The following is a 128,496-nucleotide window of genomic DNA, read 5'->3' on the forward strand; positions in this document are numbered from 1 at the left end:
TGAACCCGGGGAACCTTATTGGGAGGCAAGCACTCTATCCCCTGGGTCACCACGGCTAAATGTACTTTATTGAACTGCCTTTCACAAACTGCTGGTTGCAGAACTGCATTGGTAAAATATTATCAGAAAAATTAAAAGATAATATGAAGTATATCGCCCTTTAAATTGTGATCTAGTGGCAGCTTTGTAGTAAAAAAAAACATTATCAGTTTATTTGTGAAAATGAAACAAAGCGATTTAAAAGTATGTTTGGAATTTTCCCCTCTCCATCTTACGATTCTTCGACAGTTGAGTTTAATCGAGAGGAGAGAGGCCTCTTAAAATTATTAGTGGACTGCTTGTGGTGTTACAATACATTCTCCTAATTAACGCACAGTCTGTTAAAAGCGATGAACTAGATCATTTATTTGAAAACGATAAGTTAAAAGCGATGAACTAGATCATTTATTTGAAAACGACAATAAATTAAGATGCGATGGGTGATCTAGTTACCACACTGATGTTTATCTGTTTAGTTCTTTGGTATGATGTTCTTTTTTGTTAACACTGTTATGTTCAAAATAGTTAAAAGTTGATAAGTTTTTAACGTTGGTATTGGCATCTTTTTTTTCAAAAAATAGAGTTGTGTTTTAATCAGTTCGAGTTCGTGTTTTAACACAGTCTAAGTCAGCGGCTCCCAATTTTTTTTTTCCATTGCAGAACTCTAAATGATTGCCCCCAAGGCTTAATGAATTTATTTTACTGGAAATTGTGAACTTCATAGATTAACGAAAGACAACTAATTATTTTAATAATATGTGATGATCTAAATTTCATTAATTGTTTTGAAAATATTTAGAGATTGAATGAAATTTTATCAATGTTAGTTCAAGTCAGACAGTTTAATTCGCAGGTTTGGAGCGGGGAAATATAGTCTTGCTCTTAATTTGAATTCAGTGCATGCATAAACTAAAAAAAAATTAATGAACTTAAACCATTAGAACGAATTCCATTAGAACGAAAAGAAATAGGTTGCTCGCACCTGAGCTAGGGAGTTTAGATGCGACCTTATTTTTTGTCAGAATTATGATTTTTAATGCGATTAGTAGCTTTGATTATTATTTTTTAATCCATTTATTCTTTCTGAATCTCTTTCTCTATCAAAATCAAAAGTAAATGAATTTATAAGTGCAAATTTATTAAAAATAATAATTAAAAAAAAGACTTTGTAGAAATGGAAACTGGCAGTTTAGAGCATTAATCCAGAGCAAACAGGTTATGATTTAAATAATTTGGAGAAAAATGTAAAACCAATGCTTACGTTTCCAAGTCGACAGATTGCGATCCAACCCACAGGAGTAGAGGTGCAGATTTCATGATATCAGCAAGACATCTTTGCATTTTTATTACAGTGCAAGCAGAAATACTTTTTGTCCCTGCATTCATCTTTTCATTAAACACAGCATCTGCAATACTATATCCCCGCTTGGCTTTACACATTCCTCAAATTAAAAAAATTAATAAACACATGAATCTATTTAATTATATTAAATAGATTACATATTTGTATACAAAAAACTATTTTTATAAATGCTCAATAGTAGTGCAGTCAGTAAATAAATTAAAATGCATCATCCAAAAACAGGACATCCAAATACTTAAAAAAAAAAAAAAATTGATTCATCAGAAAATTTTTATGTACCTTCCTCATAGTAAATGGTAAGAGAAGGTAGTTATAACCCAAAGAAAACGTAACTCTTGCGTTTGGTCTTAGCAAAGGAAACATGGTTACAAAACAATTATTATTATGTTATTAAGATTAATTTTTCCATTAACCTTTTGACGCAAATGGGACACCCGTTTCCTTTATATATATATATATATATATTGAAGCTCCAATTACAAAATTATATGTTGACGTTTTTTAATTATAAGAAACAGTTTAATAATTACTTAAAAAATCTTTTAGATTATCAGAATAACATTTGTAATAAAATTTTAAAAAAAGCAGTTAGAAATTTTTTTTCTATTCATATTCAAAAATTTCTCAATAAATTATTTTATAAATTAAAGAAATTCCAATGATAAATAACTATTTCTCTTTAGGTAAATAACTATTTCTTAATAATAATAACTAACTATTAACCACAATAAATAACTATTTCTTACAGTTCTTTAGAACTGTAAATTTGAATAAATTACAGTGTGAAAATAAATCGTGTACAACTGCTTTGTGTTTGCAACAGCACCTTTGTACACTTTTCAAGCACTCAAAAAATATTTTTAAGCACTTTAAAAAATATCATAATTAGGCAGGGTTGGAAAGTCTTTGACAATTGACAGTTTTATCTTGTTTTAATCGTCATGTCAAAATAAAAAACTTATGGCATTGTTTTTGACAATTGACAAAAATCATGAAATTCTGAATTATGAAGTGGCGTTTACATACGTTACAAACTGACAATACGCCGAAATCGATTGGGGTTGAATTAATTGAGAAAAAGTTGAATAGAACAATGTGAATTCTTCTTTTTGCATAATTCGCAGCGAAAACAAACATGGTAAATGAAAAATACCATTTTGAAAAAGGGAAAATTAAGCACTTTTTAAAATTACCCAATGAAAAAAGCACCTTTAAGGGCTTTCAAAAAACAAAAATCAAAAATAAGCACCTTTAAGCACTTTTTAAAAGCGTTGATTTTTAAAACAGATTTTTTTCGGCCATCCCATTTTATTCAGTTTTTTTAAAGATTTATTTGCATAACATTCTACAAAAAGCATTTTCTACATTTATTTGAAAATTTCGAAAATACTAAAAACATTTTTAGTACAATTTTCTACGACTGATTTATGATTTATTTGTGACTCGATAAACCGAAGTTTACTCAATTTACATCCATTATGTATTTTTTTTTTAATTAAGCTTTTTCTTTCAAGAAATAAATTTTTGTTTTTTAAGTAAAATATCGTCCTTTTTCATTTAGAGTTTCGGTAAATTTTAGAGTTATATCGGACGTTAAGTGTTATGAACATTTTAAAATTTTTGATCGTTTCTCTATTTATTGACATTACAGTTATTATTTATTTTGTTAAGTTGCCGTAAGTAATAATTTAATTAGAATTAAAATATTAATATACGTTAAATATTTATTAAAATTCATTTTGTTAGGTTGTCTTCAGAAATAACAAAGTATTATGTTGAATAGCTAGTTATATGTTAAGTTTTTATTTAATATAAATTTGTATTTTTATAGAAATAAAAACTTAGTCATGAAGAAATAATTTACATTTTTACAGGGTTTGTTGATTTAAATCAAATGATTTTCTTTAAAAAAAATCATTGATTTAAATCAAATGATTTTTTTATATATATATATATTGATTTTAAAAGTTAAAAAACAGTGTTTTAAATTATTAATACTTTTATTAATTTCTTTTCTTAGTTTTAAAATTTATTTTAAACAAGTTGCTACATTAATTAATTTTACTTAATGAAATTACTTTCTTGGTGTGTGACAAATTCCAACACAATTGAAATTACATTTTTAAATATCTTTTGATTCTTGAGATTGAAAGTACAGATTAAATTAAAAATTTAATGCTGTCTTAATATAGACTTGTATAGCCGTAGAAAGTAATTAATAAATATGAATTTTTTTAAAAAAATGCCAATAATGTTAATCAAAATTCTAACTTATGATTGAAAAACCATGGAATTAAAATATGCATCATATTTAATTGGTGGAAAATGTATATTTCTAAAGCTTGAAGTTATATTAAAAAGAAATTACCCTAATATGCCAAAAATAGAGAGAAAAAAAAAAGGGCTGATGAATTCAGATATTTTTTTCCTGATATAGTGTCATTCTTCCCTTTCAAAGTCTATTTGAAGCAATAAGGTTATTATCCGGTAACTGGTATTTTTTTCTCATAATATATTTACAGTATCTTTCACATTATCAGATTTTCTATAAAGAAATTGTGAAAAAAAATTCCAATGAGTACATACTTTTTTTTAGCTTAACTTATCTATTTTTATCTTATTATAGAATTAAAAGTGAATATTTTTATATAAAAATATATAGATTAAGTATTTATTTATTTTTTGATGAATGGCTACATTTATAAACACAATCTGTTACATTTATTTCGTCATTTTAAAACTCAAGAGAAAAAAAAAAGAAATCACAATTTTAAATCAAAATTATGATTTGCTAATTGAAACTTTGTTTTAATAGTCCTATTTCATCTATTCTTTAAATTTCAATCATGCATTTGTTTCAAAATGGTTGCTATACATTCAAAGCTATGTATTATAATGAAAAATTATTTTAGTAAGTTAGAGCTTCTAAAATATTCTTATAATACAGTTTTAATATTAATTTAATTTTGATTAAACATTTATAAGTTTTTTTAATCATAAATTAAAGTTTTTACAGTGTATTTGAATAATAATAAAAAAAATCTGATTTAAATTTTAAAAAATCCGATTTTAATGAAAAAATCAGATTTTTTTTTAATTAAAAAGATCAGGAACCCTGCATTATTATATATTTACTTATTTTAATTATATGCAAGAAAGGCTAAATAAATAAATAAATAAATAAATATATATATATATATATATATATATATATATATATATATATATATATATATATATATATATATATATATATATATATATATACACGCAGCGTTGCACAACAAAGACTGACTTATACTAGAAATTCTAAAAAAAAATAATAAAATAGTTTTGAAGGAATAATAAACAGTTAATTAAGAATTCCGGGACTTTTCCCTTCAAGACAATTTCTCGTGGGCCGCTGCCCGGAAGTTGCCAAGACTTGGCGAAGATCTAGTGGCCAAAATTTTGCCACAGATCACGATACGGATATCTCTGCGAAATTTTTTACAGTAAGTCCAAACCGGTCTGTGCTGATTGATAGTGATTATCAGAATATGTCAATTGTTATCAGAATAAAAATTATATTACAACATATTACATAAAATATTAAATAAAGTTTCTGAAATATAAAAAAGTAACTTACCGAATAGTGCGATTAGAAATAAAAAGTAGAGTTTCATTCTAAAAATGTTCACTTCGATAAAACTTTTCGCACTCAAAAGCAAAATTCAAATTAAGTGATTTCGCACACACAGAAGCAAAATAAAATTAAGCATGTTAGTAATAATCATTAATAATCGACACAGATTTCGCCTGTTTTTTACGGTTTATTCTATTTAAGGCATTCAAAACCTCAAGAATGATAAGAGCAAAAAATATCGTCTGAAAAAAAAAATTATCCGAACAGACGAGAAGTTAACTCTTCAAACGACCTCAAGGATACGATGCTTTGTTTTGAATCCGTTCCAAGTTTCACTTTCCTAAGGTTTACGCAGACGATTGCATCACGTGGTTGATGATTCAATGTCATAATTTGTTTCCAAGTGTCTGATTCTGCTGTAGAACTCTTATCAATGACTTCCTACCGATTTCATTGCACGTAACTTAAAAACTTGTTTATTCTATTTAACAGTGTTTCAATGTTAAATTTAGCTTCGAGTAACCTATATTCAAGGGGCAAAACATTAATGTAAAATCCATGTTTCAATATTTTTTTCACTAAAGATTCATCGAACTAAAAATTCGAACGATGAATATCCGCCATTTAAACTTTCAAATAAGTTTAGAAATTTAAAAATATATAAAATTTAATCATTTATAACTCCAAACATTATATGAAATTCTTTACGATTTTTATACTTTGTATGCATTTTATTATTACTATTATTATTAGGCTTGTGAGAGTTAATATCTTTAAAAAAAATATTTTAAAGGAGAGAAAATTAAACTTATTGAGTTGTTATGCCATCTTCAGTCAGAACAAGAATTTATGTTAAAAACCAAAGTAAGTATTAAGTTGAAAAAAATTGAAAGTTAAAGTTTTAATAAAGAAAGAAAGGCTGTGAAATGTGATTGTTAAGTGACGCCAGAGGAAAAAATTGTAGCAGTAGTAGTAGTAGATGTTTGTAACTGCAGCGATGAACCATCGCCGCATCTCTCAATAAAATTGTTTTGTTTGAAAAAAGGAAGAAAGCTATTGTAAGTGCATGAAGTACCTACTTTCCATGCAGAAACATTGATTGATCGACCCTTGCTGGTCCATGTAATTCTTTCATACAAATTAAATATTAAGTTTATTGTTACAGTCCTCTTTTCGTAATTTAGAATATTTCAAACACACTGACTCGATTCAGAAGTAATCGAAACGCATACAATGGTCCACGCCTAGCCGGAACTTTGAACAAATAAAAATGGATATTAAAACAGCGAATCGCCAGTGTGGAGCTTTGAAAGCTAAATTAACAAATTTAGAACATTATGTTACGTCAATTAAAGCAATGTCTGCGGTGGAGGAGAAACCAACGCTCATTGAATTAAATCATAAACTAGATAATCTCAAGAAATTTGAAACTGATTTGGAAAATCTACGGCTACAATACTACAAAATTGCAAAAGATGAAGATATAGAAGAGATCGATTCATCCCTGTTGGAGATTGAAGAAAGAATAAACAAAACACAGATAAGTCTTCTTTTATTAATTCAAAGTGTATCGAATTGTACTGGTATAAAAGATAAAAACATTAATGAAGATAAACCAAAACTATTTAATTCTTCTTTACCTACTATTCCTTTACCTATGTTTAATGGTGATTATGAAGAATTTAATAACTTTAAGTTAGCTTTTGAAAACTTAATCAATTGTCATACTTATTTATCAGATGCACAAAAGTTATTTTATTTACGCTCATGTTTACAAGGTAAAGCAAAACAAATTGAAACCAGTAAAGATACTTATGTTTCATTAATGAAAGCTTTAACTGAACGATTTGAAAATAAACGTGTTTTAATTGATACACATATAAACAATATAATTAATTATCCTTCTATGATTAATGAAAATGCAAAGAGTTTACGGGATGTTTTAGACAGTGTAAACAAAAATATCAGATCTTTGAAATTGCTTAATTTTGAAAGAAATAGCCTTTCGGATGCATTGTTTATAAATATAATAATTCCGAAATTAGATAAAAATACCAGAATCCAATTTGAACTAACGTTAGAAACACAAGATATCCCGTCTTTAGACGATTTGTTGTTATTTATGGAAAAAAGAAGTCATGTTTTGGATTCTATCAATAGAAATGTACAAGCGAAAACCTCTAACCCTATGAATAAACTTTCTAGTAATTCATTTCAACGATCAAAAAGCGCATTACTTAATTCTCAACCTAATGCATGTGTTATATGTAAAGATATTTCCCACTCTATTTATCAATGCTCCATTTTTAAAAGTTATAGTGTTTCAGAAAGATATGAACTTGTAAAGAATAATAAATTATGCATAAATTGTCTTCGCCCAAATCATACTGTAGCTTTTTGCAAAACGAAAACAAAATGTTTCTGTAAAAAATCTCACCATTCAATGCTTCACCGGGATAATAATTATTTCACTTCGCCCACTCAATCTACGATTCCTGATGTGAAGGTCGCTCCCCCCTCTACCCCTCCTTCATCAAATATCGAAACCGCAAGCTCGCCGCTTCTCACATCTGGAAATTCAAACTTTGTTTTGATTAATACTGCTATAATTTACATCCAAGATTCGCATAATAAAAAAATACCCTTGAGAGCTGTTCTCGATTCTGCAGCCCAATCGAATTTTATTTGTAGTGAAGCAGCAAATATTCTAGGAATAAAAAAGGAAAAAATGAATATTCCGATTAGCGGATTAAATGACAGTTCATTCAGCGTTAAATCTTATATGACCACTCGTTTATCTAATTTAAACGATGATTTCAAACGCTGTGTGGATTTATTAATTGTTCCAAAAATAACTGGACTAACCCCTTCTAGAACTCTAAATCTTTCTGATTTGAAACTTCCCTCTAACGTAACATTAGCTGATCCTCATTTCTATGAACCAAATAAAGTACAGATATTATTGGGAGCTGAATTATTTTTCCATTTTTTAAAAGAAGGAAAGATTTGTTTAAAAACTAACAACTTAATTTTACAGAACACTTGTTTTGGTTACATTGTCTCAGGAAGTATTGATTATTCAAAAGCGGAAACAAATCTATTTTCAAGTAATCTTTGTTTTTTGACTTTGGAAGATATAAATAATTCAATTAAAAAATTCTGGGAAATAGAAGCGATTGAGGAAAAGAAAACAATCAGTGATGAATTGGCTTTTTGCAACAAACAATTTAAAGAAACACATTATCGAAAGGATGACGGACGATATGTTGTTCAAATGCCGTTAAATTCTGATAATGTAGAATTAGGTGATTCTAAAGCTTTGGCATCCTTGCGGTTAGAACAATTATGGAGAAAATTAGAAAAAAATCCTAATATGCAAAAACTTTATTCTGATTTTATGCAAGAATACGAAGATTTAGGCCACATGGTTGAAGTAACATCGGAAGATAATTTGAATTTGGATTTTGTACTTCCTCATCATGGTATTTACAGACCGGAAAACTCGAGTACTACTCTCCGCGTCGTTTTTAATGCTAGTGCTAAATCTACAAATCAAAAATCATTGAATGACTTTTTGCTTAAAGGAGGTATCATACAAGATGATTTATTTTCTATTATGCTCAGGTTTCGAAAGCATTCTTATGCTTTTTCCGTGGACATAAAGAAAATGTTCCGTCAGATAGAAATTAACCCATCACAGACTCACTTGCAGAAAATTCTTTGGAAGAAAGGAAAGGACGAACCAGTTCGTGTTTATGAATTGAAAACGATTACATACGGAACTACTTGTGCTCCTTATCTTGCTCAAAAAACTCTCCAACAAATTGGCATCGATGAAAAAAGCAAATTTCCTCTTGCAGCTTCTGCAATACAAGATTTTTATATGGATGATTGCCTATCGGGATCATCTAATCTACAAGAAGCTAAAGATATTCAACGAGAATTGACACTAATGCTATCTTGCGGTGGAATGGAGCTCCACAAGTGGTGTTCAAATCATCGGGATCTGCAACTTGGGGATACGGAAATGTATCCATTTGATGATACACCAGAAGAAAAAAGTGTGAAGACTCTTGGAATGCAGTGGTTCACTTCTAGCGACACCTTTGCTTACAAAGTTTCTGTGAATCCAAACCCATCCTATACGAAAAGATCTGTTTTGTCCGAGATAGCTCGCATTTTCGACCCACTAGGATTGGTTGGCCCTGTGATTTCAAAGGCAAAGATCTTCCTTCAACAACTGTGGTTGCTGAAAATTGATTGGCCTGATCCACTACCTCAATCCGCTGCTCAAGAATGGCATAAATTTGTATCAGCTCTTCCTCTACTCGAAAAGCTCAAGATTCCTCGTCATGTCATCATAAACAAAGCAAATCAGATCTTTATTCATGGATTTGCAGACGCATCCGAATCTGCGTATGGAGCTGTTGTTTACCTCCAAAGTATCTCTCTAAATGGTTCTATCTGCAGCCGCCTTCTATGCAGTAAGTCAAGAGTTTGCCCATTAAAGACAATGACTATTCCTCGACTCGAGCTTTCAGCTTGCCTTCTGTTAGCTCAACTTGTTCGAAAATCTTTAACTGCTCTAAAGTTAGAGATAAACGGAGTGATGCTGTTTACTGATTCCACTATAGCGTTAGCATGGATCAGGAGCTCTCCTCATTTATTAAAGACCTTTGTGAGTAACAGGGTTACTCAAATTCAGCATCTTACAGACACCTTTCAATGGAATCATATTTCATCTCAGAACAATCCTGCAGATGCCATTTCTCGAGGACTTTCTGTTCAAGAAATATTAGTGAATGATTTGTGGTGGAACGGTCCATCCCATTTGACTCAAAAAACTGACTTTCCACAACAAACAGCTGAGAGTGTGGCAGATACTCTCTATTTGCGTGAACTCAAATCTCCTAAAGACATTAATTTGAAAAAGTGCACTGCTCCTGATCCTAATGACATTCAATCTGTTTCTCTAATTACCACCAATAATAGATCCTTTTTAGAACAAATTCTTAACCTTTCTAACAGTTTTGTTAAACTAATTCGAATTTTATTCTTTATTTTTAGATTTATTCGTAATTGTCATAATCCAATATCTAAAAATAAGGGGTTCTTGACCATTGAAGAGAACAAGCATGCAGAAAATTGGTTTCTGCTTTCATTGCAGTCAGGTGAGTTCCAAGAGGAATTTAAAAGGCTCAAACAAGGTGAACAAGTTCCATCTAGGAGTAAGTTATCTTGTTTAAATGTATTCTTGGATGAAAATTCTCTAATTCGTGTTGGTGGCAGACTTAGAAACTCTGATTTATCGAATAATAGTAAATTTCCCATTGTGCTGCCCAGCAAGCATAAATTAACTGATGTAATTTTGAATCATTATCATTTGAAGTATTTTCATTTGGGTGCAAAAGCACTCTTGTTTCAAGTGCGACAGAAATTCTGGCCGCTTAACGGCAGAAATAATTGTCGTAAAATTGTTCATTCTTGTGTGATTTGCTTTAAAAATAAGCCTGTAAGTGTTCAACAAATAATGGCCGATCTACCAAGGGAACGTGTCACTCCTAATTTTGTCTTTAATGTGACAGGGGTTGACTTTTGTGGCCCCTTTCTAGTAAAATTTAAGAATCAGCGTAAAGGAGTGTTAAATAAGATTTACGTAGCTGTTTTTATTTGCTTATGCTCAAAGGCTATACATCTTGATTTTGTTTCAGACTTAACCACTCAAGGATTTATAGCTTGTTTGAAACGTTTCTTTGGTAGACGAGGCAAGTGTTCGAAAATCATGTCTGACAATGGAAAGACATTTGTTGGAGCAAATGTGGAGATTAAAAAACTTTTGAAGCTTGTCACTTCCCGCGATGAAAACTTGTCTAACTTTCTCTCAAACGAGAATATTGTATGGGAATTTATACCCCCAAAATCACCTAATTTTGGGGGCCTTTGGGAAGCTGGGGTGAAGGCTTTTAAATTTCATTTCAAACGAGTGATAGGTGGCCAAAAATTGACACTTGAAGAATTTGTAACTATTCTAGCTGAAATAGAAGGAGTATTGAACTCCCGGCCCCTCATTCCATTGTCAGCAAACTTTGATGATTTTCGAACATTAAGTCCAGGTCACTTCATAATTGGGAGACCAATAAATGGCCTTCAAGAACCACTACTTAGTGATATCAAGGAAACTCATTTGTCCAAATGGCAAAGGGTAACTAAATTTAGTCAACAAATTTGGCAATTGTGGAAGAAAGATTACTTGAATAATTTGCAGAGTCGAACCAAATGGAAATTTAGTAAGGACGATGTAAAACAAGGTACTCTTGTTTTAATGAAAAATGAGCAACTTCCTGCCACACAGTGGTCAGTTGGAAGAATAGTGGAAATATTTCAAAGTAGGGATGGAAAAATAAGAATTGTAAATGTACGTATGCCTAATGGTAAAATTTTCAAGAGAAATGTCAGGGACATTTGTATATTACCTCTTGAATGAAAAAAAAATTGTTTTTCTTATGTGTATTCTTTTTAGGAGAAATTATTTGAGTGAATTAATTTTGTTTATAATTATATGTATATTAATCAGCACATGTTATCCTATTGTATTTGTTCTCAATTTGTAATCATAGCAGAATTTAGTTGTTCATTATTTTTTATGATTCTAATAGTATTCATATGTTCTATGTATTCTTTTGTTAGCTATATTGTTTATTGAAATTATGTAATTGAATTTCAATCGGGGGGAATGTTAAGTGACGCCAGAGGGCGTATGGGCCAGAGGAAAAAATTGTAGCAGTAGTAGTAGTAGTAGATGTTTGTAACTGCAGCGATGAACCATCGCCGCATCTCTCAATAAAATTGTTTTGTTTGAAAAAAGGAAGAAAGCTATTGTAAGTGCATGAAGTACCTACTTTCCATGCAGAAACATTGATTGATCGACCCTTGCTGGTCCATGTAATTCTTTCATACAAATTAAATATTAAGTTTATTGTTACAGTCCTCTTTTCGTAATTTAGAATATTTCAAACACACTGACTCGATTCAGAAGTAATCGAAACGCATACAGTGATCGTTAATTAATGGTTAGTGGAAGTGCAAAGATAACCAGCGAAGGTTCTTGTAGGCCAAGAAGAAATTAGTAAATTAAAGGTAAAAGAGGTCAGAAAATTTAAGATATTAATCAAAAGAGGATAGGTGCATTAACTGAAATTACATCTCAGTATCTGAAGGTAAATTACGAAAAAAAAACATTGTTACCATTTTACAATGGCACTGTTTATTTTAAGCATAGCATACCCCTAAGACACCACTTTTATATGGCGAGGGGGGGGGGAATTACGCACTCATACATAAAGTGTAATTTTTTCAGAGAATGTAATTTTTTTTATTCTCTGAAAAAAAGTTTCAGAGTATGCACGAAATTAACTTTTTTTCTTTAATTTTCTTCTTTTATTTCCTTTTTTTTAAAATTTTATTCAAATTTTTTTTATTTTATTTGAATTTTATGTGTTTCTAAAAAAATAAAAAAAAATAGTTGGGCAAGGTTTTGCGGCTTTTCACTTGCACCCGTCAAACCGAAAAGTATCTTAATTATTTAAATTGGCGAGCTTTTAAATGAACGCTTTATTTTTTAAGGAAACCTTTATTAAACATGAGAATCTGAGACGGGATGAAAAATCAAATAATGATAATGATTAATTGAGCGAACCGGGTTCGAATCCCAGTCGATATGAATTCCGCATCCGGCTTGCACCAACGACAGTGCTGACGTGAAATATTCTCAGTGGTACACTGATCATGGGTTAGAGTCCCTTTGCTGTCAGGCTAACCGTGGGAGGTTCTCGTGGTCATCCTCCCCATGTAACGCAAATGCGGGTTAGTTCCATCAAAAAGTCCTCCACGAAGGCAGATTTCTCCCAATACTCGATCCAGGAGTTCCCTTGTCTTCTGTATTGGGTTCAAATTTACAAGGCTACGGAGTTGAACATTAGTAGTCGTAAACCCATAAAATTGGGTCAGCTGTTCAACGACGGTTATAAAATAAAGTAAAATGATTAATTGAGGAACTGTGAAGGCTCAAGGGATAGAGCGTTCGCCTTTCAATGAGGTGAACCGGGTTCGGTTCTTGGCGATGGATGGTCGAAAGTAAATCGGCACCCGGCTTGCACCGACCACATTGCTGACGTGAAATATCTTCACAGGTAGACGGATCATGGGTTGGAGTCCCCTTGCCGTAAGGCTAACCGTGGGAGGTTTTCGTGGTTTTCCTCTTCATGTAACGTGAAAGCACGTTAGTTCCATCAAAGAGTCTTCCATGAAGGCGCGTTCGCCTTCCAATGAGGTGAACTGGATTCGAATCCCAGCGATGGCTGCTCGATATGAATTCCGCATCCGGCTTGCACCGACCACTGTTCCGACGTAAAATATATTCAGAGGCAGACGGATCATGGGTTAGAGTCCTCTTCCCGCCAGGCTAACCGTATGAGGTTTTCGTGGTTTTCCTCTTCATGTAACGCGAAAGCGCGTTAGTTCCATCAAAGAGTCTTCCATGAAGGCGCGTTCGCCTTCCAATGAGGTGAACTGGATTCGAATCCCAGCGATGGCTGCTCGATACGAATTCCGCATCCGGCTTGCACCGACTATAATATTGCACCGATGTAAAATATTCTCAGTGGTAGACGGATCATAGGTTAGATTTTCCTTGCCATCCCGTTAACCGTGAGAGGTTTACATCCTCTTGCAAATGTTAGTTCGATCTATTAAAAAAGCCCTCAACGAATGCAAACTTTTTCCAATAATTGATCCAAGAGTTCCCTTGTCTTCTGGATTGGGCTCAAAATTACAAGGTTACAGAGTTAAACATTGGTAGTCGTAAACCCTAATTTGGGTCGGCTATTCAACGACGGTTATAAAATAAAATAAAATGATTAATTGAATTTTAATTTTTAAGGTTTTACAGATCTAATTTTGAGGGATAGTATATCTTTTCTTATAAACCGTAAAAATTCATCAGTTTTGCCTGATTTTTAAAATGTAAATTTAGGTGTTCCTAACTCGTTCTTGAACTAAATCCAAATATACCTCTTATTGTATACTAAATTGTATATTCTTCTACTTTTTATATTTTTTATAATTTTGTGGAGTTTTTTGCATTCTAATTCTAAGGCTTATACAGATCTAATTTTCGAGGATATTATATCATTTTCTTATAAACCGCTTTTGATGAAACTGGTCATGGTGGATTTTATGTCTCATGGCCTGTCCTGACTGATATTATAATTATTTCACTACGCACACCCATTCAAAATTTATTTCACCTACAAAGTTGTATGGATAAAAAATACTTTTGCATAATGAACTCTACAAATACAACTGAATAAAAGCTTGTTTTTTATAATTATGATCCAGTTTCCATCTTCAATTGTCATTTTCATTATCCCATTTTCATCACAATCTTCAATTAGTCAATTATACCATACAACCGCACCCAATACATACCGCTTCCTTTTTCGTTACTATAGTCATCATTACAGAATTGAAAAAGATAATAAATAGTCGATCACTTTAGGAATACAAAATTTCTCGAATCATTTAATTTTTTCTTTACACTTCGATTTTAGATTTTTTTAAAAATTTTATATTTTGCATTAGCAGTAAGTCGATGAATTTCTAAGCAGATGCATGCAAAACATAAAGCATCCTCTAAAATATGCTCTCAAGCTGTTCGGTGTGCAGTAGTAGTAGTTCGTATACATCGCACTAGAGCTGCATAATGGGCTATTGGCGACGGTCTGGGAAACATCCATGAGGATGATCCGAAGACATGGCAACACAATTTTGATTCTCTGCAGCTCCTCCCCGCTTCGGTAGCCCAGCGACCTGCACGCGAAGTCGAGCACTTTACGGTAGAACAGTTTAACGAGGACCAATACTGCACACCCTCGGTCTTTAATCCGAGTGGTCATCCACCCGCACACTGACCGCAGCCAGTGATGTTTGACTTCGATGATCTGCTGGGAACCGTGTCTTAACGATCAGTCCACTGCAGGACCTGTTCCGTGTGCAACGGTAATTGGAAATCCGAAACCGAGCCGTCATCTCGTCCCAATAATGGCGGCCATTAAGAGGTGATAAAATTAAGAATTCTGTTTAACAGTTCTTTTACATAGACTCGTGTTCAAAGGGTTGTACATAAATTCTAAGAGAAACACTCGGAGGAGAAAAAGGCTTTTTTCAACTTTTAAAGCAAACGGATTCTGAGGCATTTCTCATCCCCGAAATACAGGGTGTTTTTAAAACCCCAGACCCATTTTGATGTTTAATAACTCATAAAATAATAAAGATAGATTAAAATTAATAACATAAATGGTTAGATAGACTCAAAAAGCTTCATGACCCTTGTCAATGAACTTCCACGTGTGCCCCCTTCGTCGCACGGAGAATATCAAGTCGATAGTCAGGTAGCGGCAAGCATGTCGGCATCCACAGAGGCTATTGCGGTTGTAATTCTGGCTTTTAGGTCATCAATGTTCGACACGATCCTCATGTAAACATTGTCCTTTATAAATCCCCAAAGAAAAAAGTCCAGCGGTGTTACATCAGGTGATCTGGGTGGCCAAGGAATTGGACCTCCTAGCCCAATCCATCTTCCTGTCTCATCAGTCGTCAGTCTTATCAGTCGTATGCTTAGACATGTTGGAAAACTTCGTATTTCCACAACTAGAAGAGCTTCAGTCACATGTCTTTTTGCAACAAGATGGTGCCCCACCTCATTGGGGTATCATCATTCGTAGTTCTTTGAATGACCATTTTCCAGCAGCAAATCTTAACACAACAATCAGTGCAAATTATTCAGTGTAACAACAGTTTGCAAATAATGTGATTCAGTGCGCAAATAATTCACGAGTAACTTTTGAATAATCTTAAAGGCACTACTAAATAAATGCTGTTGTTGTTTTAGTGGGCCATTTAAGGTAAGGTAAGCGATTGTTTTTGTTTTCCAGTGGCGACATCTATAGAATTCGACTTCTGCCACACCCATACGTCACACCCGTTTATAGGGTGGACCCATCCATACACCCATTCATTCATCCACAGTCCACAGATCGTAGTTTTGACCTGAACCAGAGAGCGATCAATCTCCAATTTATTACCCCCAGATTTATAATTTGTTATGGGAACTTGGAGGACTTTGCGACTCGACGGATTTAACTTGCACCAGTCACTATTTACTACCAGGGGATTAAATTAATAATTTCAATAAACTCGATGTAAAATATGCTTGATAACATTTGTTTTAAAATATCTGAAGAGTGTAAGAGTCGACATGTTTCGAGCACTCAAAAGTAGGCACCCATTCTCAAGACTCGCTAGAAGGAATAGATAAGGAAAGGCTAGAAGGAATAGCAAATAGAGATTTCAAAGAGAAAGCCGTAAAATAGCTAACAAAAAATCGGAAATGTATAAAGTTCAAAAACAAATCTACAAAAATCGCGGTAGACGAAAGTAAAACAGAAAATGAAAAGTAAAAAATGAAATAACCAACCTTTTGCGGCTTGTGAACTGCGGTCATTACTGTTTTGTTTTTTCCCTTTTACTTAATTTCCACTCTTTCGTCTTCTCTTTCACATCCGTTTATTGTAAATACTCAGTCAGTTCTAACGAGACGTGAGAATGGGAGCTTGTTTTTTAAGCGCTCGAAACATGCCAACCTTTACAATCTTCATATATTTTGAAACAAATGAAGTTTTTATATTATCACTGTTATCAGGCACGGAGCTGAAGAAGATATTTGAGTATCTTAGCTAGTGGGGGAATTTTCAAATGGCGAGATTCCTCCCAGTGGCAGACCCAGCGGGGGGTCATAGGGGTCATGATCCCCCCCCCCAAAAAAAAAAACAATTTTTTTTAAAAAAATACAAATAATAATTTTTTTAATAGTTTACAAAAGAAATAAAATATTTTTTTATAAGAAATTTCTTCTTATAAAAAAAATTAACAGTGGGGGGGGGGAATCTGAGTCTATGACCCCCCCCCCCAGGGAAAAATTTCTGGTTCCGCCCCTGATTCCACCGACATGAGAGCTAGTTAATAAAATAAATCTGTTGAGCTATTTCTCTTTTCTAAGCTTATTACTTAGCTTAGCACAGGAAGTAAATCAAAATTAGTTTAACAAGCACGAAAAGAAATTTGAAAGAAACATAATTATTTGCTTTGCGTTTAACTTTAATTCAATAACATCGTTCGAAGTTAATCACACATTCCCCCCCCCCCAGGTGGCTTTTATAATCAAAACAAATCAGTTTTTCATTTTACGTGGCGAATCAAAGCAACAAAGACTATCTGTTATAACAGAATCAGCATTTGTTTGCTTAATTCACGCACAATTAAATTTTTACAAAAACCCTTTTCAACGATAATTAATCCGATGAATCTTAAAGGATTTTCGACTCTTAAAAAAAGAAGGAAAGCTTCGCCATTTGTTCTCATCTCTCTAATTCTCATCCTTAATTACAAGAACTGACGGTGTCACGAGATTAGATTTACATTAATTAACGTTTCTATTTTTCAAATTACGGCACAAAAAGAGGAGTGGAAAAAAAATCGCTAATCAAACAATATTAAGTGAAGTTTAACTCTTGTAGCAATTAAAAAGACACACATAGGAAACACTTATAATTTATTAAGAACCTGGCACCTACTTTTCAATTTTTATTTTATTTAAGTAGCTGAAATCATTTTTAAAAAGATGCTTATTAAATTTAGATTATTTTTTTCCTTCTCAAGACTTTTGACTTAATATTGTTCTTGCTGTTGTTAATTTACGTCGCACTAGAGCTGCACAATGGGCTATTGGCGACGGTCTGGGAAACATCCCGGAGGATGATCCGAAGACATGCCATCCCAATTTTGATCCTCTGCGGAGGGGATGGCACCCCCGCTTCGGTAGCCCGACGACCTGCACGCGAAGTCGAGCACTTTACGGTAGCACAGTTTAACGAGGACCAATACCGCACACCCTCGGTCCCTACGCAGACTGATCCAAGTGGTCACCCACCCGCACACTGACCGCAGCCAGTGATGCTTGACTTCGGTGATCTGCTGGGAACCGTGTCTTAACGATCAGTCCACTGCGGGACTTTGACTTAATAAACGGTTTCTGAAGATGGTTTGATTTTAAATTATTCACAGAAAATACTCGTTAGTTCTTAAAAAATATATCTGATTCTCATTATTGTCACTTGTCGTAAACAGAATATTTATTTCAATAATCTCTTTAATACAATTATTTAAATTTAAATTCACGGGACTTTAAAATAAGGTATTTTCAGATGTTACCTCTGTTAAAATTAATATTTTGCTTCATCATCAGAGTTTCTTTTTTAATTACAGTGCGCATCGTTCTAAAATGTTGATATTTTATTTTTTTAATTCGGAAGAATCATTAAAGACTACCAACTTAGAACTCTCTGAACTCAACAACCAATTTTCTTCCTTAGTACTGTTCAAATCACGTCTCACAAAAAGTTTAATCCTCAATAATCATTATTTCTAAAAGGTTGATTTTCTTTTAATTGGATACTTGAACTTCAGGAAGACGAAGATCCACAGATATCCACACACGGACCTATGACGTTAGTGCCAGTTGATAATTTATAAGCAAAATGGCGTGTTAAAGTTGTAGTTAATTTACGTCGCACTAGAGCTGCACAATGGGCTACTGGCGGCGGTCTGGGGAACATCCCTGAGGATGATCCGAAGACAAGCCATCACAATTTTGATCCTCTGCAGAAAGGATGGCACCCCCGCTTCGGTAGCCTGACGGCCTGCACGCGAAGTCGAGTCCTTTACGGTCGAACAGTTTAACGAGCACACCCTCGGTCCCTACGCAGACTGATCCAAGTGGTCACCCACCCGCACACTGACCACAGCCAGTGATGCTTGACTTCGGTGATCTGCTGGGAACCGTGTCTTAACGATCAGTCCACTGCGGGACTTTGACTTAATAAACGGTTTCTGAAGATGGTTTGATTTTAAATTATTCACAGAAAATACTCGTTAGTTCTTAAAAAATATATCTGATTCTCATTATTGTCACTTGTCGTAAACAGAATATTTATTTCAATAATCTCTTTAATACAATTATTTAAATTTAAATTCACGGGACTTTAAAATAAGGTATTTTCAGATGTTACCTCTGTTAAAATTAATATTTTGCTTCATCATCAGAGTTTCTTTTTTAATTACAGTGCGCATCGTTCTAAAATGTTGATATTTTATTTTTTTAATTCGGAAGAATCATTAAAGACTACCAACTTAGAACTCTCTGAACTCAACAACCAATTTTCTTCCTTAGTACTGTTCAAATCACATCTCACAAAAAGTTTAATCCTCAATAATCATTATTTCTAAAAGGTTGATTTTCTTTTAATTGGATACTTGAACTTCAGGAAGACGAAGATCCACAGATATCCACACACGGACCTATGACGTTAGTGCCAGTTGATAATTTATAAGCAAAATGGCGTGTTAAAGTTGTAGTTAATTTACGTCGCACTAGAGCTGCACAATGGGCTACTGGCGGCGGTCTGGGGAACATCCCTGAGGATGATCCGAAGACAAGCCATCACAATTTTGATCCTCTGCAGAAAGGATGGCACCCCCGCTTCGGTAGCCTGACGGCCTGCACGCGAAGTCGAGTCCTTTACGGTCGAACAGTTTAACGAGCACACCCTCGGTCCCTACGCAGACTGATCCAAGTGGTCACCCACCCGCACACTGACCACAGCCAGTGATGCTTGATTTCGGTGATCTGCTGGGAACCGTGTCTTAACGATCAGTCCACTGCGGGACTTTGACTTAATAAACGGTTTCTGAAGATGGTTTGATTTTAAATTATTCACAGAAAATACTCGTTAGTTCTTAAAAAATATATCTGATTCTCATTATTGTCACTTGTCGTAAACAGAATATTTATTTCAATAATCTCTTTAATACAATTATTTAAATTTAAATTCACGGGACTTTAAAATAAGGTATTTTCAGATGTTACCTCTGTTAAAATTAATATTTTGCTTCATCATCAGAGTTTCTTTTTTAATTACAGTGCAATATTTTAAATTATTCACAGAAAATACTCGTTAGTTCTTAAAAAATATATCTGATTCTCATTATTGTCACTTGTCGTAAACAGAATATTTATTTCAATAATCTCTTTAATACAATTATTTAAATTTAAATTCACGGGACTTTAAAATAAGGTATTTTCAGATGTTACCTCTGTTAAAATTAATATTTTGCTTCATCATCAGAGTTTCTTTTTTAATTACAGTGCGCATCATTCTAAAATGTTGATATTTTATTTTTTTAATTCGGAAGAATCATTAAAGACTACCAACTTAGAACTCTCTGAACTCAACAACCAATTTTCTTCCTTAGTACTGTTCAAATCACGTCTCACAAAAAGTTTAATCCTCAATAATCATTATTTCTAAAAGGTTGATTTTCTTTTAATTGGATACTTGAACTTCAGGAAGACGAAGATCCACAGATATCCACACACGGACCTATGACGTTAGTGCCAGTTGATAATTTATAAGCAAAATGGCGTGTTAAAGTTGTAGTTAATTTACGTCGCACTAGAGCTGCACAATGGGCTACTGGCGGCGGTCTGGGGAACATCCCTGAGGATGATCCGAAGACAAGCCATCACAATTTTGATCCTCTGCAGAAAGGATGGCACCCCCGCTTCGGTAGCCTGACGGCCTGCACGCGAAGTCGAGTCCTTTACGGTCGAACAGTTTAACGAGCACACCCTCGGTCCCTACGCAGACTGATCCAAGTGGTCACCCACCCGCACACTGACCACAGCCAGTGATGCTTGACTTCGGTGATCTGCTGGGAACCGTGTCTTAACGATCAGTCCACTGCGGGACTTTGACTTAATAAACGGTTTCTGAAGATGGTTTGATTTTAAATTATTCACAGAAAATACTCGTTAGTTCTTAAAAAATATATCTGATTCTCATTATTGTCACTTGTCGTAAACAGAATATTTATTTCAATAATCTCTTTAATACAATTATTTAAATTTAAATTCACGGGACTTTAAAATAAGGTATTTTCAGATGTTACCTCTGTTAAAATTAATATTTTGCTTCATCATCAGAGTTTCTTTTTTAATTACAGTGCGCATCGTTCTAAAATGTTGATATTTTATTTTTTTAATTCGGAAGAATCATTAAAGACTACCAACTTAGAACTCTCTGAACTCAACAACCAATTTTCTTCCTTAGTACTGTTCAAATCACGTCTCACAAAAAGTTTAATCCTCAATAATCATTATTTCTAAAAGGTTGATTTTCTTTTAATTGGATACTTGAACTTCAGGAAGACGAAGATCCACAGATATCCACACACGGACCTATGACGTTAGTGCCAGTTGATAATTTATAAGCAAAATGGCGTGTTAAAGTTGTAGTTAATTTACGTCGCACTAGAGCTGCACAATGGGCTACTGGCGGCGGTCTGGGGAACATCCCTGAGGATGATCCGAAGACAAGCCATCACAATTTTGATCCTCTGCAGAAAGGATGGCACCCCCGCTTCGGTAGCCTGACGGCCTGCACGCGAAGTCGAGTCCTTTACGGTCGAACAGTTTAACGAGCACACCCTCGGTCCCTACGCAGACTGATCCAAGTGGTCACCCACCCGCACACTGACCACAGCCAGTGATGCTTGACTTCGGTGATCTGCTGGGAACCGTGTCTTAACGATCAGTCCACTGCGGGACTTTGACTTAATAAACGGTTTCTGAAGATGGTTTGATTTTAAATTATTCACAGAAAATACTCGTTAGTTCTTAAAAAATATATCTGATTCTCATTATTGTCACTTGTCGTAAACAGAATATTTATTTCAATAATCTCTTTAATACAATTATTTAAATTTAAATTCACGGGACTTTAAAATAAGGTATTTTCAGATGTTACCTCTGTTAAAATTAATATTTTGCTTCATCATCAGAGTTTCTTTTTTAATTACAGTGCGCATCGTTCTAAAATGTTGATATTTTATTTTTTTAATTCGGAAGAATCATTAAAGACTACCAACTTAGAACTCTCTGAACTCAACAACCAATTTTCTTCCTTAGTACTGTTCAAATCACGTCTCACAAAAAGTTTAATCCTCAATAATCATTATTTCTAAAAGGTTGATTTTCTTTTAATTGGATACTTGAACTTCAGGAAGACGAAGATCCACAGATATCCACACACGGACCTATGACGTTAGTGCCAGTTGATAATTTATAAGCAAAATGGCGTGTTAAAGTTGTAGTTAATTTACGTCGCACTAGAGCTGCACAATGGGCTACTGGCGGCGGTCTGGGGAACATCCCTGAGGATGATCCGAAGACAAGCCATCACAATTTTGATCCTCTGCAGAAAGGATGGCACCCCCGCTTCGGTAGCCTGACGGCCTGCACGCGAAGTCGAGTCCTTTACGGTCGAACAGTTTAACGAGCACACCCTCGGTCCCTACGCAGACTGATCCAAGTGGTCACCCACCCGCACACTGACCACAGCCAGTGATGCTTGACTTCGGTGATCTGCTGGGAACCGTGTCTTAACGATCAGTCCACTGCGGGACTTTGACTTAATAAACGGTTTCTGAAGATGGTTTGATTTTAAATTATTCACAGAAAATACTCGTTAGTTCTTAAAAAATATATCTGATTCTCATTATTGTCACTTGTCGTAAACAGAATATTTATTTCAATAATCTCTTTAATACAATTATTTAAATTTAAATTCACGGGACTTTAAAATAAGGTATTTTCAGATGTTACCTCTGTTAAAATTAATATTTTGCTTCATCATCAGAGTTTCTTTTTTAATTACAGTGCGCATCGTTCTAAAATGTTGATATTTTATTTTTTTAATTCGGAAGAATCATTAAAGACTACCAACTTAGAACTCTCTGAACTCAACAACCAATTTTCTTCCTTAGTACTGTTCAAATCACGTCTCACAAAAAGTTTAATCCTCAATAATCATTATTTCTAAAAGGTTGATTTTCTTTTAATTGGATACTTGAACTTCAGGAAGACGAAGATCCACAGATATCCACACACGGACCTATGACGTTAGTGCCAGTTGATAATTTATAAGCAAAATGGCGTGTTAAAGTTGTAGTTAATTTACGTCGCACTAGAGCTGCACAATGGGCTACTGGCGGCGGTCTGGGGAACATCCCTGAGGATGATCCGAAGACAAGCCATCACAATTTTGATCCTCTGCAGAAAGGATGGCACCCCCGCTTCGGTAGCCTGACGGCCTGCACGCGAAGTCGAGTCCTTTACGGTCGAACAGTTTAACGAGCACACCCTCGGTCCCTACGCAGACTGATCCAAGTGGTCACCCACCCGCACACTGACCACAGCCAGTGATGCTTGACTTCGGTGATCTGCTGGGAACCGTGTCTTAACGATCAGTCCACTGCGGGACTTTGACTTAATAAACGGTTTCTGAAGATGGTTTGATTTTAAATTATTCACAGAAAATACTCGTTAGTTCTTAAAAAATATATCTGATTCTCATTATTGTCACTTGTCGTAAACAGAATATTTATTTCAATAATCTCTTTAATACAATTATTTAAATTTAAATTCACGGGACTTTAAAATAAGGTATTTTCAGATGTTACCTCTGTTAAAATTAATATTTTGCTTCATCATCAGAGTTTCTTTTTTAATTACAGTGCGCATCGTTCTAAAATGTTGATATTTTATTTTTTTAATTCGGAAGAATCATTAAAGACTACCAACTTAGAACTCTCTGAACTCAACAACCAATTTTCTTCCTTAGTACTGTTCAAATCACGTCTCACAAAAAGTTTAATCCTCAATAATCATTATTTCTAAAAGGTTGATTTTCTTTTAATTGGATACTTGAACTTCAGGAAGACGAAGATCCACAGATATCCACACACGGACCTATGACGTTAGTGCCAGTTGATAATTTATAAGCAAAATGGCGTGTTAAAGTTGTAGTTAATTTACGTCGCACTAGAGCTGCACAATGGGCTACTGGCGGCGGTCTGGGGAACATCCCTGAGGATGATCCGAAGACAAGCCATCACAATTTTGATCCTCTGCAGAAAGGATGGCACCCCCGCTTCGGTAGCCTGACGGCCTGCACGCGAAGTCGAGTCCTTTACGGTCGAACAGTTTAACGAGCACACCCTCGGTCCCTACGCAGACTGATCCAAGTGGTCACCCACCCGCACACTGACCACAGCCAGTGATGCTTGACTTCGGTGATCTGCTGGGAACCGTGTCTTAACGATCAGTCCACTGCGGGACTTTGACTTAATAAACGGTTTCTGAAGATGGTTTGATTTTAAATTATTCACAGAAAATACTCGTTAGTTCTTAAAAAATATATCTGATTCTCATTATTGTCACTTGTCGTAAACAGAATATTTATTTCAATAATCTCTTTAATACAATTATTTAAATTTAAATTCACGGGACTTTAAAATAAGGTATTTTCAGATGTTACCTCTGTTAAAATTAATATTTTGCTTCATCATCAGAGTTTCTTTTTTAATTACAGTGCGCATCGTTCTAAAATGTTGATATTTTATTTTTTTAATTCGGAAGAATCATTAAAGACTACCAACTTAGAACTCTCTGAACTCAACAACCAATTTTCTTCCTTAGTACTGTTCAAATCACGTCTCACAAAAAGTTTAATCCTCAATAATCATTATTTCTAAAAGGTTGATTTTCTTTTAATTGGATACTTGAACTTCAGGAAGACGAAGATCCACAGATATCCACACACGGACCTATGACGTTAGTGCCAGTTGATAATTTATAAGCAAAATGGCGTGTTAAAGTTGTAGTTAATTTACGTCGCACTAGAGCTGCACAATGGGCTACTGGCGGCGGTCTGGGGAACATCCCTGAGGATGATCCGAAGACAAGCCATCACAATTTTGATCCTCTGCAGAAAGGATGGCACCCCCGCTTCGGTAGCCTGACGGCCTGCACGCGAAGTCGAGTCCTTTACGGTCGAACAGTTTAACGAGCACACCCTCGGTCCCTACGCAGACTGATCCAAGTGGTCACCCACCCGCACACTGACCACAGCCAGTGATGCTTGACTTCGGTGATCTGCTGGGAACCGTGTCTTAACGATCAGTCCACTGCGGGACTTTGACTTAATAAACGGTTTCTGAAGATGGTTTGATTTTAAATTATTCACAGAAAATACTCGTTAGTTCTTAAAAAATATATCTGATTCTCATTATTGTCACTTGTCGTAAACAGAATATTTATTTCAATAATCTCTTTAATACAATTATTTAAATTTAAATTCACGGGACTTTAAAATAAGGTATTTTCAGATGTTACCTCTGTTAAAATTAATATTTTGCTTCATCATCAGAGTTTCTTTTTTAATTACAGTGCGCATCGTTCTAAAATGTTGATATTTTATTTTTTTAATTCGGAAGAATCATTAAAGACTACCAACTTAGAACTCTCTGAACTCAACAACCAATTTTCTTCCTTAGTACTGTTCAAATCACGTCTCACAAAAAGTTTAATCCTCAATAATCATTATTTCTAAAAGGTTGATTTTCTTTTAATTGGATACTTGAACTTCAGGAAGACGAAGATCCACAGATATCCACACACGGACCTATGACGTTAGTGCCAGTTGATAATTTATAAGCAAAATGGCGTGTTAAAGTTGTAGTTAATTTACGTCGCACTAGAGCTGCACAATGGGCTACTGGCGGCGGTCTGGGGAACATCCCTGAGGATGATCCGAAGACAAGCCATCACAATTTTGATCCTCTGCAGAAAGGATGGCACCCCCGCTTCGGTAGCCTGACGGCCTGCACGCGAAGTCGAGTCCTTTACGGTCGAACAGTTTAACGAGCACACCCTCGGTCCCTACGCAGACTGATCCAAGTGGTCACCCACCCGCACACTGACCACAGCCAGTGATGCTTGACTTCGGTGATCTGCTGGGAACCGTGTCTTAACGATCAGTCCACTGCGGGACTTTGACTTAATAAACGGTTTCTGAAGATGGTTTGATTTTAAATTATTCACAGAAAATACTCGTTAGTTCTTAAAAAATATATCTGATTCTCATTATTGTCACTTGTCGTAAACAGAATATTTATTTCAATAATCTCTTTAATACAATTATTTAAATTTAAATTCACGGGACTTTAAAATAAGGTATTTTCAGATGTTACCTCTGTTAAAATTAATATTTTGCTTCATCATCAGAGTTTCTTTTTTAATTACAGTGCGCATCGTTCTAAAATGTTGATATTTTATTTTTTTAATTCGGAAGAATCATTAAAGACTACCAACTTAGAACTCTCTGAACTCAACAACCAATTTTCTTCCTTAGTACTGTTCAAATCACGTCTCACAAAAAGTTTAATCCTCAATAATCATTATTTCTAAAAGGTTGATTTTCTTTTAATTGGATACTTGAACTTCAGGAAGACGAAGATCCACAGATATCCACACACGGACCTATGACGTTAGTGCCAGTTGATAATTTATAAGCAAAATGGCGTGTTAAAGTTGTAGTTAATTTACGTCGCACTAGAGCTGCACAATGGGCTACTGGCGGCGGTCTGGGGAACATCCCTGAGGATGATCCGAAGACAAGCCATCACAATTTTGATCCTCTGCAGAAAGGATGGCACCCCCGCTTCGGTAGCCTGACGGCCTGCACGCGAAGTCGAGTCCTTTACGGTCGAACAGTTTAACGAGCACACCCTCGGTCCCTACGCAGACTGATCCAAGTGGTCACCCACCCGCACACTGACCACAGCCAGTGATGCTTGACTTCGGTGATCTGCTGGGAACCGTGTCTTAACGATCAGTCCACTGCGGGACTTTGACTTAATAAACGGTTTCTGAAGATGGTTTGATTTTAAATTATTCACAGAAAATACTCGTTAGTTCTTAAAAAATATATCTGATTCTCATTATTGTCACTTGTCGTAAACAGAATATTTATTTCAATAATCTCTTTAATACAATTATTTAAATTTAAATTCACGGGACTTTAAAATAAGGTATTTTCAGATGTTACCTCTGTTAAAATTAATATTTTGCTTCATCATCAGAGTTTCTTTTTTAATTACAGTGCGCATCGTTCTAAAATGTTGATATTTTATTTTTTTAATTCGGAAGAATCATTAAAGACTACCAACTTAGAACTCTCTGAACTCAACAACCAATTTTCTTCCTTAGTACTGTTCAAATCACGTCTCACAAAAAGTTTAATCCTCAATAATCATTATTTCTAAAAGGTTGATTTTCTTTTAATTGGATACTTGAACTTCAGGAAGACGAAGATCCACAGATATCCACACACGGACCTATGACGTTAGTGCCAGTTGATAATTTATAAGCAAAATGGCGTGTTAAAGTTGTAGTTAATTTACGTCGCACTAGAGCTGCACAATGGGCTACTGGCGGCGGTCTGGGGAACATCCCTGAGGATGATCCGAAGACAAGCCATCACAATTTTGATCCTCTGCAGAAAGGATGGCACCCCCGCTTCGGTAGCCTGACGGCCTGCACGCGAAGTCGAGTCCTTTACGGTCGAACAGTTTAACGAGCACACCCTCGGTCCCTACGCAGACTGATCCAAGTGGTCACCCACCCGCACACTGACCACAGCCAGTGATGCTTGACTTCGGTGATCTGCTGGGAACCGTGTCTTAACGATCAGTCCACTGCGGGACTTTGACTTAATAAACGGTTTCTGAAGATGGTTTGATTTTAAATTATTCACAGAAAATACTCGTTAGTTCTTAAAAAATATATCTGATTCTCATTATTGTCACTTGTCGTAAACAGAATATTTATTTCAATAATCTCTTTAATACAATTATTTAAATTTAAATTCACGGGACTTTAAAATAAGGTATTTTCAGATGTTACCTCTGTTAAAATTAATATTTTGCTTCATCATCAGAGTTTCTTTTTTAATTACAGTGCGCATCGTTCTAAAATGTTGATATTTTATTTTTTTAATTCGGAAGAATCATTAAAGACTACCAACTTAGAACTCTCTGAACTCAACAACCAATTTTCTTCCTTAGTACTGTTCAAATCACGTCTCACAAAAAGTTTAATCCTCAATAATCATTATTTCTAAAAGGTTGATTTTCTTTTAATTGGATACTTGAACTTCAGGAAGACGAAGATCCACAGATATCCACACACGGACCTATGACGTTAGTGCCAGTTGATAATTTATAAGCAAAATGGCGTGTTAAAGTTGTAGTTAATTTACGTCGCACTAGAGCTGCACAATGGGCTACTGGCGGCGGTCTGGGGAACATCCCTGAGGATGATCCGAAGACAAGCCATCACAATTTTGATCCTCTGCAGAAAGGATGGCACCCCCGCTTCGGTAGCCTGACGGCCTGCACGCGAAGTCGAGTCCTTTACGGTCGAACAGTTTAACGAGCACACCCTCGGTCCCTACGCAGACTGATCCAAGTGGTCACCCACCCGCACACTGACCACAGCCAGTGATGCTTGACTTCGGTGATCTGCTGGGAACCGTGTCTTAACGATCAGTCCACTGCGGGACTTTGACTTAATAAACGGTTTCTGAAGATGGTTTGATTTTAAATTATTCACAGAAAATACTCGTTAGTTCTTAAAAAATATATCTGATTCTCATTATTGTCACTTGTCGTAAACAGAATATTTATTTCAATAATCTCTTTAATACAATTATTTAAATTTAAATTCACGGGACTTTAAAATAAGGTATTTTCAGATGTTACCTCTGTTAAAATTAATATTTTGCTTCATCATCAGAGTTTCTTTTTTAATTACAGTGCGCATCGTTCTAAAATGTTGATATTTTATTTTTTTAATTCGGAAGAATCATTAAAGACTACCAACTTAGAACTCTCTGAACTCAACAACCAATTTTCTTCCTTAGTACTGTTCAAATCACGTCTCACAAAAAGTTTAATCCTCAATAATCATTATTTCTAAAAGGTTGATTTTCTTTTAATTGGATACTTGAACTTCAGGAAGACGAAGATCCACAGATATCCACACACGGACCTATGACGTTAGTGCCAGTTGATAATTTATAAGCAAAATGGCGTGTTAAAGTTGTAGTTAATTTACGTCGCACTAGAGCTGCACAATGGGCTACTGGCGGCGGTCTGGGGAACATCCCTGAGGATGATCCGAAGACAAGCCATCACAATTTTGATCCTCTGCAGAAAGGATGGCACCCCCGCTTCGGTAGCCTGACGGCCTGCACGCGAAGTCGAGTCCTTTACGGTCGAACAGTTTAACGAGCACACCCTCGGTCCCTACGCAGACTGATCCAAGTGGTCACCCACCCGCACACTGACCACAGCCAGTGATGCTTGACTTCGGTGATCTGCTGGGAACCGTGTCTTAACGATCAGTCCACTGCGGGACTTTGACTTAATAAACGGTTTCTGAAGATGGTTTGATTTTAAATTATTCACAGAAAATACTCGTTAGTTCTTAAAAAATATATCTGATTCTCATTATTGTCACTTGTCGTAAACAGAATATTTATTTCAATAATCTCTTTAATACAATTATTTAAATTTAAATTCACGGGACTTTAAAATAAGGTATTTTCAGATGTTACCTCTGTTAAAATTAATATTTTGCTTCATCATCAGAGTTTCTTTTTTAATTACAGTGCGCATCGTTCTAAAATGTTGATATTTTATTTTTTTAATTCGGAAGAATCATTAAAGACTACCAACTTAGAACTCTCTGAACTCAACAACCAATTTTCTTCCTTAGTACTGTTCAAATCACGTCTCACAAAAAGTTTAATCCTCAATAATCATTATTTCTAAAAGGTTGATTTTCTTTTAATTGGATACTTGAACTTCAGGAAGACGAAGATCCACAGATATCCACACACGGACCTATGACGTTAGTGCCAGTTGATAATTTATAAGCAAAATGGCGTGTTAAAGTTGTAGTTAATTTACGTCGCACTAGAGCTGCACAATGGGCTACTGGCGGCGGTCTGGGGAACATCCCTGAGGATGATCCGAAGACAAGCCATCACAATTTTGATCCTCTGCAGAAAGGATGGCACCCCCGCTTCGGTAGCCTGACGGCCTGCACGCGAAGTCGAGTCCTTTACGGTCGAACAGTTTAACGAGCACACCCTCGGTCCCTACGCAGACTGATCCAAGTGGTCACCCACCCGCACACTGACCACAGCCAGTGATGCTTGACTTCGGTGATCTGCTGGGAACCGTGTCTTAACGATCAGTCCACTGCGGGACTTTGACTTAATAAACGGTTTCTGAAGATGGTTTGATTTTAAATTATTCACAGAAAATACTCGTTAGTTCTTAAAAAATATATCTGATTCTCATTATTGTCACTTGTCGTAAACAGAATATTTATTTCAATAATCTCTTTAATACAATTATTTAAATTTAAATTCACGGGACTTTAAAATAAGGTATTTTCAGATGTTACCTCTGTTAAAATTAATATTTTGCTTCATCATCAGAGTTTCTTTTTTAATTACAATGCGCATCGTTCTAAAATGTTGATATTTTATTTTTTTAATTCGGAAGAATCATTAAAGACTACCAACTTAGAACTCTCTGAACTCAACAACCAATTTTCTTCCTTAGTACTGTTCAAATCACGTCTCACAAAAAGTTTAATCCTCAATAATTATTATTTCTAAAAGGTTGATTTTCTTTTAATTGGATACTTGAACTTCAGGAAGACGAAGATCCACAGATATCCACACACGGACCTATGACGTTAGTGCCAGTTGATAATTTATAAGCAAAATGGCGTGTTAAAGTTGTAGTTAATTTACGTCGCACTAGAGCTGCACAATGGGCTACTGGCGGCGGTCTGGGGAACATCCCTGAGGATGATCCGAAGACAAGCCATCACAATTTTGATCCTCTGCAGAAAGGATGGCACCCCCGCTTCGGTAGCCTGACGGCCTGCACGCGAAGTCGAGTCCTTTACGGTCGAACAGTTTAACGAGCACACCCTCGGTCCCTACGCAGACTGATCCAAGTGGTCACCCACCCGCACACTGACCACAGCCAGTGATACTTGACTTCGGTGTAGGACTGGGCTATAAATCGATATATCGCGACATATCGATTTAACGCCTATATCGGCAAACCGATACAGCGACTTCCATTCCAAGCGATGCATCAGAAATCTGATTTAAGCCGTCGAGTGAAGAAGACGATATAACGATATAGCGATATAGTGATACACGCAAGGACTTTCTCTTACGTTCCGATGCCAACTCGCGCTGTGGAAGACGATATTGTTTCGTTATGTTGAGACGGCCTTGACTGATGAGCGGTAGAATCAGAATCACTTTTGAGACCTTATATCGTTATATCACATGTTCGTTTTCGCAACTTTGCGATTTGAAATCGTTTCTTGTAGATTATTTTCAATGGGATTAACTTCGTGATCGCCGTCGTAACCTTGTTCTGAACGCAATCTATTATTGAAAAGAATTTATAAAGAAAAGTTTCTTCATTAATTAGGTAAGTTTTTTATTTATTTTCTGACAAAACTTTTTTTATATTTTTAAATGTGAAAATTATCGGAAATCTAATTTAAGGCACCCATAAGGAATTAAATTACAAAGTAAATAAATTTGTTAGGTTATTTTTTTACTTTCTTTTAATTTATTAAAAACCTTTCGGATAAAACTTCTAATAATTTAATGGGCTTCTATTACTGATTTTAAATTTATAAATCTTGAGTTGTTTTTATTTTTAGAAATAAAGTTAAAACAAAACTTATTTTTTGGACATAAGTCAATAAACTTTATTTGTTCAAAAGAATTTGAAAAGTTTGCGAATTTTATTCATTTCTTTTTTTTTTTTTTTTTTATCAATTACTACTTCGTTTTATTAGAGAGTAAAATCATTATTTTTTTTTAATTTTCGTTTTATATTATTAGTTAATTAGCTAAATATATTACCGAATGTCACAATTCTTTTGTTTTTATTTTTAAGAATTTAATTAAGAAACTTTGCCTTACTTTGTTTTTCGTTCATAATTCGGTCATTATTTAATTTAATTTAATTATTTATATGAAATAATAATAAAAATAGTGTTTAAGAAGCATTTTTTTTTCTAAAATTTATTTAGCTCTTTGTTTTAAGCATACAAATAATTTTTTAACGAACTTATTTTTTAAATTTTGTTCCTATGCTGTTAGGTAAATATATTGATAAATTTCACTTTTATTTATTTATTTTTAAACTAAGAAATCTTTTGTTATTTGCGTGATCATTTTTAGAAAATATAACAAAACTTGTGTTTACTTCTTCATTAAGAATTTGAGCTGAATTGAATTGTGTTTACTTCTTCATTTAAGATCGAACTTAATAATTCTGTAATTATTTACGCATAATAGTACAAGCAAATATTGATTTGTTAAAAAAAGTTTATTTTTAAAAAAAAAAAAAAAATATTTTTAACACTTTGTTTTAAGTGTATAATGAATTTCTTAACAAGCTTTTTTTTTAATTTTTTAAATTTTCTTTCAATAATTTCAGCTAGATATCTTTATAAAATTCCCTTTTTATTTTTAAACTGAGAAATCTTTCAGAGAACGAAAATTTTAAGAAATTATTACAAATCTTATGTTTACTTTTTAGTTTAAAATTCGAACATTTTTAATTTTAAACTTCGACTTTTAGTCAATCTAACTTTAATTTTAATTAAAATATATTTTGAAATTTTAAAATCAGCTTTTGTTTAACAACAATATTTTTTTCATTAAGGGTGTTTTAGGGGTTAACTTAAATTAAGACTGCTTATACCTTATAAACGATAAAGAAGTGCAAATATTTCATTCTGTATCTACACACATTTTTTCAATAAATATTTTAAGTAAGATTTGTACATCTTAGTTAATTTATTTATTATCTTTCTTTAGCAAAACATATATATTTTCAAATTTATAAATTGATTTAAATCAATATGCGTATGAAGTCTTGATAGAAATCTGACTTTCTGTGCCTTAAAGTAAATGAAATTCAAAAATACTATATCGCGATACATCGCTATATCGCGATGCAAAACTGACGATATATCACGATATATAATTTCTAATATCGCCCAGTCCTACTTCGGTGATATGCTGGGAACCACGTCTTAACGATCAGTTCACTGCGGGACAATATAAAAGAGAAGTATAAACTGTAAAAGTGGAAACTGGCAGTTCAGAACATTAATCATGAGATTGCATTGAACACAGCAAATAGGTTATGAATCAAATAATTGGGGGGGGGGGGATGTAAAACCAATGCGTTCGTTAAGTCGACAGATTGCTTGCCAACCCAGAGGAGTTTTTTTTAAATATTTTTATTATTTCCAATGAGCTGCACAATCAGTCGAGCAGACCTAGTGCGTTCTCCTGAAGTGGTATCCACTCTTTCAAGACCACCACAATGGGTGAGATACCGTTGGCCAAGTTAATTTGGACGTCTAGTTTCTGCCAAACTGGATGGCAGCACCGAGACTCTATTTGGATGCTAAAGTGCACTAGGAATTTAATTTTGTCAGAAATGCCAAGAGCCAAAAAGGCACTCCAAGGATCTTTTACATGTCGCGTAATCATTCCGCTGAGGATTTTCTGCATCCCGAAAATCCGGTGTCTGGGCCGGGGATCGAACCCGCTGACTTGGGGTCAGAAGACCGACGACAAACCAACTGCGCCACCCAGTCACACAACCCACAGGAGTAGAGGTGCAGATTTCAAGAGATCAGCAAGACATCCTTGCATTTTTATTACAGTGCAAGCAGAAGCACACTGATCGCAGCCAGTGATGCTTGACTTCGGTGATCTGCTGGAAACCGTATTTTAACGATCAGTTCACTGCGGGACAATGGCGTGTTAAAAATTGAGCTATATTTTATGTATAAAAATGTATTTTGTGTTAAGTGAGTTTTTCAAATTTTGTCACATTATTTACTTCAAAAAATTTCTTAAAGATTCTCAATTATTCTCATAACTAACATGAAGAAGGTCTATTGCATAATCACAAATCATCGACCATTACTAAAATCTCTTAAAGTTCAATTTGACGGACATTCAAAAACAAAACAGTTTTTAAAGCAAGAAGAATTGGACGATATCATAAAACAAAATCGTGATTTTTTGTCAAATTACTTTTATGAGGTCATCGAAAAGCTGAGGAAAGGCTTTAAATTGGGTACTTGTGCTTCAAGAAGAATATCACAGATACCCACACATGTGATCTATGACGTCGTCAGTTCCAGTTGATTGTTTATACGCAAAACGGCGTTTTAAAGTTTCTACACATAAATTATAATGTTAATTAACGTGAAGTCAAATAAATACAGCACCGCATCACACATCAAATTTATTGAAATATAAATTCTTTCTCGTATATGTCTTTTACTTAACTTAAACTTATTATTTGTTTATGCATTTTATTGTAACCGTGATATATTTCTGTTTTGTATACCTGGCGGCTTATATACATAATTGCTTTACTTACATACTTTATCATTTACTTCAGGTCGTGCGGTAAACCATGAAAACCGCACAGCAGTCCAACGACAGGAACATTCTAACCCAAGGTTGGGCAAACTACTACCCGAGGGCCAACTGTGACCCACCGGAAGGTTTTATCCGGCCCGCGGATAGAATTCTAACTTTCTGATCCGTGATGAATATAAACAAGATACGTTAGGCATCAATTATTTTGTCTACTTTTTTTTAAAGCAATTTTTTTTCCAACAGGGTACTGATGACTTTTTTACTTTCTCTATTGGTGGAATTGATGGAAATAGTTAACACAGACAGCTTCAATTGGTAAAATGTTGAAAACAGAAGTTCTTTATAGAAAAGCCGCAGATTAGCTCCAACGAGCGTTTGTCCCTCTCGAGGAGCAGACATAAGGAATCTAACATTGGTGAATTGTGCTTTATAAACTGCTGTTTGTAGAAAATGCAACACCATGAAGGAATCATCAGAATCAAATGAAATTCGCAGCAAATGTCAATTATAGGATATTATGCAAATTAATAAAGTTTCAGAGCCATCGCGCGTGCGTGGCGCGCGCAGCGCCCTCTGAATTGATGCTGAAAGCGTATAAATAAAGTGCTGTAGCGGGACGTTGAAAATAGTCTATGATTATTTGTTAGTGGCAAACGTTTAGTGAGACCTGAGTATGCCTCCACGACGGAAGAATAAGAAATTCAAGCAACTTACGGAGTTTGAACGAGGGAGGATAATCGGCCTTCGAGAAGGAGGATTTTCCTATCGCGCAATAGCAGCTCGTATGCAGCGGAACAGTTCCACAGTGATGCGAGTTTGGAAGCAGTGGACCGACGAGCACCGAACAACTCGAAAAACAGGCACTGGACGACAGAAGGTGACGTCAGAGCGCGATGATCGACACCTGCTCCGCATGGCGGTGAATGATCGCACAGCTTCCTCCAGGCAGCTGGCAGCACATTGGTCTACTGCTACAGGTGTACAATTGTCGGCTTCGTCAATTCGTCGTCGTCTGCTGCGCCGTGGATTGCGTGCAAGGGTGCCATTGTACAGGATTCCCCTCACGGCGGATCATCGACGGCTGCGTCGGCAGTGGGCTCTTGAGCACAGAGACTGGCGAGCTGATTGGCACCAAGTTGTCTTTTCAGATGAATCACGCTTCAATTTGTGGACCCATGATGGCCGTGTTCGTGTTAGACGTTATGCCGGTCAACGCTGCCTTCCTGAGTGTATTATTGAACGACATAGTGGTCGAACACCCGGAGTTATGGTCTGGGGTGCGATTTCGTATCATGGACGATCCAATTTGATACGAATTGAGGGTAATCTCAATAGCAACAGATACGTCCGTGAAATGCTGCAGCCCGAAGTCGTTCCTTTCCTTCAAGGCATCCCTGGAGCTATCTTTCAGCAGGATAATGCACACCCACATGTTGTGCGGACTGTTAGAGACTTCTGTTCAGCACAACGCATGCAACTTCTTCCTTGGCCTGCTTATTCGCCGGATATGTCGCCTATTGAGCACGTGTGGGATATGGTTGGTCGGCGTCTCACTCGTGATCCGCGTCCTGCAGTTTCCAAAGACGAACTTTGGTTGCGCATACAAGCGATATGGAATTCTCTTCCTCAAGCAGATATTCAACATCTGTTTGACTCCATGCCACGTCGTATAGCAGCACTTATTGCAGCGCGTGGTGGCTGCACCAAATACTGATTTCGGACGCTTAATTTGTTTCTTTTGTTTTGAAAATTTCATCATTTATTTGTATCAGTACAAGTCGTTTCTGCATTAAATTTCATTTGATTCTGATGATTCTTTCATGGTGTTGCATTTTCTACAAACAGCAGTTTATGTAGCAGACAGCGCATTTTAAGCTCCAACGAGTGGGCTTTCCTGCCGGTGCGAGTTCTAACATTATTTGCTACGCATGGAAAGATTGCACACTATTGCTGTTTCTAAGCATGACAAAGTTTGATTTTTGCAAATCTTTACCATACGCTAGTTCCCAAAATTTAATATCTCATGCCCAGAAAATCAGTGCTATGTTTGCTTCATCTTATATATGTGAATTATTGTTTTCAACTATGAACCTTAGAAAAAAATCATTTCAGAAATAGACTAACAAATAAGCATTTAGCCTCGTTCCTTAAAATAAGCACATCTCCCTTCGAACCTCAATATAAGGAACTTTTAAAAATGAAATCGCAATTTCATTCATCTCATTAAATATTTAAATTAAAACTTGTATATCGTTTCTTTTAGAAGTTTTTACTCGGTCCACCAAACTTTTTTTTCTCGATTTTTTGCCCTCGACCAAAAAAGTTTGCCCATCCCTGTTCTAACCCATGATACAACTATCATTTTTATTTTATATCCGTCGTTGAACAACCGACCCAATTTTGGGCTTACGACAACTAATGTTCAACTTCATAGCCTTGTAATTTTGAACCCAATCCAGAAGACAAGGGAACTCCTGGATCGGTACTCTCAGAGGTATGATTTGTTATGGGAATATTGAGAACTTTGTGACTAGAGAGTGCATAAATGGCTATTTACTACAAGGAGAGTCTTCGGGCCACGTGGATTGAACCCACCAACTTTTTGACAAGGGCTCAGTGCCCTACCAACCAGTAGGTTATCCTGGCCGTCTATCATTGAAATAATTTTCTGAGTATTGTGGTCGATGTGTATGGATAAAAATTTTTTTTAAGCCCTTTGACTAATCACCCAAGTTAATAATTACAATTTTGTACCTGCAACTGGGTTTAATAATTAAAATTAGATACTTGCAAGTGGAAAAGTATAATGATTATGCCTAACCATGTGACTTAAATTATATCTCTAAATGACGTCACGTGTGTGTCTGGAACATGATTGACTGAACCTTGATGGTTAATCATTACAATATTAAAGTATCATTTTCTGTCATGGAATGACGGAAGTTAGTTGGCAAATCAACAACAATGAACACGTAATGGTAGATGTTGACCATCAAATGATGATGGACCATCATGAATCGCATTGAAACCAACATAAACCATCAAAATATTTTGATAGGGCATTCAAGAATTTTGACTTCGTTAATGACGATTATTTTTAATAGCTGCAACTGCCGAGAATATTTTTTCGCACATATTGTGAATGTCAATAGTATTTTAATAGCCTCTCGACTTAATATTAAATATTTATTTTCAGAAGTACTTGTAGGCTCCACGTCTAGCTCACTTCGCTATCATTCAACATTAAAAAAATATTTTATATTTTTCCAGAAAAAAAAGATAATTTCGTTTGCAAAATACGTATTTATTTTATTCCATTGCCCTCCCTGTAAAATTTCCTACACATTAAAAAAAAATAATAATACCAAAAAAAACGAACTTTTTTGATTTCATTTATTTATTATTACTATATTTTTCGAGGGGGGGGGGAAGAAGAATAAAAGCGATTAGATAGTCATTATTATAAAGTACATTAAAACGAGAGAGCAAAATCATTTTACTGAATTGTCGATTTGTCTAACATAACTTAACATCGATGTCCAGATAAATTTCATTTTTACGGTTTCAAGATATTACTATTTGTAAATGGTTTCAAACCCGTAAAATAAGAGAAATGTTTCTAACCATAAACTTTACGGTTAATTGGAAGGGCAGACTAGTGCCGATTATCTCCCCGTAATTCTAGAATGAAAATTCTTACAGTGATATAGCGATAGATATTGTAAACGTACCTATTCAAAAGTTCACGAACAATATATTCATGATCGAGGAGCACCCTTAGCGGCGTACGATAACATTTCCGGTCATGGGTTGCTATGCTTTTATTCTCTCGATGATCCCTACCTCCCCAATATAATTAAACACCCTGTATAATAAAAATAAAATAACATTTATAAAAATATAATGACTTTATTTACAGTTATAAGCATTTACGAGTAATTTAGCTTCACTATTAGAATTTCGTCACAGGAATCCAATATATCTTTATGTTCTTTTTCTAATTCCTTTCTGACTAAATCTGATCCATCTCTTCCACATTTTTCAATACTTACATTTCTGGAACAAAGTAGAATCGTTTGAAATACGCTGAAAAAGAAATGTGCTTATGTGTCAATATTAGTTAGTACGGATATAAAATAAAATGGAATAAAATAAATGAAAAATAAATAAATAGAAGGGGAAAAAATCTCCGGGGGGGGATTGGATACACTGCTGTTTTAATTCTACGGAACCTTTATAAACAAACTCCACGAGATAGGTTAGGGCCATTCAAAAAGCATAATTTTGCCTGCCAGTTGGCCAAGCGGGTAGCGTACCCGATTGCGAATTTAATGGTTGCTGGTTCAAATCCAGCTCAGGGCATGGACACCTTTCTCACTGTGTGTTGACCTCTGTGGCAGTGAGCAACGTTGCTCTCCTCCGTGACTTAGGCTTACAGGTTACCAACAGATAGCTAATTTACAATTTAACGGCTTTCTTCCTTTTTTGAAGATTCTTTCTTAAATATATTGTTTCTTGAATATAGTTGGTCGCAATTACAATGCAAACTTTCATTTCTTTCAAAATCTCTATCACCGAATTTAAGCATCACTGGCTGAGGTCATTGTGCGGGTGGGTGACCACTTGGATCAGTCTGTATGGGGGTGTACTGTATTGGTCCTCTTTAACCCCGTAAACTGCTCGACTTCTATCGTACTACTGTAAAGTGCTCGACTTAGCGCGGGTCGCCGGCTACCGAAGCGAGATCCCCTCTGCAGAGAATCAAAATTGTGATGACGTGTCTTCGGATCATGCTCGGGGATGTTTCCTAGACAGTCGCCAATAGCCCAATGTGCAGCTCGACGTAAATGAACTACAACAACTTAAGAAATCTTTTGCGTTCAAAACTGCTAAAAAAATATTTTGCTATTATACTTTTTTCTAAATTAAATTTTTATTAAAAATTTAAAATATTTCCACTTGCAATTTTTTGTTACATTTTTTTTTAAATTTTGATTTCGAATAAAATTTTGAAAGTAAGAAGATTTTATTGTCTTACGTAAGCACTAATCACACCTTTCCCCTTCACCTTTGTTAGCAAAAAATAAGCAAAAACAATCCCCTTGTTAGGCCTTATGTTATATTGGATAGACCTCTTCAGGCTCATTAGTGATAAGTTTGATGCAAAAGTGATGCACTTCACGTTTTCCCAACAGTAATCTGACAAAAACAGAATTAGCTTTAAATAAATAACCCCAAGAAACTGAGGCAGCACCATGTTACCTGATTAAAAACATAATTCGCTTCAAAAGAAGGAAATAACAGTCGACTTGTTTCAAGCGCTTAAAAAACAAACACCCATTTTCAAGACTTGCCAGGCGAGAATCTGAAGAAACAAAAGCGATTTGAAATGTAAAACGTAAGTTACTGACAAATAAAATAGAAAAATAAAGGTGAGAAACAAAATTAGAAAAACCACAGTAGCCGAGAGAGAGAGGAAGAAGAAGAAAAAAAAGATTGAAAACAGAACAAGAAAAAGCACAGTAGCTGAGAGGGGCAAATCAGGGTGAAACGCATTTCCAAGCGCTACGGAGAGGTGGTGAGGAATTAATGTCGTCAGCAAGGGAATGATAATTCATATGAATAGAAAAAGATTCCAGGGCATCAAGATGAGCAGATGTGAGGCTTTTCTTTTGAATGTTTTATTCCCCAGGATTTTAGGTCATCAAAATTAGGATAGCCAGCTAATTAGTATTTTCAAACAAATAATCTGTAAGAATATTTCGAAAAGTAGAAAAAAAGAAGTAAAAGTATTTTTAAAAAATATAAACGATTAATTAACCTGCATAACATTATTTTTTCAGTTTGTTCATTGAAATTCTCCTCAATCCTCGACATTGTTATCAATTCTTTCATTGCTTCAATTAAACTGTAGACCATGCATTCCATCATATCACGCTGGTGATCATCCAAACAATGCAGGAAGCTGTACTTATTGCTTTTTGAGTAATCCTCAAGCTCATTCTCTGAAAATAATAATAAAAATGAGGACAACTGATTTAATAATTAACCCAGAAATGTACAGTTCAGAGTTGGGCGTCTACTACAGTAATCGATTACAACTGTAATTGATTACAGATAATTACTGCTATGTAATCAATTACTTGTAATCACGATTACAAGTAATCATAATTTTGATTACATCAGAATACAGCAAAAATGTAATCGATTACATTTTTCAATTACCGTAATCAATTACTTGTAATCATGATTACAAACATTCATAATTTTGATTACAACTGTAATTGTGATTAGATAACCAATTACTGTAATAAATTACTTGTTATCGTGATGACAAGCAATCAAACTATTTGATTATATGTAATTATGACCCGTAATTGCTTTTGTTATGGTTAGTTGTAATCGAAATTACTTGGAATCATGATTACAGATGCAATCAAAATTTTGATGAATTGTAATCAAGATTACAAGTAATTGATTACTGTAATCAATTATTGTACTTACGATTACAGCTGTTATCAAAAAATTTTAAAGTTGTAATCACGTTTACAAGTAATTGATTACAGTAATCGACTATTGTAATCACAATTACAGCTGTAATCAAAGTTCTAATCACGATTTCAAGTAATTGATTACTGTAATTGTTTGTTATAATCACGATTACAGCTTTAATCAAAATTATGTTATCTTGTAATCAGGATTACAAGTAGTTGATTACTGTAATCGAAAAATGCAATCGATTACATTTTTGTCCAACTCTGGTACAGTTAACCCTTTTGCAGACGGAGAAAGGAGCGTCAGAGTATATGCACTAAAGAGTATGAAAACGTACTAATACGGCTAATAATAAGAAAATACTAAATTGCAGATTACATCCTTGTGGTATGGGGCCGCTAGATGTAGTATCATATATAACGACCGGCGGTATCATATATGACTCTGCTCATATATGATACCGCCGGTCGTGAAGGTGAGTATCGCGTGATCACGTAAGTCTGTCTATGGAAAGAACTCCTCGTGCAATACGCCTGGTGCATTGGCGGTGTGTATGATTGCGAGGTTTAACAATTTCAAGTAGGGGTGTCAAGTCAATATTTAAGAAAGGGTTGACTCGGGTAGCTGAGAGAAAGGGAATAATTAGAGTGGTAAGCTCCCTTCTTTGAAATTCGCTATTTCTCGCTTTCATATCAACAAACGGCCTTAATATTTGTGGCAAAGGAAGTTGTTTAGATAGACAAACTATATATGCAAAACTGGATTTACGTATTCGCTAGAAAGGCTAAAGTTTAGGTTCCAAGAACTGTTGTGGAACCAAAATATCTTTTTCTGTTTTGTGAAATGAATGCGTCCCTGTGGCACCTTTATTTTCTTTAAAGAACAAAATTTTATGTATTGCGCAATAAAAGAAAAAGTACGTTATAACCTTATTACTACCAATATGCTTTCGAACTATATCTCTGTTATCATTCCACAACCAAATAATATTTTTATTTTTTTGATAACCGTAGTTGAATAGCCGACTCAATTTTGGATTTACAATTACCAAAGTTCAACCCCGTAGCCTGGTAATTTTGAACCCAATCCAGAAGACAAGAAAACCCCTGGATCAAGTATTGGTAGAAATTTGCCTTCGTGGAGGTGTTTTTGATGGTGGATAATCCACATTTGCGTTACATGGAGGAACATCTCCCACGGTTCGACAAAAAGACTATCCCTTGATCCATCTGCTGAGGAAATTTTATGCCACGACTGAAGTCGGTGCGAGCCGGGTGCAATATTTGTATCGATAAGTCAGCGATGGCACTCGAACTTGGTCACCCCATTAGGAGTCGAGCGCTCTATCCCTTGAGCCACTATGGCTCAACCACGAAATATTATCAAAGACTATTAATTTAATGTTTAATAATCAACAGTAAAAAAAATAAGAGATTTTGCTATTGGTGTATGGCGTCGAGTTAAATAAAATCCGATTCCGTTAAATAGAATCCAATCTTGAATCCGATTCTGAATGTATGAGATTACGGACCTGAAAAGATTTTAATACGAGAAAAAAAAATCATTTAGCTAATTAATAATTTAGTCAGAATACTGCTCGAAGGTCTGAATCTTACCCCGTAATGTAAATTTCACTTTTAGCATATTTCGCCAAATTTCAAGAATTTTTTAAAGCGAATCAAAAGTTTTTTGAATATTATAGTAAAATTTATTTGTTCAAAGATAATTGCGTGTAAAAATAAGTTTTAATAATTTTGTAATATTTTATTTAATGGGTGAAATGCTTTTGAATGCCATGAAAATTGTTTCATCGTTTCGGGCTATGCAATTTTAAATAGCAAAGCTTAACATATGAACTAATTCAGCGAAATAAATTTTTAAAAATATGCCTTTTTTTTAAATTTTATAAATTAAAAACCATTATAATTATTTCATCAAATCTGGTGCTTTGTTATTTAAAATTACTAAACTCTGACAGCACAAATAAATTAGTTGAAGCAAAAATACTTCATATTTCCGAAGATTAATTCCGCGAATTTATAAATAAAATACTGTACTTCAAGAGTTTCAAATTACTTATAAAATATTAGCATTTTCGTTTACCTTCTTCAGAACATCTATCTAAGGATTCACATGAGGTTTCTAGTTCTTTTGAAGAACCAAACAAATCAACGAAACCAAGAAGACCACAGCGATTGGTTTCACTTTCTACGCAATCCAGAATATCTTCTTTCCTGAAATACGATGTTGAATTTTACTACGAAAGAAAAATAGAACAGACAAAAAAATAAAATAAAAACTTCAAGGATTCGTGCCATGCAATGTTTCCGGATTTTCCATAAAAATAATCATAATAAGCAAACCGGACAAAAAATTAGTCACCCTTAGAGAAATCATTAAAAACATAATTTAATAACTCCGCCTCTGGATTTAATATCAGTCTGGATTCGGTTGGGAAGTGAGACCACAAGGTTTTGCATGTACGTCGAATCCAGTTTAAGCTACTCGCTGAGGATTTGATCGCGTAAATCCACCAAATTGCGAGGATGCTGATTTCTGCGTTTTACCCCTTGTTTCAACAAGTTCCACAAATTTTCAATGGGGTGCAAGGTAGGTGATTTTGCAGACCAGACAAGATGTTATTGAGTGTTTGAGTGATTTAATATCAGTCTGGATTCGGTTGGGAAGTGAGACCACAAGGTTTTGCATGTACGTCGAATCCAGTTTAAGCTACTCGCTGAGGATTTGATCGCGTAAATCCACCAAATTGCGAGGATGCTGATTTCTGCGTTTTACCCCTTGTTTCAACAAGTTCCACAAATTTTCAATGGGGTGCAAGGTAGGTGATTTTGCAGACCAGACAAGATGTTATTGAGTGTTTGAGTGATTTAATATCAGTCTGGATTCGGTTGGGAAGTGAGACCACAAGGTTTGGCATGTACGTCGAATCCAGTTTAAGCTACTCGCTGAGGATTTGATCGCGTAAATCCACCAAATTGCGAGGATGCTGATTTCTGCGTTTTACCCCTTGTTTCAACAAGTTCCACAAATTTTCAATGGGGTGCAAGGTAGGTGATTTTGCAGACCAGACAAGATGTTATTGAGTGTTTGAGTGATTTAATATCAGTCTGGATTCGGTTGGGAAGTGAGACCACAAGGTTTTGCATGTACGTCGAATCCAGTTTAAGCTACTCGCTGAGGATTTGATCGCGTAAATCCACCAAATTGCGAGGATGCTGATTTCTGCGTTTTACCCCTTGTTTCAACAAGTTCCACAAATTTTCAATGGGGTGCAAGGTAGGTGATTTTGCAGACCAGACAAGATGTTATTGAGTGTTTGAGTGATTTAATATCAGTCTGGATTCGGTTGGGAAGTGAGACCACAAGGTTTTGCATGTACGTCGAATCCAGTTTAAGCTACTCGCTGAGGATTTGATCGCGTAAATCCACCAAATTGCGAGGATGCTGATTTCTGCGTTTTACCCCTTGTTTCAACAAGTTCCACAAATTTTCAATGGGGTGCAAGGTAGGTGATTTTGCAGACCAGACAAGATGTTATTGAGTGTTTGAGTGATTTAATATCAGTCTGGATTCGGTTGGGAAGTGAGACCACAAGGTTTTGCATGTACGTCGAATCCAGTTTAAGCTACTCGCTGAGGATTTGATCGCGTAAATCCACCAAATTGCGAGGATGCTGATTTCTGCGTTTTACCCCTTGTTTCAACAAGTTCCACAAATTTTCAATGGGGTGCAAGGTAGGTGATTTTGCAGACCAGACAAGATGTTATTGAGTGTTTGAGTGATTTAATATCAGTCTGGATTCGGTTGGGAAGTGAGACCACAAGGTTTTGCATGTACGTCGAATCCAGTTTAAGCTACTCGCTGAGGATTTGATCGCGTAAATCCACCAAATTGCGAGGATGCTGATTTCAGCGTTTTACCCCTTGTTTCAACAAGTTCCACAAATTTTCAATGGGGTGCAAGGTAGGTGATTTTGCAGACCAGACAAGATGTTATTGAGTGTTTGAGTGATTTAATATCAGTCTGGATTCGGTTGGGAAGTGAGACCACAAGGTTTTGCATGTACGTCGAATCCAGTTTAAGCTACTCGCTGAGGATTTGATCGCGTAAATCCACCAAATTGCGAGGATGCTGATTTCTGCGTTTTACCCCTTGTTTCAACAAGTTCCACAAATTTTCAATGGGGTGCAAGGTAGGTGATTTTGCAGACCAGACAAGATGTTATTGAGTGTTTGAGTGATTTAATATCAGTCTGGATTCGGTTGGGAAGTGAGACCACAAGGTTTTGCATGTACGTCGAATCCAGTTTAAGCTACTCGCTGAGGATTTGATGGCGTAAATCCACCAAATTGCGAGGATGCTGATTTCTGCGTTTTACCCCTTGTTTCAACAAGTTCCACAAATTTTCAATGGGGTGCAAGGCAGGTGATTTTTCAGGCCAGACAAAATGTTATTGAGTGTCTGAGTGAAATTAGTCACATATTCTTCCAGCGCGATTAACTTTACTGTTTTCATCTTGAAAAATAGGGGTATCGTCAGCATACTCTTCATGAAGATGTTGACTGAAAGGCAACACCTGATGATCATCCAGAATGTTCAAATAAACATGGTGGTTCATGTTACTGGCCACCTCATTGAGGGGGACCCAATCCATAATAAGAAAAACACCCCAAAACAGGCCCACCTCCGGCTTGAGCCTGACCTTGCACACAGTAAAGATGAAATGCTCTATCTGATCTTCGGTGCACTCGACGAAGTACGTCATTTGAATAAAGGCAAAAACGTGATTCGTCAGACCATATTACATTCCCCCAATCAGCAACTGTCCATGTTCGGTGACTTCTAGCCCACTGAAGTCGAGCAGCTTTATGTGCCTGTTTAAGCAATGGCTTCTTACGAGGTGTTCAACACCAAATATTCATTGTATGAATCTCCCGTCTCAATGTTTTCTCACTAAAATGGACATTCATTTACAATTCTAACCGGGTTAGGGAGCGATTTTGATTGACAAGTCGTAAAACACGTCTCCGATCCCTTTCATACAAGATCTTTTTCCGACCACAATTCTGACGTCGTCCTTCGTAACCACGTGTATTACACCACTGCTTGTAGACTCGTTGGACAGTCCGCATCGAAACACCAACAAATCCAGCAACTTTATTTACCGTATGACCATGGGCAGGGCCAAACACAATTGCTCCTTTTTGCCACTCTGTCACATTCTTACCCATATTTACACACAATTTCCGCTCGAAACAAAGATATCTCACTGATGGTTACTTGCCTTTGATCACGTTTAGGCAGAGCGCACGAAGTTGAGCTCGTCGCTTGACCACTGCTTCACAGAACGAAACCTAATTCATCGGTGCTTGCGCACTAGTGTGATTAATTTTCTGTCCTGTGAGCTTATATTCGAGAACGCAACGATCTATGAGGGCGTTGTTATTTGAAACGAATAACTACTTGTAGAACAGCACGTTTAGTTGCTCTGGAAATTTCTTCAGTGTAGTATGGCTACGTTTCTTCCTTATTGTGGCTTATTAAATTTGAAAAGAATGTTTGATATACCTTCTTATGCAGGGGACAATATAGATCATAGATCTCGAAATAGAATCTCTCTCTCTTTTTTTTTCGATGTCTAAAACACATTGAAAAAATATTTGTAAATAAACAAAAGAAATAATATTCTTATTAAAGAGAAATGTTAATACTCGAGAAATTGCTCTACTAAACTTAATGATCTGATATGAATAGTCTATTTAAACTTCACATCCCATAATTTTCTGAATCAAATTACAGTACAGAACCCGTTATCCGGAAACCTGAAAACCGGAAAACCAAAAAACCGGAACGAAATTCGATAAATTTTCCCACCATTATAAAAAAAAATTTTTTTTTTCCTTATAAAATTTTAGGATTTTTCGTTCTTTTTTGAAAGATGTTTACCTTACCATCATTTTGGAAATAATCATTAGTGTATTGCTCCATCGTTTTTTCTTCTTTTTAAGATAATTTCCAAAAAAAAATTTTTTTTAGTTGTGTTTAACAATAAAAAAACGGCTTTTTGTAGCGATTCAGAAAACCGGAAAAATCAGTTATCCGGAATAGCGATGGTCCCGATCGTTCCGGATAATCGGTTCCCTACTACTTTAAACATTAAAATATGTGAAGTATACAGAAGTATATAATCTTATGTAATTTAATTTTGAAAAACAAGTTTTTTGACAACAATTCTAAAAACAAAAGTTAAAATTTTTCATAAAAAAAAACATTATTTATAAACTGAAAAACTTAAAATGAAGAATGTTTATAACAAAAAAATTAGCCCTGAAATATCTCATATTGAAATGAAAAATTTTCATATTGAATCGATTAAAAAAATCGACTCAGTATGAAAATTTTTTCAAATATGAAAATTTTTTCCACTGTGAAATTTTTTTTTAATCTTAAAGTTTTTAAAAACACGAAGAAAACCATTTTGTAGAGATCTCTCATCAAATTAGAAAAAAAAAAAATTTTATAAGTAAATTTTTTATTATAAAATCATAACACTTACCTGCTTTATAAGTCTGGAGTATCCAAATTAAATGTTCTTTGATTTAAAAAGTTTTATTCTTAAATAATACATACATACCTTACTATAAAATTTTACAATTGTGGTCTCGATATACACTGGTGGACAAAATTAAGAGATGGAAGGCACTTTCCCAAATATTTCAAAAAATACTGAATATAAATAAATGAAATTTGGTATGGATGTAGCTTATTCCATGATAATAAAGTATGCAAAACAAAAATGAAAGTGCCATTCACTGGCAAGACCTATTGCCAATAAATCCAATGTAGTCTGAACTTAAGGATAAAAGATGACAATAAAAGTGTGGCTTGTACAGTGTGTGTTGCCTCTAGTATGGTGTATGTTCACCCCTGACAAACAGACAGCATGCACAACGAGTATGCATGCTGTTAATAAGGGAGTTAAGGAGGACTTGTGGAAGTCCCTCCCATTCTTCCACCAGAGCAATTTTTGACTCCAGAATGGTTCTGGGGGGAGGTTGGCGCATCTCAAGCATGTTTAATAGGATTCAGGTCAGGGGATTTGACTGGCCAATCCATTCGTTGAATATCCTCGCTTTCCAGATACTCATCAACCATGAGAGCCCTATGTGGTCGCGCATTGTCGTTCATAAAAATGAACTCAGGGCCAACAGCGCCCCTGAAAAGACGCACATAAGGCTCTATTACCTCTTGCCTGTACCTCTGGGCATTCACGGAACCATTGTCAAACACATGGAGCAGTGTGTGGGTATCTTGCATGTGCGAATGAATGTGCGAAAATGCTTTCCATCTCTTAATTTTGTCCACCAGTGTAAATTTCAACATGTAGCCTAAGAACAGAATAGCTAAATTCCACTTGAAATTGATCAATCAAAATTAAAAATAAATAAATACTTACCGAGAAAACATTAAAAATGTACTAATAATCAACACAAATGTATTGTTTCAAGTGATTCTGATGATCCTTTACTATTATTTTCCAATATTATATATATTCAGAACTATATACTTTTCTATAAAGAAGAATGTTCAAGAACTGTTACAGGTTTACACGTTCTTAAACCATCTTTTCTTCATTGAAATGAAGTAGGCAAGAGACTTAAATATCTTAATTTCATTTTAATTTACAATGGATTGAACAGTAAAAATTTTATTTTACCGTAATATACATCCGTAATAGTAGGCGATCACGAAATCGAATTGCATTTACCGATGTTCTAGACTACTTTATCAAGCTCCTCAGCTTTCTTCTTAGAAAATTTTTATCTACTTGCTGATGGAAAAAACACGTCCTACATATGCCGTTATTCTGATGGAACTGAATGAAAACTAAATATTATAAATAGTAGCCTGGAAATATCCTCCCCGCTAGAGGGCGTATTCACGGGTTGAGTGTGATTACGAATGTTTCTTTCAGAATCTCGGTAATAGCTGTCGCTTACATAGACAGCGCCATTTGTATTGTGTGGTGCAGAGGAGTTATTGTTTAGTATTTGCTAATTTGTCCTCAACTCATGAAAGAGAGACTAATATAAATAGTATAAATACTGAACAGAATAATCTAGTTTTGTAATAAATATCGTTTTATGACACTTTCCACTTAATCTTTTATTTCTGTTAAAAATTATCCCCATGAGCTATAATAAAAAATAGTGAAAAGTGAAATAAAAAAATTTTATGAACAGTAGGAATCGTAAATTAATTTGTAGATAGTGATAAATTTTGTAGATTCCAAAGCTTTCAATAAAAAACTTGAATAATAATTAATTTTCAATAATTTCTTTGTAGTTATATTAACTAAGCAAATTTTGATTAACTTCTATATTTAAATGCTTGTCATATAATTAGAATGCTTACTTTCTATTGATTTATTTGTTAACTTTTAAAAACTATTTACTGTCAAATTGTTTATTTTTCAAAAATGTTTTGTAAAATTTGAGTTTTAACGAAATCGTGGGTTTAACGAGGAAATTTTTAATGAATAATAATGAAACATTATTTAGGAGTTCATTTACAATTTAAAACTAACAATAGCACACCATTCGCGAATTTATTTTTAATGTACAACTAACAATGAAACGTCATTAATGAGTTTTTTTTATTGAAGTTATACTTCTTATGCGACTTCCAACAAGGTTGCGTTAAACGTTTAACGCTACATTTTTATTATTGGCCGGGAAATCACGTGGCAGGATCCAGTTTTCCCTCATTCATTTCCATATTGTTTTTGGTTCTCACTAGCATAAAAATAATGAAAGTATTGTTTTTCTGTAAATATTTTTTTTAGTTTGATTTGATACACACATATTTAATAGGATAGTATTTTTTATTTTCAAATTTAGTGGATAACAATTGTAAGAAATGAGTGAAAACAATCCCACGGACAATGCGACGGATTTAAGGTTATGTCAAGGTACGTCTCTTGTGAATATCAATTGATTGTTAGGTTTTCTCTTTTGAAATTACATTATGACGCCTTCACATGCATTATTAATACAAATACATTTTCCATGGCGAGACGATGCGGCAACCACGAGCACTTCCACTGGTTCAAGGGGGCAACGAGGGAAAAATGCACAATATTACCGTTTTTACAGAGCACGGAAGCGAGCGGGAGCAGGAAAGAGAGTCGTTGAATAAAACTAGTGATCCTTCTACGACTGCTGATTCCTCTACAATTCACGTCGCAGGTTACGAAGTTTAACTTCTTCCGAACGGAGGGACTCCACGCACTATTTTTTTTTAAAATTTGCTACTAACAATAGAAGGCAATTTACTAATTTCTTTTAAATTTATAACTAACAATGAAACATCATTCTTGAGTTTCTTTACGATTTACAACTAACAATGCAATTTTCTCTGTTCCCTATCTGGGCACCTTCAAGACTCAATTGAGTATTTTTTTTTTTTTTTTAATACAACAAAGTTGTCAAATGCAACAATCTGTCACTGACTCAGTGACGTAAATATTATAAAAAGAGAAGAAAAAAACAATTATTGCTACTTCAAGCAATAATCTCTACTTACATTTTGTCACTTACGTGTAGTTGTTTGGTAATAAAAGCCTGTGGCAACATGTCAACAAATTCTTTAATACATTGCCTCAGATCGCAGCTCAAAATATTTGCTTTATTTTCTACATATGCTTTAGAAGTTCCTATAAATTGATAATCAAAACAGGACCTTAGTCAACTATGACGAAGTATATATAAATATGATAATCAACAAGGTACAGTTTTGGGTTTAAACGGATCGATCCAAAACATTAATTGGATTGATTTGATCATTTACGTCGCACTAGAACTGCACAATGGGCTGTTGGCGACGGTCTGGGAAACATCCTGGAGGATGATCCGAAGACATGCCATCGCAATTTTGATCCTCCGCAGAGGGGATGGCACCCCCGCTTCGGTAGCCCGACGACCTGCACGCGAAGTCGAGCACTTTACGGTAGCACAGTTTAACGAGGACCAATACCGCACACCCTCGGTCCCTACGCAGACTGATCCAAGTGGGTCACCCACCCGCACACTGACCGCAGCCAGTGATGCTTGACTTCGGTGATCTGCTGGGAACCGTGTCTTAACGATCAGTCCACTGCGGGACTAACATGTCTTATATACTAGTGAATTGGTATTTAATATTTATAGTGGTAGTTAACACTAGCGATTTCCGAAACTTAAATTGGTAATTGTACGAACCACTCAAGGCTTTGCCAATCTGGAGGAAGTTTCTCTCACCGGTTCTTCAATACGTTTTATGACGTCACATACTCAATAGATGTTCCATCTCTGTAATTTCGTTTTGTAGTCGTAGTTAGTTCGATTCGTATGCAGTTATAAATTAATCAAATATAATTGTTGTTGCTGTAGTTAATTTACGTCGCACTAGAACTGCACGATGGGCTATTGGCGACGGTCTGGGAAACACCCCTGAGGATGATCCGAAGACATGCCATCACAATTTTGATACTCTGCAGAGGGGATCCGCACCCCCGCTTCGGTAGCCCGATGACCTGCGCGCGAAGTCGAGCACTTTACGGTAGCACTGTTTAACGAGGACCAATACCGCACACCCTCGGTCCCTACGCAGACTGATCCAAGTGGTCACCCACCCGCGCACTGACCGCAGCCACTGATACTTGACTTCGGTGATCTGCTGGGAACCGTGTCTTAACGATCAGTCCACTGCGGGACCAAATATAATTTCATACTATGTATTTTATCAATGTTATTTTATCTTGATAAATATAAATAGTATCTGTGTAGAATATTTAGTTAAAAAATAAGAATGTAATTTAAAAAATAATTTAAAACTAGTTTTATCTTCATTAAATTCTCATTCATAAAAATTCAGCACATTGATAAATGTGGAAATGTGAAAAAACAAGAATGTAAAAAACATTAATTTATTGTGCTTTAGCTTTTACATAACATAAATTGTAGTATAATATAATGTTAAGCAAATAGTAGTATTAATTAAATAGAAGTTCACATTTTGACTCGAACCATTGTCATTCTTTACGGTAAACAGAGAATATGTATGAATGGATTGCTCATTTTTAATTCCAAAAACGTATTTTTAAAACAAGTTTTGTTTTCAATACTCAAATTAAACATTCATGTTATTACGCATTCATTCAATTAAGCAAATAGAAATTTGTATATTTAAAATAGTGTTAAGAAGATTTATAAGATAATAAAGAGATTCTTATATAAAATTTAGTACAAATTGTAAGTCTAAGGAAAAATATTACAACAATTAAATTGTTTTGTTGATGAAATCGATATTAGGAATGAAGTTACAAAAAATTTAACATTGAAATCGCTTTATATTAAATATTCGAGGAGCTTAGTGGAAGAACCGGCTCTGTGACATTTTTAAAAAAATGAGTTTTCTTGGGAAAAGTTCTTATTTTAGCTTTAATTAAATATATAACATTGATTTATATTGCTAAATCTATTCATTCCGAAGATACTCAGTGGAAGATCCGGCTATAGTTTGTCTATAAAAACAGCTCCTCGCCACGAAGTCTGAGGCGATATTTCCGAATAGTGATCTGTTGCGCCAACTACGATCGCCAAGTTGCCAAATATATTTTAAACCTGCGATGCAGAATTTGAAAAAAAAAAAAAAAACATGTAGATCTTTGCCCGGGGCAGGTTAGGAGTTGGTCTCTTTCTGTGATGTTTTAGTTTCTCGCGAGTCGCTGCCCGGAAATTTCCAAGACTTGGCGAATTCTCTGCCACAGACCAGGATACAGAAATCTCTCCAAGTCTAAGGCTGTGGATGGTGTTTTCAATATAAATGTAAACAATAACAATCTCGAGCTCCTTCCTGCTCTAGTTCCGGTTAGAAAGTTTGCAGCTGCTTACTATAGCTTGTTCTGCGAGGCGATATTTTCAAACGGATAATTTTGTTTTCAATAAATGAAATAAATTAGATAATTTCTGAGCTCAAATCTGCCGTATTTCATAAGATATCGATGTTATTAAGTAATTCTGGTGATTTTGAGGTGAAAATTTGTTTTAGTTATTTATAGATACTTTGTTAAAAAAGGTGACATGGTTGCTAGATTTTGAATAACTCGCTTTTTTGGCACTCCGATTTGGCCTCTTTCCATTTGTTTATAACTGTTTGTTCTTGTTGCAAGCTGTACACCTTCTTACGTTAGCATATTGTTCGAGCAACAAGACTAAGTGTATAAATTATAATTCAGGTTTAAATATGAAAGTTGGCGTATATTATTGACAAGGTAAGAAGTGTTTTATAGCGATTATTTTTTCAAATGTTACGTTTACATATTTATTATTGATCAAACCACATGTTACTTCCACTTAACACTACTATTTTACAATTAATGTTAAAATTATATGCCCCTTATAATTTTAACATTAATAAAACGATATGAGAGTACTGTCTTTTCACTATTTTTCTTATTATATGACATCTTTATTGGTTATTGTATATGGTATTTAGACTTAGAATTCATTGTAAACACAAGTATTAAATAAATGAATACAACATTTGCAAGAACTACTATTCAAAAGAATCTCAAAACACGGAAACACGTTCTGATCCAAATGGGTTGAAAATGCACCGGAAACAGTAACACGGAAGTATAGGCGGTAAAGAACCTGCAGCGCTCCCTAGTGTAGACCATCAAAGACAGGAGCTTCTTTCTCTCCTGATTCCTTTACTCTGGCCGACTCGAGCAAAAACCTGCCTTAAATTATGACCCAACTTAAAATAAACTCCGTAACCATAGTCGCCTCCATTACTCCAGACTAATGGTTAGGGAAGTTCTGTACATAGACAAACTATGAGTGGCGTTATTTGAGTATTCATTGGATGAAAGAACCGGTTAAGTGACTTGGCGACAAATAGTCAATAAACAAAACTAGAATACCTCTTGCTTGGCATCGAACGATAAGACTGGGGAGAGAAAAAAATTATAAAAATAAAAAACTTGAAACAGCAGCTTCCATGCATTAAGGAGTAATTTATATTATTATACGAATTAATAATTAAAGAAACAAGAAAGATAACTCATAAACAGCTGAAATATCTATTTTTTTTTTTTTTTTTTTCGTTTCTGGTTCTCCTTAGTTTGTGTTTCTGGCACACTGCCCTAGTAAAAAAAATTTAAGTTGTCACGTCAATAAATATTATTTTGTGCTTCAAAATTTTTTCAGTTAATTATTATTGTAACTAACGCCCAGTGACTGAGTGGTAGCCCTTCTCGCTGTCGTGCCACAGGTCCATGGTTCGATCCTCGGGCCGGGCAAGGTTGACTCAGCCTTTCATCCCTTCAGTGGGTCGACAAAATGAGCACCAAGCATGTTTGAGAACTAAACACAGGGGTTCCTCGTTGGGCTGACCACCCAACTGGAACATCTGCTTTAGCACCCACCCCAGAGCCCAAAGGTCAAGTAAACTGAGATGGGCGCAATAGGCCTTGGCCCTCTATGAGTTGTCATGCCAATGAGTTTAGTTTATTGTTACTACACTGTAAAAAATTTCGATCTATGTTGCGCCGACTTTGGTATTCATTTGCTGGCTACATAAAGTGGTGCTCAGTTTACTATCTCCGAATGACGGGAGAAGGTTGCACCAAAAATGGATATTTTTAAAAAAAACCTAACAACTACAGTCTCTATAAGATTCTGCAGCATCTTTTTTTCCTCGTCCCCTGACCCAAATTTTCTTCCTTTTGCGTCATACGCTAGCTTCAAAAACATTCGTGAGTTTTCGCGGTTTGAAAATAATTTAGCATTCACAAGGGCCTTTACTTCAGCTTTTTTACATGGTGAAAGATCACCTTTTTCACCCATGATGAAAATTTTCCAATTGATTATTTATACTCTGCACCCAAAATAAACAAATAACTGCGTAGTATGAAACAAATAAACACAGCGCATAAATCCACAGAAACACGTCCGCAACTGACGCACGCACGCGAGAACGGTATTGAAACCGGTTTGCACTTGTTTGAGTTCCTGTAACCATCATTCGGTTGAAGGCCTGTTTATAGTGCGGCTTTCAGGGTAACTCCTCCAGACATCAGTCTCGCGTCGTGGTGGGTACCATGATTACTAGGGAAAGTCACTTCGAATAGGGGTGTGGGGTGAATAGTTTTGTCGTGATGTTTGCATGCGTGAGTAAACCAATCGACACCTTCACTTCTCCCCCCCCCCTTAGAAATGTGCTCTCGCTTGTTACCATAGCAACATGACAGCCCAGACTTTCAGTCCATCTTCTTCCATCTGAATGAATATCGTCAATTGCAGATGTCATGATATTCCTGTCGGATTTTTATTCTGTTAATCTGGCTATTAATCATCCATTTAGATTAATAAAAATGATAATTATAAAAGAAAAATTTTTTTAATTAAGGAAAACTTAATAAAGCATGAACCTACGGTAGGGTTTAGGAATAAATTATTTTCAACTAATACTATTAAATCATGACCATTCTAATTAAATAAATAAAATCATTATATTTTAGACTTTGCCGATTTGCTATTTGACGTTGTGTAAAATGCTAAGGTCATGTATCAATTGCTTATTTATTACATGCTTCTTCCGTTGATTTTTGCAAAAAGCAAATGTCTCAACTATAATATAACGACATATACAAAATCGTCTTTTGCACAAAGTTATACCTATTGTCCTCAAGTGTTTATGGGATTTTCTAATAATTTTTTTCCCAGCAATTCAAGCATTGTTTTCTTTTATTTTTAAAAAAAATATATTTAATAAGAATTCCATAAATGCTAATTTTATATCAAATAGGACAGGAATCCATTACATGTTTAGGCAAATTTCGTCCAAATTCCTTTTTGAATAATTCTGTTCCATCTTTTCCGCATTTTTGGATACTTACTTCTCTGAAACAAGGCATAATCGATTTCACAAAACTGGAAGAAAAAAATTAATATAAATATTAAGACTTAAGTAAATGAAAGTAAAAAGGAATAGTACTTCTGCCAGTTCCTGAGCGTCTTACAATTTTAAAAAGTAGTGATGAAATTGAAACTAATATCGCTATATTTGTATTACCGGAGAAATTTCCATATTGTGATCTGTGGCAGAAAAATCGACAAGTCTTCGCAACTTCTGGGCAGCGGCCCGCGAGAAGCTAAAAAAAAGGGACCAACTCGAATCCACCTCGGGCAAACATCTACATATTATTTATTTTTTTTTTAATTTGCAAGTTTAAAATATATTTAGCACTTTCTTGGCGATTGTAGACGGCACGGCGAATCACGATACAGAAATATCTTCGCATTACCTCCAGCTGCTGCGGAATTTCAGTAATTTTTTTCCCTAGTGTTAGCAAAGATGAGGTATTAATAAATTAAAATGAAAAGAAATAGTTTCACCACAATTTGTAAATAATTTAAACAGCGATATAAAAGACTAGACATGTAGTCATGTTAAGTTCTGACAAAAGCTGCATGATAGTTCTATTTGTTTTTAAAGTTTCGTCTTCACTACCACTGGGAAAAAGATTTTGCAAAAACCTCAAATTTTGGAGGAAATGTATTTAATACATTTGTTACCATCACTATTTAATAATCAGTTTAAAATTTAGTATAACTTTGCAAATCTCAGAATTCAAAATTGTTTTTTTTTATCATTAATAAATAATGAAAAAATAATTATTAAAAAAAAGTAATTTATATTTTTAAACGAATTTTATAATGGTGTGTAAAAAAATTTATCGTTCGTTCAAACAAACATTTCACGAGTTGTTCAAAAAAATAAAAAACTTAAAAGTGACGTAATAGTAAAATTGGAAATAGTAACCCCCCATTCCTCTCCTGTCGAAGGGTGGAGGGAAAATTCTAAATATGCTTTTATTCCTCTTTATTTAATTTCCACAAATAAACTGATGGAGGATATTTACTCCATCTGGCAGCATCTATCGTTACATGGCCGATGCTTTCCATATAAGGCCGCCATTCAATCACAATTGGAGATATAACCCCAACAGTATTTTAGAGTCTCTGTTAATTTTTTTCTAACATAATAATGTAGAGGCCGGGATAGCTTGGTTGGTAGGGCACTGAGCCTGTCCAAGAGTTCGTGAGTTCGATCCCCAAAGGCCGAAGACTCTCCGTGTAGTTAATAGTGACTGATGCAAGTTAAATCTGTCGAGTTGCAAAGTCCTCCATGTTCCTATAACAAATCCACACCTCTGGGGTTATTGATTCAGGAGTTTCCTTGTCTTCTGGATTGGGTTCAAAATTACAAGACTACGCAGTTGAACATTAGTAGTCGTAAACCCAAAAATTGGGTCGGCTGTTCAACGACAGATATAATTATGCGAATACAACTCTGCTATCAACAATTTTTGATCGATAGGTAAATAGTAAACAGTTTTATTAAGAATATCTGTTTTTATGCAATTAACGTTAAATAAATTTTTAGGGTTATTCAAATCGGTTTTCATCAATTTAAACTGGAACAAATATAAATTTTTTTAAAAATTCTAAAAACTGAGGTACGTGCAGATTTAAATTACTTACTTTTGAGAAAAATTCATTGAATCTGTAAACATTATCAAGCGCGGAAAAGAAAATTTCCTCACAAATTCTCTTTCTTCATTATTATTTCCTTCGCTATTAATCCATTAATTCTTCCTTCATTATTAATTTAAAATTTAAAGTGTAGAAAAAGTGAGTTCAAACAAACCTAGCGTAAGCCATGAAGTTTCAAATACTGAAAGGAAAATTTTCAAATATACAAATGAAAATAAATTACGAGAAAATAACTTCGGATTACGCAACGATGAAGTTCTCTTTTAATAATTTGTTTGCATTTTGAAATTTTTAATTTTTCTTTTCAGTAATTCAAACTTCATGGCTTACGCTAGGTTTGCCTGAAATCACTTTTTCTTTCGATTAAATCTTAAAGTAGTAAAGAAAGGATAAAGAGAATTTGCGAAGAAAATTTTATTCCGCGATACAGTGTTCTGTTAATATGATAAAATCTTAATTTTTTACTTTTTTTTTTGCCATCAAATAACAAAAATCATCAAAAATTAAATAGAAAAAATTAAGAAAACACGAATAAAATATTTAACCTAAATACTAAGATGGCGACAGCGGAGACCTTTTAACATTAATCTATAGCTCGTTCACCAGGAGTTGGCACTTGGCCCCGCCTTCATCACGTGGTATGCGACGATTCTATTTCGCTATTTTTGGGAGAAGGTTGTGAGCAATCCTAAACAATATTGCTATTTGGCGATCGTTTGGCAAAAATATTTATTTCGCAAACTTTATGTGCATTTTTTAACAATAAATATTTCATAAATTTGAAGGTATTTTGCTCCATTTTTTATGATATTTCTTTCTTTTGAGTGAATAGTTTGTCCTTTTTGAGACATTTTGCTGGGAGAGCAGCAGTTTTTAAATTTAAACTATATTTAATTAGCTAGAGTAACAATAGGTATAATAGCAGATGATAAAGCGAAGTATGTGACTGAAAAAGAATTCACTGTTTGTGTTTGGCGCAAATTAAGGTTTGTCTCAATTTCAAGCACGGAGATGTTTCTCTTCTGACTCCCGCGCTGAAATGAACTCTGCGTCTGAGTAGGTGGAGCCAAGTGTCAACTCCTGGTGAACGAACTATACCTTAACTTTCGTCCGCTCTCCCAACTGAACTATTTAAATCATATTTTCCAGACAGCGGCAGCTACTCTACATATTTTAAGAGTCACAGAATCAATTAAAATCAACAGAGAGAAAAAAGAAATTACTTCAGAAAAGGTTAATTCAACTTATACTGCACATTCAATTATTTTTTGCTAGCTCAAAAATCACGAAGCTATCTGAAACCACCCCGTGTATGCTTTGTTTATGTTTGAACTTTTTAACGCGTTTCTATAAAGTAAAACAATTTTACATCAATGGTAATTTAAATAAATAAAAATAATAAACTAAAAATTAAAATCAATAGATAAAATTTCTTTTTCGGGCAAATCCATAAGAAGTTTGATATTAAAATTATATTTGATTTTAAAATTATATTATACGATTATATTATAAAATTATATTATAATATTCTTCCGAATTTAAAAATAAATTAATGTCCATAACTTTCAAAATTAAAAATAATTAAACAAATATCAACAATTTTGCGAAAACATTAAAGAACATAAGAATATTATTCAATAAAATTTTAGGTTACTTTGAATTTTCGATTTCCCAGAAATGTACTTTTAAATCGTTACTTTTTTTGTTTAGTACTTGTACTCGTTACTTTTTAAAATAAGAACTTTTTACTCGTTACTTTTTTTAAAAATTCTTGTATTCTTACTCGTTACTTTTTAAAAGTAACGTTGCTATATATGACTAAGAGAACCTCCCACGGTTAGCCTGACGACAAGGGGACTCTAACCCATGATCCGTCTACCACTAAGGATATTTCACGTCAGCAGTGTGGTCGGTTCAAGCCGGATGCGGAATTCGTATCGACCAGCCCTCTCTGGGATCGAATCTCGGTTCACCTCATGGGAAGGCGAATGCTCTATTCCCTGAGCCATCGCCGCTCCGTCTGCGATAATTAACATAAAAAGGTAAGGCCAAAACCATTAAGATTGAACATTACTGCGTGAAAATCCGTCTTCATTTTTTATTTTATGCACTGTGCATTGAGTGAAGTGCATGTTATGTGTTTAAGGCAATAAAAAAAAACCTGCACATATAGACATCCTCAGGCTCTTGAATCTTTTCTCCTTTTACTACAGCTTCCATAAATTCGAGTATATAGTTGGCGTAGCATACGACTAAATCAGGCCTGTGCTCATCCAGGCAATGCAGGAAACTGTATTTATTTCCTGTCTCATCTTCTGAAATAACAGATGAAACAGATATAAATACTGAACATCCATATAAATAATCCATGAGTTTCAAACTAAATGATTCGCCAAGAAAAATTGTTTCCAAAAAATATTTTTCTATAATGTGTATATTGTTTAAAACATTTTTTTAAGATTTCGCTTCTAACGCTGGCAACGAAGAGTTGAAAGAAGCTGGGCAGAAATGGTAAAAGTTAAACTGTTCATATAAAATTTAAGCGAACTAAGACTTAATATTTTTATTTCAACTATGCTTATTTCGTAAAAAAAGTTCTATAATTTATAGATTAATTTTGTTTAAATGGTGATTAATTTGCTCATTAATTAGCGTGAAAGAAGAACGGAACCAGAGAAAATTGTACATACAGTGGCGCTCACGTACTAAAGGACATGTCTTTATGAAAAGTAAAATCCAAAATTTAATGTTCACGCATAAGTTTATTGAATTTATAATTATGTATTGGAACAAACAACTTATTTTTAATATATTTCCACAATGAAAATCACTTATCTAACTGTTATACTTAAATTATGTAACATATTAGGAAAAATATGCATTCCGCATACTTAAGGACAACAAAATAAATATTTCTTAATCGTTAATAAAATTAATAACAATGTAAAAAATGAAACAGAAAATAAAGATTTGGAGCTAGTATTTAGTCGGTAAACCTTTTGCGGCAATTACTGCTTCACATCTACGAGGCATCGAAACTACTAATTTTTGAAATCGCTCAGGAGGTATAGCTGCCCAGCCTTCTTGGATACATTTCCATAAATCACCTAAATTTTTTGGTTTTTGCTGTTTCACATATTTATCCACAGCATCTCGATCGGGTTGAGGTCTGGTGATCGGTGAAGGCCACTGCAAAACCTCAATTTTCTTGCTTGACAAGAAGGCCATCGCAGTTTTGCTCGTGTGCTCTGGATCATTATCGGCTTGCTTGATTGGTTTTCTTGAGAGAAGTTTCCTGTAATAAGGCAGAAAGAGTCTTGATAATGTCCACATACACATGCTGATCCATGATGCTTTCGATTTTGTGAGTTGGACCACATCCTGAACGTGTCATGGCACCCCACACCATCACCGAGCCGCCTCCACCCTTTACAGTTGATTTTGTACACCGTACATTAAATTCTTCACCGACTCGATGCGTCACATAACTTTTGCCATCTGAGCCCATTCTGTTGAACTTCGATTCGTCTGTAAATATAACTCGATTCCAGTCAGCCGATGTCGAGTTTTGGCCTCTTTTTGCAAAAGCTAATCGAGCTGCTCTATTCTTCTTTGACATCTACGGTTTTTTCCTACATACGCGACCCATAAGCCGAAACTCATTTAAACGCCGTTTGATGGTATTATTGCTTACGTGCTTGCCTGTTAATTCAGCGAATTCTTTTCTGATGTCCTGGGCGGTTTTGCTACGATCAGCTTCAGAAATTCGATGAATAATCCGATCTTCTCGTTCGGTAGTTTTGCGAGGACGTGGTTTTCGGGATATTTTTTCAATACTTTTGGTCACTTGAATAGATTTCAATGCTTGGAAAACTGCTGTTTTTGATAATTTTAACCGCCTACCAATTTCTCTAATGCTTAAACCTTCTTTTCTCAGAGTATCTATTCAACATCTCTGTTCATTGCTAAAAATTTTTCCTTTACTCATAATAATGTTGAAATTTGTACTAAAAAAAGCAAGAAAAAAATTTTAATATAATGTTTTAAAGCATCAAACAAAGATAATGTAGTAAATTACACTTGCATTGATCGATAAATTGATTGTAATCATTCAATAACTCCTGTCCTTAAGTGTAAGAAACTTAACATATTTTTTAAATAAACTTTTATGAAACACTTGTGAACACGAATGAATTATTTGAGGATTGAAGTTCAACAGAGGTAGAATTTGTCATTATAGATATCTTGATCAAAACATAATATTCATCTAATATAATGACGCATTTATTTTGAAAACACAGTCCTTAACTACGTGAGTGCCACTATATTACTTAGGTTGAATAATATAGCTAATTGATTTAACTGAAATACTTGTTTTAATCTCGTCCTCTGATTCAGGTCAAATTTGCGATCTGTGGATAAAGGAATGCGTCTGACCTATAAAACGGGTGTGACGTATGGTGTGGCAGAAATCGAATTCTTGGACATAGAGGGCGCCACAGGAAACAAGAACAATTGCACCCTCTGCCTAAACAGGCATACGAAAGCAAGCACTAAGCAAGAAAGCACCATGTCCAAGAGGTCGTGGGTTCGATCCCCGATGGCCGAAGACTCTCCGTGTAGTAAATAGTGACTGATGCACGTTAAATCTGTCGAGTTGCAAAGTCCACCATGTTCCCATAACAAATCAATACCTCTGGGGTACTGATTCTTTGCCTTCTGGATTGGTTCAAAATTTTCAAGGTTACGGAGTTGAACATCAGTAGTCGTAAACCCAAACAGCCCTAAACAGTTCAAGATGTGCTCAGGTGATGCCGGGTTTTGTTGGCATTTAGGGCAAAGAGGAAAGATTTTTTGATTAGCAAAAAAAGTGAGACTTTTCAGGTGTCCACTGGGTGCCAGTCGGGATAAGCAAGTGTTGGTCTGCCTGTCACCAGGAAGAGATAGAGAGAGTCCTGGTCGTTTTGCTTTATACCAGTAGTGAGTAGGTGGAAGCAGCCACTTTTGTTTGTTCTGGGCCTTTTGCCTTGCAAAAACTTCAAGGTATGTAAGCTCTAAGGTGGAGGGGACTGGATGGTCTAGTCCCTTCTTTGCGAGAGTGTCAGCTAACTCGTTGCCGTGGATATCGCGAGGGACGGGATCCATTTAGGCTTTCTGATTTATAAGACTAAAGAGCTTTTGAAAAACGTCCGTTAATAACTAATCTAATTTATCGATATATAAACAAAAAATACTGTAAAATATCATAAAATACTGAGAATAATGCTTTACCTCCTTCAGTACATCCAGCAACAGAATCACAAACGCTTTGTGTCTCCTTTGAAGAGCCGAAATCCCACCAACCGCAGCGTTTCATTTCTCTCTCTGCGCAAGCGTAGAAGTCTTCTTTCCTTCATTAAGACAGAAGAATTTATAATCATAAAACAAAATAATTAAATAAAGAAAGTTTCATGTGTGTTCAACGATTGAAAAAATTATCACAACAAGATAAACATGCACAGCTTCCAGTGTTCCTCTAAAACCAGTGATTTTTTTTTTAAACCTAAGAGCAGAAATAAGCTACGAAGAAACATGTTAGGGGATGCATGATTCCAAAACTAGTTATGCTGAAAATTAATTAGAATCCTTAATTATTCTTACTGAATTTCAAAATTACGCTACTTACAGGAAAACTATTGACAGTGTTAGGTTATATGACATAAATATGACTTGGCAATAAAAGCTTTCCATGAAGAAAAAAAAATTTTTTTTTCTATGAATAACGCTCTTAACAACATTGAAATATCAACTAAAATAAAAATCTAAATATAATAGAACTTATTTTTTTGTTGCTAAGGAATCTAGAACGCGTTTTTAGTATGTACATTTTTAATATGTAATGAATATGATTAGCTTGTTTATTATGTTAGTAGCGCCCCCTGTAGATGAGATATTCAGAAAGATTAAATTCAGGTAATGAGCAAATTTGTTTAAAGGCAGTAACAAGTATATTCAGTTTTAGCATCGTAAGTTCAAGCATCAGCGTAGTTAGCATGAAAGGGCTACGTTACTGTATTAGTATTTCTAAAGTTATATGAAACAACAAGTTTAGTTTGCTTATAGTTACGCTTCGATACTTATAATATGGTCTAGCAAACAATGTTTATAGATACCCACGCATCATTGATGGTCTAGCACTGATTTGTCAATAGTTACGTGTACTCTACGCTTCTGTTTCAATTTTAAAACTAAAATTAATGACAAAAATTCTGTAATTCTAGCAAATTTTGACTACCACAGGTTGACTTCGGACAATGGCATCATACCAAATTATACTAATTAGAGTTAATCTTTATTTTGATGAGTTGAACTTCTAAAAACATACTTTGCTTAATCTAATAACGTAAAATTACGTGAAGTGTTACACTCTAAAAACTGTACCTCTTAAATAAAAGGCACAAGCTAAATGTACCCTTTATTTTCTCGCGTTAGAGGCACATAACTAATGTGCCTTTAAAAATGAGAGGCACCACAAGAAATGAAAGGCACCAAAGCAAACGCGAGTCAATGCGCGGTACGAAAGGATTTTACCGGTTCCCTGTGCCTCTCAAATAGGCTTCCCTTTTTTTTCTGCGGTACGATGTAACGGAGAAGAAGCGCATGCGCACATCAATGAAATATTTTATGACGAAATGCAAATAATAAAAGCAGACGATAAAATTAGAACACCAGAAAGTTGTTGATTTTTAAGAATTAGTTTTGTGTGGAATTTGAGTTTTCATATTACCCGTTACGGGTTTATCTAGTTTGTTTTATGATATTTTATCTATCCCGTTACGGGTGAGTTTTCATATATCCCGCTACGGGCACTTTTTCTAGTTTCCTTTATAAGATTTAACTATCCCGTTACGGGTACTTTATATTTGTTATTGTATTTGTTGTGGTGTGAAATAAATGTTTTTATAAAAAAACTGAACAGTTCTTTAATATAACTTGATACGCTACAGCTATGTATTAATTGGTGGCAGCGGTGGGATCCGTTCCAGAAATGTTTTATTAAGTTTTTGAAAGAATTGGTGACAAATATTATTGTTATTAAGGATTTCCTACTTTAGAAAAAATTAGTGAATGAGATGTTTAAAATTGATGCCAAGAAGTGTGGAATTCGACGGTACTTCGAACTCATTGAACAGAAAGCGAAGAGATTTAGTGTGAATTTCGATCTTTGGTTTTCGTGTGCTTTACAGCTTATTCCTGATGAAAGGTCAGAAATTTATGATGATAATTATTATTACTTTAAAGAAAATCTCATTGCCAATTTTCAGTATGATCCACAAGCTATTCCGTGTAATAACGATCGCCAGAAAGAACATTTTAATGAGAAATGGAATTCGCCAAGTTTTGTGAAGAAATTTAGATCTGAACGTGAATGTTTCTTGTGGTGAAATAGGACATTTTAAGAAATACTGTAGACATCGAAATTCGGATTATGGAAAAGAGAATTATATCCGATTGTTGTAATCAAGTTTAAGCACGAAAGTAATTTTTATTTTAATAATATTTATAAAACAAATGCATGTTTAATGATTGGGGCAAAAATGTAGAATTTCACGTTTTTTAAAATACAATAAAAAAAAATTCTGAAACAAGCTTTCCAAAAAAATTGCAGAGGGTTTTTCATATATTCTGAGCTCAAATAAAATCATCGATTAAATAATATTAAGTACAGTTAGTTCTAAAAAAATTGAAAGCTAATGTTCCCAAAATGGGAATGTTGGCGCCTAACGGGTTAATATGTTTCGCCAAAATCTGGATTTTAAAAAAATTCATTTCAATGGAAAGAAATCTTTTATTTTACACTTGTTAAGTCATTTGTTTAAGCATATTTCATGTTATAAAATATCCAAGTTGTCAAAATCTACATCTATCATTTTAAAATATTCTATGTTTTTCCATATTTGTGCAACTGTATACATCATATTGCAACTGTTACTAAATTATGTAAAATTGTTCTTTATGTGTGAAAATAAAAGATATTAGATTTCATGATATTTAGTGTTTAATTTTTGATCCTTATAAAACTATTTTATGAAATCTCTAAATATTTAAAAAGTATCTAAATTTATAATAAATTTCCATTTTGAGGATGCTTTTTGGAAAAGAAAAAAAATCCATGAATTATGACTTGGCTTAACAGAAATAAATATTATCTTTTTGTACCTATATCTGATTAGAAAAGCATCATTGTAGTTGTTGAAGTATCAGTAAACGCTAAATAATTAAAGAAATGGTATAAATTTACATATTTTATAATTGTCTATGAAAAAGCCTTAGATGGAATCCCTTGAAATGATCACTTTCAAGTGGCCAATATTCAAAGAATTGAGAAATATTTTTCATTAAGAATTATTATAATTAATATCTTGGTAATAGTGTAAACCAAACAGAAAGTCCCTTTTTATATAAAGTGCTAGCAAATTACAAATAGGTAAAAAAAAATGTATTCAAATCTGGTAAATAACAGGTTTTGGTACCACTAAATGCTTGTTTCAATGAGCCGTACATAAAAGCAAAATCTAAGGTACAATGTACCTTCCAAGTTAAGAGGTACATCTGATTTTGCCTCTGAAATCAGAGGTACATTGTGCCTTTCATTTTTAAAGGTACGTTGTGCCCTTAAAATTCATAGGCACAAACGATCCAAATGTGCCTCTGAAATCAGAGGTACATTGTGCCTTTCATTTTTAAAGGTACGTTGTGCCCTTAAAATTCAGAGGCACAAATGATTCAAATGTGCCTCTGAAATCAGAGGTACAGTTTTTAGAGTGTACTAAAATTAATAAATATAAAATTAATCTTCATTAGTTATGTCTTTTATATTTTAACAAGATTTTGTAGTGTTGACTAATACAGATTTATGGATGGATATTTTTTTAAGGTCCGGTAATCTGTTGTAATAATATAAACAGACTACTTGGTATTTTTGTAACAGAAGTAGAAAATTGTTGTTAGTCGATTAATACTACACTAGTTACTTACATTTCGTTGGTAAACGTCTTTTCATTTCATCATTAAATAAATAAAAAAATCAATCATTAAATAAATAAATAAAAAAACTTGATTACATTCAAGGATATTACAATTTTACATAAACTTGGTATTAGGTTAATATTTGTTTCCTCTCTTTACATTCAACGATTTAAAAAAAATTCTGTTAACTGCTTCAATGGCCTGGCATTCATAATCTAGGAAAATGACAGCCAGAATAATGCCAATTTGCCATTATATAGCATTTAACTTTACTTTAACATTTCGGCCTAAGATGTTTACATTCCGCAGAAAACAACAGGATTTCTTGAAGTAACTCAAGTAAATCTATGTAGTTTATGTTATTAATGATTTCAAGCAGACAGGAAAATGACAACATAAAAACCTACTCACCTCGAAAAAATTTTGAAATAGGTTTTAAACCAGAAAGTTGATTCTTTATTCATGCAATGAGACATGTTCAGATAGGATGGTATTCTAATCAATCTATTAATATAAGATATCGATTGCTGCATGCTTAGCTCAATCTAATAACGTAAAATTACGTGAAGTGTTACTAAAATTAATAAATATGAAATTAATCCTCATTAATTATGTCTTTTATATTTTAGCAAGATTTTGTAGTGTTGACTAATACAGATTTATGGATGGATATTTTTTTAAGGTCCGGTAATCAGTTGTAATAATATAAACAGACTACTTGGTATTTTTGCAACAGAAGTAGAAAATTGTTGTTAGTCGATTAATACAAATACTACACTAGTTACTTACATTTCTTTGGTAAACGTCTTTTCATTTCGAGCTAGAAGTTTCGGTAACTGTTTAGTTAAGATATTAGCATAGCATTCTTCAAAACAATCAGTGTTTTCTCCAAAAGAGCTTGCCTCAGATATTCCTACATTATTGTAAAAACAAGTTCTTAACAATTTTGAAGTTCAAAGTTGAATTTAGTGCAAAGAAAACAATTTTATACAGCATAATTCAGTACAGCGGTAACAAACGTGATCAGAAGGTAACGCACATCATTTGGGGATAGAAAATTGCTTAGCAATCTGTGGCCTGAAGTGTCATTGTGCGCCGCTTGAGGCGCTCTGATATTAGGGACTGGCTGCTTGACAGCATTTAAACCGGTACTATTATTTATCTAAAGCATGAGAATTTCATGATTGCTAATAAAAACTAATTTCAAACTATTTAAAAATCCTGTAAACTATTTTATTATTATTATTATTGTAATTTACTAATTTGGCAACGAATTTGGAGAGCTCTGCAAGTCTATCGCCAAATCAATGATCTACGATGAAACATTTAAACCTATGTCTCTTTTGAATGTAATTTTCGAAACTAAAAATTGATTTTTTTTAAAAAAATTGTAATATAGCACATAATCGATCAATTCATTATGGAGATGCGCCCCTAGCGGTGATATTTCTGGATAAAAGTTGCTATGCGATTCTCAATCCTTCACTTTCCATTAGCTGTGCTGAATCACCTCGTGTTATTAGAGATTTTACATGTGAGCTGAAACAATTGGGAATTAAAACTGATAAAGAATTTCATTTTCTCTGTGAATGTGATCGAAAAAAAAAGGGTCTCCGACACTAATCTTCAAAGATCTTCTGCGTTTTTAATATGACAATATATTTTCCCAGCATCATTAATCGCTTTCTGTAAACGCCCCAGTGTTAATCACTCCAGGAAAAAAAATTTACAGGGCGAGCACTGAATAGACAACCCAAATGAGTCTCTTATAGTTTGTCTAAGCAAAGAACTCCTCCCGCTACAAAGTCTGAGAACGTCTGATGCTATGGAAACAAGAATGGCGCATTTGGGGGAGGGTAGCTTCACTCTAGGACTAACACAATAAACCGAAGAAAGAGATTCCCTTTCTCTCGCCAAGCCGAAACCCCATCAGAACAGTGCCCCGCACCCCTGCTTGAAATAGTCATACCTCTTTACCATAGTCACCACCACAAGTCCAGACGAATTTTTGGGGGAGTTCTTATTTTAGACAAACTATAACTGTTTTGGGGTTTTATTACGTATCAAGCTTAGGTTTGTGTATGTTTGAGAAAAGGAAAACCTCTTCGCAAGCTTCGTCGTCTGTTTTTGTTAGCAATGACGAAACAGGATTTTAAAAAAATATTTACATTTTCCCTCGGTTAACAGTTAACTAACTATGCCACAAAGATGAAAATTTGACTAGTTGATCATTGCAGGCATCATTAAGAAAACTGCAGTGACTCGCAGGTAACCCTAAGGATTCGATCTTTGAAAAAGCTATAGTTATTATAAAGGTTTACAGAGACATTTCAGAGATGAGTCTCAGACCTGCGAAAAACCTCTTCTCAGTTTTTATGTAGTCATGACCTCCTAATTCAAAATACTTTAGTAAAACTGCTGGTTTTGTAAAGAATTTTCAAAGTCAAAATTCTTCATTCAGCAATGTTTATTTTTTATTATGAAGCTTTACAATTGCGGAATTCCATAATAACTAATTATTAAAATTTACTCATACTTAAAGATTTATTACATTTTATTCATTAAAACTTATATTCTAAAAAAATCACTGTTTGTGAGGATTAGTTGCGTATATTTGTATTTACCTCATTTATCACTATTATCTTTTATTGGTTCTTCAGCTACAATTGATAATTAAATAAAAATTATCTAATAAAATTTTTGTTTTTTTAAACAAATTTTAATGTACATAATATAGCTATAACTTTATAAATGTAAATATAGGATAGCTATAAATTTAAACTTGAATTTTAGGATTTGTTTAAAAAAATAATATAAGTTCTGTAGATAAGAAAAAAAACTTTATATATCATACGAGTTCTCAATCACAAAACTTTGTAACATCCTTATGATTTTTAAATGTCAAAGGAAAAAAAAAAAAATTTTTTTTTTTTATTGTAAACACTTAAGTTCATTTTCACTTCCCAAAGAGTACAACATAAGTTATTGCCGGTTTGTTAAATCTGAAAGATAAGCAATTTTCACGTAGAATAAAAATTTTGTGGAACACTAATCAGTTAACATAACTTTAATATAAATGTGATTTTATCATGGGTTTAATTTTATAATTCTGATTATAAAATGTAAAAATATTTGACTGAATAATTTTTAGATTATATAATTTAAATTTAAAACACTTTTATTCATCACAAAGTGAAATCAAGCAAAACATTTTGTTCCTTAACTTCTGAGTTGTCATGTAGTTGCAGATAATTTACGTCGCACTAGAGCTGCACAATGGGCTATTGGCAACGGTTTGGGAAACATCTCTGAGGATTATCCGAAGACAAGCCATCACAATTTTGATCCTCTGCAGAGGGGATTGCACCCCCGCTTCGGAAGCCTAACGACCTGGGCGCGAAGTTGAGCACTTTACGGTAGCACAGTTTAACGAGGACCAATACCGCACACCCTCGGTCCCTACGCAGACTGATCCAAGTGGTCACCCACCCGCACACTGACCGCAGCCAGTGAGGCTCGACTTCGGTGATCTTCTGGGAACCGTGTCTTAACGATCAGTCCACTGCGGGACTTTGAGTTGTCATAAACTATACTTTATGAATTGTAATTGTGAAATTGGATTTAATAGGTCTTAGTTAAAATTAGTTTTTTTTTTCTTTTTAATTGAACTAATGGCATAAAAGTTTTATTAGTATAACTCAAAACACTGAATCGTTAAAATGTATGAGATCATAATTAAAATTTTAAAAGTGATAATATAAAAACAATAAGTTCCATTGTAGCCTTAGGGGAGATTTCGTGATCTGTGGCAGAATAATCACCAAATCTTGGGCAGTAGCCCACAAAAAACTTCAAGAAGAAAAAAAAGATCACAGAAAGGGACTAACTTGAAATGTATAACTCATAGCCATCCCCGAGTAAACATCGAATGTTTTTTTCTTCTTAATTGCAAGTTTAAAATTTATTTGGCACAAATTTTCGAAGTAACAATATTAAGTTTGAAAACTATTCAATATTCAGTTTATAATTGCTAATATGACTGATTTATGTGATTGATAAATGGGTGATTCTTTGGAAACCTGACAATTCCGAACAAAAAATTTCTTCAAATTTAAAGTCCTTAAAATAATCTAAATTTTTTTTATATATTTATTTAGTTACATTTATTAATATCTTACAGACAGAAGTGTAGTTTATTGACATTTGCTCAAGAAAAAAATAATAAAATAGAAATTCACCATAATCAATCGTTAAATAAATTAAAAAATACATTCAAGCATATTACAATCTTACATAAACTTGGTATTAGGTTAATATTTGTTTTCTCTCCTTACATTCAACTGTTTAAAAAATTTTCTGGTAACTGTTTCACTGTCCTGGTATTCATAATCCAGGAAAATGACAGCCAGGATAATGACAATTTGCCATTATATAGCATTTAACTTTACTTTAAACATTTCGGCCTAAGATGTTTACATTCCGCAGAAAACAACAGAATTTCTTGAAATAACTGAAGTAAATCTATGTGTTTTATGTTACTAATGATTTCAAGCAGACAGGAAAATGACAACATAAAAATCTACTCACCTTGAAAAAATTTTTGAAATAGGTTTTGAACCAGAAAGTTGATTCTTTATTCATGCAATGAAACATGTTCAGATAGGATGGTATTCTAATCAATCTATTAATATAAGATATTGATTGCTGGCGCTATCTATTCTGGTTATAAATCACTAAATAAAAGTAGACAGGAAAATGACAGATTTTCTTGTGACAAACAAATTGTTGGCAGAAAAAATTATTTTCAACAAAGTTTTTGTAAATAATGCCCTATGCATTTCTTCTAGAAATGCTTACAGCGGTTGAGATAAAAAAAAATTAGATATTAAAAAATTTATGGTTATTATAGTATTAAGTTTTGAAGGAAATATTGTTTGCGACATACCAGGAAAATGAAATTTTAAAATTAAATTAAATTTTTTAAATACACAAAACTATAAATGCTAGTACAAGGTCATTTTAAAATACTAACAGAAATGCTACTTATGAAAATTTAAAAAAAAAAAGTTCTTTAGATTGTAAATTGTTTTCGTGAGAATCGCCCAAATAACATTACATCATTGCTAATTATAACATTAAAAAATATTCATAAAAATTGCGTTACTTACCAAGAAAAAGTAACATAAATATCCAGAGAGCCATATTAGTTGATTCAATTTCTGTGTCTTTTATGCAAGGCACTTTACTTTATAACTAGACTGACTTAATCTAAAATATTTAAACACGTTATTATTCCCAATTTAGAAGGTGCGGGAACAAATGACGAAACAAATTTTTAGCACTTCATTTTTGGTAAAATGTAAAGCTTTCGACTTTTGAAACTACAATCAAGCATCGATACAATGACGTAATGTGGTGAACGCAAATTTTCATCAAGTAGACAGTCCAGAGACATGTGAAAGTGAAACTCAAAAAACTTCTTCGCATCTTGGATGCTTTCCAAAATTATCGCATCTTGGATGCTTTCCAAAATTAATCACGTGGCTTTGGCAACTGTTTGGCGATCGTTGAGGCGCACTTGGCCTATTTGCTGGAAGCTCTGAGAAAATAATGCCTTGTTTCTTTTGTTTTGAATAAATTTAAGTTTATTGTTATTGAAATCTGGTGTGGTTATTTGAATCAGAGAAAGGCATTACATATGCGTTATGGGTTTATTAATTAAACGTAGCTTGAAGCTTACGTTGACAGGAGGGTTGACTGACTGTAAACAATAACAAGTTTTCTAAAACAGGAGTCCCGCAATGGACTGATCGTTAGGACACGGTTCCCAGTAGATCACCGAAGTCAAGCATCACTGGCTAATGTCAGTGTGCGGGTTGGTGACCACTTGGATCAGTCTGCGTAGGGACCGAGGGTGTGCGGTATTGGTCCTCGTTAAACTGTGCTACCGTAAAGTGCTCGACTTCGCGCGCAGGTCGTCGGGCTACCGAAGCGGGAGTGCCATCCCCTCTGCAGAGGATCAAAATTGTGAAGGCATGTCTTCGGATCATCCTCCGGGATGTTTCCCAGACCGTCGCCAATAGCCCATTATGCAGCTCTAGTGCGACGTAAAATTAGCAACAAAATTAGCTAAAACAGGAAACAATTTCAGAAAACTTCCGGTGCATACCTCTGCTTATGTTATGCTTACGAGGCGATGTGTAAATAGGCGTAATATTCTAGGATGTTTTATTAAAATGATATATGTTTAAATTTACGCATAAAATTAACATTCATAAAAGCTTATTTGAAAAATATTTTCTCATGTCTTAGAGCATTGCTTCCCAAAGTGTGGTACGAGTACCCCGGGGATACGGTAACAGTTTAGTGGGGGTGCGCATTCTTATGCGAAATATCTTGCAACAAACGAAAATTTCAAAAAATTTTACTTCAAAATAAAGCTAGCCATGAAAATTTACGATAACGCATTTTTCTATTGGATATTTTTTGCTGAGTTAACAGTTAATAATTAGTGGTGTCAACAGCCAGTTGTGATTTTTAAGTTTTGTGCAGTTTTTTTTACAATAAAAATACATTCATTTTTTTATTTGTGGTACCCAGCGTTACGAAAAATTTAGAAAGGGTACACAAAAGTCATAAGTTTGGGAAACACTGTCTTAGAGGAAAATATTCTAAAATGCATAATTATAATTCAGCAAGAAATTATAGAACATTTATAATTAATGCAATTTATTTCATAGCTAGTAGCATATAAAAAGTTTACAAGTTACAAAAATGTTACTAGAAAATAAAAGTATATACTAAAGTAGGAGAATATTATTATTTTATAAATATTCCATTTCCACTCCTTAACGCATTTCTATCTTCAGTGAAGAAATCAAAATCAGATATTTGAATATTATGGAAGTTAAGCGTTTAATAAATAAATAAGTATATAAAATGGAAGGATATAACTAGATGTTAAGAAATAAAGCTTAATTTAATTTCTATTGTTTCATAAAATTAGTTTCTGAAATGAATGAATATTTAACTGACACGAGGAAACATTTAAAATAAATTATAAGTTCTAAGATTTGAATACTTTATTTATGCAGACTTTTTCATTTAATTCTAAAATAAAAAAGGACGCCACGTGCTGAATAAATCTGCTCAAAATCTAAACAAAACAAATGAAAAAAGTTATCATTCACACTCATTCTTTAGAAAGAGAGCTTATTTTTCTGACATATTTTTTTCCCCTATATATTTACAAGCATTTTATGCAATATTTGTCCTGAATAATATTCTAAATGGTGATTCGAGCACGATTTTAAGCCCAATCAAATACTACATACCTTCATAAATGTTTTTTACAAACAATTTTCCCACATTTTGATAAGACTTGTCTCTCAACGTTTCACACACTTTTGAATTGTTTTTTAAATAAAATTTTAATGGTATATCGTCATAGAAGACAGTTTTGTTTTCTTCCAATAAATTATTGTGCTTTTTTTTTCTACTTTTTTTTCATTAAAACTGTTTTGCAGAGAGCTGTCGAAATTTAAAATAGAAACAGTCATAAAAATCTCAATTGACGATTAATATTTTGAAATCTTTTCGTTTTTAACGTACGCTATTCAGTGTCTTGGACATGGCGTAAAATACAAAGAAGAGAAGATGTATTTTCCTTCAACCAAGTGTGGACGTTTCATCTGAATTGAAACTTTAATTTCGAATCTCAGCGCCGGCACGTCATTTTTAGTAAATTAATTTAGCTACCACTCTCACACAAATTTCTGCACTGCGCAGTTAGTTCAGAACAAACTCGGTTCCTTACAGAGCATGCGTGTGAGCTTTCTGCCGAAACTTATGTAGCTTTTTATTAGTGAGATTTTGCGTTTCCACGTAGCATCGCACTCATTATCACCGTACATAAGTTTAGTGAAGAATCGTGATTGTTCTGTAGTAACTAAGAAAAACTTATGCACGTGAACGTGCGGGAAGTTACATGTAAATTACATGGCCAAATTAATAGACGTACTATAAGATTCTATGTATAATCTTAATTATCAGGTGTTTTTACGCGGCTGAAACCGGTTTACAATTGCTTATGTTCGCGTATCAATCACTTAACATTGCAATGCAATACGTTAAAAATAAATGCAATTGGGATGTAGTATATAAAAAATTTCTTGAATAAAAACCCATTACATGTATGTTTAAATATAAAAGTATTGCATATAAACACGCGCAAAACATGTAATTATTAACAAACTATAGTAGGTCTAATAGTTTGATCTAATTATTACAATATACTAATATAATACATGATATAATAAATATTTTATATTTATATGATATATCGTCTAATTTATCCAATCGTCGAATCTATATTATATATCGTCTAATTTAACAAATTGATACACGAACGTAAACAAGTGCAAACCGGTTTCAGTCACGTAAAAGCAATAAAGCTGTATAAGTATCACCTGATAATTAAGATTTTACAGAATCTTATAGTGCGTCTAATAATTTGGCCAGAAACTGTAAGTGCAAAATGCAGAGTGCCCTTATGAAAATTTAAGGTATATTTAAGGTTGATTTGAGGTATTTTTGAGGTATTAAGGTTGTTTTGAGGCATATTTGAGGTATATTTAAGGTTGCAGAGAAAACAGCAATAAAAATTATACCTCGTAAAGGTTGTAATTAAGGTGTACGAGATTGATTTATACATACTTCAGCTTGTTTTGAGGTTGTTTAAAATTCACTTCAAATCAACCAGACTGATAAGAAGATTTTTAAGGTAAACCAGGTTTATTTTCTAACACTTGTAACTAAAGAGGTATTTTTGAGGTATAAAAATTTTTATCTTATTTCAACTAACGATAAAAAGGTATTTATTGAGGTATATGAAGTCATTTTATTTATACCTAAGCTTATTTTGAGGTTGTTTTAAATTCACTTCAAATCATCCAGACTAATAAGATGATTTTTAAGGTATACGAGGTTGTTTCTCTTACACTTGTAACAAAAGAGGTATTTATGAGGTATAAAAAAATCAACCTTATTTCAACTAACGAGAGTGAGGTAATTACGAGGTATAAAAAATATACCTTTTTTCTACTAACGATATTGAGGTATTTATGAGGTATAAAAAAATATACCTTATTTCAACTAAAGAGATTGAGGTATTTATTGAGGTGTTGAAGTCATTTTATTTATACCTAAGCTTGCTTTAAGGTTGCTTAAAGTACACTTCATATTAACTAACTCACTTCCCAGAGTTCCATGCGAGCCGGCAAATGGCGTGTGTGTTGACAATCGAAAGTCTATTCGAAATTCGGTAAGTGTGCTTGACATTTATTAATTTAGTTTTATCACTTTCAATCAAATATGCTTCAATTTTGAAACTTAAATTTTATTATTTTTGTTTTAACGACGCGTCCTGATCTTAAATAATTTAAGTTGGAGGATATTCTTAGAGGCTATCGTTGTAGGCTTAGCAATAAGAGAGAATAACCGAAATATTTCTCGTCACTGTTTTGGGTAACATTATTGGTGAATCGTTACAGCAGGTTATGCACAGTATATTTTATTGTTTGTAGTTCAGTCAAATAGAACTATTCTTTTTATTTTGCTTAAATGTATATGTTTTAACGTAGCAGTATGCACGCTGATTAATTGAGAAAAATGTTCACAATTTCTCTTATAAATAAATCATTGAAAATTGAAAGATTTTTAAAATAGCAATTTTGCTTTGAAATTCTACTATAGCTGTATGCTTATCGTTTGGATATTTGTTGCAAAGTTTATATTATTGTTTATATATATAAAAAGTTTATATATATATATATATATATATATATATATATATATATATATATATATATATATATATATATATATATATATATATATATATATATATATATAGTATATATATATATATATATATATATATATATATATTTACAGAGCTTATTTACAGAGCTTATCCACAGTTCCCTGATATTACTGAGATGGCCTTGGCTGTAAATAGCACATGCGCGGCGGCGCAGAAGAAGAGACAAGCAAGCTACTGCTCAGCCTTCCCCTATAGTTCTGAATTTATACCTAAAAGAAAAAGTAATCTCTCCTATAAACTACAGAATTTATGTAATTGTTGATAACAATAGTTTGCTAGATATTTGATAATTGAAAACTAGTAACTGTACTAGCTCACTTCTTCATGTTTGATCACAAAACTGCTATTTTTACTACATGTTATTTTCTCGCATTTTACCCACGTTAATTATTTACTAAGCAGATAGTTATTACTTATTAGAATATTGGGATGAATGAAATCAAATACGATTTCAAGTTTATATGACAATTTGTTTCAAGGTTATGAGCTTTTTTCATGCAGTTGTTTATAGTTCACTACTTCAAAAATGTGTGAATTTCGGAAATCTTAAATATTTTAAAAATAAGTCAGTATAGTATGCAATTTTAATCCTGAATTGAATAAAATCAATTGCAAATAAAAACATTTATTGCTGAAAGTAATATGCATTATTTTGAGTTTCATCCTATGGGATGAGTATTTATATTTAAACAAGTGTTTGTAACAAATACTTATTAGTTTTATTCTGCTCGGTATTATAAGTTATATAGGAGATATTATACTCAACTTATTTTAAAAGTATTATTTCAAATCATTCTCTCTTAGACATTTTCCTCACATAAAATTACTCACAACTTTAAAATAAATGCTCCTTATCAGCTTGTAATTTGTTCTATTCGATTGAGTGTAAAAAAAGAATAAAAATTGGTACATAACTTTAAAATTTTAATGTATTAAACAATTGTAGATTCTTGATTACATTGATTAAAAATTATTAAAATAACTATTTTTTAAGAAGCTCTGATGTGATTGACAATAACCTTTTCAGAATCAGCGTCAAAAATTTAAAAAAAGACCTGCTAGCTTCATGAAGTCTGACAAAAAGTTGAAAAATATAGACTAGGTTTATTGAGTTTAAAGATTTTTAAAAAAGAAAGGGAAGGAAATCTAATTATTAAACTTACAAGTACCATAATGTTACAGATGTATAGAAAAATAAAAAGTGTTAAAATTGCATAATAAGATTGGAATTATACAGCGTGTTTATAAAGTCCCGGACCCATTTTGATGTTTAATAACTCATAAAATAATAAAGATAGATTAAAATTAATAACATTAATGGTTAGATAGACTCAAAAAGTTTCATGACCCTTGTCAATGAGCTTCCACGTGTGCCCCCTTCGTCGCACGGAGAATATCAAGTCGATAGTCAATTTCACGAGAGGTAGCTTTCTTTTTTACAGAAAAGACAATCTCATCAGTCGTATACTTAGACATGTTGAAAAACTTCGTATTTCCACAACTAGAAGAGCTTCAGCCACATGTCTTTTTGCAACAAGATGGTGCACCACCTCATTGGGGTATCATCGTTCGTAGTTCTTTGAATGACCATTTTACAGGAAGATGGATTGGGCGAGGAGGTCCAATTCCTTGGCCACCCAGATCACCTGATATAACGCCGCTGGACTTTTTTCTTTGGGGATTTATAAAGGACAATGTTTACAGGAGGATCGTGTCGAACATTGATGGCCTAAAAGCCAGAATTACAACCGCAATAGCCTCTGTGGATGCCGACATGCTTGCCATTACCTGGCGTGAAATTGACTATCGACTTGATATTCTCCATGCGACGAAGGGGGCACACGTGGAAGTTCATTGACAAGGTTCATGAAAGTTTTTGAGTCTATTTAACCATTTATGTTATTAATTTTAATCCACCTTTATTATTTTATGAGTTATTAAACATCAAAATGGGTCCGAGACTTTATAAACACCCTGTATATTTGAATTTCTGTAAATGTTGTTAATGGTAATACTGTCTTCAGTGTATTTTATTTTGTGGCTGTGATACATGTCATGCTTTTTAGCTACGAGGATTGAATAGAAATGGCAGAAGATATTTATCTGAAAAGGAAAATTAATTTTATCCAGTTAATTTAAATGATAAAAAAAGTACTTTCTAATATTTTAAGACCTGCCACTATTATTGTAAATATGACTTTCTTACTAATTTATATTTTTTTTCCTTTTAGGTTCCAATAATTACAAGTTTCAACATGTAGACGGAAACAGTATTTAAAATAATTTTGTTGGTTTGTAAAAAAAGTGAAATTTTAGTTTTAAATAAAAGTACTTTGAATTTCAGCTGACTAATTATTTAAATTTGTAGTTTTATAGCTTTAAAAATTCAAGCACCTTAGACAACTATCTTCTAAAAATACGAGTATGAGTTCCCATAAATAATTTTTACTAACTGTAGAATTTGGATAAGTGTTATTTTAAGATGATTTAAATCAATCTATTAAAAGTATAGAAGAATTATGCATTTGAAACTTTCTTTTATAGCTTAACAAAAGAAGCAATTACTGCCGAAGGTTTAATATTAAAAATTTCAGGTTGATAAATGATCTCTACTAGTGAAAAAAATGTAATGTACATTATTCTTCATATAATATATATAATATCTTTATATATATATTATATTTTTTATATAGTGAGTCTAAAAATTAATAAACTAGGTGATTCGTATAACACCTCACCTTCGTAAGTGCTAAAAAAACATCTTTGGTTGATAAATTAATATTTCTAAAAATACAAAAATATATACTTGAGGTTACGAAATAATAACTTAAGGTAGAACATGGAACACATGACGCTAATTAAAAATAACCTTTCCAATTGTTGAAAATACACTTCAGGTTGATTTATAACAACCAGAAGTGTAAAATGGCCCACCTTAGGTTGAAAAATATATACCTCTACAAGCATAAAATTATATACCTGAGGTTGAAGAATAATTACCTGAGGTAGAACAAAATACATTTGAGGTTGATTTATAACAATCAGAAGTGTAAAACGACACACCACAGGTTGATAAATATATACCTCTACAAGCATAAAATTATATACCTGAGGTTGAAAAACAATTACCTGGTGTCGAACAAAATACACCTGAGGTAGATTTATAATAAGCTGAAGTGTAAAATGACACACCATAGGTTGAAAAATATCTACCTCTACAAGCATAAAATTAGATACCTGAGGTTGAAAAATAATTACCTGAAGTCGAACAAAATACACCTGTGGTTGATTTATAATAACCTGAAGTGTAAAATGACACACCTTAGGTTGTTGAATAAATACTTCCACAAGTGTAAAAAAATATACTTCAGGCTGAAACATATATACCTCTGGAGGTATATTTAAGGTATATTTGAGGTTGATTTTGAGTATTCATTTGCACCCTTTTCAACCTTTACGACGTATTTAAACAACAACCTCCTTTATACCTTTAAAATATACCTCGTTTATACCTCATTTATACCTCGATTTTTTCATAAGGGTGGGTAGGAATCTGCTCAGTAAATCAAAAGCTGTTCAGGGTGATATGTCATTTTTATTTAATAGAATTGTTTATTATACATTTACGTACAGAAATGTTTTAGCATTCCAGAAGAATATATCTCTTTACTACTTTTGGGACATGAAGCATTTCGACGCCTGCTGGAAGCTGAAGAGACTTAGCCATCTGTTCACGAACTGAGAACCTTGAGAGATGGAGAAGGGATCTTGGCGATTTCGTTAAAGTTCTATTTTCCAGCACATGCTCTTCGTACCAAGTCCATGCAAGTTGCAATAAAGTTTGCTCCGAAGTTTTTGTTGGCGCAAAGCTGCTGCAGAATTCTTCCTTAGTTAGAAAAGGGTCTGTTATGCTATTCCACAGTAATTTTAATGCGCGCGAGGACATAAATGGAGACTGACTATTGAAAAAGTGCAAATACAGTATTTGCAGTGATCTAACTGTCTTGGAGTTGAGTTCTGTTACATTCACCATACTTTCGGATACCCTGTCAATATAAATAAAAAATATCATCTAAATATCAGCACAATAAATGTTATAAAAAAAATAAAGAAAACAGGTTTGTTATGTGTAGCGTTTGAAACGACTAGGAATTGAAAACAAATACTAAAACTAATAAAATTCTCATAATACAGTAGTGTTCCGATTATCCGAGTTTCCGCTTTAACCGAGTTATCAAATATTTTATAATGTCTGCGAAGTTTTCCCTCATCGGGAACGAGTGTTGACTCCTAGGTCAAAAAAGTGACCTAAGATAATGTGCATTTTGAGTTTTTTTTCTTCTTTTTTTTATACAAATATCTTACAAACAATGCTTTGTATGGGGCCTCCCTGGCCGAGTGATATCACCCGCCAAAGGCTCGGGTACGAATCTCTGCGAATGCATAGTCGATACGAATCCGCATCCGTCTTGCACTGACCACAGTGCTGTCGTAAAATATCTTCAGTGATTATGGGTTAGAGTCCCTTTGCCGTCGGGATAACCGTGGGAAGTTCTCGTGGTCTTCCTCTCTATGTAACGCAAAAATTCGTTAGTTCCATCAGAAAATTTATCTCAATACTTGATCCAGGAGTACCCTTATCTTCTGGATTGGGTTCAAAATTACAAAGCTACGGAGATCCATCTACCACTGAGGATATTCCACGGCAGCATTCTGGTCGGTGCAAGCTAGATGCGGATTCGCATCGATCAATCATTGCCGGGATTTGAACCCGATTTACTTCATTGGAAGGCGAATGCTCTACCTCCTGAACTATCGCAGATCAAGAGAAAACTTTTGCCAAAATTTTTTTCCGAATTGAAGCACCTAACCACTGACCTACTTTACTTGATACGGCACATAAAATTGACATGTTTGTCTTCAGCAAACAGCAATAACTTTAAACTCAGTTATTTTAAATTATATTTTATTTTTGAATGTATATTATTATTATTTTTTTCGTATTTACTTGTATTCTTTCGTTAACTACACATGGTTATATAAATTGACTTCGCCTATTTTGTCAGATGAATAGCGAACTTAATATTCATATTAGAATTAATACGCACTTTAGCTATAATTGAATAGGCTCATTCTTAAAATATTTTTCAATATAGAGAGTATATAAATACTCACAAACAAGAGTCCATGAATCGCGTTAAGTGCCACAATTTTGCATGTGTGAAAATTATGCAATAACATAAATTACTAATTATACCAGTCAGTGATTAAAAAAAAACTAAAATAATTAATCGGTCCTTCTATTAAATCGGTTTAAAAAATATTTTTCAATATAGAGAGTATATAAATACTCAGAAACAAGCAAGTTTCCATGAATCATGTTAGGTGCCACAATTTTGCATGCGTGAAAATTATGCCAATAGTATAAATTACTAATTTTACCAGTGAGTGATAAAAAAAAACTAAAATAATTAATCGGTCCTTCAATTAAATCGGTTTAAAAAACGCTGCATTTGCGATTTAAAAAAAAAAAAAGCCTTTCATTATATCGAAATGTTTTTTTTTCTTCCTGATTTTAATTTATTTATTATTTTTTATTTATTTTAAATTTCAAGAAAATTAATTAAACATATCGATATTGATGAATTTTACATTTCTCAGCACTTTTCCGCTGAGCTGGAATCACTGGATAGCAATAATCTCCAGGAAATGATTCAAACCACTACCACTATCTCTATTAGAGCTCAATAGACGTGAAACATAAATTATCAATGAATGAAGAAAGAGTGACAGGACCACCAAGGTGGGGTCCTAGATAAGAATTGGTCTATGGTCAATGATTACTTTTCATTATTGAGAATTAGAAGAATGTGTTGCATCCTCCTGTGGAAATAGGAGTTGCCTGCATGCTTCTTTCAAAAGGGTTCAATTAATTCATCAATGCTTAGTATTCACTCATTTTGTGAAGAGTTGTAATAGATGGTTTATTTTGAAGATAAAAGGCCATATGATTAGAACAGGAACTAAAAACCTTGAAAGAGGAGAACAGAAGAACAATGTGTTTGCAAAGTCCTGTAGTCATGAATAAATATTTACAATAGTTTGCATACTCACAACTCCATGTCATAGCATTTAAATTTATTTATTATTATTAGATTTTTGAACCTGATGGCTTAGACTGCACGAGTCCTTATATCGAGCGCCGATTGCATTTTTTCCCTACCAGAAACAGTCGTTGAGCAGCCAAATCAATTTCATGGGTTTACAATTACTAATGTTCAATTTTGCAGCCTTCTAATTTTGAGCTCAATCCAGAAGACAAGGGAACTCCTGGATCAAGTATTGGGAGAAATTTGCCTTCGAGGAGGACTTTTTTATGGAACAAATCCGCATTTACGTTACATAGAGAAGAAAACCACAAAACCTCCTACGATTAGCCTAGCGGCAAGGTGACTCTAACCCATGATCTGTCTACCACTAAGGATATTTTACGTCAGAACAGTGGTCGGTGCCAACTGGATGCGGAATTGGCATCGACCAACCATCGTTGGGATTCGAACCCGGCTCACCTCGTTAGAAGGGGAACGTTCTTTCCCCTGAGCCATCACGGCTCATGCAGAGTCGTATAAAGTGTTCCCGACAACAACACCAATTAATCGATAAAAAATTAATTTCCATAAAAATATTTATTTTTAAATAATAAAAACTGTTCAATTTTTTTCAAACTTATACTCTTAATAAACACCTTTGAATTAATCCCCCCCCCCCAAAAAAAAATTATAAATCAAAAATCAAACAAGAGTTAAAGATGACACGTGTTTTATTTTTCAAACACGGGATATCTTTATATTGCTAATGCTTAATAATTGCTTTCCCAGAGCTTAACAATGACCCAATTTTTAATAAGGGAGTTATTTAAGAGCATGCTTATGATTGCCACAAAATAAAGTTCTTTAAATGTTTAAAAAAAATAATAAAATTAGAATGTTTTATGGAATAGGAAACTTGAACAACTAATAAAGAAAATTTGGCAAGAAAGTACAAATTAAAATTGAATTGATCATGTTGGCAAGATGATCGCGTCTGCGAAATTATCATGTCAGCGAAATGAGCTGTCAATGATCGTTATAGAGAAACAGTATCGGTGATGTGATCTTTCAATGATTCACAGAGCTGAGACATGAAGACAGCTCAATCAGAGCTCATTCGATGTTTTTCATTTCGTCTGTTTTATTAATAATTTGCTAAGTTCTATTATGATAGTGTTGTTTCTTGAATATATTTATTGCCGACCTCAAACATTTATATTTTTTACTGGATTTCTAAAAACACATATTAAAAGCGGTTATTACGGAACACCTTGTAAATAGAAATAAACAAGCGATTATCTGTAATGGAGTTCGAAGTAACTGTCTGTTTATTTTGGGCGAAGTGACTGTCTGAGCGTCCTTATTTGTAATTGCAACGTCAATTTTCAGTTCAGAAAGAGTTTGAAAACTTGTTTTTGCTGTCCAAGTAGCCACGTGGAAGCAGAGTGGGCAATCCAATGGATTATATAAAGTTAAGAAAATGCTAAAAATTCGGTCTTATAAATAAAGAGCAGAGACGAAAAAATAAAACATATGACGAGAGAAAAAATAAACAGTCTTATTAATCAAATAGGTTATAATGGAAAATAATTTACATACCTACTAACAGCTGACATCCAATATCTGTGGTATACATAATTCTCCGCAGATAGACCCTCTGTTTTTCCGTATTTAATCAAAGAGACTAAGTTCTCTATCTTCGCAAATAAGGAATAATAGAAAAATCTAAATGATGATTTTTCAACCTCGCTTTCCCAAATCTTCAATACATCGATTTTAGCTTCGTGTGCGATTCTGAGTACATCGTCTAAGATTCCATAAGGGGAATATCCATTTGACATACAAAACACTCGAAGGCATTCCACAAAGACACTCTGGTGAACTTTATTTTCGCTTGATAGTCTGAAATATCGAAGAGCCCTCTTGTTAAGTACACAATTGTCATGGAAGTATGCTTTTTTCACCATTTCATGAGCTTTCAAATAAAATTTTAAGGCAGACGACATATACTGAGAACACTGATGTTCTTCATGAAAGTAAATTAGTTGGCGACCACACCACGCCAAGGCTTTAGGGGAGGACATTTCGTTGAATTTTATCACCAACATCTCAGCTGCTGAGTTCTCGCTGGCACTTCTAAATTCCCCAGTGATGGTCACTTCGAAACACATTAAATTTAGACAGTTGATGTGAGTTTCATATAATCCTATTGCGACGTCTTCTTCATCAAAGAATGCACTATCTTCTTCATGTTGGTGCCAGCATTTCATTTCGAAGTTCTGTCTTTGCTCTAATGCTTTGACCACTAACAACAAATCATCAGAATCAACACTTGTTACACTCGTCATAATAATTATAAGTTAATATTCTTAAAAATTAGTATTTTCTTAAAATTGTTATCAACTTGATTTAAAAGATCAAACCTTAGATCGTTATAATTATATTTTTTTCTCCGGGCTATAAAATCAGATATATTTTTTTTTTAAAAAATCAAATTTACTTATTTTACTACTCAGTACAAACTGAATAAACTCAGGTGATTACAGAATAAGAGAGCTCAAATATTTCCCGAAAACCTTCATTTCCACGTGTACTGCAGTATTAGATCAAAGATATGATATTTTTCTTTTGAGCCTGATGATTTAATGCGTCTAAGGGCACAGAAAGCCACGCCCATACTTCCTCAGCGGCGAACTACAGTCTACCTCCTTTAATGACGCTCTCTGATTGGTTGAATGTGCTGCATCCATTCAACGAATTGGGTGCAACTCTTCCAAGACGAAAATAATGAGTTTGGTTACGTTACTTAAAAAAAATTGAATTAAGCTAAAATAATAAACAATTATTGAAGAGTGTTATGTATGAAATTAATTGATATCACAATATCAATTATAGACATATATTCATGCCTGAAAATTGCTTACGCAAAAAACTAATTTTATTCGTAAGAATATCGATATGAGTTTTTTTGGGGGGGAGGGGGGAGGGGGAGGATAATAAGATAATACAACAATACAACTTGAATACAAAAGTGTAATAAATAATAAAGTATAATATAAATAAAAATAAACGACTTATATTTCTGTTTACTATTTCGAAAGCAAGATCTCATACTCAGTCAAAAGTTGAAATGGGTTTAACTTCATAATCAGAAAATGTTTTGAATAATGTGTAAAAAGGTTTTCAAGTGCATTTTTGATTTAAAATAAATGATAAATAAATTTGCGAACGATACCTCAGATTACAATTTTAAAAATTCTTCGATTATTGAATTTAAAGTGGTTAGTGGGATAAAATCATTTTAAATAAAATAAGCAAATAAAAAAAGCAACGAAAATTATTACAAATTTTAAAACAAATCTCCATTATTCTAAATATGATTTATTCCATTTTTTTTTCTTCAAATAATACTTAGGTAAATAGACTTTCAAAACACTTTGATCAAATTTCATAAATATTTTTCATAAAATAAATTTAATTTCATGAATATTCAAAAAATTCTTTTACCAAGAATCCTAAATATTCTAAAACAAAAAAAAAGGGAAATCGATAGGATACTTAAAAATCAATGTAAAATTTATGTATGGACCCTCTGTTCAATATATGTTAAACTTTTTCAATATCAACATTTCTAATAGCACTGCAGATATGCGCGAAACAATCTCGTCTTTAATGATAAAAGCATAAAAAGTGGTACAAAAATACTATACATATGAAGCTTTAATTTTAAGACCATCTCAGATTCAATCCGCAACAATAATGACGGTCTCTGATCATTTCAACACTTGAATATCGTAAAGCATTTAACACTAATTTCGTACTATAAGTATGAGTGTCAAATTTTTGGAAATTACCCAATTTGGTCGGAAAATAAATATAAACGATTCTTAAAAACATCTTTCCTAGTCTGAATTATACAGATCACAATATGCTTAATCAAATAAGAAGGGACATTTCGTAAATTTTTTGAATATCGGGACACATTTGAAACTAATTTTGTACTATAATATGTGAGTTAAATTTTCCGAAAATTCTCAATTTGGTCGGAAAATAAATATAAACGATCCTTAAAAACATCTTTCCTAGTCTGAATTATTCTGATCAGAATAAGCTTAATCAAATAAGAAGGGACACTTTGGGAATTTTTTTTTAGTTTTTTGAATATCGTAACGCATTTGAAACTAATTTCGTACTATAGCATGTGTGTCAAATTTTTCGAAATTACCTCATTTGGTCGGAAAATAAATATAAACGATCCTTAAAAACATGTTTCCTAGTCTTAATTATACAGATCACAATATGCTTAATCAAATAAGAAGGGACATTTCGTAAATTTTTTGAATATCGGGACACATTTGAAACTAATTTTGTACTATAATATGTGAGTTAAATTTTCCGAAAATTCTCAATTTGGTCGGAAAATAAATATAAACGATCCTTAAAAGCATCTTTCCTAGTCTGAATTATTCAAATCAGGATATGCTTAATCAAATAAGAAGGGACACTTTGTGAATTTTTTTTAATTTTTTGAATATCGTAACGCATTTGACACTAATTTCGTACTATAGTATGTGTGTCAAATTTTTCGAAATTACTCAATTTGGTCGGACAATAAATATAAACGCACCTTAAAAACATCTTTCCTAGTCTGAATTATCTAGATCAGAATATGCTTTAATCAAATAAGAAGGGACATTTCGTAAATGTTTTGAATATCGGGACACATTTGAAAGTAATTTTGTACTATAATATATGTGTCAAATTTTTTGAAAATTCTCAATTTGGTCGGAAAATTAAATATTGACGACATTTAAAAATATCTTTCCTTGACCCAAAGACTGAAAATAGTATATACATTAATCTAATAAGGAGGGACACTTCGTGAATTTTTTTTATTTTTTGAATCACGTGTCAAATTTGAAACTAATTTCGTACTATAATATGTGCGTCAAATTTTCCGAAAATTCTCAAGTTGTTCGGAAAAAAAATATAAAGAGTACTTAAAAACATCTTTCCTTGACCCAAAGATTGAGAATACCGTATACCTTAATCTAATAAGTAGGGACATTTCGTGAGTTTTGTTTAATATTTTGAATATCGTAACGCATATGAAAGTAATTACGTATTACAGTATAGGTGTCAAATTTTCCGAAAATACCCAATTTGGTCAGAAAATAAATATGAACAATCCTTAAAAACATCTTTCCTAGTCCGAAAAACTCAAAACAGCAATGTATACACACACAGTCGTCCCCACTTAATTAATTAATTTGGTTCAAATAATATCCAGTAATCTAATAGATTTTTTACTAACTATTAGACTGGTTTTTATAATTAAAAGTTATCAAAATATAATTTTATTTGCAATTAGAGTGTCAGAAAATAGATAAAAGGGCCATATATGATGGAAAAATTAACTAAAATCCTGCAAAGTTTGGTCTTTTATTCCTTATACCCTTTCTATAGAATATTTTGCTGAAAACGGAGTTGCTGGTATACCTATTGTTTTACTGAAAAATAAATGTTGATTTTAAAAATAGACATACATTTCAAATGTTAATTATTTTAACTACTATTGCGCACTGTTTTAAATCGAGAATGCATTTCAATACGTGTTACGAACTCCATAACAATATAACAGGTATTCTTTTGTCTAAAACTGATAATGAAAAGTATTTTTCTAAAGCCTGTTTTTCAAAAAAATTTTTACATATACATGTGCTGATTGTGTAACTACTGTCAACGCTTGATATAACAACCTCTTTCGTCCGTTAAAAACGGACGTTATAGCTTACGTGCCTCAAAAATTCCACGTGTATTTATTAAAAAAAAAGAGAGAGAGATTTCTTTTTTAGCGTAATAGATTCTTTTTCATATTTAAATGACGCATCTTTATTTCTTTTAAAAGTTTATATATACATACATGCATTCATTAAAATAATAATTCATCGATGAAAATACGCAACTGCAAAGACAGAATGTTTTAACGTGAAAATAAACCACAGAAGGGGACTGATATTTCATAAAACGAGTTAATACAGTTCTCAAACTAGAAAAGTATGATTGATAACTTTACGGAAGTTAACAATCATCCTGAATGCCTATTTCTAAACTAATGAATGTGTACAAGACTTCATGCCGATATCCACGTCATGCTGAAACGTTCAGTTTTTGTTATCAGTAAGAAGTAATACATATTTGATTAACTTTCTGACTCAGAATCACGACCACCTTGAACTAGAATCTTGGGGATCGTGCACCCCCCCCCCCCCAAATAGATTCTCCCACTTCTTTCAAAATGATTTCTAAATGTTTTACTTTTATTGTGTAGCAACATTAAAAAAATAATAATAATATTTAAAATAATTTTTTCGCTGAACCAAATTCAAATCGTAATTTCTAAACGGTGTTAAATCAACATCGCGTTTATATGAATAACGAACGGAATTTTATGAATCGGTTTTAATAATGTAATATTTAATAGCTGTAATTGGGAGTCGAACAAAAGAGATCACATTGAAGTTCGGTAATAAACGGAGAAGTAGAAAAATAGCCAAAACCATGCTTACATAATGTTAGCACATGTCATAGAGGATTGCGCTAATGGTTTTCTTAAATCCTAGTGCACTGCTGCCCCTGCGCTCAAAGCAACCCTTGAGACCATCCCTATACACCTTTAATCATGTAGGAAAACATTTTCTGATAAGATCGCGGTCTCGCCATCAGTGTCCGCCTGAAGCAAGAGTGTGATGGTGAGGATTCGGATTAATGTTCCCCCATTTTTTCGCTAATATTTCTGCAAATATCAATTGAAAGTAAGAAAATAAAGAATTGTTCCTTCTTAGTTGACAAGAGGCTTTTAAATTCATGTTTAATTTGAAAGCCCCATGGTAAAATCTTATGCCTTAACCAAGTTCTGTTGCTCGGCGTACATTTGCTCGGTATACCGTACATTGTTTTTCTTAATATTAAGCTCCACTGCCAGGTATATATTTGCTTGTCATACCCTACCCTGGTGCTTTTTTTCCTCGGATGTTTTTTTTTTCCCTGATGTTTTTTTCTACCCTGATGTTTTTTTTCCCTGGATATTTGCTTGTCATACCCTATCCTGATGTTTTTTTGATTAAAGATTGAGTGCTATACATTATACTTAGCTGTAATACTTCCAGTAAATATATGAAATTTTAGTTGTAAATCAAATCCTGATTTCAGCGTCTCAAATTTTGTAAAATTGTTTAGCCTATCTTGATATATTGTCTTTGTCCAGGTAGAAGATAGTACTTGATTTTTATACATTGTATCCTCACATGTTGATAAGAAGAGCTAGAAACACAATTGGCATGAAGTTAGGATTAGGGATTATAATTGAAGCAATTACTGATGGCAGTCCACCATTGCCCACTCGTACTGAGTTTATTTACATATATCCCATAAATTTAAAGTTTATCATTTAAAATATGAAGTAAAAGAATCCTTGCTATATCTATTATTAAATTATCAAAGCATTGGATGCGGTGTTAACGCATTTATAGTTCGTTCATCAGGAGTTGACACTTGGCTCCGCCTTCATCACGTGATGTCCGACGATACTATTTCGCTATTTTTGGGAGAAGGGTGCGAACAATCCTGAAAATCCAAAAATATATCTTTTAACATTTCATACATTTGATGATATTTATCTCCTTTGAGTGAATTTTTTGTCCTTTTTGAGACATTTTGCTGCAATATAATTAATTAGCTAAAACCTTGGCCTGTACTTGGCTGTAGTGCTGACGAAGAAGAAGAAGGGAAACGAAAGGTATAATAGCAGATGATAAAGCGAAGTAAGTGACTGAAATAAACTCTTCATCCGAGAAGGTGAAGTCAAGTGCCATTTCCTGGTGAACGAACTATAACTGATTCTGAATTAGGAGTTTATTTTTTATTATTAAACTAGGAAGCTTCACACCTCTTTCGCTCCGCTCATCAACCCCCAATCTGGCCTGTAAATCACATTTGTTTTATGCTTCCTTAAAAGTCAACACTTTTTTTTTAAAAAAAGAAGGATAAATTTATTTTTAAAATATATAATAAATTAAATTTTAAATAATTATTTTAAATAATTTTTTGTAACAACATTTTGTTAATATGTTAATAATCGAATTGAACTATTTTAGGCGATAGCAAAAGAGTAGCGTACTGCGGTTAAGTTTCCACTGCGTACTGACTTTCTCATTATTTTTTTTTTCTTCTAGGAATTCATATACATCTGCTAACAATTGAATCTTACCAATTCCACTTTACACTTACCTATAATTGAGAAAATGTATTCAAAACATCTTTGGCATAATTATTAAAGAATTCAAATAATGACTATTACTAAATGAAGTAAGTCTTAAATAAAGTTTAAATTAAAAAAAAAAAAAAAAAAAAAAAACACTGTCTATTTTTTATTAATAACCTCTGTTAAGTTTCAAGTAGATATTAGAAACAACACCACAATAATTATATCGAATTTTCTCCTTCCAAATACTACATACATAATATTATGTTAGGATATTTATTTTATATCGATTCAACGCATTCCGCATAAAGTTTTTAAATTCTTATAGTTTTTAATCCTTCAAATCGACGTTATCAACAATCCTTTTCAAATTAAGTTATTTCTGATTCATGATGAGCAATTAGGTTTATGGATGATAAGATTATGACTTAATTAATAGTTCAAATTTTTTAATTCTTTTTCGAATACCTTGTTTTTTCTGGTTTAGTCTTTTTACCTTTAAATTCCATTTTTCTTTACTTTACATTCTTCTTAAACTGCACATTTTCAGCTTCAAATCAATTTTTTTCCTCATTCATGTCTGGAATGGGTATCGATTTAAAAGGGCTCAAAATATGTCGAATTTTATAAGATTTTTGATAATTTTTGAAGTAATTTATAAATTTTTACATCATCGTATATTATTGAATGGTTTGGGTATTATTTATTCGTTATGTTATATGTATAGTAAAAGTGGTTTATACTGTCATTTATCATAAAAAGGACTAAATTTAAGAAAATTCTTCTTACAAGGGAAACTAGGGAAGTGTGACTCGCCAATTTTGAAATAAACTAGTGGGATGTATGCCTTATGAGGAATAATTTTAGGGGGCAACATTCGTTTCGGTCCATAGAGGGTCCGGTCCTATGAGAGATAAAAAAATAATTAAGTATGTAGAAAAATCGGTATTTCATTACCTCAATGCAGACTATTAGTTATTGTAATTATCTCATACTTCAATTAATCCAATTCTACGTACTTAATTATTTTTTATCTCTCATAGGACCCTCTATGGGCCGAAATGAATGTTGCCCCCTAAAATTATTCTTCATAAGGCATACATCCTACTAGTTTATTTCAAAATTGACGAGTCACACTTCCCTAGTTTCCCTTGTTAGCTTTATTCTGCTTAATAAGTTAGGCAAACCTTTTTTCAGTCTTAAATAATGCAGTCTTTAAAATGCTTTGATCATCAAATTTCACAATACCTCACCTATGGGCTGTTAATAGGGTACCATGTCCAAGAGTTCGGGCGTTTGATCCCCACCGGCAGCAGACTCCCCGTGGTGTAAATGGTGATTGATGCACGTTAAATCTGTCGAGTCACAAAGTCCTCCATAGTTCCCATAACAAATCATACCCTTGGGGTTACTGATCCAGGAGTTTCCTTGTCTTCTGGATTGGTTCAAAATTTTCAAGCCTACCGAATTGAACATTAGTAGTCGTAAACCCAAAATTGGGTCGGATGTTCAGAGACGGTTATAAAATGAAATAAAATATCTCTGATATAGTGATATAGAAAATTTAGTAGCGCAATTGCATTGAAAATCCTATTCTCGCTTAAAATTTATTCTCGCAGTGATACACGCAGTAGTGGATAAAAAAACGCTTTTATCTCCCAGAAGTGTAGAAAATTACATAGAAACGATATAACTAGGACGGCAACAACGAAGGAAATATTAAGAAAGTGCAGAAATAAAAAAATTAAAAAAAATTAAAAGGCTACCGTTATAACAATTAAGTACTAGCCATTAATACCGTGAGGGAGAATGACATTTTATTCATATTTCACTGTTTAAAAAAATAATAAATTAGGTTTATTATTTCCACATCGACATACATCTATGTTATAAAAATAAAAATTATATTTTCACTACTTTGTATTTTTTATTATTATTTTCTTTATTTCCACCACAATTATTTTGTTACGTCAAAAGGTTAATGGTAATCTCATTTAATATAGTATTTTGCCTTTTTATATCAAATTCGTCTTCTTCTAATTGTTCACTGTAAAAAACTTCAGATCAAATTATGGTAAAAAGTAAGGGCACCCTGAGTGCAGCCCCTAATAAATAAATTTTCCGAAATAAATTTTTACCGTACAATTTTATACCGCATTTTTAACAGTAATATTTATTTATTTATAGTTGATTTTGAGATTTTATAGTGAATATTACTTTAAAAATGAAGGTCTATCATATTTTTGTTTTGCAAAATTTTGATGTAAAAATGGATTTTACTGTAAAAAGTGATGGCACCCTGAGGGCCGGTACTTCTTACCGTAATTTGATCCGAAGTGTTTTACAGTGTACAGTTTTTTCGTAAACTGCTCATTACAGCACTGCGTTTACTGCATACCAATAGCTTTTTACTACAACTACGTCATACCAATAGCAAATGATTTGTCATACCAATAGCTGTAGTAAAAAGCTATTGGTATGACAAATCATTGGTTACAAACATTTTAATTTAAAATAACCTTATTAACCCGCATGGCGTTAGCAGTTTATGGGTGACGTAGTTTTCATTTCTCTTTTTGATAAATAAATCATTTTTAATTACAATATTCTAAGCAATCTCATTGAATTCAAGATTTTAATTCAATCATTTTAAATGGCACTATTCTAATTCAACCATTTTAAATTGTAATATTACAAAATTTTGCTAATCTCTAGAAAAGCATGTGTTGAATATCACGTTCGGTTTTATTAATCAATACCGTCAATAATTTTACCGTCGGTTACCGTCAATAGTTTGAGCACACTCAATGAAAGAGAAAAGCTTGAAAAAATAAACAATGTGACTCGTAATGATCGAAAAATTATATGGTATGCAAACAGCTGAAGTATCAAAAGTTAAAAAAAAAAAAAAAAATTATAAAAAATTGCTTAAATCTTATGATTGTAATGATATGATTAAATTTAAATAATGTACTACTATCTAATTTCTGAAATTTCATTCCATTGATTTCATTCCACCAAAGTAAAGCATTCAAGGAAATACATGACTGACTCTGTTATTCGTAGTACTACATGTAATACAAAAATTATAAATACTTTCGCATTAATAAAAGAATTAAAACTCTTTTGGTTTCATAAAATGTCTTTGTCAAAGAGTAAGCGTAGAGATATTTCATTTTGGGAATTAAAGGCTGAAAACATACCATTGAATTGTAATTAGATTTATATTTCAAAGGAGGAGTTATTTTTAGAATCGTTCCCTCTTTCGCTTCCATATTAGGAAGCAGTAAATGATTTTCGGTGATGCGTAAGGTTACAAGACTGTGCCTTTTTACCTCAATCTGTGTCGGTATATAACGCAGGAACACTAGTTTTTGCGTGTCCTTTTCATCATGTTGTGGTCCTGATAAGCAGTTCCGGAATCGTCAGAAATCTTGTCCACCCCCCTCCCTTGTGGAGTGTGGATGTGAACTGTTGTAACCTCCAACCTACCTTTAAATAAACCGTTTGAGAAAGTATGATGGCTTACAATTGCATTATTCAAGCTAAATCGAACACTGATAACAGGGATGTAGCCCTGTTATTATGTACACACAGAAAATTTCTTATTATCTTTATCCTTGGAAATATAATTAATTTTGAATTTAAAATTTCGTGTAAAAATTATCATTTATATTATATATTTTATTAAAAAAATTCTCATACAATGAAACAGTTCCTTCAATTATTATGCTATTAAGTATTGTAAAAGAGACCTATCTTCTACTGGTCCATTTTAAACCAATCATAATCTAGCGCTAGTGCAAACATCATACTTTACCACAGTGCATTGAAGCATTTCTATTTGAAATATTTTGTGTGCATACACTCTGATTAATATACAATTCTATATCAAAGATATTCAAGACAATAAAGAAAATGTAAGTAATTTTAAAATTAAATTTAGTTTTAAGATCAAATGAATTCTAAATTAAAATGCTTTCAAAGATTAAACTTATTTAATTATGAGTGAAAAGTTTAGCCCTTTACATTTAAAGGGCAACTTAAAAGAATATTACCACTCTAAATTAAAAGGTAAGTCTCCATTCATTTTAAAAACATTACATGTAAGAAATTATTTATTTAAAATGTTAAAATTTAAACTTTGAAGCTCTCTCCTGTTGGGACCATATTTCCCAGATTTCAGCTTGTTGGTTAGAACTCCGAAACCATCGAAAAACAGGGTATGTTTGTTCCGAGAAAGTGCATTTTTCTGTCTGATTTCGTAACTTAAAATATTGTCTGCTGTTATTAATTAGCATATATTCGAGGTTACCCCCTCTAGTCATTAAGATTGAACCCCCCCCCCCCACTAAATTGAATCATAGAACGTAAAGATCCAATTATCAAACGATATTTAGAGCGGTTCATGTTTTGTTTTTTCCCTTCTGCGCACTGTACAACTCTAAACAATAGAAACAACAGTTTAATTATAGCAACCATTCAGTTAAGTTGCTTTATTGGTACAAAATGCATTTGCAAACTTTTGTGCTCAGTTAAGACTTATAAAGCTTTGTCAATTTGGTTGGGGATAAGACTGCGTTGGGACCGAGGGTGTGCGATATTGGTCCTCGTTAAATTGTGCTACCGTACAGTGCTCGATTTCGCGCGCAGGTCGTCGGGCTACCGAAGTGGGGGTGCCATCCCCTCCACAGAGGATCAAAATTGTGATGGCATGTCTTCAGATCATCCACCGAGATGTTTCCCAGACCGTCGCCAATAGCCCATTGTGCAGCTCTAGTGCGACGTAAATTAACAACAACAATTTGGTTGGTTGGTTTCGTATGCCTGTTCAGGCAGAGGGGTGCGATCGTTCTTGTTTTCCAGTGACGCCATCTATGGCCAAAAATTCGACTGCTGCCACGCTCATTCGTCGCACCCCTTCATAGGGCAGACCCTTTCATACATCCATTTATTCATCCACAGATCGTAATTTTGACCTGAATCAGAGAACAATCGATCTCCAATCCAGTACCCCCAGAGGTATTGATTTGTTACGGGAACATGGAGGACTTTGCCACTCTACAGATTTTACGTGCATCAATCACCATTTTACTACACCGGGAGTGTTCGGCCGGCGGGGTTCGAACCCAAGAACTCTCGGACATGGATCATGGACCAGTGCCCTGCCGACCAGACTATGCCGGCTTAGCTTTGTCAAGTATAATTATAGATAGCTCGAAAACAGCACGAAACAGCACGAAAATTCATCCAAGAGCAAACAACAGGATTCAAACTCACTACCTCCACGCTACACACAGCGTTTGGTGGACGATACCTCATAGCCAGAGAGCCCCATTGAATTTATTCATTTGTGAATAGTAGTACACCATTTGCTGACTTATCGCCTTTGTGATGCAGAAGAACAGGCAGCACAATTCAAATGCACAGAAAGATAGCTCGAAATTTCGTCCTCGATTGCGGTGAGATTTGAATCTGCCACCTCAATATGTCCAAGCAATAGAGCGTCTCACGGTCATTACCACTCCTGCCAGAGAGGTCCCTTATTGACCAGAGAGGTTAAATATGCTATAAATAATAGTTGTTGTTCTAGTTCAATTACGTCGCACTAGAGCTGCTATTGGTGACGTTCTGGGAAACATCCCTAAGGATGATCCGAAGACATGCCATCACAATTTTTATCCTCTGCAGAGAGGATAGCACTCTCACTTCGGTAGCCCGACGGCGTGCACGCGAAGTTGAGCACTTTACGGTAGAACAGTTTAACGAGGACCAATACCGCGCATAGTGATGCTCGACTTCGGTGATCTGCTGGGAACAGTGTCTTAACGATCAGTTATTGCGGGACTCGCTATAAATAGAGATTCTGTAACTATTTCTGCTCCCGAAAATTCGGTAGGTGGTAGATAAGAAGATCTATGCCTCGCACTTTAAGCCTCTGTGTCTTGGAGAGCATTTCCGACACTCAAGATGTATATTTCTTTATTTCTTTGCAGTAGTCCCTTACTTCTCAGTTTTTGTTGCTTTTCAATTAGACAAGATCCTTATGAGTCTTCTTGACAGTATTAAATTATCCTTACTCCAAACACTCATGCAAGGTTTGATTCTTCCTGTTGTTGTTGACGTATGCCTGTTTAAGCAGAAGGGGTGCGATTGTTCTTGTTTTCCAGTGGCGCCATCTATGGCCAAGAATTCGACTTCTGCCACACCATACGTCACACCCGTTTATAGGACGGGCCCATTCATTCATCCACAGATCGTAATTTTGACCTGAATCGGAGAAAGATCGATCTCCAATCCAGTACCCTCAGAGGTATTGATTTGTTATGGGAACATGGAGGACTTTTGGGACTCGACAGATTTAACGTGCATCAGTCACCTTACTACACGGAGACTCTTCGGCCGACCGGATTCGAACCCACGAACTCAAGGACATGGGAACAGCGCCCTACCGACCAGGCTATCCCGGCCTATGATTCTCCCCTTGTCTCTGGCTTGTAATACAACTCTATATTTTGTGGTCCTGCAGTGAACTGCTGGTAACACACGGTTCCCAGTAGAACACCGAAATCAAGCATCACCGACTGCGGTCAGTTTGCGGCCAGTCAGTTTGCAAAAGTGGATGACCACTTTTATCAATCTGCGTAGGGACCGAGGGTGCGCTGTATCGGTCCTCGTGAAACTGGTCTACAATAAAGAGCTAGACTTCGCGCTCTGATCATCGGGCTACCAAAGCAGGGGAGCCATCCTCTCCTCAGAGGATCAAAATTGCGATGGCATACCTTCAGATTATACTCAGGGATGCTTCCCAGACCATTGCCAATAACCCATTGTGCAGCTCTAGTGCGACGTAAATAAAAACAACTACAGCAACAACTATAATTTGTGCTGTTTTTGTATTATTATTTGGTTGCTAACGCCTCACTAGAGCTTCACTATTCGCTTAATGACCTGAAAATAATACTGTCACAAACACACACTATACTAATACTGTTTAGATCGGAAGATAGAGGGTTATAATCACCCGGTATCTGACCTACGCTGAATACCATCTTTTCAAAAGTTAATATTTATGTATCGTTTGTTATTGAATTGCAATATTAAACACAGTAGAATATTTTATTTGCAATCAGTGTTTAGACTTCAATGTCTTAATGTTGCAAGAAAAAGCATTATCTTTCTTCGATTTTTTAAATGCATGATTTAAGGTAGTACGTTTAAACAGAATTTTATTATGATCATAAAAGTAAGGCAAAAAATTAATTTTTTTATCAGTTCAAGTTAAAACAAAAATATTTTGAGCAAATCATTTCCGTAGTAATAAATATTAATATTAATTGAGTTCTGAATAAATCTGAATGAATGTATCACATTTAAAAAAAAATTATTAGAAAACAAGGAATAAAAAAGGTAGTATTTCATTGAAACTTGAAACTCAATTTGATATGAAGCATTTCTCCAATTGCTTACATAAATTCAGAACATGATTACAATTTTTCAAAGCTAAGATGCTTTTATTATAAACACACTTTAAAAAAAAATAATAAAGGAGTAATTTATTAAGATAATCGTGCCACAAAAAAGTAAAAAAATTGTTTTACAATTAAAGAAAATTGCTTTTATTAGAAAAGTACTTCAAAAAATTTAATGAAAATAAAGGTTCAGTGAAAATAATAATTAAAAATAAAATTAAAAATAATTCCTTTATTATAACAAACTTATGAAGTAAAAAAATAAATTCAGAAATATTCTACTATAATTACAACGCTAGAAAATAAAACGAAATCCCCTTTAGTTCTAAAATGAAAATAATTATTTTCTATTAATTGACAGGCGGAAACACTTGAATAAATTATAAGTTCTAAGATTTGAATACTTTATTTATGCAGACTCTTTCTTTTAATTCTAAAATAAAAGAGGGCGCCACGTGCTCTGAATAACTCTGGCTAAAAATAAAAGTTATACAGACTCATGCTTTGCATAAAGATAGGAAACTTTTTTTTTATTAGCATATAAATAGAATTAAGAGCTTATAACAATTTCAAAACTAACTAAACAAAAATTTATAATTTTTAAAATATAACAAAATATACAAAAAAACTTAATTTTAAAGGAATACATCAATTTCAATATAATTTTCATTAACAGAGTGAATAAATTAAAATAAGTGATATTAAGTCCAACAACTAAAAAATAATATATTCTAAATTAAGAAGAAAGGCTTTTTTAAAAAAAGCATTTATTTAAAAATAAATATAAAAAAGACGACAATTATTTTTTTAGACAATTATGACAATTATGATTTTTTTTATGACAAGGTATTAAATGTGTACGTTAAAATTTTGTAACTATAAACTTTTTTTAAAAAAAACTATATAAACAAGCATTACCAGAGAAATAAAAAACTATGAAACTTTGTTTTTATGAATTCTTATTAAGATAATTAAATTCAATAATATTTTGGTCAGGTCAAATATAATCGATTTTATTTATTATCTTTCCCTTCTGTGTCCTTGATTCGGAATTTCCAAGGATTTCTTTAAATTTTCAGAAGAGATTAATCAGTCTCATAGAAGATTTACCTTAAAAAAGTTTAATTGAAATAAATTATTTTTAAGGTGATATTTGCAATATTGAAAAGACATGATTTTATTTCTTCCCTGCGATCTGCAAGATTATTCCTTCTGCAATTATGATTGCTATATAGTTATTGCATATAGCTATTATTCGATTTTATAAAAAAGAAAAATAATAATTTAAGTGAAAGGAATATTTTATTTACGTTAAAATATTGAAAAATAATAAAAAAATATAATTTCAGAAATAATGACAACTAACCGGGTTCAAACCCCGGACCCTTGGGCCAACTAATTTAAAGATCCCTATCACGTCACACTAATGGCCACGACACAAACGGCTTTGCCACGTATGCTAAAAGAAGGGGGGGGGGAAGAAGAAAATCATTCAGTTTAATTTTTAGTAATAATTTCACTTCAAAGGGGAAAAAATCACATCGTCCATTTTCTTTTTTTTTTCCTAATAATATTAGTGTTTACCTTGTCATTCAACAAAAAAAAAAAAAATTTCGCTTGATCGATTTTTCCAAAAAAAAATTTTTTTTTCTAAGATTTATTTTTGTTTTACCTCGTTTTTAAGGAAAAAAATCATTAAACTTAATTTTTCCTTAATGATTTCACATTACTATTTTAGCTTCGATTTTGAAACGATTTCGGATTTCTTTTAAAACAGTTCTAATAAAAACATTGATTTGGTTAGAGAGTTAAAAAGTTATTTTTTTGCAATAAGATAACTTTTGATTTAATGAGAAATTTAGTTGGTTAACGATACAACTTATCATATGGCGATACAACTAGTTGCATGATATAGTTATTGATTCTATTAACTAGATTAGTAAATTCCATTTACTCACTTAATAGGTTGATTAGTATTTTCTTATTTATTGATTAAATTAGTAAACAAATTAGAATTGGATATTTGCACTTCAAGAAGATCACTGATACCCACACATGTGACCTATGACGTCAGCACCAGCTGATCGTTTATAAGCAAAATGGCGTGTTAAAGTGTTGAGCCGAATCGCACATTAAATTTGTTGAAGCAGAATTCTTTCTCGTCTGCATCATTTACTTATTTATTATTTGTTTATGTATTTTATTGTAACCGTGATATATTTTTGCTTTGTGTATTTGGCAACTACGATGCATAATTAGTTTGTTTATGTTTCACGTGGCTTCGTGCCTGTCTTTATTTTATGTAAGAAACTGATAGTGAAAGAATTGAAATATTAGCGAAAGAATATATAGAATGTGTCATTTAAGGGCATTGATACTTGATGAGCTTGGCTTACTCAAAATCGAATGGAAAGAACAGTTGCTATCGTAAACAAATGCCACATTTCCACAAATAATCAGTATCGATATACCCATAATACGTCACTTGCAGGCATCCCATTAAGAAAGAAATATTTAATTTGCAAAAACAATTCGAAGTTTTGAAATTTAAATAGTTTTTACATTTTTTTTCACAGTAGATTACATTTAAAATAGTAATTAAGTTTTATTTTTATACTTTTAAGTAAATTTCTGACATTAACTATAATGTTGCATGGTGAATGTAGATTTTCATAAAAGTATTGTAGCCAAAACTTTATGTGCTTTTTAATGAACCGAACTTTTTCAAACAATTTTTCCCCACATAACGCGAGATCTTTTGGAATAAGGATACCCAATTAATGAAACAATAAGAAAAACCGTTATGATCTTTGAAGAATAGGCTTGGCAAACAATGTTTCGATCGCAAAAAAAAAAAAAAAAACAAGTTTGTATAAAAAGAACAGAAAGAAAGGTTAATCGGTAAAATCCTTTTCTTCCTTATATTATAACGAACACTTAATAATCACCATGCTCCAAATCATGAATCACCTCAGTCATCACATCACAGCATGAAGAGAGAGAGAAAAAAAAAGGAACCTGTTCCTTGTCCTCGAACTTTGTCACGTGAACAGAGATTTCTACCTGCTTCCGAGCCAATCACAGAGCTACAGGCGATACGGAGGAAAATTCAAATGTCTGACATTTCTTGTGAGCAAATTTAAGATTGTTCTCTCTTTATTTACTGTTGTGCTGTGATTATTACCGTGATTATTTACAATATCTTGTCAAGATTTTAATCGCTGTAGCTTAGTTGATGTTGATATTTGTTTCTTCTTTTAAAATATTCTTTGGAAATAAACCGGAACACGTGATCAGGTGAGTTGTATTTTTCTTCTAGGGTGGGAGATGCAACCGGTAGCATTTCTGATGCTGAACGTGCTTTTGTTTACATGCAAACTGAAAATAACAAAAGCACGCTGATTTGATATTTTTTTAAGTATAGATAAAAATGTAATATTATAAGACAATATTACTTACATTTTAATAAATATCAATTTATGGTTTAATTTTTATATGATTTTATTTTATTTCGAATTTATTAAAATTAATTGCTTTCTAAACTTTTGAATTTTTTTGATCTGCAATTCTTAAGGAAAATTATTTATTTGGTTATTACATTTGTTATTTATAATTTATTGCTATTTTATTTTAATTTTTTATTTATTAATTTACTGCTATTTTATTTTAATTTTTTATTTATTAATTTACTGCTATTTTATTTAAATTATTTATTTTTACGGCCAATTGTTATTTCTGTTTCATTTTAAATTTTGGTTGATTTTTAATTGAATAAGATTTGATTTTATACGCCGAATTTTATGAAATTGTTGACTTTTTTTTAATCTCCAATTTTAGCAAAAATTATTTATTTGACTGTTACATTTGTTATTAATCTATTTATTGCCATCATTTATTTATTTATTTTATGTGGCGAAGTGTTGATAAAATTTCTTGGAAAAATAATACTAATGTATGAAAATTTATTTAACTTCTTAATGAGATGAAAATTTTTAAACTGACATCAAATTTGTTAGTTGGAGAATTATTTTTTCTTATAGTCCCTATAATATTTAATACAGTGTCAAGACCCCATTTTTTCTTAATTGTGCTTTTTTTTTTAATTGTGCTAAAATTTGCTGTTTTGTACACAAGTATATTTCTGATGTGCTGTTGATTATTGCCACTTCAGAGCGAGAAATAACCTCAGTTAAGCTACAATGAATTGCATATTAAAATAAGAAATAATTTTCTCTCTCTTTAAAATTAGGTGCTTTTAATTTGCTTATATAAAACATAATGGCATTTGAATATTCGTATTTTTATTTCTTTGATTATATGAAAGAAATAAAATGGGCCAGATCAGTCCCGTTTTGAACTTCTTATTTTATCTCCCAAAATTTTTTAATAAGTTAATGAAATATGAAAAGTTAATTTAATTTAAAGTTTAACTCGGATATTTAAATTGACTCATTCAAAAGTAAATGTTATAATATTTTTCAATAAATAATGCAAAAAGAAAAAAGAAATTCAAACCTAAATATAGAATTTGCCCTATTGCAACAATTATTGAATATATTTTAATGAAATCAGCCTATGCACTGTTAAATTGTTTACGTTAAAAGGATAAACTAAAATTTTAAAACATTTATATCATTTTATTCAGTTCATAAATTTTCAATTTTTTTTCAATAAAAAATTGTTTTAGACATACAGAAAGTAATCCCCAAGGTATGGGACACTAGGCTATATTTAATGTAAACTGCTTTTTTAAACTAAATTTAAGATTTTTTTTATACTTTTTAAATTATTAACATTCAAAAGCATTTGTGTTGAAGATATGCAGTGAACTTGATTTAAAAAAAAAATTGGCTTCAAAAATATTGAGATGGAAATAAAAGTCGCTCGAGTGCTCAAAAATAGGCTCCCATTCTCAAGACTAAACAAATGGTTTGCTTTGTGTGTGAGATTCATTCAGTTGAAGATATGTAATGTTTGCTGTGATTCTTCTTTAACTTTCTTCTTTATTCTTTGATTCTTTAAAAACTTTGACTTTGATTCTTTAAAAATATGCCGGTCCCAAAAGTTAAGGAGGAAGTGTTGAACCTAAAACATAACAAAACCTAACAAATGCCTGACAAATATTAAACCTAATTAATTATGGTTGATGAAATTAATTTGTGACTGATGAAAGTGATTTGTGACTGATAAAAATTAACATGTAAAAAGTGGTCCGAGTTAGGCAATTCTAATCTACCAGGAAAATAACCAGTCTTAGAATTGTCCGTAACAGTACATCTATTATAATTATTTGCTATAAAAATTTCAATTTTGGTGAAACTTTTACATGTTTCCATCCTCAATCAATGGTATTTTCTTGCTCACAAAATCTAATATTTGACAATATAAATAAAAAAGAAATCAAAAGTTTCGGATTAAAAATTGCATGGTATGCATAAAATGTAGTCTGAATTTACATCGATTTTTTTTTCTTCTAAATACCCGGAAAAGTCAGCGAATTTTTTTTTACTGAAATTTGGTGGAGACCCTGATTTCTGTCAGCATTTAAAAACATCACCTAATATTTATTGGATAAAACAAGGTATTTTTGTCCATTAATGTATAGTTTAAGAAATACTTATATGAACATCATGGAGAGAAAAAACAAAACTGTTATTAAAATTTTATAACCGTCGTTGAGCAGCCGACCCAATTTTTAGAGTTTAGGACTACTATTGTAGCCTTGTAATTTTGAACTCAACCCAGAAGAAAAAGGATCAAATATTGGGAGAAATTTTGCTTTCGTGAAAGACTCGGTTAGTCTGGCTGCACGGAGACTCTAACCCATGATCCGTTTACAATCGGGGATCTTCTACGTCAGCACTGTGGTCGGTGCGAGCCGGGTGCAAAACTCGTATCGACCAGCTATCGCTGGTATTTAAACCCGGTTTACTTCATTGGGAGGCGAATGCTCCCAATGAGGGATATGCGAGGGCTTGCCATCAAAATTTGACAAATCATTACTCATACTCACGTAAACTCAATGCGAAATATTAAAACTAGTTTGATTGCCTAGTGAATTTTGGAGGAGATTAAGATACTGCTTTTCAATTCTAAATCTGTTTAATCCTTAAATAAAACAGGTTTTGATGTTTAGTTTTAGTCACTGCTTTCTTAGTAGTGTACACAGATAATGTAATTTTACACGAATAATATAATTTTTCTTATTGAAACTGCGAATTAAAAATGTATTGAGGTTGCATTTCGTTCTTTAGTGTCGAAGTCTACTTTGTTCATTAAAATGTGCGTGTTTTTGTTCAAAATGTTGATATGGAATTTATTTGTTCATTTATTTTCAGAGATCACACAAGACCGTAGCTATTTTCATTGACGACATTTACTCATAAAAAAATAATAATAATTATAATTGTTATAGAAAATTGATCTGCACATCTTTTCGACCGATTACGCAATTTGAGGAGAAGGTAAAACTTGGTGCAATTTACAAAAAGTTGGTGCACAATTGCGCAATTTTTTAATAAGAAGTATTTTTAAAAAAACGACGATGCAATTATACTTCTAACCTGAATATGTAATTTCGATTATACTGTTTAAAAGAAACTTGAAATAATAAAAAAAAATAAGTAAAATTTATACTTTAGAAGTTTTAATGATTTAAAAAATTAAAGTTCATTGAACTTTTTAGAGCCTGGAACTTCATTTTCACGTTCGTTTTTTTTGTTGTTTTCATTATTGTTATTATTTCATGAATTATTATTATTATTTTACGAATTATTATTATTATTTTATGAATTATTTCATGGTTAGCTGCAAAGACAGCTTCTAATAATTTTGTAGATCTCCTTTTCTTCTCCTGTTACTTCCAATTTTTTCTTATCCTTTAAAACCATCTTCATGATTAATTAATATTTTAAGTCATTTGCGTCATGTCATTTAAGCCATGATTCATTTATTTTTTTATGTCGGAAGTGGTGATGGGTCAGTGGTTATGAAGAACCGGAGTTCGAACCCCAGTGGCGGTTTGAAGCCAACCCAGCTTTAGATTGATGGGTACCAGCTTGTCTGAAAAGTAAAAGCAGCTTGTGCGCAACTATAATCACATTGATACCGTTCGGGTTAAACGGGTTCGAATCCCAGGTACGAATCCGCTTCCAGTTTGTACCGATCACATTGCTGACGTGTAATATCCTCAGTGGTAAACGGATCATGGGTTAGAGTCCCTTTGCCGTCAAGCTAACCGTGGGAGGTTCTCGTGGTCTTCCTCTCCATGTAACGCAAATGCGGATTAGTTCCATTATAAAAGTCCCCCACGAAGGCTAAATTTCTCCCAATACTTGATCCAGGAGTTCCCTTATCTTCTAGATTGGGTTCAAAATTATAAGGCTAAGGAGTTAAATATTAGTAGTCGTAAACCCAAAAAATTGGGTCGGCTGTTCAAAGACTGTTATGAAATATAAAATAAGATACATTCCGTGAAGCCTTAACCTCCGTGACTCCTCTGGCCCACAAAGGGTTGTTTCGGGAACTAGCAAACAAATTTTATTTAAATTTCGTACTTTTCTACACAAAAAGAAGAAAAAAATGCCTTAGCCACTAAGAGGCTGCAAAGCCAGTACTAATGGCAACTTGTGTTGTTAATTTGAAATCAACAAATCCTAGATAAGTAAAGACGATTCATAGAAGAAAAAAAATTATATCTCAAGTTCAAAGTTCAAAGAACCACATTAAGTTACATAAAAGTAGGGGGGTGGGAGGAATTGAAAATTCTGAAGTGCAAAAAAATGTATACGTGAAGATCATAATAAATTTGTGATTAAAAAATTTATGCACATGAGAAAATTTGATGCAAGAAATACTAAAACTAGTAAACAACTTAAAAAATATACTGTAAATATGAAAATCAAAATATTATAATATAAAATCCAAAACTGAAATTAGCATTTCGCTGCTAAATATGGAAACAAGAATCAATATCGTCAAATTCTAATAAAACTTTCTTAAAATGATGACAGTTGCTTATAGACGGCAATTCTAATGGCAAATTATCATATAAAGCTAAATGTTTTCGGTAAATTTCTTTGAGCGCCAACCGGAAGGGTAAAGGAGTTGACCTCACTTCGGAAAGGTCCTGAGTACGAATCCCGGACAAGGCATGGATGTTCTTTCATTCTCTGTACTATTTGTCCTTACTGTGGGGCAACATTGGCCCTGAAAGAGTGGCCAACAAATATGCCCTACTATTATCTGAATGACGAAAGTCAATTGGGTGCGCATTGGAATTTTTTTTATTTTTTATTACGTATAGTTGGAAGTTCAAAAATTGTAGCAGAACGTTTGTTTGAAATATTTCCTTTCTTTAGAATGACGTAGCGATTTATTTTGAAAGAGATTTAAAATTATATAATCAATGTGAGTAGCGTTTTTAAAAAGTGCTTAAAGGTGTTTACTTTTGATTTTCGTTTTTTAAAAGCCCTTAAAGGTGCTTTTCATATGGAGATTTTAAAAAGTGCTTAATTTTCCCTTTTTCAAAATGGTATTTTTTCTATACTATGTTGATTTTTGCTACGAATTATGCAAAAAGACGCAGCTCACATTGTTCTATTCAACGTTTTCTCAATTAATTCAACCCCAATCTATTTCGGCGTATTGCCAGTCCGTATCGTATGAAAACGCCATTCGTTTTACATGATTCAAAATTTCATAATTTTTGTCAATCGTCAAAAACAATGCCATAAGTTTTTTTTTTTTTTTTGACATGACGGTTAAAACAAGATTAAACTGTCAATTGTCAAAGACTTTCCAACCCTGCCTAATTATATATTTTTTAAAGTGCTGAAAAATATTTTCTGAGTGCTTGAAAAGTGCTTAAAAGGTGCTTATTTTTTGTTGAACAATTTGGCTACGCACCCTGATAATGCTTTAGCTATTTATTTTTTTACCACAGGTGAAGATTTTCTGCCTCTACCTGTAAAAAAACTATATGCCTAAAAATCTTAATTTTTTTTCTTCAGAATTTAAATGATTTGGTAAAATTGTAACTTTTCTTTCTTTTTTTTTGCCTATAAAACCTTTTTTTTTTCATCAAATAACAATTATTTTAAATTACAAAGCGATGATCATCACACTCATTTGTCAGATCATGGTGAATAAATTTTTAGCAATTTAAATTTTTTTTTTTTTTTTTTTTTTTTTTTTTTTTTAAAAAACTGTCAACTTTTTAAGAAAAAAAAAATGAATTTTTAGCAATTTATATGAAAATAATTGGTGAATAAATTTTTAGCAATTTAAATTTTTTTTTTTTAAAAAAACTGTCAACTTTTTAAGAAAAAAAAAATGAATTTTTAGCAATTTATATGAAAATAATTGGTGAATAAATTTTTAGCAATTTAAATTTTTTTTTTAAGAAAAACTGTCAACTTTTTAAGAAAAAAAAAATTAATTTTTAGCAATTTATATGAAAATAATTGGTGAATAAATTTTTAGCAATTTAAATTTTTTTTTTTTAAAAAAAAACTGTCAACTTTTTAAGAAAAAAAAATGAATTTTTAGCAATTTATATGAAAATAATTGGTGAATAAATTTTTAGCAATTTAAATTTTTATTTTTAAAAAAAAAACTGTCAACTTTTTAAGGAAAAAAAAATGCATTTTTAGCAATTTATATGAAAATAATTGGTGAATAAATTTTTAGCAATTGAAATTTTTCTTTAAAAAAAAAAAAAAAAAAAACTGTCAACTTTTTAAGAAAAAAAATTTGTCAACTTGTTTTGTTTTGTTAGGAAAATTTTTCTAGTGGCAGCAAAATTTACGCTTAAAAGTTTGTGTCTTGATTCAGTAATTTTATTTTAAAGTCATCTTGTCGTGTTATATAAATAATTCAAGCAAATATATAAAATGTTACTTTGTTCCAGTTTTCCCATTTTAAGGCTTAAAAGCAGGGTTCGTCACTTGAGTTAAAAAAAAAATTGCAAAGTGTATTATTTAGAGAAAAAAAGTTACTACATAACTATATCTATAATTATTACCTCAAAAGCTGTTCCATTGGTTGGAAGAAACTGGTCGAAAAATTTACTACATAACTACATCTATAATTATTGCTTCAAATACTGCTAATTATTGTTGATTAGTTGACATTTTGTCTGGAAGAAACTGGCCGAAAAGGAAGACAAAAAATAAAAATGATTGAATAGCAATATAAAACCCCTTGAAATGTCTGCATTGTATCATAACAAAAATTAAATAGCTTATAAACATTTGACTGGGTATGTATTTACCTCCTTATTTCATTTAAAAAAATAATTATTGAAATTTCAGATTAAATATATTATTAACAAAATAACAAATTAAAAATATTAACATTGACTTGAGAATTTTTCTGAGCGAGAGATTACAGATGAGTTAAGATGAGAGAGATTTTCCATTAATAAGAGAGTATTGTCATTAATGGCAAAAAATAATCGAAACTTTATAAATATCTTCTAATATACATTGATTACCACAATCTGTAAATTGATTAACATCTGCATGTTAATTTGTGCAGTTGGATCAGTTTAACAATGAATTTGCATGGTTCATTACCGATAGGCTTAGGAGCAATCACTTAATAAGAGAAATTCTCCATTAATGAGAGTATTGTCATTATGGTAAAAAAAATAATCGAAAATTTATGAATATCTAGCATATGTTTGATAACCATCATCTGTAGGTACATTTATTAAAATCAACATGTTAATCTGTGCAGTTGGATCAGTTTAGCAATGAATTTGCATGGTTCATTACCGATAGGCGTAAGAGCAATCACTTAATGAGAGAGATTCTCCATTAATGAGAGTATTGTCATTATGATAAAAAAAATAATCGAAAATTTATGAATATCTAGCATATGTTTGATAACCATCATCTGTAGGTACATTTATTAAAATCAACATGTTAATCTGTGCAGTTGGATCAGTTTAGCAATGAATTTGCATGATTCATTACCGATAGGCTTAAGAGCAATCACTTAATGAGAGAGATTCTCCATTAATGAGAGTATTGTCATTATGGTAAAAAAAATAATCGAAAATTTATGAATATCTAGCATATGTTTGATAACCATCATCTGTAGGTACATTTATTAAAATCAACATGTTAATCTGTGCAGTTGGATCAATTTAGCAATGAATTTGCATGGTTCATTACCGATAGGCTTAAGAGCAATCACTTAATGAGAGAGATTCTCCATTAATAAGAGTATCGTCATTATGGTAAAAAAAAAGAATCGAAAATTTATGAATATCTAACATATGTTTCATTAGCTTTATCTGTACATTTATTAAAATCAGCATGTTAATCTGTGCAGTTGGATCAATTTAACAATGAATTTGCATGGTTTATTACCGATAGGCTTAGGGCAATCACTTAATGAGAGAGATTCTCCATTAATAAAATTATTCTCATTATGGTAAAAAAAATAATCGAATATGTAGAATTAGATATATAGAATTAGATATTTATGAATATCTAACATATGTTTGATTACCACTATCTGTACATTTGTTAATGCGTGTTAATCTGTACTGTTAAACTAGCTTAGCAATGAATTTGCTTGGTTCGTTCGTTGGTGATCGATTTAATTTACGACAATCACTTTTAATTTGGACCTGAGACAATATACAACTTCTTTTGTCCTAATTATGAAAATAAATTAAATTTTTTCGTATTGTATTATTAATAAGAAATTTCTGTCATCATGACAAAAGACACTAAATATCAAAATCATGAATATTTAATAATTGTTTAATTTCCTAGGGTTACTGCCAGCGGATTGAGAATTAATTATGAGCTCGTTCGTTTCACAAGATGACAAAAAAACTAAAACATCGTTTTGGGGTAAATTGTTCAAGACATCGAAAAAATCTGAGAAAAAAAGTGATGAATCCTTCTTAAGACAAAGTTTTTTGCACAGTAGTTTCCATTGTTCGAAACCCACCCCTTTGGAACAAGATGACGGGGTTAATTTTACGACCCTAGACAACAGTGATTTGATGGAAATGCATAAAGATGCTGGCATAATATTCGTGAATAAGAATCATGTTTCGCAAATGCTGGCTAAAGAAGATGGGAAACATGTTCAGTTTGTTCCAACTCCAATGAATAAATACTATAAAGTTAACACTAAAGCTGCTCCGTCTAAAAAGAATAAAAAAGATGAAGACAAGGAAAACATTGATAGGACTAAAAATATTAAGCCTGCTAGGCCTATTTTGCGTGTGGGTAAAAGCCAAGAAAATTTGGCTCAAAAACTTGTATTTTCAGATAGTCAAGCTATTAGTGAAACAAACGCTAAGAGATTGGTAAATGTGAGTTACTACGATGGTCCAGAAATAAAAAGAACGCCAACCATGCAACGAACATCTACGAAATTGGCTTTATTTGATAGAAAGAATGGATCAATGCCTCATTTAAACGTGTCAGGCATTACAAAGTATGGAACTTTACCCAAAAATGCTAAATTTAATAGAGAAGTATGCAATGGAGAACAAATTCACACGGGTGTAAGTTCTCAAATGTTTGATAATGGAGGAAGTCAAACATATGTGACAAAACCTAGATCATGTGAGCAATTAAACATTCCGGGTGAATATAGTTCTCGGAACTTACCTCATTTTTCTGATCAGATATTGAATATACATCAAATGAGAGATCGATCTAGGCAGATTGTTTCACATAGGCTAAGTTTGGGTGAACCTATTATATCTTCAAACTCACAGCAATTCCCAAAAAGTTCGGTACCTAGTTCCGGGTTATCATGGCAAAATCAACTTAACACTAGAAACATTAGCAATTCTAGTAAGACTAATGAAATCAGATCAAATCTGAATCTCACGTCAATTCAAAATCAATCACAAGGGTATTTTCAAAACAACAAAAAAACTAAATTTTCAAACAGGGTTCTTGCAGAAAATGTCAATCGAAAAATTGATTTATATCCTAACAAGGCTATCAATGAAATCGGTTTACCCTTAGCTCAGAAAAAGAGAAACAGTTGGAATTTCTCCAAGAAACAAAGGTCGAGATCTGAGAGTCCTCATTACATTCCCTTGGCAGAAACTTACACTTCTAGCGTACCATTTCGACTAGACACTCAAATGAAATTTCCGCAACAAAGTTATGTTTCCAATGCCACCAACTCCCACATCCAGATACCAGCCTCTAACTATCAACAACAGCCGTTCTCCAAAAAGAATGTTATTAGAAGTAGATCAAGTGAAGCTGTCCAGAGATGTCCTTTTGTTCCACCCGAAAGATTAAAACAGAATTACTTTCAGAATGATGTGGGACATACCTCTGAACAATATCGGTATATAAGCCGAACTAAGAAGCAAGCTATTGTCACCAGAATGTATAGCCAGAAAAGAATGCTTGTCAATAAACTTTGTAAATACAAGAGCAAAGACTGTGATGAAGGCTTTTCATCGATGGCAGATGACGAATGCAGTTTTAACTGTAGTTGTTCCAGCTGTTCCACGAGGTTAACTAGAAAGTACGGGAAATATCAAGCCAATGCAGACGATAGATTCTTTTTCATAAGAACGGATGATTTCGAATCGAAAGAAGAAAGACATTTGGAAACTGTTTTAGAGAGTCCAATTCGTATTAATAAGCCTAGTGATGTCGTTCAAAGTGAAAAAGATACCGAAACGAATCATGGTGCTTCATGGTATGAATGTAATGACTCCTTGTGTAAAACGCCCGTTAAAAACAACACAGCGCAACCACAAGCTTTAAACAAAAAAATAGAAAACATTTATGAAAATATTACTCAAATTATTAACAGCGCTACTAAGCAAAATTACAGCTCTCAGGAAATAAAACAAATGATTTCTACTCCAATTTCTAAAAGCGAAAAATTGAAAGCAAAGTCAAATGTTCCAAGAGCTTTATTCCATGCAGATGAAATCAAACACAAAGAGTCAATTACGCCAATAGATCGGGAAAAGAAGGCAATTACATCGCCTTTGAAGTCGCCACCATTTTTTAGCGACTCGGTTATATTGTTGCAAGAAATTTTTCAGAAGCTTTCACTAGAATGCAGAGAATTACTGAAACCGAGTGTTCTATCCAATCTGTCTGCCGATTCTGGCAAGCATGATGTTTCAGAAAGCTCGACAAGTTCTGGAGACAAATATGTTAACGACTTAGTCAGAAGTCTAAAATCAGAAGAAATCAGTGAAGGGGAGTTTGCGAACATCATCGGGAATATTGCCCAGAACATATTCTTAGAGGCGAAAGCGAAACAAGTTAAGCCTCTTCTAGAAAAATCTTTATCGCTTCCAGACATCGCCAAAATGGAACATTCCTCGCCTAAACCTATTCAACAAGCTTCATCTTTGACTGAAAACAGCTTTTTGGAAAAATGTACTAATGACCAGAAGCCCGTTTCAAAGTCAAATAGTTATCGTCTAACCATTAAATCGTCAAATGTCTCCCAAAATGGTGCATCTGAATCTGAAAACATGGCATTACAAGAAAGGAACTTGCCCGATGGTTGGAGTAGATCACCAACGACAATCTCTGGGCCTTTCAGTGCATCAGATGCTTCAAATGATTCGTCCCATGACGATTCGACTACATCTGAATCTGGGCTACAGTTGCTAGAAAATGCAATTAGGCTTGGTATGGGTCTGTCACCTATCAAAACAGAAGAAACTAGCTTTGTAAAAGCAGTTCAAGAGCAGCCAATTTATATACCTTCCCCAGTTAAAGTTGTCAAGCATAAGTCTAAAGATGTTCTCAGCTGCAAAGGTAATTATGACTAATGTCTTACATAATGTTGAAAAGAATTTGAGTTTGAATTTAGTATTTCTATGCTAATCACAGCTTAAGAGAACGCTATACCGCTGAAGTGATATTTAATGACAAATTTTGCTTAGCATCTATGGGTAGTTTAAGATTTTAAAGTTTAGAAAAGTGTTTTAAGATAAACCTAGAATAAATCATTAAGTATCAATAACTGAAAAAAATTTTCGAAACATCAAAATGCAAACAGGTTATTACAGGATTATTTTCCCACTCCGTTATCCCGTGTAAATATTACCATAATTTGTTTGCATTTTTAATTTTTTTAAACTTTTTCTAAAGAGGACAGCACCAATGGAAAAGACCTGATGTTTAGTAACCAATTTTAGTACTTTAATTTATTCTTTTAAGTTCGGAAAAATCTTATACAATACGACATAAATTAAAAAAATTTTAAATGGTGTCATTAAACAACAAAATAAAACTTTAACAGAGTAATTATCTCCATTTTTCAGTTTCTGTATCTCCAATTGCATGTAGATCCAATTTTTTACATGAGACCATAAGCAAAAATTCTGTAAGACATTTTTTTTTAAAATTGTTTTTAAAAGTAAATACGAACTGGCATAATATTGTGTGACATTTTTATGAAAAATAGCGTAACTTAAGAATTACAAAGTTTTGTCTTACGGAATCGTTCTTCTAAATTTTCTGAATAACATGAAAAATTAAAATAAGTTTCCTATTGTTGAAATAAAATGCTAATGAATAATTTTTTTAGAGATTTATCAACCTGTCTTAGAGTTGGGAAAGAGGGCAACAAGTAAGCTCTAATCGTTCGAGATAAAAACTTTAAACTACATATTAACTTAAAAATTATGAAATTTAAACCAAGTCTTAGACTACATATTCATGGATATCTGTGTAGATGCAGAAATCTTTTGGATTACGACTATCCGCGCTGGGCAACTTACAAATTTCTTCATAGGAAGATAAAATCTCATTTGGTTTATATAGAAAATATTAATTTGCATAAACCACCAACGAAAACAGATACTTCAACTTCACCAGGTTAAGAGCTTTTATGAGTAAAATTGGTATAATGTGATTCCTTAAACTGTTATTTCACCTTTCTTGCATTTTGATATCACATTTTTCTTATGCTCTGTCTACTAACTTTTGCATCAAATATCATATTATTTGTCGTCACCTCCTTTACGGTTCAAAGTTACTTTTTATTATTTTCTTGCATAGCATATACCATCTAAAGAATTACCCTTGGAATCACTCATTGTGTGATAAAAAATATCAACAAAATAACAAGCATAAACTAAATAATTGTTATGTTATGCAAACAATTTCATAAGCAATAGCAGCTGCCATTTAGCGGTATATTTCCAAGATGTTTCCGAGAACAGGTCCTCTCTAGGATATGGCATGTTTTCGAACTTAATTGAGACTTCACTGCACAAAATATACAATATCAAGTAAGAAGGCATGAATTTCTTACATCCTAACTGTGTCAGCTAAACTTAAAAATGCAAAACTCTCATTTTTAAAAATAAAAAAAAGTGGAGATGACTGGTTTTTGGACTCATCGATTCAACCAGCTGCGAGGCAGTTGAAGACTATAATTTCTTTTTAGAAAATTATTCTTTAATACCTGCGAAGAATAAGATTTTTAAAAAAAAAGTTGTTCAAAAATTGCACATTTTTCAATTTTCAAGCACTAGACATCTGAAGAGTTAAATTTATGGAAGAAAAAGAAAACAATAATTAGAATAAAATGTCAAAGTTTAGCAAAAAACAAAACTGTGTATTAATTCGTCTAAGAAAAATTATCTCCAGTTTCTTTTCAAAAATATTGAGAACATATTTTTAATATTACAGGAAAACTGAAACTAAAAATCTATCACAATGCTGGGATGGTGACAATACACAGTAAGTATTTTTAATAAATTTCTAAGTACTTAATAACTGAAGCGCATTTCTTCCTAATCATATTCACAAACAAAACTCAGGTCATTTTAAAAACCTTTTATAAAATACTTGAAAACTTCAATTTTTATGTGCCAAAGTATGTTGGTAAAATTTTGCTGAACTGTAATCGTTTTAAGGAATTTAACAAGGAATTACCTTTTTTACTGGAGGGGGGGGGGGGTTATTCAATTATAAAATAAAGAAAATGCTTTGTTTATCCGATCGAAATATTTAATTGTAATCGGTTAAGACTAATTTAGACAGGTGCTAATATCTAGTGATGATTTAAAAAATATAAGTTCAACGCTGATAAATATATGGTATCTAAAATTAGCTTTCCTTACAACAAACATACCGTTAAATTAATCTTTAACTTTTTTTGGGGGACGGGGAATAATCTATGCATATTCATTTAAAAAGATTTTTTTTAAAAATAATTTTAGAATTTAAATTAAAATTGTAAAGTAAATCCTTAATGATGATCAAACAGAAGATTTTTTTTTTCCTTTAATTCTCCAAAATATAAAGCTACTAACTTTAATCTTCATTGTAATATTTGTTTCAATATCTTTTTCCAAATTATAGTTTTTTCTTTTCTTTTTAATGTGACTTTGTTCTAATTTAAAATAAGTTTTTTTTTTCTTGTGAAGGTGAAGCCTTCCAAAAACAATCTTAATGCGCTAATGAATAATTCATATAATGTTTTTATTTACTTATTTTTTAGTTGCGAGAGCAGCAAAACTCAGTAAACAAAATAGCAGGAGTCTTCTAAATCCATATGTAAAGGTAAACTAACTTATAAATCATTTTATTTTCAATTATATAGATTTTCATGACAGTTATTTTAATTTTATTTACTAAAGCTAAATTAAAGCATAATAATTTTTTTAATTAAGATATCCATGGTCCCTGATGAATCAAAACGAGTCAATTGGCGAACTTCTGTGCAAAAAGAACAGAAGAATCCAGTGTTCAACCAATTATTTTCGTTGTAAGTATAACAAGAACAAAAAACTAAATAATTTATTCGAACTCAAACGAAACTTTGAATATTTTGAAGTAATTAACTTCTTTCCCTTTATTTTTTAGCGAAATATTAGAAAGTGATATAGCAAAAAGATTGGTCTTTTCCGTGTGGCATCGAGACTTTGAAAAAAAGTAAGCTGAATACCAATAATTCTCCTCTTTGGTTCTTCAATATTAAATTAAGCATCAACTATGAAGTGATCAGATCACCTAAGTACGCAAGCAAGATTTGCACTGAATGTTCCACAGATAAATAAAAATGTTCCGCATTTAGAAGAATAAAAGTGTTCCTCAGATCAGATTAATTCGAATAGTAATGTGATATTTTTTAAAAAAAATATTAGAGCGAAGTCGTAATTCGTAAATCACGTGAAGAATCGTGGTTAATAAATCACGCAAATATGAGTTGCGATTCCTAATTTTCAAAACGCTAAATTAAGAACAGCGATGTATGCATAAAACATGTTACTATAAATTGCGATATGCGATTCATAATTCTCATTTTATAACACTTGCTGTAGCATCAGACACAATTTTGAGTTTATGACTACCAATGCTCAACTCCATAGCCCTGTAATGTTGAAGCCAATCCAGAATTCAAAGGAAATCCTTTAACGAGTATTGGGAGAAATTTTACCTTCGGGAAAGACTTTTTGATGGAACTAACTACTACAGAGGGTATTATACGTCTGCACTGTGGTTGGTACGAGGCAAGTAAGATATTCATGTCTACCAGGATTCGAACCCGGGTCATCTTATTGGGAGGCGAGAGCTCAATCCCCTGAGCCACCACAGCTATCATAATTCTCACGAACATATTTCACTACTTATGATTCGTAAATACTTATTTTATAACCGTCGTTGAACAGCCGACCCAATTTTGAGTTTACTACTATTAATGTTCAACTTCGTAGCCTTGAAATTTGAATAAGGAAACTCCTGGATCAAGCTTTGGGAGAAATTGCCTTCGTAGAGGACTTTGTGATTGAACTAAACAGCATTTGCGTTACGTGGAGAGGAAAACCTCCCGCGGTTAGACAGACGGCAAAAGAACTCTAACCCATGATCTGTCTACCACTGAGGATATTTTGCATCAGCAGTGTGATCGGCGCTAGCCTGGTGCGGAATTCGTATCAACCAGCAATCTCTCGGATTCGAACCCGGCTCACCTTATTGGAAGGCAGACGCTCTATTCCCTGAGTCACCAGGGCTCAGGAGTTTGAATCCGGCTGGTCGAAGAATCCTAAGTTATTGGAATAATACAGCGCAATAATTAATATCTTGTGCGTCAAAATTTTATATCTATTGAAAAATATGTCATTTCCTGTCTAATTTAGTGTGCTTCTTTATCTACATTAGTTAACAACCATATTTATCAAGAGTCTAACCATAAAGATTGCACCGTAGTCGGTAAAAATCCGTAAATTAGCTCAAAAGTAATTTACGGTTTAACATATTTCCTTTTGCATTCTATCGACATACAGTAAAAGTCATTTTCTATAGACATATTAATAAAAGTATTGCTTTTACAAATATTTTTTCCTCCTAGGCGAAGTGAATTGGTTGGTTGCATGTCTTTCAGTGTACAGCATTTTTTGGATAACTCTCATGTAAGTATAATACCAGTTTTTCTTATTTTTTTTTCTAAACAAAACTCTAAGTTTCTTTAGAAAAATCTGCAATCTGGAAAATATTCCGTTAGTTTAGTCAGGAGAGCGTCGAAATTTTAGGCTCCTCTAAAACTAATTATTTAATTCAATAAATGAATAATAATTACTGATTGAAGTAAAGAAAAAAATAAGCTATGCACTAAAAAGCACAATTAATGGAGAAACGGTACTAATTCGTTTAACAGAGGGAAATCGGTAATAAATTATTGACGTCAACGATGCTTAATTAAATTTTGGTAATATTGCTAACTGAAATTTTAGAAAAATAAGCTTTGTACAACAAAGCAAAATTAATGGAAAAAATGTACTTATTCGTTATGAGGAACCGTAAAGAATCTCTATACTATTTTTGACACCAATGATTCTTAATTTTGGTAATAATCACTACTGGCATTATTTTAATTAGTGCAGTTTTAAGAGGTAGCAAATATACACTTATGTAGGTGCAAAGTATTTTATGAGTAAATTTAGTGTCTAATAAAGCTGCTCCAATGCTGGACATTTTCATGATAGATACAGCGAAAATCAATTTTTGACGGGCCCCTCGTAGATATGAGTACAGGAGGCATCTGTCGTGAAGTTTCTTCCTCAAGACGACACCCTGACAAAGAGGAACGGGTGCAATACCCATAATGTAGAGGTGTCTCTTGAGGGTGCAGTGATCAGTAAGATCAATGATCTTCCTCAAGTCATTCCTGCTAAGCTTTAGAAGCTCTTCTTGACGTGCACCGGCAGTCATGATTTAACTCCTTGGCTTGTCTCTGACCGTCCGAGTTACGCCATTGCTCATGTTCAATATTGCCAAAGAGCTTGAAAATAGAGGCCCTGGAGGATGCGGGAGAGATTCCCAAAGCTGGTTCGAGGTTACAGAAAATCGCACTTGAGCCGGCCCTTGATAATTCATCATCCAGCTCATTTTCAGGAATACCCATGATGTGTAACATTAAAATGGGGTGTTTGTTGTGGTTCGTCCTCTTATTTAATGACCATACCTCATAGCCATTCAAAATTCAATTTTTTTATATCTGTGCTGATAAAATTTATGCATTTCCTTTTGTAGAAAATTCATGGATGGTACAGACTACTCAGGGAAGGATTTGGAACTGAGAAGCATTTTGCTGCACATACAAACAAAAATGCCTGCCCAATTAAACATAAGGAAAAGAAACGAAACAAAGAATGTCAAGATGCCTGAAAATTCAAATCACTAACAGTTTTTTAGTTATTTAAAAATCTATGTATAGTGTTTAAGCAGTGCTGCTTAATAATGAATGTATAATCAAAATGATATGTTTATTCATCAATGTTCTGCAATAATTTAGTTAAAATACTAGCTGTTCTCTTTTGATATTGTTTTATTTCAAAATGACGATATGATTGGTGTTTTCTACACTAGGGAGAGCTGCACGCTCTTGACTGCCGATACTACCGGGTTACTGTAGAGAACCCCACAGATAGAGGACAGTACCATCAATTCGTGAGGCCATTTCCTCAATTTAGACATAGACCTGAAAGGGAAAAAATTTTTCTTCAGATCCCTAAACCATGAGACTTTCAATGCCACAGATTTTACGAGTGCATATACTGCAACTGCATGAACTCGGTAGGTCTTAACGAAGTCAGGGTTCGTACCCGGCCCCTGCATACCAGAGTTCGATTCTCTAATCACAGCCCTAAAACTAATTTGTTATTTGATTGAATTGATGTAGCTTCCTTTGAACGTAGGATATTTTAATAAAATGGTGGTGTATTAAATGAAAATTGTTTAAACTATAAGGGTTTAATTTTTTATCATCCAATAACTGTACGTGCACTCATCCTTCATAGAATCTCTTAAACTTTTCGATATTGGGTGAGAAATTTTATCTTTTAACAAATGTTAGAAATTGTTTGCAATTCCTGTCATAATATGGTATTGAAAAAAAAAGAGGGGGATATATTTTCAGTATTGAAAACTTCATAATTTACTCTTAATTTGTTTGTACTCATTTTTTTTCTGCACTTTGATAAATTACTAATATAGTTGAAAGAGAACTGGCCATGAAGGGTTTAAACCATTCAAATAATTTGTTTTTCTTCAATATTTTAAAGAAAAAATCTCACAATATTATAAAGTAAACAAATTACACAATAAGAAAGTTATCCTGCCACAATTTGTTTGAATTTTGATACTTAAAAAAAAAAATTTAGCATTTCAAATTTCACGGCTTATTCTAGGATTACCTGAACTCCTTTTTCTCTAAGCTTTAAAATACTAATTGAAAAGAATTTGAAACGGAATGTTTCTCCTGCAGTATAGCGTCCTTTCTCCTTGGTTACTCTGTAGTTGAGTGAAATCATCCTAGGTGAATGAGATCACGTTGATGAGCAGTTTTTACTAGCTGTTTAATTAAAAAATGCATAGACAAATAAGTGTCATACTTTATTTTATATTTAAGCAAAATCGAACAAACTAAAATTAAATGAAAATTATGGACAGTTCAAATCTAGTAATAAAATGCTTTATATTAGTATTGGTTAAAACTTTGTGAAACAAATTAACTTGCTTCAAGATACACTGTTTGTTCAAATGAAACAAAATGTATAAATTAGCACTTACAAATATTACATCATTCCTTACAAATATCCATTATGGTATCATTCCTTAGAAATATTGAATCTATATAAAACATGTTAAACTTCAGTACATAAAAATAGCAAACAATCACAACCAAATTAGCACAACAGAAAATTATAAATAAGCATAACAGAAAATAAATATTTTAACTAAATAAACAAATTTGTTTCATCACTCATAGCGATTTACTTATAAGGCATTATAATAAAACAAAATCCTTACAAAAAAATGTTTACAATTAAATAAATAACATTTTTATTCCGAATGATAATAATTTAATAAAGAAAAAAAATATTTCGTAGCTAAATACGTTTGTTTCACCTTTTTTTTAAAAAATAAAACGAGATACGAAATAAATACATATGTTTGACAACTACAATTGTAACAAATCTTTTATTACAAAGCATGACTAGAAATCAATTGCACTTATATCACTATTTAAATAAAACAACAAATTATACAACCCATTACCAAATAGCGTTAACAGTTTTAAAAATAATATTTTTCCCCATATAATCTAATTCAAAGCTAGATTGTTGTAAACACAGGAGAAAATTATTTAATATACAGTAAAATCTCAATTAAAGAAGCTTTTTAATACATTTAATTAAAAAGAAATTCCAAAAAATTTTATTTTCTTCTTTTAAACTTTTTTTTACACATTCACTTAGTTTTGCATTTTTCCCATCATCAATAATATCCTGTCATAATTGAGCTGTAAGTTTAGCACCCCCCCCCCCAAAAAAAAATGAATAAAACACTATCTTCATACTGCATGACTACTTAGAATTTATCATTTTATGGCAATAATAGATAAACGCTTTGTTGGAAGTTGGTTGCTTTAGTTAATCTAAATCAGTTTCAATAATCTTAGTTTTAATCTTTTTAAAAAAAGTATTTTTATTTTGAAAAAAATTCTCAAGAGTGAAAAAAGTCTTTCATTTTAGAATAGTATATATATTTTAATCATTTGTAACTTTTACATGAGTTATTAATTTTAAAAATATGTTCCAATAAAATTTCCCATATATTTCACAAGTTTTGCAAAAAACTTCTAAATTTTTTTTTAAAAAGGGAACTTTTTTAAAAATTAAAAACATTAAAAGGGGAAGAAAATTAAACGCTAAACTGATTAACTTACATAAGATGCTTAATTATTGCATGTGACTAATGTTTAGCATTAAAATATCTTCTGAATTTATATATTTTCTTTTATTTAAAAGGTTTCATTTGTAATTTTTGTTTTTAAATCAGTGATGCATTTTTACAAAAATCTATACTTTAGTAAATGTTGGCAATGATAGATACTGATCTAATTCTCATATACTGCATAGCCAAATTCAGTAAACTAAAAATCAACATTAATTAGTAGTATATTGCTTATATTATAAAAAGTGCATTAATTGTATGTGCAAGCAATGTCAATAAACACTTATGCGTCATGTATGTGTCAATACACACTTTCTTTAAATACATTGTGTTGCAAATAAACACAGATGCAAAGAAAAATTGAGACCTAATTCACCAAATTTAAAAACCTGCAATTTTTACACTTGGGGAGCCTGGTAGAAAAAAATTTATGCAAATAATTCTTACAAGTAGCAACATGTTATCCGTGATAAAAGAGCCCAAACTCTCTGATAAGGAGGAATAAGTGGACCTAAATACACATTTTGTTTGATTCTTTTATTTCAATTGTGTAATAAGGGAAGGAGGCACAGTCCTTGCTTCTCACATTTTGATTATATATCTTGTTTTATTATTGACATATTTTTTGTACTGTTTCAAATGGGCCACTCTATACTTTGCATTGAAAAATTGAATATAATACAAATATACGACTGAATATAATTTTTTTTTAAAAAAAGAAAGTTTAATTTCAATAATCTAAACTGATGAACTAATTTGAATATTGAGGAAGACATTAAGTGATTTGACCAAAGTTAAGATGTATCATTCAAGCAAGCAAAGAAAAAAAAACTTCATAAAATGAAAATACTCTTCTTGATAAAGTAAGGCTACTAACACAGTAATAGTTAGACATAAAGGTCATTTAAATAAAAAACTGAAATAAAGTAAAAAAGCAAATTTAAATTAACTCTCTAAATTTGCATAGTTGTTTTCTTGTTTGTACCATTGAACAATATAAGAATGCAGGTGAGCAATTTTTACAAAAAATTACTAATACTCAAAGCATTAAATGGTAGCATTATTACTTTGTTGTTTCTAATGAAACTTGGACAAGCCAAGCTAACAAGACATTGTTATCACATCACTTTAGCTAATTTACATGCAAAAATTTGAAAATGCTGAAAAAAATGTCCTTTTTTGTTAAACTTACACTTACTTAATTTAATAATTATGTTAAAATTATTACTCTGGCTACTCAAAATGAAATATTCAAAATTACAAATTAATCTTGAATATCATTTCCAGCCACAGAATTGTAAATTTTTAAAAAAATTTTAGTTTTTGAACTAAAAAGGTAATGTTCAAATTAGATAACTCTAAATCTTAAAACACTCATTCAAATTTCAGAAACTATATACGTATTAACTTTTTTAAGAAGGAAAAATTCTAAATTTTAGATGGAAATAATACATCAAATTATTACTAAAATAATCGTCAGTTTCTTTCAAACAAATTACATAAAAATTTCATTATAATGATATGTAAGTTAATAATAATAATTATAAATGTTTATTAACAATACAAACTGTAATATGCATTAATGCTTAATAATAATACTTTTTACCTAAGTACATCAATAAGCAATAAATACATATTTGTAACTGAAAAAACTTAGTATTTTTTCAAGTTAAAAATGCAAATTTTAATATTTTGTTTTTATATAAGTAACTCAAACTGAAATATAAGTTTGACAAAACTGTAAATACCAATAGATAGTTAGTGAAAGGAAGAAAATATAATGATTTAAAGAAAATTGGGTTCTATTACCAAAAGTTTAACAATTATTTCTAGCAAAATTATATTTTCAATAAAGAAACTTTGTATATTTTAAAACCAAAAGTAGAAGCACATAAGGAAATTCCCTGATAGTGTTAAATTATAATAATACTTTAAAAAAAATTCTATTAGTTAATAGCAAATGTAATACATAGCATACACAAAATATTTTATCTCAAATATTAGCTGCAAATATGTTGATCTTATCTATTTGATAAGTGCAAACATAATGAAATAGAACATAAATTGTTTTTAATAATATCTGTTTATCATTTAATTATACTATTACAAACAATAGAAATAATCAGCATAAAAATGTGACACTAAACAATTTTGATTAAGTTAATATGCAGTTATAAACACAATAATTTTTATGCATGTTAAGAAATGATTAAGAAAAAAAACTTTAGAGTAAACTCCCTTTTAAAATTGAAAACAAGCATAAATGAGTTAATTAAAAAAAGGGGTGTTAGAACAAGAATATAATCATAATTTATGAGAAAAGTGTTGATTTTTCATTGCTGAGATGCAGTTCTAAAAAACGTTCCATCTAATATAACAATGTAAGGTATACCATGAAATAAATGTATAGAAGTAAATCAAATCTAGAGCAATTCACTTTCAGAATAACGTCGAAAATAAATCAACACTGACAATAGAAAAGCTAATCTCAATAAAAATTAACCAAACTGCTTTAGTTATAAGTCTGCTGACTTATGTATAACAATGAAGTTTAAAAACATTTAGCCGATTGTGATTTTTCAGCTACAAAGAACTCTATCCTACATGAAATTAATCCAGTTTATTAATATTGCTTGGAACACCGCATGAAGTATTTTATAATGCACCTTTTCTGCCGACCTAACTTGCATAGGAAACATGGTAAATATGTACCTTCTGGTATCTACAAGCTTCATTTATGTAAAATGTAATAAGACAAATACAAGAAAATACTGAAATTAGAAAAAAGAAGAATAACAATTATTATTCATTTTGTACTTTAATAGGGATGCCAACCTATAGCAATCATTTTTTCTAGAATATTAAATTGTAAAATGAACTATTTTATAAATGTTGCACTAATTATAGTTTTTTTTCCCAAACAATAAAATAATTTTAATTTTTTCTTGAAAAAAGTTCCATAAAAATTTAGAAAAAATTTTTTTTGAGTAATTATAGCAAACTAAAAATAATTTTTTACATAGAACTGAGGAAGAATTTCCAAATTTCAAAACATTTAATCAAAATAATAAAATTTTTACAATTTAAAAAATTAGCTAGAAAATAAGGAATCATTGGACTTCTTTGTAGCTCTTAAAGTCTGTCTCAATAGATATTATGGTGAGTTAATACAGTTGGCATCCCTCAATTTACTGTGGAAATATATTATGGCTTTTTTATTGCTTCACTCTTCCTCTGATTATTATATCAAGGAAAAACATTTTAAACAACAATTGTATACTATAAAACAATTTTACACTACATAAAATGTGTAGCTAAATATTCTTCAGCAAGCAGAGTACTTTTGCAACAATACTTGGAAACAATCTTTAAGGAGAGAGAAAAATATTATATGAGTTAACATTTTAAACTCAAAAACAATAACAAGAATCTATAATATAATAACATAGAAACAAACTATTTACCCACATTAACTTATTTTTAATAAAAAAAATAGAATCAATTATTAAACTAATTAATTTTTTATCTTTTAAATTTGATATGCAAAGCTTTATATGATAAATCTGTCTCAATTTGATTGATTTCCAGACTTAATGTCTGCAGTAGGCAATATATATGACAAATTTAAAAAAAATATTAGATTGGGCACATGTTTACCCATTTTTTAAATTTTGTTATTATGTTCCAATAAGGTTCAAGAAATACAGTTTTGTACACAAAAGATTATTTTAGAAACAATGCTTCACAGCAATCTTAGAGACTAAAGTGCAATATAAATACATATTTTGAATATCTGGAAACATAATTAAAATTTATAATATAAAAGCAAAGTATTCAATTAAAACTAAACAAACTATTTTCAACAAATATTTAAATATAACAAGTTTATATTTTAAACTTTTTTATAAAATTTTTATATTTTACAAATTTTAAGCTTAACATCGAAACTTTAGATAAAAAGTTTGTCTAACTTTGATTTTATGAACAACTTTTATTATACTAAGCTAAATTTATGATGAACAATAAATAAAAATTGATGAGAAATACATAAAATCCCATAATGCTTGCATTAAATTAGCGTAATACAATTTCATTATAAAAAGATAATTTTGTACTTTAAAAAAAAAACGTCACTTTTATAACAAATTTTAAAAAGTAAAACTATCATACAAGAGAAATGAACATTTTAAATTCAATAAAATATAAGAATTCTATAAAAGTAAACATTTTAATCTCAATTACATTAATTATTTTCCAATAAAAAGTTAGCAATTAAAATTTCCAATATAAAGTTAAAAATTAAATCAATTTAATATCATTCATCTTAACAAGCAATGTTTTTGATAAGTATGCACAATTTGAATAATTTAATGCAGTTATTTCTGTTATCAACAATAAATTTTTAAAAATGTTTCATTCCTAAATTTTTAAAATACTGTTATAATTTCTTTAATAAAATACAGTCTACTCCACAGTATTTTTCTCCTAAAAAAGTGATTTAATGTTTTAAAGAACATGATTTATTTAACATTCTTTATGGAAATAAGTATCAGATAAGTAAACATTTTAAACTAAAAAGCAGTGAGAAAATCTCAAACTATAATAAAAGTCCTTAAACCGAAATTTTATTATTTCTTTCCAACATGAAAAAAAATAATAATTGAATTAAAATTCAATTATTTCTTCTTTTTTTTAAAAAACCATTTAACCAATATTTAGAGATTTTCTTAACAAAAAAAAAAAGCTATAAACACAACTATTAATTAAAGTATTTATTTTTGAATCTAGCACATGGCCCTTTAATCGAAAAATCATCTGACATTTTAATTTAAGGAAATATATTTCAAAGTATTACAGCAAGCTGTATTATGATAAATAAATTTATTTAAATTGGGCAAAGACATATGCAATAACTTATGCTTGCCGAGCAAAAAAAAATTAACAAATAAAATAAAAAATTATTTTGTTACTTGAAAGTTTTTGATACAGACACATACAATAAATAACAATATATATGGTTTCCAAATTTTTTTTTTAACAAAGTTAGTAAATTTTTGTATGTAACAATCCAAACAATTAAAGGCACATTTATAACAGATGTAGCATATTATCAGTATTGAATGTTTTAAAGTAGGTACGTACCATTAAACTTTATTCCCCGATTATTTTCAAATATTTATGCCTTAAGAAAATGCACAGTAACATCATCCAAACAGAATTTCGAAATGGGAGACCTGAAATAAGGAGGAAAACTTACTAAATTTTTTAACGATAGCGGAAAATAAGTAAACTAAATCTATAGTGATGTTTAAAATTCATGAGAATTTCACTATGTTTATTTGAAACGATAGTTCTCTATTCTACTATTGTAAATTAATTGGTGATTTACTAAGAGTGGTACTGACACTTAGATGCTTAAATATTCATCACTGTAAAGTTCTAATTTGAAGGAGAATTCAGATAAAAAGGTATATTCTCTGTTCTCATTTCTTCGGCGAAAAAATTTACCTCTATTAATAACTTTTTGACTCTGAGTTACTTCCATTGGTGTAAAGGAAAATATTAAATGAACTACCAAACATAAATTTGTCAAGCCATAACTGAAGCTTTAAAAACCTGAATTTAAGTATCCATATAAAACTTGTTCAATGGGAGATCCAAGTCTTAGTACCAGTAGTTTTAAAGTTTACTAGAGGCTAAAAATGAATTTTGAAATGAAAAAAAATCATATTCAGCTTTTTTTCACTCTCTGGCAGCAATTGAATATTTGCTAACATTAATGGTATTTAAAAATGGTTTAATGACAATTTTAAAACAGTTTTCAAGTTCATATTAGTCAAGAAATTAAAAAAAAATTTCCACTAAAATTACTCCCGTCTTGACATGGCTTTTCAATATAATGGTTTTAAAAAATAAATATTTCTAAAAGTGTTTAATAGTTTTTAAATGAGACATATTTTGGCATGATATTACTGAACCAACAGTGAAAAGAATGTATTCACAACTTAACATAGTGAAATTCTTATAATTTTTTATTTACTGTTCTTAAAAATTATAAAACTACTTCTGTTTAATTCGTCTTAGATGAATTAAAAGATAAAAAATGTTACTACAGAAACTAATTTGGATAAGTAGGTACAGTAGAGCCTTGATTATAGAACTTATTTCATCTGAATATCAGCCCTGATTTTTTTTCCAAACTTGTATTCATATTATTGTTATTCTGCATATTTACTTGAAGGTAACAGCTTCTTTTTTTCCAAAGTATTGCAGCTCAAATGGTAATGTAATAGCAATTTATTTCATGAAAATAAATAATGCCATTGATACCAATTGTAAGAACAAAACTGTAAAAATTAGTATAAAACTCCAAAGTTTCATAAATGGTTTTGGTAGAATTAAAGGGAGGTAAATAAAGTATTTTTTGTGGGCAACAAATAAAAACTTTACTAACTGGGAATTCTTAATTTAAAACACCATGAAAGAGTAGCAATGTAACGTTAGTTTTAAAAACAATATCTCCATACACATAATTGAGAAGGAGACATATTTCAAATAATCATAATAGTATTCTAATAAATGGTACTATTATCAAAAAATAAGTTCAATTCTCGTATTTAATCCATGAAAAACGTTAATAAAACAATGAACGAATTTTTTAATTATGCAAGATAGGTTTGGTCGGGTGTATACAAAGTGACTTTGAATAATCAGAATCAAGACTCCACTGTACTAGATATATAAATTCAGTATTTTAAATTAAAATTACAAATTTTTTAATGCACTTCCATAACTTCAAAAACCAAAATTA

General features: G+C 32.5%; 6 protein-coding genes across 7 annotated transcripts in view; 2 read left to right on the forward strand and 4 right to left on the reverse strand.

Moving 5' to 3' along the window:
* Positions 1 to 5,397, reverse strand: part of LOC107449262 (uncharacterized) — an 11,239-nt gene extending 5,842 nt beyond the window's left edge. The window contains exons 1-2 of the mRNA XM_043052406.3: positions 5,031 to 5,397; positions 1,301 to 1,481 (exon numbers count right to left, since the gene is read on the reverse strand). Coding sequence (XP_042908340.2) covers positions 1,301 to 1,481; positions 5,031 to 5,067 — 218 coding nt within the window. The 5' untranslated portion in view covers positions 5,068 to 5,397. The remainder of the gene's footprint in view (positions 1 to 1,300; positions 1,482 to 5,030) is intronic.
* Positions 5,398 to 6,297: 900 nt separating this feature from the next.
* LOC147802457 (uncharacterized) lies at positions 6,298 to 11,511 on the forward strand. The gene is made up of 2 exons (XM_087152704.1): positions 6,298 to 6,978; positions 8,065 to 11,511. The coding sequence occupies exons 1-2, from the start codon at positions 6,298 to 6,300 to the stop codon at positions 11,509 to 11,511; spliced, it is 4,128 nt and encodes a 1,375-aa protein (XP_087008830.1).
* A 27,005-nt stretch (positions 11,512 to 38,516) lies between these two features.
* Positions 38,517 to 50,896, reverse strand: LOC107449254 (uncharacterized). Its single transcript, XM_087154008.1, has 4 exons — positions 50,729 to 50,896; positions 43,226 to 43,356; positions 40,449 to 40,632; positions 38,517 to 38,713 (listed from the first exon to the last, which is right to left on the reverse strand). Exons 1-4 carry the CDS (start codon positions 50,776 to 50,778, stop codon positions 38,557 to 38,559), a joined length of 522 nt encoding a protein of 173 aa, XP_087010134.1. The 5' UTR covers positions 50,779 to 50,896; the 3' UTR covers positions 38,517 to 38,556.
* A 5,050-nt stretch (positions 50,897 to 55,946) lies between these two features.
* LOC107452066 (uncharacterized) lies at positions 55,947 to 72,241 on the reverse strand. Its single transcript, XM_043052429.3, has 5 exons — positions 71,925 to 72,241; positions 67,546 to 67,669; positions 63,019 to 63,137; positions 59,909 to 60,062; positions 55,947 to 56,121 (listed from the first exon to the last, which is right to left on the reverse strand). Exons 1-5 carry the CDS (start codon positions 71,956 to 71,958, stop codon positions 55,989 to 55,991), a joined length of 564 nt encoding a protein of 187 aa, XP_042908363.1. The 5' UTR covers positions 71,959 to 72,241; the 3' UTR covers positions 55,947 to 55,988.
* Positions 72,242 to 80,214: 7,973 nt separating this feature from the next.
* On the reverse strand, positions 80,215 to 85,347 carry LOC107452058 (uncharacterized). Its single transcript, XM_016068349.4, has 2 exons — positions 84,328 to 85,347; positions 80,215 to 80,685 (listed from the first exon to the last, which is right to left on the reverse strand). Exons 1-2 carry the CDS (start codon positions 85,074 to 85,076, stop codon positions 80,280 to 80,282), a joined length of 1,155 nt encoding a protein of 384 aa, XP_015923835.1. The 5' UTR covers positions 85,077 to 85,347; the 3' UTR covers positions 80,215 to 80,279.
* A 16,136-nt stretch (positions 85,348 to 101,483) lies between these two features.
* LOC107452082 (uncharacterized) lies at positions 101,484 to 119,262 on the forward strand. 2 transcript variants are annotated; one of them, XM_016068388.4, is made up of 8 exons: positions 101,484 to 101,592; positions 110,253 to 113,249; positions 115,134 to 115,184; positions 115,948 to 116,009; positions 116,120 to 116,214; positions 116,313 to 116,381; positions 117,799 to 117,859; positions 118,980 to 119,262. In XM_016068388.4, the coding sequence occupies exons 2-8, from the start codon at positions 110,282 to 110,284 to the stop codon at positions 119,112 to 119,114; spliced, it is 3,441 nt and encodes a 1,146-aa protein (XP_015923874.3). In that variant the 5' UTR covers positions 101,484 to 101,592; positions 110,253 to 110,281; the 3' UTR covers positions 119,115 to 119,262. The 2 variants fall into 2 exon arrangements, with proteins under 2 accessions (XP_015923874.3, XP_015923864.3); XM_016068378.4 differs by having other exon boundaries at positions 101,544 to 101,760.
* Positions 119,263 to 128,496: the final 9,234 nt, after the last annotated feature.

The sequence above is a fragment of the Parasteatoda tepidariorum genome, chromosome 10 (genome assembly GCF_982258835.1).
Source record: "Parasteatoda tepidariorum strain Cologne lab strain chromosome 10, Ptep-v5.0, whole genome shotgun sequence".
In the NCBI taxonomy this organism is placed as follows: domain Eukaryota; kingdom Metazoa; phylum Arthropoda; class Arachnida; order Araneae; family Theridiidae; genus Parasteatoda; species Parasteatoda tepidariorum.

Excerpts from the sequence above, each read along its gene's own strand:
- LOC107452082 (XM_016068388.4), top strand. The coding sequence starts at position 110,282 with ATGAGCTCGTTCGTTTCACAAGATGACAAAAAAACTAAAACATCGTTT. Across the intron at positions 116,215-116,312 it reads TTCAACCAATTATTTTCGTT|CGAAATATTAGAAAGTGATA; the intron begins GTAAGTATAACA and ends TTTATTTTTTAG. Across the intron at positions 117,860-118,979 it reads ATTTTTTGGATAACTCTCAT|AAAATTCATGGATGGTACAG; the intron begins GTAAGTATAATA and ends TTCCTTTTGTAG.
- LOC107449254 (XM_087154008.1), bottom strand. The coding sequence starts at position 50,778 with ATGTTGCCACAGGCTTTTATTACCAAACAACTACACGTAAGTGACAAA. Across the intron at positions 40,633-43,225 it reads AGATAGATGTTCTGAAGAAG|AGAATGAGCTTGAGGATTAC; the intron begins GTAAACGAAAAT and ends TATTATTTTCAG. Across the intron at positions 38,714-40,448 it reads GAAAAAATAATGTTATGCAG|CGTATTTCAAACGATTCTAC; the intron begins GTTAATTAATCG and ends TTTCTTTTTCAG.
- LOC147802457 (XM_087152704.1), top strand. The coding sequence starts at position 6,298 with ATGGATATTAAAACAGCGAATCGCCAGTGTGGAGCTTTGAAAGCTAAA. Across the intron at positions 6,979-8,064 it reads TACGGGATGTTTTAGACAGT|AACACTTGTTTTGGTTACAT; the intron begins GTAAACAAAAAT and ends TTAATTTTACAG.
- LOC107452066 (XM_043052429.3), bottom strand. The coding sequence starts at position 71,958 with ATGGCTCTCTGGATATTTATGTTACTTTTTCTTG. Across the intron at positions 63,138-67,545 it reads AAGACGTTTACCAAAGAAAT|GAAAGAAGACTTCTACGCTT; the intron begins GTAAGTAACTAG and ends GTCTTAATGAAG. Across the intron at positions 60,063-63,018 it reads TGCTGGATGTACTGAAGGAG|AAGATGAGACAGGAAATAAA; the intron begins GTAAAGCATTAT and ends CTGTTATTTCAG.
- LOC107452058 (XM_016068349.4), bottom strand. The coding sequence starts at position 85,076 with ATGACGAGTGTAACAAGTGTTGATTCTGATGATTTGTTGTTAGTGGTC. Across the intron at positions 80,686-84,327 it reads TGGATGTCAGCTGTTAGTAG|GGTATCCGAAAGTATGGTGA; the intron begins GTATGTAAATTA and ends TTATATTGACAG.